The 144,179-nt window shown below is 39.0% G+C and overlaps 4 protein-coding genes across 5 annotated transcripts; 1 reads left to right on the top strand and 3 right to left on the bottom strand.

The window, feature by feature from the left end:
• Positions 1–21,614: 21,614 nt before the first annotated feature.
• On the bottom strand, positions 21,615–54,454 carry si:ch211-1i11.3 (mitogen-activated protein kinase kinase kinase 5). The gene is made up of 28 exons (XM_041793553.1): positions 54,019–54,454; positions 53,788–53,927; positions 51,056–51,243; positions 50,705–50,873; positions 44,916–45,022; positions 44,578–44,748; positions 44,212–44,324; positions 43,576–43,735; positions 43,210–43,360; positions 42,830–42,934; positions 40,520–40,569; positions 38,764–38,859; positions 36,161–36,245; positions 35,820–35,953; positions 34,957–35,084; positions 32,652–32,788; positions 32,422–32,527; positions 32,142–32,299; positions 28,970–29,159; positions 28,717–28,885; positions 28,294–28,459; positions 25,952–26,137; positions 25,733–25,838; positions 25,288–25,534; positions 24,934–25,046; positions 22,526–22,623; positions 22,352–22,428; positions 21,615–22,200 (listed from the first exon to the last, which is right to left on the bottom strand). Exons 1-28 carry the CDS (start codon positions 54,344–54,346, stop codon positions 22,104–22,106), a joined length of 3,975 nt encoding a protein of 1,324 aa, XP_041649487.1. The 5' UTR covers positions 54,347–54,454; the 3' UTR covers positions 21,615–22,103.
• Positions 54,455–60,813: 6,359 nt separating this feature from the next.
• snip1 (Smad nuclear interacting protein) lies at positions 60,814–65,366 on the bottom strand. The gene is made up of 4 exons (XM_041794506.1): positions 65,071–65,366; positions 64,752–64,881; positions 62,384–62,925; positions 60,814–61,710 (listed from the first exon to the last, which is right to left on the bottom strand). The coding sequence occupies exons 1-4, from the start codon at positions 65,229–65,231 to the stop codon at positions 61,455–61,457; spliced, it is 1,089 nt and encodes a 362-aa protein (XP_041650440.1). The 5' UTR covers positions 65,232–65,366; the 3' UTR covers positions 60,814–61,454.
• Positions 65,367–65,814: 448 nt separating this feature from the next.
• Positions 65,815–69,553, top strand: dnali1 (dynein, axonemal, light intermediate chain 1). Its single transcript, XM_041794376.1, has 6 exons — positions 65,815–65,937; positions 67,037–67,176; positions 67,255–67,424; positions 67,633–67,811; positions 69,240–69,404; positions 69,500–69,553. The coding sequence occupies exons 1-6, from the start codon at positions 65,857–65,859 to the stop codon at positions 69,536–69,538; spliced, it is 774 nt and encodes a 257-aa protein (XP_041650310.1). The 5' UTR covers positions 65,815–65,856; the 3' UTR covers positions 69,539–69,553.
• Positions 69,554–69,584: 31 nt separating this feature from the next.
• On the bottom strand, positions 69,585–88,808 carry gnl2 (guanine nucleotide binding protein-like 2 (nucleolar)). 2 transcript variants are annotated; one of them, XM_041794178.1, is made up of 16 exons: positions 88,611–88,808; positions 88,089–88,173; positions 87,877–87,971; positions 84,351–84,490; positions 80,036–80,220; positions 79,844–79,910; positions 79,606–79,764; positions 79,376–79,489; positions 76,855–76,983; positions 73,410–73,514; positions 72,910–73,068; positions 71,498–71,605; positions 70,938–71,407; positions 70,500–70,588; positions 70,215–70,282; positions 69,585–70,090 (listed from the first exon to the last, which is right to left on the bottom strand). In XM_041794178.1, the coding sequence occupies exons 1-16, from the start codon at positions 88,672–88,674 to the stop codon at positions 69,947–69,949; spliced, it is 2,181 nt and encodes a 726-aa protein (XP_041650112.1). In that variant the 5' UTR covers positions 88,675–88,808; the 3' UTR covers positions 69,585–69,946. The 2 variants fall into 2 exon arrangements, with proteins under 2 accessions (XP_041650112.1, XP_041650111.1); XM_041794177.1 differs by having other exon boundaries at positions 70,938–71,605.
• Between the last annotated feature and the right edge of the window lie 55,371 nt (positions 88,809–144,179).

The raw sequence follows: 144,179 nt of genomic DNA on the forward strand, positions 1-144,179 counted from the left end.
AACCACCCAGAAACTACAATGCTCCGTCAGTCTGCTCACAGCTTGCATTCAATATGAACCTTTTCCATTGAAAAACTTTGATTAGTATTGTTTTTGATATTTTCGACCTTTATACATTAGCTAAGCCTATCCTTTTTAACATGTAAATTACAGGCGATGTATTTTTTTAAAATTTGGTTCATTAGTATATTAAATTATTATTTCGAATAAACTTCAGCCTTCACACTCTCTCTCACATTAAAAAGTAACCAGTTTACGTGTAATGATAGGATGTTGAAATTACTCTTAAGGCTGTAAAGATTAATTGTAATTAACTACAATGTACTGTTTTTTAATTGGATACTCTATTGGCCAAACACTTTACCGTCTCCCTGCAGCCAGTGATGTAAAATAAGCCCATCACTGCCCATTAATGTTCTCATTTCACTTAAAAAAAAAGCTCAAAGACAACTCAGTGGGCAAGTCAAAAGTCATCATATATTGCATCACCAAACAATTACCTTTTAACTATCCACTTATTTCCTCTTCATTCTATAACAAATTCCTTTTTTCCATGGTTAAGTTAGTTTATGTTATAATCTTTAATCAACCTATAAATTAGGTCTGTATCCAAACAGAAGTCAATGTCTTTTAGTTTAAGACAGTTTAAAAATACAAAATGACACAATAACAGTTTTAAACACAACACACTGAAATTTAAAAATGGGAAAAATGTGTGATTAACAACAATTAACATCAGAAATCCTAAGATTAACTGCATTTTAAAAAATTCAATCTTTTGACCACCCTAACTACTCTGCATTGGGTACATAGGTAAAAGTACTTCATATGGGAAAAGGTAAGGTAGTCATCAACAGAAACAGAAAACAGCAAATTCACATTTTGGTAGACATGGATTAGCAAACTTTCTCAGCCATTAAACACTAAACCAAGTGAGACTAAACAATATTCAGTGTTGATAATTTGTTTGAACAAAAAGGTTGCACATGCATGTAATTTTAGCGTAACAGCAACACTGGATCTTCTTGTCAGCCTGGTTTTGTTTTGAATGATGGATGTTTGATACGTTAAACAAGTTACTCCACCCTGCCATTAAAAACTACCATCATACATTTTTAGATTTTATTTCAAGTCAGAGCCAGAGGCTGCAAAAACAAGCTCAAAGCTTAAAAAGAAGAAAGGATCCTTGTTACGTAACAGTTTTAAGTACTAGAGAGCGTCTACTCAGCCACCACCTGTGGATGTCTTGTAGCATCTGCCGAGATGGGGGCTGGGCCAGGAGCTGACCGGCACGCTTGAGAGTGGACACCCCCCTTAAATGGACCCCAGTGGGGCTCTTTTGTGCAGCTGTTGAGCCGTGTTACCCCAAACCCCCAAGAGCCACCTGTCACTACTGCAACTGGAAATAAGGGGGATGTAGAGGGAGGTGGGGGTTGGGGGTGTTCTTCAATGTGTGGGTGATAGGTTCTGCAGAATTAAAGCCTTAAGAGGGTCTGTGCATGTCTAAAAGCCTACCTGGACTTGTTAAAACAGTCTCTTTAATAGTTCTTGATGAATGCAAACCATATTAGTGGTCCTGTCAAAGATCCCAGTCTCCCTCAGGTCATTATGGATTATCTAAAATTGAATTGTTAAGTATGGTACTGAATTTGCTAAAAGAGAGGAGCCATTACAAGTAATATTTCAGTTCCTTTCAAATCAAGGAAGGATTCAAAGAGGAGAGAATATGTTTTTAGATGATACAATGGCTTGCCACTGACTTAATTCTGCAGTATGTTTACTCTCTGAATGAATTGACATCTTATGTTCAAAGTCAGAATTAAAATTACTTTATTATCCCCAGCAATAAATTCATTATTACACATCATACGTTATATTTTGACTTACAAATCAGCTCATGCAATATGATAGAAAACTCTTCATCATAAAGAAAATAGGAAGATAAAAATGAATATGTGGGGAAGTTTGAAAATTTGTTGGTGTTTTCTCTGTGTAAACTCATATCTTATTCTGTTTTATGGTCAAAAAGACAGAAAAATCAAAGAGCAAAGCTTAAGATTGAAATGTTTGAATATGGATGGGTGTTATGTCAGATTTCACATGAATTTCATAATCCTCTATATCCCAAAAACATGAAACAAATGTTTGATTAATTCGTTTTTTGGGGGGCTAAAAATATATTATCATGCTTCCTGTTATGGGAGAAAACCAACAAACACTGAGTACTTTTTAATGGTCTGCTGATGCATGTTTTAGATCCTTTGTGTTTCCATTTGAGCCAACATCTTGAAAACCTCGACTCTTTTCATCCATTCATTCGCATCTCTATAACCAGCTCTTAAGCCAGCACGTGTCCATACTTTGCACTCTACACCTGTGCGCACAAAAGATGTTTTAAAAACAAAAAATCTAATCTCATAGTCAGAGCATTTGAATACAATTAGAGAAAGAAGAATTATATTAGTCCAACTAAAACTTCCCTATTGAATGCACTTTTCCTTGATTGAAATCTTATTTAAAAAATTCTCCAAGTAAACTGCACACCTAGATAATGTGGTCAGAGATTGATTTAATCTACTGTGTATAAATCTTAATCAGACCAGACAGGAATAGGTTTTCTGTGCATTCTCTACAGTTTGCTCGGACCTAAAAGTCCATCCATCCATTTTCTTCCACTCATCCAGGACCATGTCATGATAGCAGCAGACTAAACAAGCTGAACCAGACCAACCCTCTCCCCAGCTACATTTTCCTGGCCCCCTTTCAGTTTGATTTACCTGTAAGACCGTCAAAAGGAGGCGTCCAGGATGAATCTTGATCAGATGCCCAGTAGAGCAGTGGCTCTACTGGGCATCTGATCAAGACACTGCCAGAAGCAGTGGCCCTAGGTTCTCTAAGGCTAAGCCCAGCCTGCCACTGAAAGAAACTCCTTTCAGCCACTTTTAGAGATGTATGCAATAAGCCAACTAAACATTTAGAGCTGTATTCCTTTGCAGTCAGCACAAGTCAGTATATCTAAACTGTAAGGCAAACACCCACCACTTGTAGCCGCAGTAGTTGTTCTTAATGACTTCTTTCATGCTGCCACAATGCTCTTAAGTGTGACAAAAACATCCGCTTACTGTTTGCACTGATAGCATCTTGTGAAAACAGTGTGGTTTAGCATTATTTTGATCTAGAAAATATGGATAAAATTGTCCAGAGGCTGCGCCAGATAATGCTCACCTACACCCAAAGCATTGAGTTATGATATTCAGCTCAGGAATGTAAACCTTAACCTGCAAAGACGACCCAAGTCTGGTGGTGCTAGCACTGACAATGTTAGCAACATTCTGTAAACCAACTTTGCATTGTCATGGTGTGAAGCTGTTTTACCGTTGCAGTTTTAAGTTGGTATACAGAATGTTTTTACTCAACTTAAGACTAGTCAGTAAATCAGGATTGTATTTTGCATTTAATTAAGTGAGAAATTATTAGCCTAGGAACGTCACTAGCCACTTGTATCTAAGATGTGATTGTTTTGGTGATTACCCAAAGTTCATGACTGTAGGTGAGGTCGGAACATAGATTTATCGGTACCTTTTGGTTCAGCTTTCTCTTCACTACAACAATCAGGCACAATGCCTGCGATGCAACTGATGATGTCTCAATACATGAGTCAGTCGCCACACCTCCAAATCTGAGGTGGTGATTCTCTACTGGAAAATGGTGAATTTTTCCCTCTAGGTGAGAAGTGAGTCACTGCCATAAATTGAGGAGTTCAAGTACCGTGTCCTCATCCCACCATCTGATAGCCACGGGGATAGCGTGCCTGTATTTGTGTTAAAAGTCAAGTGTAGAGTAGGTATGAAATGTCCAAAGCTATAAAATTTGCCCACATATTATCACCCACCATACAAATGTTATACTACTTTCTATCTGTTTAGTAACTTTTTGCTAACTTGTTTGCAAGGTCAACAAAAAGAACATTCGTAGCAGGGATACCACCATCTACAGTTCAATCAGGAGACACTTAAAATTGACTGGACAACTATTTATTTTACAAATTTTGATGAAAGAGAAATGTGCAATGTCTTTGGCGATTGGACTCCATTGTGATGATTTCATAACTCAAAGGAAGAGAATACCTCCAGAGACTAGGCACTTGTGGTGGTATTGATGAGGAATGCAGGATCAGATAAGCAGAAGACCTATGAGGATCTGGACTAGATGGCGATGAACTAAATGGAGGTGGCTGGGGTGGAGGAGGGTTGCAGTGTCCACGCTGAAACAACACTGGAAGAAAGGACAACAGATAGCGACAGATAGCTTGACTTATGTAAACACATGGACCAATGTTAGCCTCTTTTTTACATTAAATCTTACTGAGTATTATGCATTAAGCTTGGTTGAGAAATAAGATTCTGACTCTAGCTCTCATGAACCAATACACTGACCTTTATTTACTTTCCACAAGATAAAACAGGATAATGTGCCTTCAGAACAGTGTTTTTGTTAATTATATGCCTAAACAGCCAGCCGTCAATGATGGAACATAAACATAAGATGGGTTTTGAGGGTTTTTTCATATCTTTAACCAAAAGCAAGATAACCTTGTCTCTTTTATGAAAAAAACAGGACTTTCTCTCCAATAAGTCACAACTCTTCAACCTTGCATGTTCAACAGTTACCCAGGTGCCAGAATGGGCAGTCAGATAAGAAAATTAAAGGCCTTGTTCAGGATAAAAGCATACCTCAGAGTTGGGAGGCGTGTGTCCGTTTATCTCACATCACTGTACCATGCTGTGCAAATGAACCATTCCAAATAAAGCAGTTACAGATAGAAGGAAAAACCTAAGTCGGTCTCATGTTAGATATGCTCAAATGTTGCATGTCTTTGTTACAATCGTCACACAGAAGTGACTTATTGAGATCCACATTAATGCATGTCACTGCCTTCATCTTTCATTTTTGTCACACCCCCCTTTCTTTTCATCAGTTTGTGTTTAGACCTAATTATGCAGAAACCTTTGAATTTGTGTCATGCGCATTTGTGAACCACTTGTTCAACCTCACTGCACACAGGAAGCGGGGGACTCCCCCTTCTCCTCTCTCCACCCCTCAGTACTCAAGAAAGGACTTGATTTTGGGGCTGCAGCTGCACTCCTCAACGTAACACACAGAGACCCCCATACATCCAGCTCACTCACTCTCAACTCATTAAACCGATCGCCGTAAGCACTGCATGCCTTGAAAAGAGACAGTTCAAGGAGATTACAGGGAGTAGAGGAGACAAATCATTAGCAGTGTGAGGGTTTGATTGAATCAGTAAATGTACGCCAAAAAAACAAGAAGTTCCAAAGAAGGGAGAAGAGAGTATAGAACAGCTGATACTGCAGTAGAAAAGGGAAATATTGACGAGGAGATATCTTTGAAAAGATAGTATTCAGAGGACTGGTTTCTCCCTTTCTTTGAACTACTTGAGCTGGAACAGAGTACAGGAAGATGGATAATACAATAAAATGAATGAAACAAAGGTACGTTTGAAGCCTATTCTTATCGTGTTGAAAGAGGTGCCATTTCCTGCAAAAGAGGAACTATCATTATCTCACATAAATAAGAGTGCATCTTTAAAAATGCTTTTATAACTCGATATTTGATAACAAACAAAAGCATTTAACTACTAAATCTAAATCTGCCAAGGGGTTTCTAAATGGAATAAAATGCACACTGATGGTTGCATGACTGGACATCTGTTGAGACATCTAGCTCAAAACCAAAAGAAAAGTCCAGTGGGGAGAAACTGGACTTGACTGAGTCAAGAACCTCAATCAAGTCCAGTTTCCCCATTTAGACCAAGATTTGGGTAGCCATGACTTGAACAAATAAGAACCTACACAGACACAAAAAAGGCTAGTGGTAGCTATGCAGGAAGTCAGTAGGCATCATCAGCTTGACATAAGGCACAATTTCAGGACATTTTTTGACTTAGAGATAATGATCTTGACTTAGGGTTGGGCCCTGGCTAGCCAACTTTCAGTATCAATGAATCTTAAATACAAAAAACACATGACAAAATTTCTCATGGAGGAATTCAATCTGAGTTGGACGCACAACACAATTTACTAATTAAATACAAACAAACAAAAGAATATCTTTATCGTAACCTTTGATTACTGGTAAGCGTTTTGTTCATTGCAAGAAATTAGTAGTTGAAATAATTGTCTTTTATAAAGCAAAACTAAATACCCTTGGGAAAAAAAGGAAAATATACTATAGCCTGTAGGTGGTGCATCAAACTCCTTAACTACCATTTAACACAGTCCCTTGTAGTCTAAATAAAACATCTATGCTGTGCTTTGGTCAAAATATTGTATGTAGCACTAGAGAAGGTTTTTAACCCAGTATAAACCAGCTCTAAACAATCGTCCTCAGGGTTTTCATTATTTGTCCCATTAAACAGCTGATAAACACTTGTGTATTTGTATTGAAAGGATTCTGCCATTGAATCTGTGTATGTGAAAAGTGAGAGTGTGGAAGTTGTGGAGACTTGGCCTCACATATGGGGTAATGGGTTCACTGGCAAGACAGTGTGGCACTCCTGGTAACTGAGTATGGGGACTAAAGTCAGAGTCTTTCAGTTCCTGGTCCTTCCAGTTCTATTAAACTCTTGTGAGGCCTGGATGTTGACGATGGCCAGAGATGCCCACTGGACTTCTTTATGAGCTTCTCTTATAGACTGTGTGTCTAATGCTGCCGTGTTTAGGAGAGGTTTCAGAGATGGGTCCATGGCAGGTATGCTTTTATGGGCACCTGGCATGCTTTTCTGGGCTCAGTCCAGCTCACCAGATACTTGGTGCCCAGGACCCAGTGCGCTGGTTGGGATGGGGGTGGCCACGTGTGTCACGGTGAGGTCAGCTGGGAGGATACCTGGAGAGATGGGACGTGTGCCTGGTGCAGGCCAGGATGATGGCCATCAGGAGACCAGAGCAGTAAAAGGCCGAGTTTGACAAGGCAAAGTGACAAACCGTTATATGCTCCCTTCATCTTGAAAAGTAGCTTAAATTACTTTTATGCAGTGTCTAGCTGATTGAATTAAGTATTTCAATTTGCCTCAAAACTCAAAAATATGAATGGGAGTAGAAAAAAATCTGATAACAGCTGTATTTGTGCCCCTTTTTGAATTTATAAGGAATTAAAAATTTCTTGTTGAGAGTATCCAGTTTATAAAAATGTCACCCTTAGACAGTGAGTGGCCCTATTGCTCACAAAGTTGCCCTTCTTAAAAATTAGACCAGCTTGCTTAGACTTTCTCAAGCACAAACTTGTACCATTGCAGCTTCACAGATTAAGAGAAGATATGTAGTTACCATAGCTCTTTCACAACTGCTGAGGCTTACTGAGACAGACAGAGGCGTTGACTATGAAGACAGACACGGGGTGATGTACCTATGGCTGCATTGGTCGATGTTATTGTGTCTGATGAAATTGTTTGGTTCAGTTGTGAAGAGTTTGGCCATTGTGTCAGTTTATAATAGGTGTATGTTTGATGTTGTATATGTGGAGTGGCATGACATGGTTGTATTGGATGAGTGTTGGATTAAGGCTAATAAACATCTGAAGTCCAGCAATGTATCACTAAAACATCCATCATATCTGACAGGGAGCACATGAAGAGTGGGAATAGATGGAGTGACTGAACAGCCATGCTGACATGTCTATTTATCACGTCTTTAACAACAAGTGAAGCCCTAACTTTGATATTAGTCATGACCACAGCTACACCCAATGAAGTCATGCCTGGAAGCCGTAACTAGCCTTCTTTTTAGCCTCTGCCTGATTGCATTCATTGACTGTTTTTGATTTGTTTGAAATACATTTCTTTTGGTTAGGTTGTCGTCACTGTCTGGTATTTCTCAGAGTTTGAGCTTTGTGTCTACAGGCAGCTACACAATTAACATTCCTTGCCTTTATTTCCTTGCCTAATCTTGTATATTGAAAGGAAAAATTACCATTATCTTCATAATGGCACATCCCATCCATTCTGTAAAATCTGCGGAGCATTTCCATGCACTCCAAGTGTACTGGAACTGCTAAGCTGTTTATTTGGATCAGAAAACACAAAAGTAGCCCAGATAAAAAAAAAAACAAAAGCCTCTCTGAAAGCCACTCAAAATCCATTGCAGAGATCACCCAGAAGTTGGCAGAGACACATTGAGAAACAGCCTTTGCATAATCTGGATGCATAAAACAATGGGTTTGAATCTGCAGTTTAAACATGGCAGGTGATATAAATTACTGCAAGCACCCTACCAGTCCAAAATTGTTCAGCACTGCAGGCCTGGCCCCCAAAGTTCCCCCCAGCAGATACTTTTTAAAGGGTAGATTAATTGCCCTGGAAATAGAGAATGGAGCTTGGTAAAAGTTCACCACTCATTCATATCTTTTCCTTCTTCCATTCTTTCTCTTCTCTTTCTCTACCCTTCTCTTCTAGCTGATTATCATGTCATCCTCTCTTCTGCTGTCATTTCAGTGTGGATGCTCCAACCCTCCTCCACCCCAGCCACCTCCATTCAATTCATCAGCATCAAGTCCAGCTCCTCTCGTCCTGCATACCTCAGTCTCCTCCTCCAAGCCATCTCAATTAGCATCTTGGTCCAGCTTCTCAGAAGTCTGCTACTCACCTGATCCTGTGTCTAGACTCCTTCGGGCGGTATCCTATTCCTGCCATCAGCCTCATGACCCCTTCAAGTACATGAAGTCATCACGATAGAGTCTAATCATCTAAGACAGGGGTTTCAAAGTGTGGGAGAATGAGCCTCCTCTAAGAGAACATAATCTATTCTGTGGACCCCCACATATATGAAAAATAAGATTTCAAAAATGTAAACAACTATATTTTCAAAAATGTATGCCTAATCTTTAAACCTTTTTATTTTAACATTTATCATTAATATTTATGACATTTTGGTCTGTATACTACCTGATTACTATGCTCTACTCTCTAATCTAGTGGGAGCTATGGATTTGCAGTTGTAGCAGGATTGCATCACTGCAGATCATCCTCCACCTTCATCCTTGTCTCACTTTTAATCATTGTCAGCAGCCAAACCTGCAGAGACGGTCTTAGTGTTCAGTGAGCAGAATCACACTGCCTATATTGTCATTAGCTTGCACATCTTTGCAAATTAAACACTGTGACTGCAGAGCATCATCAGGACTGATAGAGGAAAGTCCTAACTTTAATAACAGACTCTATAGTTTCGTCTTTAGTAACTATAAATCTGTCCAGTTTACCCCATGCACAGCAGATGCTAGCAAAGCAAAACACCTTTCTCCTGGTTTACGGTTCTGCGCCTCCCCTGAAGTCCTGTGGGGCCCCCCCAAGGAGGCCCGCCTCACACTTTCCAGACCACTGACCTAAGACATTGCGCATTTCTCTTACATTAAATTATGTAAAATGAAGTATTGTTCAACTCCAATTGAGTCTGTTCTGATTGAACCAAATTTAGAGCCTGTATCCAGCTTTCAAAGCATGCAAAGTTACTTGAAAGATTCCCAGTTCCTGAGAAAAGTCCCTGCTGTCACCTCAAAAAAGCATGTTACTAGAGCAAGTATATTGCACTTACACTTGCATGTCCACCACCCACTGTGGTGGACATACAATGACATGCTATGTGATAATTTTGCACCATCACTTTGTCTAAAGAAAGAGCTCCCATCTATTTATCTAAAGGAACTTATCACCCTGCATCACCGCCTGTTAGCCGAGAGGTCAGCCAGTGTGAATGGCAAGGCTAACCCTTGGCCTAGTAATGAAACAACAATAGCAGGAATGTTCAGAATGTCCCTAGAGAGTATCCACATAGCCTATATTATAGACTACTGAATACACTATGTCTGCTTTTAGTAAATAGTGTATCGCTGCAGCAGCATGGGTGGGGTAGCAGAAAGGAAGGGTGAATGTGACACTAATTAACTCTGATGGATTTGCAGAGGAAATGCATTCAGTAGTACTTCTTTAATCTAAGACATTTAGCAAAGTCAGTTTTGCACATGGCATTAAAATGATGTTGTCAGTTTAATTTGGGTGGCTTGTTTAGTTTGCTGTCAGCTTTCTGAAACCATTTTTGTCCCTTATCACTGTCCTTATTCGTCAGGGTCAAAGATCACCTGCACCTATAGGGGGCATGCAGGCTAAATAATTTACGACCATGTTGTCTTTTGTGTGCTGTTGTGTGATTTAATAAGACACTACATCACATGTCACACTGGAAAAGTGTGTGTATAAAGCGCAGACGGAGCGGTGGGGAGAGATAGAGTGTGGGAGAGTCCCCTGTTTCTTTGTGAATCCCTCTGGGGTGCTGGGAAAAAGAGTCCTGTTTGGTATGAATCATCTGTATTTGGTCTGCCTCTCATTGTGATGTGGGATTTCGACTCCAGTTGGGAGGTCTGGGTGTATTGTAAGTTTAACATCCAAGAGTGCTTTCATTTGCATGCCTTACAGTAAGTGAAGTGCTGAATGCTGAGATCTGAGGATATATTGTTTAAAGGCAGGGCTAGGCTAGATTGGCTAGATTTCAGAGTAATAAAAGCGCTTGATGTCTCAGCTGGCTGGTCTGGGTTTGATCTGACATTGGATGTCTCATTCTTTTATATTTGACCCATGTAGTCTTTATGGATAATGACCTCACTCTTTTGTTTCTGCACAGTCTCTTTTAAAACCATTAGTATGACATTTTAGAAGTCAGCATGAAATTTTTTTGTAAGCATAAGTGTCCATCAGATGTGGTTTTAAGAGCATGTTGCTGCCTCTCTTTCTAGGATAACAGGCTGCAGTGGGGGAGACTTTAATCAAATATTGCTATGCAGCTAAGTACATAGCCCTTATCTACCCAAAATAGGACAAAAATGTATATAATGAACATCAATCTGTATTGAATTAGACTTTAAATTCATAAAATGAGACCAAACTTTAATTAGAAAAACTATTTACTGCAGTAGTATGGTTTAAGGCACTTCCACTGGCTTTAACCTCTTTTTGGTCAGCGGTTATAGTCCATAATACAACAAATGACCTGGTGACAGCATCTGGGATGCCTTTCATATTTCAAGAGGCCTCACTGAAGCAAAAGGAAATGTTAAACAACAGTACCCAGCCACTGAAACAGCAGGACCCTGAATAGCCTGATAAATGGCCCCTACTCAATGACATTTAATAAAATCAGTGCATACATATAGGGTCTGTAATGTAAGTGCTAGTTTCCTGGCTAATATTTCACACCTACTGTAGGTCTGCTTTGCTCGGCTTTTGCAGCTGGATTTAAAAAAAAAAGTCATAAATTCTGGCATTGCTACACACTGTCCAAAACTGTTGGCCTCAAAGGCAAGCCTGCCCACACTGTTATCATCAGAAAAACAGGAAAAGACAGCAAAAATTTCTTTCTTTTTTTTTTTTCTTCAATAAGTAATGGCGATAATTTAGAATTAAAATAAGATTTTGTTATCATTCCTTAGTTCAGGGATGGAATATGTCTCTGCTATAGAGGTTACATTCTCTGACTGAGCCTGAGACCTGCCCAATGTGGACTGGCTTGTTGTGCAGAACCGGGCTGGGCCAGGACCCCCTCTCTGCCCCGGTCCTAGGCTGGATTAAGCGAGAGGGGAGTCAAAGACATTCTGTCAGACATAGCAGCATTACTATACATTTATTTACTAAACATTATACCACCATTTTCTTTAATTGCATGTTTTTTGACATGAAAAAGGAGAAAAGCTGTTTAAAAGTGCTGCCACTATTCTACTTTACAAGCACTTGGTGAAATCATGCAGTGGTGCAAATACTGCAGTTAATAATCTGTTGTAGGGTTTGCAGCTAATTTCAAATTAAACCCGCAAATACTAAAGGCACATATTGTGGTCTTGTTATAAAGTGGACACATGTATTTTAAAATAAAATGAAGAATTTATGGTAAAATAATATCTAGCAGTCTTACCTTGGTTGTACCACATGAAATTATAATCGCACTGGCTCACCTTGCAAAACTGCAATTAATCAATTTAAAAGAAATATGTGATACCTCCTTTACTTATTTAGAAGTAAGGTAAATATTTCTAGAGCTTTCACTAGTATTATTTATGTCATACAGTGACCCTCTTTGCAGTTTCACAACTTGAAGCAGTGGTTGTGCCACCTAACATTTGCAACTAATTTCAAATTAAACCAGCATATCTTCAACAAATGTGTTGACTTTTGTTCTAGTTAGAAAGTGTGCACATATATTTTTTAAATAAATTCAAAAGTTTAATGGTGGAATCAATTTTTTGCCATTTTACATCGGTTGTAACATCTCACAGTGAAAGTGTACCTTCCCACCTTTTAAAAGAAATGTTTTTATCTTTATTTGAAAATTAATAAACCATTTCACTTGGTCATGCGTGTCAGCTGGAGTCAAATAAATTATAAATTATGCAACAATCTGTTTTTATCACTTCATTTTGAAATTAATAGTCCCATCTTACTAACTTTATCTTGGTAGATTTTAATAACATCTGTTTATTTTAAAGCTTTCAACCATGAAGTCATGTCAAAACATTCAGATTTGTTAATTTCGTGTGTTAAATTCAGGCTTCTGTGTTGCACTCATTATGATCTCACCTGAACAGACTTCTGATATTAAACTGTTCAGAATTATAGTTTAAGTTGTTAATTATAAAAGTCAACTTAAATGTCATGTTTAAATCAGGCTTGGGTCCATAAATACAGTTGATTGGATGGTCCAGGACAGGCTCATGAATGTTGCACAGGCTCAAGCAGGGCTGGCCTGGAAATTCTGGGCTTGATCTAAACTCTATTTTATCAGCCTCCGGGCTACTGAAAGCCTTCCCTTTATGAATGGCCCTGGAAACAAGACTAGATGCTTGTGCCTTGATCAAAGGGTAAGCAACCTATGAAGAGGTTCCTTAAACCTATTTAAACCCCTTAATTTGGCACCAAAAGCTAGCAGTGTAGACCAGTGGGAAACAAGAGTCAGTATCACTGGGGTTTTAAAGGGGGAACCTATCTTCACAGATGTTTCATGTAAGTTGGTCTCAGGATACTGCAGGGAAGCTGGATAGCAGGCTCCACCAGCGATTTCTGCTTTTAAGGTTATGTAAATACTCATACCAGTCATTTTGGCTTGTATTTTCACGTTAAATCTCTTTAAACTGTCTTTTCCATATGTTATCCTGTAGTTAGCACAGCCCACCACTACTCATAAATGCTAATGCACTGCTCCTCCTTGGCCAGTCTCTCTGTTCTCTCCAACAACAGGTGGTATCACCCCGGGCTCATTACGTCGTCTTCCATGAGGAATGTGATTCCACAGCAGTATGTCTCAAACAGCACAGAGCCCGGCAGACCATGACGTAATGGTCTAAAACGTGCTATCAGTTAGCAGCAGGGCCAAAACACGTGGAGTTGGCTCCTCTCTCTCTCCGCTCACCCCCAGGGCCCCTCTCTATTCTCCTTTTCCTTGTTACTCTGTCCCTCGACCCCACAGCCCCTCCACCTCCCTTCTGCTCCACCGCACTCTCTGTTTATGAGTGCATGAATCGCTCCATTTCACTATACCCGACTCCCAGCCCACTACCGATTCCACAACTGCCTCAATAATAGAAGTCCCCCCTCCCCATGGTTTCATTTCCATGACAACCAACAATGAGGAGAGAGAGAGGAGAGAGAGACGGAGGAAGAGAGCAGAGGGGAGGAAAAACGTGAATGAGAGGGTGGGAGTGCCTTGGTTTGACCTCTGGTTCTGTTTGTAAGGAGGAAAACCTTCATTACAACGGCCAAAGTTTCAGCGAGGTTAAACTGACCAACAAAGAAAGCACCAGCAGCTCAGTCAAAATGAGGGGTAACTCTGGAGCAAACTGGTCAGCTTAGTTTAGTGTTGTGCTGTACCTCAAAAGGACAAAAAAGCTACAGTGAAGGAGACAGGATGTAAAGAAGGTCCAAAACAAAGTAGAGAGCCATAGCTGCAGAGCAAGGTAGTTCTGTGGATGCCAAATGCTAACATTACCATATCAACATCATCAGTAGGCTAAGGTCTGGCAAGTTAAACACGTTTATATATCAAGTTAGCAAACGCAAATTTAAATGCAGTGGGTGTTTAAGGGATTTTCCCTTAATGCAAAATGAACAAACTTTAGGGCTAAGCCCTGAAACAATGAAACAAAATTAGGGCTGTCAAGATTAATCACATTAATTGTGATAAACTACAATCCACAATTAGCACACTTAACTTTTTAATCACAATAATTGCATGAGTTATTGTCTCTTTCAGCACTACTTAATTAAGCCACTGTAGCCTCTCCCTGTAGCCATAGTCATGTGACATAAGTCCACTGCTGCTCCTTAATGTCTTATTTTACTTTAAAAAAACCTCACAGACAGCTTAGTGGACACGTCAAAAGTCATCTGCACCGATTAATATAAATTTATAACCTTTTCACATTCCCCCTATTTTCTTTTCCATCCATAGCAAGTGTGTTCTTCAGTGGTTCTGTTGATGTCATAGCTTCAATATATCAATAAAAATAGGTCTGTATCCTAAAAGGAAGTCAACAACTCTTAGGTTAAGAACTGTAGAAAAATCCTAAATATCATAACAATTGAAATGTAAAACAAGGGAATTTTCAAATGTGATGAATAAGGTATGATTAATCAGCGTCAAGCTCTTTTAGCTTTTCACCAGAAAACAAAAACAGTTCACCAGCGTGAACGATATAAAGAAGCTTCCATATCTGCTGGGTGAAGGTCAACTCTGTGCAAATGTTGCAGCACATAACATGAGCTGAAGTGACCGAAGAAGATCCTCGAACTCCACACCACCACCATAAAATGGACTTTGTACATATAAATATATTGTTTACTTGTAAAATTAAATTTCTACTTTTTTTTGAACCCTAATCTACAGTTCATACTTTTTTTCTATTATTTTTATGATAAATAGCTTTGACAATGAAACCAACTGATCTCCATGTCAGTAAAGCTATTTGTATTGAATAAAATTGAAATTGAATTGAATTAATCGTGGTTATAACAAAAATCCTGAGATTAATCAGGATGAATCATCTTTTGAAAACCCTAAATACTTAGAACAGGATATGATATGGCACAATATATGATATGTTACAATATCATTCAATACAACACAATTCCATATGATACAACTGGGTTTTATTCGATACGATTCGATGCAATACAATATTATTTAAATCGGTATGATACATATAATATGACTTGATACGACTGGATAGAATAGCTACATAGGATGTGATTTGATAGGTTACAATATGATTCAATTCGATTTGATGTAATGCAATGCCATACAACACGATACCACACCATACGATTTGATATGGTTTGATACAATATGATTTTATATGACAATCTGATATGATTGGATATGACGATACTATTAGGTTTGATATAATATGGTTTGATAAGATATATACGTTACACAGGACATATGATTTGATACGAATTGATTTTACTCGATATGATATATTCAGTATGATTTGATCCATTGCAGTTTGAAACGATAAGTACAATATGTATATGTACAATAACATTAATCAGTGCAATATATATGATAAGATGCAAAACAGTACAACAGGAAATAACATGCTGTATGTTTCAATACTACATATGAGACAATATAGCAGAATATGAATCAAATCTATATAATTTGAAACAAAATAGTATTCTATGAAACAATATGAACCAATCCCATCCTTATTTAGATACAGCTCTTAACTAAACAAAATGAACTGAAACAGAACAGAGCATACAAGTTTGGTATGGTGCATTCTGATATTTTTTAAGGAAACAAAAGAATAACCAAAAAAAAAAAAAGAATATATTTAATATTTGTTCAATATGTGTGATAATGCAGTGTTTTCTGTTTTTAGATGTGTGCTAATTGATGATCTTCCTTTGTCCCTTTTGTAAAAGGCCTTATTAAAAGAAGGTCACAAGTCAGTCTGTGACAGAAATCATTGATGACATTGATTCATTGTCTCAGGGCGATCTGCCTTCAGAGTGAAACAAACAGATAAACAAAGGGTTAAAGGTCTTGAGGTCAAACCCCAGAGAAGCTTTGACATCCTCACACTCACACACGTGAATGCACGCACATACAGAACGATTAGTTGTTTTAATTCAACCCCCCTTTGCTCTGGATTACAGCCAGGATTAATCTTACAGTATATGCCTCAGAGCTGCTGAGGGAATATTTCTCTTCTACTGTAACCATCATAACTGTCCATCAGTGAGTCAGTGTTTTGTCTGCCTGGCTGTAACACCAGAGGCTTCTTATCCGCTATTCTTCTCTGAAATAAGCTGGAGTGGAAAAGGAGATAACATGGCACTATTGGCTTCCCTTTCATTTCTTAAAGGATGATTTCTTCCTCCTCCTGAGGGTCATGAAGATAAGAAAATTCCTTCAGAGGAAGATGGCAGAGATTAACAGCTGCATAGAGTGTGTGGCAAAAGACAAATCTGTGGCTCATGATAAGATTTATTATGCAACCAAATACCAAAAAGTCTCCTCTCTTTGTGGGGTAATCAAAAATGTAATGATGCTATTTATACACAAGTCCAAATTCCAACACAGCAACGTTTTGTTGACTGCCAGGGGAGTGACAACAATGTTAAGCATGTGCTTGTAACCTGCTGTCCTTTGATCACGTTGCAGGATGAAACTGCTCTGTAACACAGAGAGGCGTGCAAGGAAATAATGAGGATAATTTCCCATACTGTACAGGAATATGTGATCATATGTGAACACCTGCAGGCCTGCATGTGCAGTAATAGCAGCACAGCAGCTTGTTAGAAATCTTCATAGTTAGAAATACATAATAAAACAAATGAGGAATCTGTAATTAACAAGCTCTCTTGCATGCAAGACCAACATGATTCACCCTTCCAAGCAGAAAAAAAACATGTGATTCATTCTGCTGCATTTTTAATCAAAGCCTGCAGAAAATGCACAAATTTAGCTTCCAAGTTGAGTCCAGGACAGTGAGAGGGGGTGACCTGTCCTACGGGAGCTCTGTAATCCCACAAAGGGTTCTGGGCCTCTCAGTGCAGCGTCCTCAATCCCCCCAAGAGCCAGCCAAAATCCCCCCAGACAGCAGCCCTCATTATTTGCCTATCAGTGGTTTAGCTCCGCCCTCAGACAGAGCAGAGATGGAGGGATTTACAGTAGTGTTGAAAAGGAGAACCATTAAGACAATACAAATCCCCGTAGATCCCCAGAGTTCTTTGGATATTTGCAGAAAACTAGAGAATTTGAACCAAAAAAAAAATCATAATATGATTTGTGCAAACTTGAGAACAAAAGTGAGATCAGTATAAACAATGAGAAAACACTCCTCCCTTGGCTCCCTTTATTGTAAACAGATTTCATTTTCCTGTGTGCGCCAGCTGACTTTGAACACAATTGTCAGATAAAAGCTAGCAGTTAGCATCCTATTAGCCGGACAACACTAATGCTATTGAGGTTTAAAGCTTGTTAGAATGAGGGAGACTCAGGGGGCTGCACTTACATTACATTCAATTATCTGCAACAGGAAATGAGTTGGAGGTGACAGCTGCTGCATGCGCTGTGGTTGTGAGGCAACATGAGGCACAGGCAGTGTAACACATTAGCATATGTTTGTCAAACACCCCAACAGCTCCTTTATGCCTAATTATATGTGTGTTGTCAAAATATTTTAAGAGATTTATGCCTTTATTCGTGAGTGAATTTAAATATTTTAAGGTTACGTGGGAAAAAAGCATACAAGGAAGCTATGACCATGTGCAATAGTGAGATATGTGGCTCCAGGGTTTGCATATTGGCATAACTGCACCACAGATGAACTTACTTATTTGCATTTTTAACAGGGAGGAGGAAGTAGATTGTGAAATTAAAAAGCTGCCTACAAGCACGTAATGTTTAGTGACATATGGGAGGAAGCACAGCTCTATAAATATACAGTGCATTCATTTTTACAAATTTAAAAAGAAGAAACTGAAATATCACAGTGACATAAGCAGTCAGACCCATTAGTGCTTAGTTAAAGCACCTTTGGCAGTTATTACAGCCTTAAGTCTTTTTGAATATGTTGCAACAAGCTTTGCACACCTAGATTGGGGGATTTTCTGCCATTTTTCTTTGCAAATCCTCCCAAGCTCAGTCAGTGGATGGACAGCCATTTTCAGGTCTCCCCAGAGATTTTGATAAGTGTTCAAGTAAGGGCTCTGGCTGGGCCACTCTACAACATTCACAGAGTTGTCCCGAAGCCGCTCCTGTGTTGTGGTCTCTATCATGTTGGAAGATCTTCGGCCCAGTTTGAGGTCCTTAGCACTACTCTTCATTGAGGAGATCTATGTAATGTGCTCCATTCAGCTTTCCATCAACCCTGACCGGTCTCCCAGTCCCTTACACTGAAACACCCCCAGCATGATGCTGCCACCACCATGCCTTACTGTTGGGATGACACTGGGCAGGTGATAGGTGGTGTCTGGTTCCTCCAGACATAACATTTAGAATAGAGGCCAAACAGTTCAACCTTGGTTTCATCAGAGCAGTCTGAGAGTCCTTCAAGTGCTTTTTTGGTGAACTCCAAGCAGGCTTTCATGTGTTTTGCACCGAGGAGAAGCTTTCATCCAACCACTCTGCCATAAAGCCCAGATTGGTAGAGGGCTGCAGTGATGGTTGCTCTTCTGGAACTTTGTCCCATCTCCACCCTTCTCACCTAATCTCTCAGTTTGGCCAGGCAACCAGCTCTTGGATGAGTCCTGGTTGTGCCAAACATCCATTTCAGAATTATTGAGGCCACTGTGCTCTTGCACCTTCAGTGCAGCAGATTTTGTTTGTATTCTTCCACAGATCCATGCTTGCAACAATCCCATCTCTGAGCTCTGCAGGCAGTCCCTGTGACCTCATGGCTTGATTTTTGCACTGATATGCAGCCAGCTGTGAGGCTTTTTACAGAGAGGTGTGTTCCATTCCACATCATGTCCAATCAATTTAATTTACCACAGGTGGACAGTTGAATTACAGGATATTTAATGTCTATGTGGATAGGAATAAGTAGAAGCAAGAAATCTATTGCCACAGATCACAGCACTTGTAGTCAAAGCTTATTTGCAATACTTGTCTTAGATTTGATTTTTAAACACATAAATGTTGGTAACAAATACACAAAAACCACAACCAAACAAACTCAACATTAAAATACAGAATAACACAGGAAACAAACAACGGAATGCTGAAAGCAGGGAGCGCAGAATCATTCATAACCAAATAATGTTTCTATTTATAACAAGGTTCATTTATTTCAGAAATAACAGAGGGCAGGGAGCGTGGAGTGGAGGGAAGAGACAGGATGCTGCTAAATTGAATTTTGTCGATAAAATCTGGGTATTAATTTCCCTCCTGACACCATCCAAGGACAAAGGAGGAAGATGCCTGACTTGATCTATTAATCTTCTACCCTCAGATCTGTTCAGCATTCAGGATCTTTGCAGAGGAAAATCAAAGTCTGAGATCTTCACTGTGTGAGTCCTGAAAAATAAGTGTGCAAAGTTTGTTTTCAAATCTGATGATGCTGGATTAAAAAATGATGTCATGAATCTGTAAAAAGCTGTCAGTTTTGATTTTAAGTAGCTGTGTAAATGGGCTGCAACACACTGCAGCTGATTTTAATTACCTGCTTGACGGCTTTAAAGATGAGGCATGTGTAACATAACATACATTACATAAGGGGCAAGAAGTTAAGACATCCACAAAGGTCTATAGTCCGGCCTTTACTGATGTACTAATCTACAAGCGCTCACCTATCACTTCATTAGGTACACCTGCTCAGCTGCTCATTAATCTTTCTATTCAGGCAATCACATAGGGCAACCACTTCACAAGCCATGGTTGGCTAGTTACACTAAATTCTAACCCCACCATTCGAATGCTGCAGCAGAAATCAACTATGGCACGTTCAAAGTCACTTAAATCCCCTTTCTTCCCATTGCAATGACTGGTTTGAACTTCAGCTATTGTTTACTTGTTCTTTACATGGTTGTCTACATGGAGCTCAGCGGAAGTTCAAGTAGGACGACTGTTTCTGCTCATTCCTTACTCACCACTTGTTCATATCTCTCCCTTCTTTCATACTTGCTTTCTTGTGATCAGCTGATAATGGGCGTACACTCTCTTAAGTAGTGAGCTAATCAGATTCTGCCACAGCCTTGTTTGACCAATCATCATGGATCTGTCTTATTTTCAAGCTCTCATCCCTCCTGTTCCATGTCAGCTTGTTTCAGTGTGGATGCTGCAACCCTCCTCCACCCCAGCCACCTCCATTCAGTTCATTAGCATCTAGTCCAGCTCCTCACAGGTCTTCTGCTCTTCTCATCCTCACCCTCCAAACCTACTCATTAGTGTCGCGGTCCCAGCTTTTCAGAAGTCTACTCCTCATCCGATCCTGCATCCCCCATCAACACAACCACCAGTGCCTTGACTCCATAAAGGGGGGTATACTATTCCTGCAGTCGGCCTCACTACCCCTTCAAGTACATGAAGTCGTCATGATGGAGTCTAATCGCTGAAGACATCGCACATTTCTCTCTCATCAAAATCTGTGAAATAAATAATTTTTAAACCCATATTAAGTCTCTCCTGCTTGATCTCCTCCACAGCAATGTGGAAGATGCCAGTTATCACAAAAGCTTGCTTGCAGTTGTTGCCAACACAAACAGTTATTAGGTTTAGGGGACAATTACATTTTCACATTGGGCCAGATTGGTTTGGATGACTTTATCCCCTCAATAAATGAAACCATCATTTAAAACCTGCAGTTTTGTATTTACTCTGGTAATCTCTGTCTAATTCTAAAATTTGTTTGATAATCTGAAACATTTAAATGTGACAAATATGCCAAAAAAAAAAAAAAAAATCTGTAAGGAAGTACTGCATGTGTGGGAATATGCCATGGTCTACGTAGTCAAGCCCAGTCTCCCAATGAAATCATATCCCTTACTGAAGGAGGTGATATGTAATGGTATTTAACATGCCTCTGTTGAGCTTATAAAAATAACAAGCATCCTTTGATCTCACATTGTCACTGAGATCACCAGGCAATGGTGACATGCTGGAAAGTCTTGTTCAAAGACTGTCACTGACAGCTCTATCCCCCGATGTTCCCCTGCTCCTGACCTTTCTATCCTCTCTTTTATTTTCATATTTAATATTCCTGAAACCCAAATTCTGGAGTGTTAAATCCCAAACCCAAGCCCTAACACTTATCTCTCTGACTCAAAAAATGACTTATCAGAAAAACCACATCACCTAGAAGTCTTAAACTGAGCCAGCAACCCAACCCACACAGACGCAATGCTACACAACAAAATAGACACACATACAAAGCCCACTTATGTCACTGTTTCTACGGAGATGTCAACAGTGTGAAAACAGACGAGGGAACACGTGTGGAATTTAAAGACAGCTCACTGCTTCATCACTTCTTCCAGCCTACGTCACTCCCTTTAAAAACACAGAAAGAGACACAGACACTGCTGCACGAAGATAACAAACCAGTCTGGGAGATTTAAAGTTCCTTTTAATTCTTCTAAATCTGAACAAAGTTTTACAGGATATAAAGTAAAACTTGTTCTTTTTATTCCTGCAGAATAGCAAGACAGTCATCTTAAATACAGTTTGCTCTTATGAACTTAGATCCTGCCAAGTTCTTAATAAAACATGTACAAGCACCATTAGAAGGCACAGTTAAAATTGCATTAACATCTGTGTAAGGAAATCCATATGGAACTAGGCGTTTTTTTTAATGATGACATAATTTAAAAAGCCCTGAGAAACCTTGAGAAGAAATGTTGGCAAGAATAAGCTTTAAAGGAAACTTCTCCTACTTTACAGGGACACATATTGGAAGAACTGATCTTTATAAAAAATACATTCAAGGGTCAGCAAGGTAATCAAAATGTGATCTGCTTTCCATTAAAGTCAGTTACGTTCATATGACACAGGACCAGCCTGTCAATAAACAAGCCCTTTGATGCACAACATCAGCAGCAGCCGTTAAAGCGTAGTGTCCTCGCTGTCCTCGTCATGTGTGCTCAGCTTTTTCTTCCTGCGAGCTGTGATGGCCACCCAGACTCGACAAAGCATCCCCCCTCTGTGACATCAACAGATACAAAAACAGTCATGAATCAACTCCAATGGAACACAAAATAACAAGCTGTCCTGCCTTTTTTTCTACTCTGTAATCCTTTCCTTTATTTCTACATGGACTGACTGTGTGAGTGTGATGTGTGGCGGCGGCTCACCTTATTCCACAGTACATCAAATCATCCCTGGAAGCCATGTGGAGGAGACAGTCCAAGGTGAACCCATGAGTGAGCAACTACACACAGAGGTAGATTAAAATCGGGTGTATGAGTAATACCAACCAAGCTCACAGGTGGAGAACAAATAAATACGGCAGAGTTGTGGTTGTTTACCTTTTCAATAGTGTCTTGATCTACAGGGACAGACTTGAGCCAGCGCACCAAAGCCTTCACTTCTGGGTTAGAGCTTTTCTGTACAGAAAGTTCTGCATCTATAAAACACAGAGATATCGCCCGATTAGTCAGATGTCTTCTGGTGTTGTCATGTCACTGCAGGCACACTTCATAATCATTTTCCAAACCCACAAGTCAAGTTTAACAATACAGCTGATGATTCGACGGTCTACGCCTCCAACACAAACCAGTCAGGCAGAAATCCAGCGCCTGAAGCTGAGGCGTGGTGAGGATTAACTGGTACGAGTGTTAAGAAACAGTGATGAGAATCACTTAGTGTACTGATAAACCCAAAGAGGGTTGGGTCCCTTAACGCAATAGGGGTCATGCTGCAGCTTGTGTGGTATATCATCAGACAACAGGCTGAGCTCTTACCAAATCTAAGATGTTGACTTATTCCTTGAGATATTCGTCATTGCCTTCAGATATACAGAACAGATCTATTGACTTTAGTTTTCTTTAAAGTTTAATGAAAAAAGTTTATAACATTTTCAAGTAGTAAATACTCCTGAGTAATTGTTTTATCTGGCATGGGAGCATGCACATGCAGATACAGGCAAGAGTATTTATTTGATGTTTTATGATTTTATTGGTTAAAATGTCTCTTTAAATCCTAACTGTTGGAACCTCAAGCACTACATGTTTTTCTTTGATCACATTTTGCATTTCTATTAATTTATTTATCACGGTTTAGTATTTTGAAATAGTTATCTTCTCTAAACCGTTGATTACATGTGTTTAGGTATTTGTGATGCTACAGTCTTGCTGGCTGCAAAACCAATACTCTTAAAGTAACATGAACCTAACCAAGCCAAATGCGCACGCAAAAAGCTGCAGTTCCGCAAGTGCCCACCAGAGGCTGGATTTGGAAACACTGAGAGTTTAATACACACACAAGTAAAGCTGAGTAAATCATCTGCTTACAGGAAAGAAGCTCATCCTCCATGAAAACATTCCATTGCAGCCAGCATAGTTTACTAAGCTACATAAGTTACATAGCTAACAGAGCTACATAGCTAACAGAGCTAAAGCTAAGCTCACAAAGCAGCCATGCAAGTTACGAATCTACGTAATCTGCATAGCTATGTTAACTAAAGCTAACTCAGCTATATTGGATTATGAATTAACATTAAATGTGTAGATATGTTAGCTTTAGCGAAAGCTTATCTTATTTCTGAAATGTTTCTTAGTGAGTATTGTTTGCAGTGCAGAATATAACTGCCAGAACTTGTTTATGATTGAATTTTAACTAAAAAATATATGTATATAATGTAAAACTGAAAAAAACATTGTACTGACAAATCAAAGCATTTCCTTTCTGAGATATGATGTCTCAGATGAGCAGTCTGTTAGAGTGGCCGTCAGAGATTTACAGTCTGCAGCCAGACCACTCTTAATTTTTTCAGCAAAAATAAACATGTTTACAGTTAGGTTCAAAAGATTATATATACAAAAAAAACCTCCCACATTTTGATTTTAAGAAGGACAAAGTTAAGGAATAACTAGGGGCATGGCTGACATGAGTAAAAGCCAGCACGTTGTAGCTGTGTGCCTCAAACCAACAAAGATCAGACAATAAACAGACCAAGAAGAGAAGCTTAGATGAGCCCTAAGCCTCCTGACAGTGTTTTCTATTGTGGTGACCACAGTGGATTGCCTTCAGAATCCCCCTTTAGTAACCAAATGGCTGTCACAAAGACTTTGTCCAATATTTTCTATGGTTCCACATCAGCATTGTGCTGCACTGTGCCCTCTAAACTGGACCTCAATAGTAATTTCACCTAACAATCAATCATCTTAATTGTTTCTTCCTTTGTTAATCCATCTTTTTTATATAGTATTATTGCTAATACTAAGATTTATTGTACACTGTGTTCAGTCAATTGGATTTTCCATGTGAGATCCTTTCTTGTTCTTCTACTTACAGCTGTTGCATTGCAAAATCACAAACAGTTTGATCTGATTTTAGTTTTGTCTACAACTGCAGCCTTTTTCAGTAGAAATATCACCTTTTATGTTTTTCAGGACAAAGCAGCCTGGATAAACCACAGAAAGAGGATATGTCCCATTAAAATTCAGCAACAATACACAACATGTTGCTATTTATACAAAGGCATGGACTAAATTTAGTTTATTTGGACTGTTCAAGGCTGATGTAAGGTTTGGGTAATAAAAATGCATCTGCTCTTCAGCATATCTTGACTCCTATCTTTTTTATTTCTACCTTTTGCTGTATTTTTTATAAGGGCAACTGAAAAAACCCAAATTTTTCCTCTGGTATTAATACATTATTTCTCACTCTGAATCTGAAGTTTTTATACCATCAGCAAAAATGTAACAAACATCACCTTCAGCGACAGCTTCTTTCCTCAGAGCATCTATCTGTTCCTGTGTCCTCTGCACAGAGTTCCTCAGCAGCTCCTGATACTCTCTCTCCTTCTCATTCAGCTGACTCAGCAGTCTGCAGCACAAAAAAGCCTTCATTACTCAGCAGAAAGTAGCAACTCAAAATTCTCATTAACCATCGTGTTTACTGCCTGATAGAGAAGCTGGAGCAGCAAGACAACAACGATAAGAGTTTATATTTAGATGTGAGAATGCTGGAGCTGTTGCTTTTAACAAAATCCTTACGTTGATATTAAAACCATAAAAATGATAACTATACTAAGATAATGAAGCTCCATGATAAAGGATAAATCTACCGTCTTGTCTCTAGTCGCAGGTCTCTCAGTTTCTCACTGAGGGGACAGCTGGAGCTAAGGACCAGGTCTGTAGGGGAGTTGGGGCTGTCTGTGGGCAGAAACTCATGAATGCTGGCTGTTGACTGGGAGTCTGCTGGTGCCACCTGCTGGTCAGGAACAAGAGCCACAGGAGTGTCTAGGTCAGCAGACTGCTCCTCAGGAGTGCTGTCCTCAATCTCAAATGAGGACTGCAGCTGGATTTTGAGCTCTGGGGGGCAGGGGAGGAGGCGGAGGATGGATTAAGTGTAGACAGTTCATAAATAAACAAAAGGAGAGAAAAAATGGATACAATAAGTACAAAGGTAGAATAAAATATTACACAAAGATGCAAAAAGGCACAAAAACACACTGGTCCAAGAATAGTTTTTGAAACTATTGACTTTTGAGAGAAAAAATAAAGTCGTACCTGGTAGGAGCACTGTGAGGGCGTCCTGCACCGCCTGCCTCAGCAGATTGTCTAGAGCAAACATCCAGTGAGGTTTCACCTGCTGCTGCCTCAACACCTTCTTTACCTACAAGAGAAGCAAACCATTCACCATTTCATCCAAAAGCCTTAGACAATAGCTGACAGTTGTGTAACTGAAATTAAAATATGAGTGTTGAACTTGATTCTGAATTAACTCACTGCATCTTGGAAGCTGAACAGCACCACCTGCAGACTGCTCATTGGTACTGCACCAGAGATCAGTTTAGCTCGGAGGTCCAGCAGGCTGCTGGTTAGCTGCTTCCTGTCCGGGGAGCGGATGTTGTCTCTCAAACATTTGATGAGCTCAGAGATGTGGTCTGCAGTCAGCGGTGAGCTCTCAGCATGCTTTTAGGATATTAAAAGAATTATATATAATGAAACATATTGCTTCATCATGGAAGTAATATTTAGCTTGTAACAACACTCTTTTTGGATAGTCAGTCATTTTTTTCCGAGTTTCAAAGGCATACAACATTTTTCAGAATGATTCTTCTCACAAAACACCTTATGAAATCTAACAAGATTAAAACCTTTGAATCAATCAGTGTAAGAGTAACACAAGACTCGACTATTACCTCAAAAATTCACACACAGTCTTACATTTCACAAATGTCTGTCATAAAATGAAAGCATCAGAGCCTAAACATTTTCAGCTGTGAGTTTGAGAGGAAAAGCTGTCATGTACAAGACACAACACCTTCAAAGTTGGAACAAATGTCATACAAGGTTTCATAAAATGTCAAAATTACCCCACGGCTGAAAACTGTATTCTTGAAAGGCAACTTTAATGTAAAACTTGACTCACTAATGACTCCAGCTCTTATTTTGTGTGGCTACATGTCTGGGCAATTTTTGTTACTTCAAAGTAGAATACTCTAGAGAATTTCAGGTGAGTCCTCTGAAATCTTCCTCGGTTGATGTTCACACATGCCCTTCAAAGTGAGGGGGCACAGGAGGCCAAGACATGATTTGAACTAGAACTTCCAACCAGTGTTGGTTCTGGCAGCTTTCTTAAAGGCAGTTTTACTTTTAATCTTGAGATAAGAATGCCTTTTTTGTCAAATGTACTGCATTTGAGTAAAATTCAAGTCATATTTTAACCTTTAAGTTTACGTGTAGTGTTATGGGCGAAGCCCAGGTAAACAAACAAAGACAAGATCTAATAGTGTATGCTGCCGGGGATCAGTATGCCACCGCCCTTGCCTGCAGCCCCGCCTCCAATGCACCCGACTCTCATACCTATCCCTGCAGGTGGTGGGCCCACAGGGTGGCGGCACCATGTTGCATTTTCAGGCAGCGAGGCCCGACCACTAGGCATTCGCTGTTGGGCTATTCCTCCAGTTTTGGCTCCAGGGGGGTGCCCCTGCTGAGCCGGAAGGCGAAGCATTTGATTAACTGGTTGATCTATAGTCCAACCCTCACCTATGCTCATGAACTCTGGGTAATGACCAAAAGAATGACGTCATGGGTTCAAGCTATCAAAATGAAATTCCTTAGTAGGGTGTCTGGGCTCAATCTTAGAAATAAGGTGAGGAGCTCAGACATCCAGGGGGATCTCAAAGCAGAGCTGCTATTCCTTCAAAGGAGCAAGCTGATCAGGATGCCTCCTGGTCATCTCCCTAAGGAGGTCTTCAGGGCACATTCAACTGGGAGGAGACCCCGGGGCAGACCGAGAACTCACTACAAGGATTGTATATCCCATCTGGCCTGGGAATGCCTCAGAATCCCTCAGGAGGAACTGGAAAATGTTGCTTGGGAGATAGATGTCTGGTTTGACTTACTTTGCCTGCTGCTACAGTGACCCAAGCCCAGATAAGTAAAAGAAGATTTATGGATGGATGGTAACTGGATGTATTTTCAGTACAGTATAGAACTGAGAAAGACAACATGATTGAACTGGCAAGACTGAACTGGTTTTGTGACATAAACATCATCGTCCTTAACCACAAACTTGCAGTGAAATTTCCCCTCATGCATTTCCTTTTGTTTTCACACATCAGCTCACTCTGACTTCATTTTAATAGACACACAAAGAAAAGTCAGGGTGAGTCAAGTGAAATATTGGACCATTTGCATTCACAAATGCAGCTCACCCTGATAATTTTGTATAGTTATCATAAGTTTTGTGTATGTGTGAAAACAGCAGTCCATAGATAATATCTTCTATCAACTAAAACTTTCCTTGACAACCACTTAGAATCTTAGACATCTTATCAGTGATATACCAATTCAGCTCAGAGAAACTCAGAGTCATCCTACAACTTGTAGTCTGAGCTGACCATAGCAGTTTTTTAAAGTTGATCTTTTTAAGACAAATTTAAAATCAAATCAAAAACAAAGACTGCAGACAAGCTTTGGTTATTAGCTAAATATTCATGGTGCCTTCTCCTTTCCATTTTTTAATTTAAAAGTTTTAACTATGCCGTGCTGACTAAGTTCATATGTTAAAATTAGATTCCGCAGTGTTAAAACTTGTGTTTTGGTGACTTTTCCTCACCCACCTGAGGCACAGAGTCCTGTATATTAAAAACCACCAGACTGATGTAGTCAGAGAGGACTCGGTGCAGGGTGGCTCTCCTCTCACTGTCCTTTCTCAGCATAAACAGACCAATGCTCTCTTCTGTCGTGGCTGGACTGCTCATTTCTGATGGAGAGTCTTCTGGTATTCTGGATTATGGGAGGAAATAAAAAGATCATTCACACAAGATCAAGTCGATAAGAAGACTTATCAGTGATTCATTTGTATTTTCAGTTAGTTCATATGTTAAAAGTAGACTTGCCCCCAAAAAGAGTGGCATTATGCCCTATTTTTATGCCTACACAGGAAACCTCAGTGTGGTTTGCCCCTGACGTAAAATCCTGTAATCGACAGGGTACAGACATTAAACATCTTTTTTCGCCTACTGAGCAATAATTAAACTCACGACAGGAAGCTGCTGGCACTTGATGGGCTCTCTGAGATTTCATCTGCAAATCGAGCTGACTGTGGCCTCCTGAGGTCCAGAGAACAAGACAGGTCGATGGATCCAGAGTACGAATCCGTGTCCTCCACAAGGATGGAGATAGGTACAGATAGGCTGCGCTGATAGTCAGCTGCAAAAAAAAAAACAGCGAGACTGGAGTTAAGGAAAAAATCCATGCAGTATGAGGTAAAGTGTAAAAGTGTCGTGTTCAGACCTGAAGAAGACTCTGATTCCTGCTGAGCCTTTGCCTTCTTCCTGGGAGATGACCTGAGGAAGGTGTCACTGAGTAGCTCAGCAGCTGTGGCTCTATTGTCAGGGTCTGGCTCAAAACAGTTCATGATGAAGCCCTTTGCCTCATCCGACATGCACTCTGGGACCTTTGGGTGGATCTTAAACATGCCCACCTTGCAGGGATCATATCAACATTAATGAGATTTGAAAACATCATCTCATTTACAGTTAAAAGGACGTTGCATATTTGGATTTAATCAACTTTACTTGAAGATTTTGTGTGTTAAAGATCACATCATAGGCAAGCCTGGCTGTTATAGCATGCCCCCTTGTAGAGAGGCTGTTGTCCTCGAAGCCACTTCCCACTCTCTCATCCTGGTTACTTTATCACCTCTCCTATCATTTCAGTTGAAGCATAAATAAAGCTTAAAAAAAAATCTGAAAACAGATCACATCAACAAAAGTCTGGTCTTGATCGGTGGTTAGGTGAGTTAGGACCCAAAGTGGGTCACAAAGCTGTTTTCAGTAAAGGATAGTTAACACATATTGACACGTGTATCCCTCAGCAGCCAAGGTCAAGCTCGATGGCATTTTTTATATCCATGCCTCTTCATCCCTTGTGATACGCCCAGAAACTGCTGGTGATTTTGGGCCCTGGGGGCACACACAGCATGACCAGGGGCTTGTGACAACCCTGCTATCCACTGGCAGGGCACCCTTATACAGTGCTTACTCTCCACATCCACCCCTCACTCTGCCCTAACGGTGTGGACTTTTTTTTTTACAATATGTTATTTTCCTAAGCTCCTGGTAATATGCAAGGACATCCAGAGCACAACCTGAGGCGTGTTGCTCTTCATTCCTCCATGATGGTGCCATCAAGTGGGCTAAGTTGCCATTACACACTTACATACCCAAACATTTTATTCTACTCTGGTTCTCAGTGATAACAAGTACATTTTAGTTGTTTCTTTGAGATATGGCCTTATGTATCTTGTTATCTTAGGATAGCAGCTGCTTTTTCTGAGATGATGTGATGTTCTTGAGTTCTCTGGATCAGTGGTTCTGAACTGGTTTGCATCACGACCTCCACCACCTACTTATTGATGACCTGACAATTATTGTTGCAGATATTTGTCATTTGGCAGATTATAAGGGACAGCATTTGATTTTACTGACTGTGGGCTAAAATCAATTCATTCAAAGGTGTGCTAATTTGGATTCACTGCCCACAACACTATCTGCCTGGCTTGATGTCACACAACAACTGGCCAATCACTGAGGCCTGGATGGCACTGACACAGGGAGTGTATGGCATCACTTCCTGTTTCCTCCTGCTACTGTTGCTCTGTGCTGCTGCTCATGTCGACACAGCTAGTGCTAATTTTTTTCCCCCTAAATTTTTTAACATGCACTTTTACTTTAGCCACATAAAGCATGTTTTATATGTCATGAAAAATGCATATTGGTTCCAAAAAATCCAATAATGGTTATTGGTTATATTATCAATTGGTATTGATATTGGCCCTGAAAAACCAATATCAGTCCACCCATGCCTAATTTCTTAAATATTTCAATTCTAACCAAATGTTTTAATTGAACAATTAGGCATTATGGACTCAAAACAAAAGGAATAACAGAAGAAAGAGATGGAGGTGTTTCCTTCAACACAGAAGGTACACCATAGCCTATTTGTTACTTTTTCTCCCAAGGCATACATCTGTGACCCCCTGGAAATGGTTTTGTGACCCACTTTGGGGCCTGACCCACCAGTTGAGAACCAGGGCCCTAGACAAAAAAACAAAATTTAATTCATGTCTTTTAAACATGTTTTTTTGTCCTGTGACGGTTCCAAAACTGCGTCATAATTCATTAAATAAATCTGAGTTCTTGAAAGTGGAAGACATTTGGTCATGGTTTCTCATTAAAATGGCGATGTGGGTCCTAAGTATAGACCAGTTGAAAAACACTCGTGTGGATGACTCAAAGATGCTTTCGCTTCACAAGATGGGTATCACTCACCATATTTCTCTATCAGCTATTAATTAAAACTTGAACTCAACTTCAGACACGTGCTCTTGGCTTTAGGCTAACTTAATTAGTGACTATTTGTTTTTAATGATAGTGCTTACATTCTAATGTTTACTTTTCATAACCTGACACACCAGATGGATTAGTTTCACATATCCATCTGGAAAACCTCTCATACATAGTGTTTGGGAAAGGGCAGTGACTTTGATTCTGTCTGTCACACCTTTACGGGCCAATCAGAACAACAAAACACGTGACGTCATAGCTGCTACTGAGGATCAAATCCATATAGAACTGCATAACGTGAACCATGGTGACTGCAGACATGTCAATACATGACTTTTGTCATTTTTTTAAAAGGAAACAACTCACTGATGTTCTTTGTTCTTCTTTTTAACAAAGAAATGTTGTCAAGTTCTGATAAAACTGACGCTTTAGCAGCATCCACGCTAATGTCTTCTGCTACGGTTAACGTCTATCTGCAACAGTCTCTTGTTACTGCTTGCTTACGTCACGACTCCTCCGGGCCCGAAAGTACTGCCCGACACTGATTGGTCCTGTCACTTTCGGGCCAAAGCGGTTCAGACGGGAGCTTTGCAAGATGGATACACCAGTAAGAAACACAGAAACGGGCATATACATCTGCTTGGCAAGGTTATACTTTTCATGTATTTGATTAAATAATTAACTGGAAAAATTACATTTCTAAGATGAATTTATGATCTTTTACTCCTTTATTTGAGAGGACAGTAGTTAAGAGTTGGAACTGAGAGAGAGACAACGTCTCATAGTTGAATCCAGGCAGCCCGCTTGGAGAACTATAGCCTCCGTACATGTGTCACAACCTAATCGCTAGGCTATCTGTGCCCCGACACATCAAATTTTTGACCTAATAATGGCACTAAGCCACAGGTAAATTTACAACTGGTAAAGCGTGGACCAAATTTAATGGCAGCTTATTCACTGGTTATTTGGAAATTCTAACTCCAAAAACAAACAAGTATTACAATGAAATGACTTTTATGATGATAAACTGCAACCATTCCACAAAAGACCTTCATAAACTAAATTTGAAGCTCTCTTTTTTACTAACATCATCGTAAATGAAATGTTTCCTTATTCACCTTAAACATGGCTGCTTGAGGACTTCCCAGCTCGTGGAAGGGTGTTTTGCCTGTTGCCATTTCTATTATAGTGCACCCAAGAGACCAGATATCAGCCGGCTTCCCATAACCCCGAGGTCCCTGGTCTATGATCTCAGGAGCCATGTACTGGAGTGTTCCTATTGAAAAATAACATTATAGAAATGTCCAAAAAAATGAAAGTTTTGTCATTACATTTTGACCAGGGGGTCATGGTATCAAAGTGTGTTATAAAAGAATAACATTTTTTTTTTTATCTTACCAGCAAACGTCTCAGTGCAGGGGTTGATTCCTGCTAATCGTTTGGATGTTCCAAAGTCAGAGATCTTTAACACTCCACTATACGTGTTGATCAAGACATTATCACCCTGCAGCAGAAACAGATTATATTGTTTTTTAGACACTGCTAAGCTTTAATTTAATCATTCTATAAACCAATTACAACTACTAGTACTGGTATTGTTACTCAGAATTTAAGGCTGCTTTGTTTACCTTGATGTCTCTGTGAACAATCTGATGGTCATGAAGATATTTCAGCCCCTCAAGGATCTGTTTGGTGTAGAAGATGATGGTGGCTTCATTGTCTTTCAGAGGACCCCATTTGGAGCGCAGGAGAGATGACAAACTTCCTAAAGCAGAAAAAAAAATAGCATCAATAGATTAATTTTCAGAACACATTCCTGCTGTAAATGGCAATTATTGCATGCACAGGAAGAAGAAAAACATTCTTTCTATTTCATTTGTGATATGCAACCAAGATATGGACAGGATAAATTTAGTATCTTGAAATATGTATATAGTTTTCTCTGATGTCAATAGAACCACCCACTTTCTTAACTCTGACTTTTAGTTGATGTTAAACAAACATACACTTGTACATCTAAATGCTCTACAGAGACAGACTTCCTGCAAGTTTATTTAAGGCTTCCTTTTAAGACATCTCCACTTAGTAACAAAGGAAACGCAGCCTTGAAATCAGAGCCAAGACTTCCTTATGTCAGCACTTTACAGGCTTTCTTTTCGAGTTCCTCATGCACAGTCTGTTTTCATTCTGGTAAAAGTATCAGGAACATTAATTCATCTGTTAATTTACAGTGCCAATGCATGTAAGTAATATTCGTAAGCAACACTGCAGAATTTGTTAGGGTCTGTGTGTTAAACTAAAGTGAAAAGGTATCAGTACTTGTAAAGTAGAGACAGGAATAAATGTTAAAAACATTGAAATATAAGTCTGACATTGAGTTAAGTTGGTCTGATTTAAAGCAAAATTTGGAAACATTATAAGGTTTAGTGTAAGATCAAGCAGCAATGTTTTATACCCATCCATTCATTGTCATTACTCATTCATGCCTCTTCCTCTTTCCCACTCTTTCTGTCTTCCTGCTTTGGTAATCAGCTGATTATGGGTGTCTGCTCACTTACATGCCAAACCAACCAGCCTCCACCAGACGTCTTTTGACCAAGCATCCTGCTGCTGTCATATGTTAAAATCCTCTCTTTTACAGTTCGTTGCCATTACAGTGCAATTGCTATGACTTTGCTCCAACCTAATCACTCCCAATCCATCATTGTTAATATCCAGCTCCACAGAGGTCTAATCTTCATCTCATCCTGCATCTCATTATCACCACCATCTTAATAGGTCATTTCTACCTAGTGGTCTGGTTCACGGCACACATTTCTTTCGCATTTCCATATATCAAAAGTTGGAAAGGGTCCCAAAAAACAAACCACACCGTCCCACTTTTTTGGCATCCCTGCTTAGGAGTACCAATCTTACCTTTCCGTCCCAAAAAGGTGGTGCTACACACAACAATAGGGGTTTGCAATGACATCACTTTTAGCGTTCAACGCGACTGCTCAGCAGGACTGCAAAACAAAACACGGAAGTCTGCTCTATAAGGAGCTGGCAAAAATGGGAGAAAAACGATTAGACTAGACTCTGTCAGGGGGGTTTACTATCCTGCTGTCAGTCTCACTATCTCTTTGAGTACATCATGATGGAGCTGAAAACGCTGAAAACACTGCTCATTTCTCTGTTATCCAAACATGTAGAATGAGAGTCATATAATCCAAATTTTCAATTGCAATTAATCTCAGAATTTCTGTAGTTAACAGTGATTAATCACATCCTTTTATCACAATTTGAAATTCCACTATTTTGTATTCAAACTGTTTTGTGTCATTTTGAAATTTTGTAGTCTGTAACAAGGGACAGCTGAATTCCCATTTGGATGACTTAACTATGAAAAAAGGAACTTGTTATGGACTGTAAAGGAAATAATGGGACATGTTTGAGAACAAAAGGTGACTTTAGACTTGTCCGCTGACCTGTCTGTGAGTTTATTTACATAAAATAAGACATAATGGAGCAGTGATGGTCTTATATTATACCACTGTAGATGCAGGGAGGCAGCGCTGTAGCTCAATCGAAGTGTGTAAAAAGGGCTAAATGCATTGAAATTTATGTTTAGTTCTCCCACTTATTTGGGACTAGTAAGGGAGAAAGAAAAGGTGGCATGGTTATTAAGAGATTTATTGTGCAGCAGCTAAAAAAGCACTTTAAATGAAAGTGAGTGGCTGTGTGTAGTCTCTACAATGTGTTTAATCACAGGTCCGACTGGGTCAGGTTGGCTTGTGCTCTATTAATCATGTGTCTGGGTATTAAATGGGGATGAATTTGAGTAGGTTGGGTTCGGGTTCTGAACTCTACCAGCAGATGTGGGTTTGCAAAATTGGACCCATGCAGGACTCTCAGTCATCAGTTCTTTGACAATTAAGTTCAGTGTGTTCCTACCTCCAGGTACTTCCTCCATGAAGATCTTGATGAAACCATCCTGACTGACAGAACCCAGGTACTGAACTATGTTTCTGTGCTTGAGCCTCTTGTGCAGAGCGATCTCCTCATGCAGGGGCTGGGAGTACCTGAGGATGACACATGCAAGTGTGACCATGAGGTTTACGTCAACAATACAAGACTGAAGTATTTCAAATATGCAGGAAACAAATGACATGCATGTGGTTGTCGAGATTTCCTTAACAGGCCAGTTAACTATTGGACACATAGAGCTGGAAAAAGTCTGGGATGCATCACTCAGTTCCCTTGACAGTAATCTTGATTTCCTGTCCGATTATATTGTTTTAGTAACATAATGTTTATCTTATACCAGGGAGCTTTGGCCCTTAAACTCTTCTATAAAAAGCCCCAAACAACTCTAACATGTTGCACCACACAAAACATTTTTTACTTCTATGTTTCACTACTATCTTACATGCAGTAACAGGATCTTTATTACATCTAAATCATTACAGCAAACCATAAGATAAATATTAAACACAGAGAGGCTTGGCAAATGCTTAAAAAGTATTTAAAAACATCCACTTTCTTAGGCTGAAATCAGTGTTTTTTTCCCCCATATCTCTCATGCATGAGCCAAAACTTCTGTAGAGTATAAAGTAGAAAACATGAGAAGCCTAAACACTACTAAATCTCTCATGAGTTTACTGAAGAGCACTGGGAGTCCGCAGCATGCCAGCGAGTATCCCTGCCAAGTTGTTTCCCATTAAGGACATTGTGGAAAAAGAACACTCTTATGAGAAACAGAGCAGCGTTGTGTCTCCTAGTGAATGAAAAACTGAGTGTTGGTTTCTCGTACGTACGTGCTGTCCCTCTCAGGGATTTCCTTGATTGCGATGCGGACTTGGTTGCTTAAGTCTCTCCCCGCGTACACAACACCATACGTCCCTTTTCCCAAAATCACCTTGTCACCATTCTCGTTGGTCTCATAGATGTACTAAAGAGAGACAAGAAGACAAGGTGACAGAGTGTGTGAAATCTACCAAATCAAATATGAATGTGTTCATTATGAGTTAATATGTTCATAAAATTTCTATATTCCTGATACTTAAACATTACCCTGGACAGTGAAGTTTTTTCCTTCTTGTCTGGATAAGTTCGACCTAAAATAGAGCAGACACTACGTCAGAACATTGAGACTGACCTCAAGTATCCCTCCACTCCCATGGTCCAGGTTCTGAGCTGGGTCTTCAGCCAGCTGGAGCAGAGAGTTTACCAGCTCACAGAAACTAGGGAGAGAAGATGTGTGAGACAACATTGATGTAAATGGAAAATCTGCTCTTAATATAGCAGTGGCACTCAATTATAAAGCAACTTCCAGTTGGATGCACCTGAAAGACCTACACAGGAAGGCAACCAGCAGGCATCCTGATCAAATGCCTGAATCACCTCAACTGGCTCCGCTTCACTCTCAGCTACTAACTGCCCCAGTGCCTGCTGCAGGTCCCCGGCTGAACAAAGAATTTAGAAAATGTTTCTTTTGTAACAGTTTTATTAGGATTAAACTACACAGGTCTTAATATTTCACACCCTGAGGATAAACAAAATGCCTGTTAGTAAGAAACTGTAAATGTAAACATAATTTTTGTTTGTTTACCATCTACATAGCTGTGTTGACCTGAATTACATACAGTAAAAGTTCATGACAAACAACACAACTCAACTTTCTCCAGTAGTCACAGGAAAGTTTTCAATATTATGTAATTTCTGCTTTCTTTCCAAATGTATTTTTTTCAGAGGGAAATCCTTCCACTGATACAGTTGAAACCAGAAGTTTACATACACTGTATAAAAAGGCACATAAACGTTTTTTTCTCACCATCTAACATTAAATCTGATTAAACCTTTCCTGTTTTTGGTCAAGTAGGATTACCAAAATTATTTCTATTTGCTAAATGCCAGAATAATGAGAGAGATCATTTTTTAGACTATTTTTTATTATTTTCTTGAGAGTCAGAAGTTTACATACACTAAGATTACTATGCCTTTAAACAATTTGGGAAAGCCCAGATGATGATGTCATGTCTTTGGAAGCCTCTGATAGGTTTATTGACAACATTTGAGTTAATTAGAGGCACACCTGTGGATGTATTTTAAGACACACCTGAAACACACTGCTTCTTTGTGTAACATCATGGGAAAATCAAAAGAAATCAGCCAAGATATCAGGAAAAGAATTGTGGACTTGCACAAGTCTGGTTCATCCTTGGGTGCAATTTCCAGATGCCTGAAGGTGCCACGTTCATCTGTTCAAACAATTATATGCAAGTATAAACACCATGGGAATGTCCAGCCATCATACCGCTCAGGAAGGAGACGGGTTCTGTGTCCCAGAGATGAACGTGCTTTGGTCCGAAAAGTGCATCTCAATCCAAGAACAAAAGCAAAAGACCTTGTGAAGATGCTGGCTGAAGCTGGTGAGAGTGTTTCATTATCAACAGTCAAACGAGTCCCGACGTGGGCTGAAAGGCCACTCTCCCAGGAAGGAGCCATTACTCCAAAAGAAACATAAAAAAGCCAGATTACAGTTTGCAAATGCACACAGGGACAAAGACCTTAATTTTTGGAGACATGTTCTGTGGTCTGACGAAACTAAAATTGAACTTTTTGGCCATAATGACCATCATTATATTTGGAGAAAAAAGGGGGAAGCTTGCAAGCCTGACAACACCATCCCAACTGTGAAACATGGGGGTGGCAGCATCATGTTGTGGGGTTGTTTTGCTGCAGGAGGGACTGGTGCACTTCACAAAATAGATGGCATCATGAGGAAAGAACATTATGTGGAAATACTGAAGCAACATCTCAAGACATCACAATGGGTTTTCCAAATGGACAATGACCCTAAGCATACTGCCAAACTGGTTACAAAGTGGCTTAGGGATGACAAAGTCAATGTTTTGGAGTGGCCATCACAAAGCCCTGATCTCAATCCCATTGAAAATTTATGGGCAGAGCTGAAAAGGCATGTGCGAGCAAGGCGGCCTACAAACTTGGGTCAGTTACACCAGTTCTGCCAGGAGGAATGGGCCAAAATTCCTGCAAACTATTGTGAGAAGCTTCTGGAAGCATATCCAAAACGTTTGACCCAAGTCATACAGTTTGAAGGCAATGCTACCAAATACTAATGGAATGTATGTAAACTTCTGGCTCTCAAGAAAATAATAAAAAAATTGTCTAAAAATGTATCTCTCTAATTATTCTGGCATTTAGCAAATAGAAATAATTTTGGTAATCCTAATTGACCAAAAACACCAAACATTAAATCTGATTTAATGTTAGACGGGGAGAAAAAAAAAGTTTATGTGCCTTTTTATATAGTATATGTAAACTTCTGGTTTCAACTGTATGACAGACTAGGATATCTTTGATAAAAAAAAAAAGCTGAACTTTGTTCTGTTTGAAAGAAGAGACAATATTTTCTGTAGTGGTAGAAACAACAAGAGAGATGAAGAAAACAATTTCTTATGATTTGGGACACCTGAGATGTGTCCCTGGGGGTTTTCCTGGCAGACGATGAAGAAATTATGACTCAGTCAGCGCAGTTATATCACACCTCATTTCTCCGAGCCACTGACTAGACTCTGCCAGTCTGACTTTCTTCCTGCAAACTGTAATAATGGTCTGCTCATCTTAATCCAGAAAGTCAGCAGGCCAGAAACTGGATCATAGGCTCTACCTCACATCTACAAAAATACACTCACTGCCTCGCCCTGCTGCGTCTTTGCTAGTGTATTAGTCACTCACCCTTTACAGTGAAGCTCAGAGGGGAAGCAGAGCTGGAAGTCATCTGAATTGTAGTGGACATACAGGAAGCAGCTGCGCTCATCGATCTTTGAGGCACTGCCAAGGGAAAACAAGAAATGGAGATTGAAAAAAAAAAGTTAAAATCCCTTGCACATTTGATTTGAAAATTGATGGTGCACGTAAATTTAATTTCAAAGTATGTTATAACACAACCTTGCTATATAATTTACAAATGATGTGAATAAAGCTTGTTTAAATCAATTTAAAAATGCACATATTGCAATACTGTTTTAACCAGCAGAGAGAGAGAGAACTATAGTCTGACTTCTTGAGCCTGGTTTGAACTTTTGCATTTCATATTTGCTACGCTGTAGCTACATCATAGTGGCCTATACTGCTGTGAACATCACACGCTTGTGCATTCATGCACCCACGTCACTCTACAATACTACGCCTAAGCACTACTCAGTAGTGAAAATTTTTATGCCAGTTCCCAGAACCACTGCCTATTTCCTGATTTCTGTATAAAGGAAACCACAGCACACTAATAATTAGTGTTTTCAGCTTGTCTGCTTGTTATCCTTTCTGCGCTTTCTATCACAGATTACTGTTGTTAAATAACTCAGAATGATACTTAAAAATATTAATTGTAGAAGCCTACTTATCAAAACAAAATATTGGGTATAAATGGGGCTTGGGACCATAATTGCAGTTATTAGGACGGAACAAGATGGGCTTGGACTGAGCTTGCATAGGCTAGGGTACGGTCGGGGGCTCAATCTAAGCACTAGTAAATGACTAATTGTAACATTTTCTGCAGTCATTTATCTTACGTCAAAGTGCGCACAACATGCATGTCGATGTATTCAGAGACTGCCAGACAATGCTACCTCGTGGAAGAATCACAGGGCTTGTGAGCTGAGTTGTTTTGACATGAAGTGACAGTTTTGAGGAGGAGTATGCCAGGCTACATGCATAGGCTTCTGTGTAGGTTTAGGGCTAAACAGACTTATGGTTTACGCTATGGTGTGATTTCAGCACAGAAGTATAAATCAAGTTTCCATTGACATGAGTAACTGAAAAATAGAGGATCTTAAATAACAAAAAAGAATGCTTCACAATTGCACCGTTGCAGAACAAAAATAAAAGAAGCATGACTGCTCAAACTGAATGCTGCCTTATTTTTTTGAATAAAAAATCTTTGTAAAATAGTTTCATGAACCCCATATTGTGACAAATATTGGATCATGTGATCATTGTATTGTCACATGAAAATGATTTAATCAACTCCTTTTCTGTTCTAAGTAACAGCTTGTAAAACAAAGGTTAGCAGGTTTTAGTGTAGAGTGCAGAACAGCTTATTCAGTGCATACTGATTAAGAGCAAACAATGTAACAAGATGTCTTCTCTCCAAACACGCCAAAACCTGATAAATTTGTTTGCCTGTTGCTTTGAAGCCATGAGGCAGATGACTTTTTCAGGTATTTGCTAAAAATGCCAAAGTGGCAAACCTGCAGACAAGACAGGAGCAAAGTCCACAACAACACTGATCACTGATAAATAGACTTTAATGAAGCAGCGAAGAGCTAAAAACAACAAAGAAGCAAGCCTGAAACTAAAAGTCTGACTGACAGCCAAGGTTTCCCAGACAACAGGCGTGTTTGGATCCCCTGACTTTGCTGCAGGCTCGACCACACCCAGCACTGAGAGCTGCAGATATTTGAGAGATGTTAGCACATGCTGTACTTCACTTTACCTCACTCCCCGAATTGCAGAGGCCGGGAAAGTCCACTGGTGTAAGCCTTTCTGTGGACATAAGGATGACATTAAATCGCAGGATAAAGACAGTCTGACATGTTTTTATTTGCAAGTATGCACACATGAAAGAGATGAAAGTAAACATCTCTGGCCCCTGACGTATGCAGGAAGACAGTCCTTTACACACAGCGACAAAGTAGACGCCCACACACTTGGATTAAACATTCACTGGAGCGTAAATCAGTGGAGAAATGTTTGCTCTTCCTGTTATTATGCAATTTCTACAGCATGCTGACTGAGCTGCAGGTACTAAAGAACATGCACCTCAGTGCTAATGCTCTTTAAGAATGAAATGTTTCTGAAACTTAAGTTTAATACTTGCAAGTGTTTTTTGAAACTCTGTAACATATTCATGGATAGCACTTTACTTTAGTAGGCCCTAATCACCTAGTTATTTTAATAGGAGGCAATTATCTAGTAGTTTATCAAGAGTAATGTGGTAATTACCTAGTATAAGCTGGCATTTTATCAAGTAAAAACTAAGAAATATGGGATATTAAGAAAGTATTTACCTAGTTATAATGTATTAGTTTTCAAGTAATTTATTGTGATACTGTGGCAATTCTCTGGCAATTAAGTGGAATTTTGCCAAACCCTAAGCCCCTAACCCTAAAAAAATACCTGAAAATTATTTAGGAGGGACTTTCTTTAATTAAGTGGTTCAAAATAAAGAATTAACCTGGGAATTATCAAGCAGCTTAAATAGAATATTAACATCTAATTTCTAAGAAACTACTTAAAATACCACCTAATTACCAGAGATCTGCCACAATATCTAAAGGTTCCCAGCGACTATGAGTATTAAAAAAATACTGAAAATAACTCCTTAAAAAAATGGACGGTTCACAAAAGCTCCATTGAAACTTGGTTAAAATTGGGCAAAAAAAAAACAAAGGGAATACTGGTCAACTGAAGAGGGGAGTTAAGATGAACTTTACCTCATCATCAAAATACTCCAGTCACCCAGGGTCTCTGAAGAAATTACTTAAGGACCATTCATGTATGATTTTAGAATAAATAATTAAATAAATAGAAGTTTAATTGATCAATAATGTTTGATAAAAAATTATCTTATCACAAGTGCCATAAACCAATGAGAGAATCAAGAATATAAAAAATAGATACATACAATAAATTCATGAAAAATGTCAAAATACTTGCAAACACACACAAGTGAGTGCTTGGAAAAATAAATAAATAAATAAAAAAAAAAAGTAGGGTTTGAGTTTCAGCATCTCTTCTCCCAGTGGCCTCCCCATAATGCCGAAGACACCATAGTTGTGTAGGGTTAGGGTTAGGGTAATATACCACCTAATTACCAGAGAAATGCCACAATATCATAGAGATTTTCTTGATTAAGACATTATTACAAGGTAAATACATCCTTAATACTACCATATTTCCAATTTATTATGTGGTAAAATGCCTATTAGAAGGTAATGACCACCTTATTCTTGAGAAATTACTAGATAATTAGGGCACACTAAAACTAAGTGCTACCTCTTTATGTACCTTAAACTTACTAGACAGACGGTTACCTATGAGCATATGCTCTGAAAAAGCATTAAGTTTTAAAGTCTTGGCTCTAGCCTACATCTTTCTGATTCTCTTAGAATTCATTTATTTCTTTGTTATTAAATAATTTAAACATACCATGCACTTTGCTGGTATTTCATACACATTCATTGTTTGCTAGTTTTTACCCTCTCTAGCTCTCTGATTTGGTCCCCTCATCCACCAATCAGAGGGTCCTGACTACTACTGGGCTACTTCCAGCTAGACAAACTTTCAGTTGGCTTTTCAGTGCTTTGTTGTAAAAAAAGTGATGCTGATACAAGTACTTCAACATAGTAATGGTGATATCCACATTATAATTCAGGAGTATTTTCTGTCCTGTTTCCTAAACTGCAGTGTTTGAGCAATTTGAATTAGCTCAAGAAGTTTTTAAGACTTTTTGATGTATCTCATACTCTGTTCTGGATGTTTATCTTTATCATTTCACTGAGGCCAAGTTTATAAAAGAATGAAATCAGTTAAATAAACATGTAAGTTAGTCAAATCACAGAGTTTTTTACAGTTTTATCAAATGGGAAGAATCCCAGTGACCAGCGCTAACCAAGGAGAGTGGGGCTTCATAAAGGATAACATCTGAGGGTGGGGGGGGGGGACTGTCAATGGTCAATTTTTCATGCAATGGATCAAAATTCTTCTTCTAAAAAGTTAGGGAGGGAACAAAGTGTCTACATACCTTTAAGACTGTGATGTGTTTCAACTGCACAGTACAACTTTCATCCTCCTCACTCACACAAACAATGGCCGGTTGAAGGACTTTGCTGGGCTCCAGAACAAGAACCTGACAGGCAGGAGTCAATCAAAATTAAAATTCATTTAATTTGTTTAAATAATGTACATTTTCTTCAATAATTTCTAATTGGAGATTAAAACTGATGCATTTTCTGCCTGATTTCATTAAAATACCCATCCATGTTATAAAAATATTATAGTTAAGTATATTAGCCTTAATATTCATTGCATAGAGCTGGTTCTTAACAACAGATATTAACAGTGAAAGTAAGAGTTTTCTGTTTTTGTTACAGTTAACTGTTAAGGCTTTTGTTGTTGTCTTACTGGGCAGCGATCTGTGGAGACTGTGGGTTTGCACGTCTGCAGGAGCAGCTCCATCCAGAAGTCCACAGTTTCCTGTTTAGGAGATTTCACCTCTGGTGGCTTGGCAAATTGCCGGTAAAGGATGAACGTCTCCATGATTGATGCCACATACCTGACAAGATAATGCTGAACTCATTATTCCAGATCATTTAAACATGCAAATCAGACCAGAATCACTTTATATGCTTTTGCATTCACGGGGGGAGGGTCTCATCTTTTAATCAATCAAACTTAAGCTACAATGCTCTTCAAACCAAGCCTTGATGGTGATTAATCTTCCTGATGTGCATGATTACTGGTAATCAAGAGCTAGTATTGAAGCCTCACCAGATCGGAGCATTGAGTCTGTAGAGTTTTTCCGCACCCTCGATGACTTTCTTGTGCTCGTTAGCGAGGATGTTTGCTCCGATATAGAAGCCCACATCCCAGTAGTCCTTCATCTTCTCCAGACTGCCCTTTCTACCAAGCAGGGTGCTCAGCGTCACACCTAAACATCAGTATTATACCACAAAACACAATAATTAAGTGCAAAATCAGCTGCAAAATTATTCATATATTTATAAATGGATATATGTGCAACAATATATGATAGCAATGTGCAAATCAAAATGTTCACACATCTTTCAGGGTGTTAAACTGGGGCAGGAACAATGTGACCAACACATTCCCATCACATTCCTGAGTGCAATGTGCATTCCTGACAAAAATAAGGCAATAAATGTACAACACTGCAAGGATTTAGATGTAAACATTTCAGGTGGTCTCTAAATTTGTAAATTTGTATGGTCAGTGAAAATGTTTCTATCCAAAAGTTGCATTTTATCTTTCAGTAATATTGTGGTCTTTTGTATCTATATTATTGGCTGCATCTATAGAAGTATAAGGCTAATATCCCTCCAAAATAAAGTTCAATGCATGACTTTCAGAAACTTTATGCTTCAAATATCTTAATGCATTAATCACCAATTTTGCGCAGCTCAATGGAGGTATCAAACTCGTGTCCAGCTGCCATCAGTAGGACCACATTGTTGATGCCTGAGTGAAGAGTGGGCTCTATCTCGAAAGCTTTTCCATACCTGATGAGTAAAACAAAAAGGTAGTGCTCATGTATCATGGTAATACACTCACTAATGAAAGACAACATCTGATAAATAACAAAGCTTAACTGCAAACATGCACTAGCAGCACTAATAAAGGAAAGAAGAGACTCTTAAATGCCAAACTACAGTCTAAGTAGAGAAACAACCCGAGTCCCTCTGCATGTAAGGTGTGGAAAAGTGTGCACAATCAGTCAGCAAACAAACACAAAGGTGTACAAAGATGATGTACCAGTAGCAGGCCTGGTCTCTACTCGCCACATCGGTGAAGCTGGAGCTCATGAACATGTCTTTGTAAATGCGTCCACACAGACAGTAAACATCTGACGCCACCTTGCCTCCTGACTCCACAATAGGAAGAATAGCCTTCAAAGCTTTAGCACGATCTCCAGGATGATTCCTCCTGATGTGGAGAGATTTGATAACATAAGCAACGATGAGCTTAAACATACAGTATCTGCTAAGAACGAATGAGTAATGCAAATTATAGCAGGGAATGGAAATGAGAATGAAACCAGAGAGGAGATTGCGGTTACAGATGTTAAATAACAGCAGGAGCTTTGTGTTTACCTGTTCAGGGCAAATATATAATGAAACTGGATATTCTGATGTCCCGCTACCAAACACATCGGCAGGTTGTTCAGCATCTCCACTAGTTTGATTATGGAGTCGTAGTCCTGTCAAAGAAGGTGCTGCATCATTACATTGTTTTTTTTTAAAGACTTTTATGATGTGACATTTAATGTCTATTTTAGGGCTGTCAGCATTAATGCACTGATCACAATTTTTTTCAGGTCCATAATTAGTGCTTCATTTTTTTAAATTGCATTTATTGCATGCTTTATTGTCCCTCTCAGCACACTTTGGTTTAGCCACTGCAATGTCTCTCTGCAGCCAGAGTGATGTAAAATAAATATACCACTGCTCCTTAATGTCTCATCTCACACATAGCTCAGATAAATGTATAGCCACCATTTAAAACTACTGAGTGTTTAATGGTTAAAACCTGTTTATAGTGTTCATATTTGTGATAAATTATTGTTTTTTATGTGTGTTTCCACTGTTATTGGCTGTTTGACTGGTTTTGCTGCCATAATAAAGCAATTTCCCACAAAGGATTAATAACATACCTATCTAATCAATTTAATCTAATCCAAGTTATCTGTACCTTGTGTTAACGAACATTACAGATTTTATGCTTCCCTCATTTTCTTTTTAATCCATAAAAAAATCCGGGTTTTTTTCCATGGCTGAATTCATGTTTTAAGCTTTGATCAACCCAAAGATCCTTATATCCCTTCAAATTAAAAGCAGTCATCTAAACAGGAAGTAAATTACACTTAATTTAAGACAATACAAAAAAATACAAAAGAAAAAAAAACTGTTTTGAGTGCATATTGAAGAGTTTCTTATCTAGACAGAATGGGACATTACTCATGAATAACTACATACATTTTCAGACTAACTGTGATTTAAAAAATTAGTCATTTGACAGCTAAAGTCTATTTAGATTAGGGGTGTCAAACTCAATCACAGTAGGGGCTGGATTCTAGATTCAGGTCTTAACTGAGGGTCTAACAGGTCACCTTTTAACCATAAACTGTCAACCTCATTTCACAAGTAATTAAATTTGAAATTTAAAAGAAATTGGACTGATGATAAATGATTTTGATGTTTAAAAAGTTAAAAAAGATAAGTTTAAAGGCTCCAAATGTGAGAAAAGTAAACTTATTAGTTCAAAAAGGTCAAAACATAAAAAATTGAAAAATGCTTTTTAAAGGCAAATATATTAAAAAGAAAGCCGAAATCATGGGTTTAGAAGGTCAAAATATGAAATAAAATTTGTAATCATGAAATTAAAATCCAAAATATGATTCAAATTTTCAAATGTGAGTCTAAAAGGTCAAACACTGGGATTATAAAGTCAAAGTTTAGAGTTGAAAATATGAGATAAAATAAAAATAATTGGTTAAACGGTCAAAATATGACTTAAAATTAGAATAATACATTTTAAAGTTTTAAAATACTATATGAGAAGTCAAAATTATGAGTTGAAATGCTCAAAGTACAAAATAAAAAGTCAAAATCCTAAGTTTAAGCCCTAATTGTGAGATGCAAAATTGAAAATATGAAACTAACTTTCCTGACTTCTTAACCAAATATTTTTAATCCCTACTTTTTCAGTTTTTATGACTTAACAAGGATATCTTTAATCATCAAGGATATGTTTACATTTTTATACTTGAGGAAATCTGCAGACCTCATACGGACAGACCAGTTATAACAGAAATATGATATAATCTTGCAGGCCGGATTTAACTGTTCCACAGGCCAGATTTGGCCCCTGGGCCTAGAATTTGATATAGATTATTTAATCCTTATCATCTTTTCAGTGCCACTTGTTTCTGAGGGTAGTTTTTAAACCTACTTACTGTTTATACAATTCAATTTTAGGATTTGGTGGAATGATATCTAGCAGGATGCAAATGTGTCGTCTTGGTTAGGGGTCGATTGATGCTATTTTTTTCTGAGCAAGTCATCAATAACAGATATTTTGAATCAATATGTGTTTGTTATGGCTAACAAAGTTGTACTTAATGTAATAAAACTGCATGTTAAGAAATGGGGGAAAATAAACAATTCAGCAATACAAAAATCAAATGAACTCTGTAAATTTGAGAAAAATTATTCTATAGATTCAGTCAAATATCTGACACACAAATTTGGCTCAAGAAGTTACTTCTTACCAAACTGTGATTTCCTTGTTTTTAATATTTCTGACGTGTCAGAGTCCTCTTTAATTAAAGTCTTGAACCAATTTAACACCTCCAAGACTAAAGATGTTTTTGATTGGGATCCTGTATTTGTGAAGAAGCACAAAAGTAACCTTTGTGCTCCTATTAGTCATCTTGTAAACTTATAATAAAACCGTGCAATTTTCACAATGCTTGGAAACCAGCCATAAGTATTCTCTCAGTGATCTCCAAAGTCACAGAGAGAGTCATTTGTGACCGGCTGATAGCTTATTTAAACACCTGTCATTTTCTGTTGCATCCTATGCAATATGGTTCCAGGAAACACCATTAAACCGAGACAGCATTATGCTATTTTACAGAACAAATCAAGTCTTGACAGTGGAGGTGTTGTTGCTGCTGTTTTCCTTGATTTTTAAAAAGCTTTTGATACTTTAAAGCATAATGTTTTGCTGTCTAAATTGTCAAAGTTTAATTTTTCTGGTAAAGCACTGACATGGATGGAGTCATACGTGAGAAAAGAGTGTACAAGAATCAATAATACGTGGTCATCTTTTATTGATTGTAATGTTGGAGTACCGCAAGGTTCAATCCTAAGGATGGTTTTATTTAGTTTATACATTAATGATCTGCCCCTGATCTGTCCAGAGGTACGAATCCAAATGTACGCAGATGACACTGTTATCTTCACCCATGCCAAAACAAGAGAACGAGCTGCGTCCAAACTCTCTGCAGCATTAAATAAAGTCTGAGATTGGCTAACTCACAGCTATCTAATGCTTAATGCAAAACTGTGGGAATGTATTTTTCTATCAGGAGAAATAATACACCTCAACCTGATGTGACTGTAAAAGGAGAGGTAATACAAATTGTCGAATTTAAATTTTCTGGGCATAACAATTGACTCCAATATAAATTTTAAGAAACAAGTTAAAATGTCTGCAGAAATGTAAGAACTAGTCTTATGAATTTCAAACATGACAGACATCAGTTACCTTTGGCCGCTGCTAAACTATTCATGCACTTGATTTTTTCTCATTTATCTTACTGTGTCATGAGCTGGTCTCAGGCTGGAGCAACCAATCTAAAACCATTACACACCTTCGACAAACAATCACTGAAAACTCTTGATAAAAAACAAGGAACTACCCCTACTGTAACACCATTAAGAAATATAACTTAACGACCTTTGACAGATTTCTTTGTTATGCAGCTATGTGTATGATTAAGTCAAGATCAGGCCCCACCACCACTTACACAACGGGTTTTACTCTGCAGGAACAATCTTAGGGAGACCAGGGCATCAGCAAGAGACTGTTTAGCTAAACTCAGGAAAAGTTGTGTTTGGACAGTCTGCATTTTCAGTCAGAGCAGCAGAAAGTAGAACTCAAGTCCTACCCATATCAGAGACTGCACAAACCTCAGTGTTTTTTAAAGTTAAGTGAAATCATGGCTCAAGGAAAAACGATCATGTGATCACTGATTTAAACCTCTGATTGCATCAATCTTAAAGACAATGAAATGTAATTTTAAATGTGTTGTTTTTAGTGATGGACTCTTGTTGAGTTTGTGTTGTTTCAATGCTAGCAATCAATCCTTTGTTTTTATCATGTGCATTGTGTATTTTTTACATTGTCCTGCCCAGAGACCACATATTTAAATTAGCTTCATAGCTAACTCTGGCTTTACAGTTTTGTTTTGCATGGCCCCTGTCAAATAAGCTAATAAACTAAACTAGCCCTGACTCTAACAACATGAGAAACGGCACAGAGCAACAATGTTGCAGCAGGAAACAGGAAGTGATGCCGCACAATGGCACAGTGCCAACCAGGCCTCAGTGTTGACTGGCTGGCAGTTGTGTGACACCAAACCAGTCAGACAGTGTATGCAGGACATTAGGTAAAACTGAGTAAAGCAAACCAGAAGGGGAGAGACATCTTCCAGTGGCGCTTCCACATTTGCATTATAAAAATCATAAAAATGCCCAACATTTTGCAGGTTCTACATGAGCAGAAAGGCTGCTCCTGATTAAGGATTTATTCAATCAAATCTGACCAGACAGATTTTGCCTTTCCTTAACTATCCGTTGAAAGTTGTTTTCACTTACTGATCCAAATTGTAATTTGCAGCATAAAAATAAACCATGTGATCAAACTGTTTGTCTTCTAGACTTTGAATAACAAGGCCACATGGCTTATCAACCTGGATGCCTCAAGGGTCAGTTCCTGGTCCCCTCCTTTTCTCAATAATGCACCAGCTTACCTGGTGCAATTATCTGCCTCCATCGCTTTTCTTATCACTGCTATGCAGATGATACACATAATTCCCCCTCCTCTCCACCAGATGACACAACTGTTCCAGCCTCAATCTCATCCTGCCTTGCTGATATGTCTGAATGGATGACGAAACAGTAAGACTGAGCTTACTGCCAATTCCACCATTCAACCACAGATCAATTTTCTGCTTGGATAAAGTAAACTCAGGCCAACTAATTGTGCCTGAAATCTTGGTGTCATGATTGATGACCAGCTAACCTTCAAGGTTCAAGTGGCCTTAATTGCTCAGTCTTGCAAGTTCACCCTCTATAAAATCAAGAGGACCACATCCTACTTGACAGAGCAACACAGCTCCCGGTGCAGTCTCTTGTAATATCACATTGACTACTGCAACTCATTACTGGTAGGCTGCCCTGCATGCACAAACCTCTGCAGATGATCCAGAACGTAGCAGCGCGTCTGGTCTTCAACCAACCAAAGACACTCTTCTGTTCATCTCTCTATGCTGGCTGGTCACAAAGCAGTGACTAAACCTGCTCCTGGAAACCCTCATCCGGGTCTACACTCCTTCTTGCCCACTACGCTCAGCCAGCGGAAGGCGCCTGGTACTTCCATCACATCAGGGCCCTAAGTCATTAGCTTGACTCTTCTCTGTTGTTCTTCAATGGTGGAATGAATGACCAAAATACTTGACCAGTACCCATGTGATTAGTCAAGTACCATGGCTTGCATTTTACTCTTTCATGAAACTTGTGAAGTTTTTTTAATTTCTGACATTGTAAGCTATTAAGAAACTAAAAAGATTCAACAACCAGCTGAGATGCCAGTGCTCCAATGGTGCTGCAAAATAGGATAGCCCACTGCTTATTTATTCATGCATATACAAGAGAGATTGATTTCAATAGACGAGTTATTCTCAGAATTACATCAGAAGTATATAAGTTGATATTTATATCAAGATAGGCAGTGAGTTATGATTTATTTTAGAGGAAACAAATTTATGTAAAATAATACGACATTGAGCACCCCTGTTTAGCTCAAATGGAATGATCCATGTTTCCTAAGCAGGTTTTTCAACTATGAGATGGCAGCCAAATGAGGTTCTTTCCAATGAAATGTCAAACATTTCATACTATTTGAGGTCACTCCTAATGAGCAGAATACCTTTATAAATTGTTTTATAATATGCAATGTACATGTTGAAAGGAGCTCTTCAACTAAATTGGATAGATAACTGCAAATTAATGCATAAAGAAATTATAATTGCTTTAACAGACCCTTAAAACACTAGATATCTGAGCATTTTACTCATACATGCATAAACACACACCTGAATGTCCCTGTAGGAGAGCAGCAGGTTCATGACGATATCAGGTGTAAGCAGCTCTACGCTGTCCAGCCGCTTCTGTATCCGGCTCAGCTCCTCGCTCAGGGCCTGTCCGCTAAACCGCTCCCTTGCTGTACGAATCTCATGCCTGATGGACTCCCGGAAGTACTCACTGTCAACAGAGCGAGCAGAGGGGTTAAAACATTCTCACACTTTTAAGTATTCACTAAAAGAGCTGAGTGAAGTCAAACACTAAAGCGTTACAACACAAGCATGATGCATGTGTAACCTGAGATGATGATGTTTTTGGTAAAGCACATGCTGCTGAGCAGAGCGCTGCAGTCTGAGTCTGACCTGGTGTTAACATGAACATTGTTGAGCATGTGAACCAGTCTTTCCACCAGCGGGGTCAGCAGGGGCTCCAGCTGGAAACTGGGCTGCATCAGCTCTTTGATACCGGTCATCATGGTAGCATCACAGGCAAACACTTTGCCCTGAGGTGACACCACGTAAGGGATCAGAGTGTAACTTCCACACTGCTCCTGAGGGCAGGAAAGGCTCACATGAATTAAAAAATTAACTTTCACAGTCTCACTAAGGCTTGTGCATCATTTTTTTCAAGATTGTTCTTTTTTCTTTTTGTGCATTTTACTGTAAATAATTTTCTTCTATTAAGTATGCCATGTCACTTTATTTACCGCACAGAATGTCAAGTGTATACCTCCTATTTTATTTTGTTTATGAAGGCTTCCCTTATTACAGTTAATTGTATTCCAAAACAACTCTCCAATGCTGTGAGCTCTGCATAAAATGTGTCCAAATACCTGCAAAGGCAGCACACTAACACAAGGCCAGTAAGGACACCAAAAGCCCAAGTGATGCTCAAGATAAATGCATGATGCCAAAACCTACCAGGCAGCCACAGCTTGATTTTCAACATCAGCCACAGTTAACCACAAAAAAAGAGATAAATAGGCTTGTGGCAGCAGATAACGTTATCTTCTGCGGCTTTGTTCCAGACATACTGTTCTGTTTTTGATCTGATTTTCACAACTTTGCGGTCACCTTTTCTGTATTCAAGAGGAGAAGGGAGAGGTATTGTGTCCGTCCTCCTTATTATCAAGAGGCAGTGACTGTCTTTTGTTGACCTTATCATCAGCTTGACTTAACATGACACATTACAGACGTACTTGACTGCAGACTAACTGTCTGGTAACATCACTTCTCATGCTGACATCAGTCACATATCCTTGCGCTTTTTAATGAATGAAGTATTGCCATTACATTAGATTACACTAATGTGGGAATATGTGAGGTTTTGCATGTATTTTTCATCAGCAGGTAGATTACAGAGGATCTCAGTTCACATTGTGTAATGCAATAATGTAACTAGTAGTGTAACTAGTTACTTTTAGTTTTGAGTAACAAAGTAATGTAACTTTACTTTTTTAGACAGTAACTTGTAATGTGTAATTGGTTACTGTTTTTGAGTAACTACCCCAACACTGCCAGGTAATATACAAGGACATCCAGAGCATTACTGAGGTTGTAGCAGTCCTCCTTTCCACCCAGTGGCACGCTCAGGCGGCTAACTCGCCACATCTACGCCTTCATTCAGCCTCAAGTTTTTTGCCTAAACATGCCTAAAAGGTCTGTACAGTGCTGCATTTAGTGTTATAAGCCTTTCAAAACTAAACATTTCGGTCTGAAATAGTTGGTTCATAATTCTCTGATTATTCAGGAATTTAATCTGCTAAAAATTCAAAACAGAAAATATCTATGAAGCCATACTACAGTTAACATGCTCAGCAGCCCTGCAGCAAAATTCCCTGATGGGCTTGTTTTGGCACCCTTTCATCTCACTCCCATAAATCACAGTGCCATCAGTGGGAAAAACGTGTTTACTATACGAACCAAGAACAATCTATACTGCTATGTTAGTATAACTTAGTCTATGATTGATGTGAAATAATGAGCAGAGAATGCCCCTAGAGCATTGTCTCAATGGCATCTTTATATTGACTCAAATTAAACATGAGGGCTGCAACCTTGTTTGAAAGCTTCAGTTATTTAAATTCTCACAAGTCGTTTCATAAAGCAGCAACACTTGACTGATCTAAGTAAGTTTATTTGAAAATAAGATGATAATCTGGACTTATGTGGGCCTTTTGTTAATGAATATTCTTTAGGTTTAAACCAGTTGCTCCCAACCTAGGGTCCCTAAGGTGGCGCCTAAGATCTCAGGGGGGCACCAGGTCTTGTCTGCTCTGATATGTGAAAATTAGATGTGCAAATATTTTTAAAAAAGAAGATTATTAGAAACATAATTACAAAGTGTTAAGACTACCCTAGAATATCAAAAAATAAAGAGGATGTGGATTTTTTGGAGAAAAAAAGGAAAAAAATGAGATTATTAAGTTGTATATTCACAAGAAAACAAACTCAGAATTTTAGAGTTTAAAGTCATAATTTTTGAGTAATACTAGAAATTTCTTTAAAAAGTCTTAAATTTTAACAGTATTGACTCATAAATTTTGAGTTTTAAGCATCATAAATTTACAATTTACAACCTATCACTTTTCAAATTTATAAGCTTAAAAGTTCTATGTTTTGTTTCACGTATACATTTATGACATTAAGAGTAAAATAATATTTTTGTGTGTAAATTCATGGCTTTAAACTTGAGAATTTTCAGGTTTTTCTTCTTGAAAAGAAAAAAGGTGTCCCTAATACGGTCTCATGGATGTTATACATAGATCTTTTGTCAAGTGTATCTTCTGTTTTATATTGGTGTATTCTTAATGAAAAATTAAGTTTATTTTTTCCCAAGTGGGTCCTGTGGGGCTTCGCTTTTCTTAGATATGAAGGGTGGTGGGGAGGGGGGGTGTAAGGGGAAAAAAGTCTGGGAACCACTTATTTAGACAATAATCAGCAGAGTAGTTGTGGAAAATATTAGTCAGCTCCAGCTTTAGTCTTTCACTGTTGACTTTTGGGGCCCCTGGGTTTGTTGCTCACTTTTCCTAAAGCAGTTTAGCTAAACTGACTAAATTACAAAGATATAATCAGGGCGTTTCTTTTGACGTTACCTTGATAGCCTGCAGGTCACTATCTTTCTTGTAACAGTACAGTATGATGTTGTTGGTCATGCTGAAACTTTCTCTCACCCCGAGGTGATAGAAAAGTGAAGGCTGGCAGAAGGAGTCACTCATCTCCACCACTGCCACATCTGTAGCAGACGTAATAAAAGGGGTCAGTTTGCGTTTACGTACTTTGCGTGTTTGTCATCCTACTCCTACAGTCAGCGTGCCTGCACTTGCCTGCGTTGTAGAAACTATCCAGGATGTCTGTGGTGCCCAGAGAGATTCTCTCAAAAGAAATGGTTTTGAAGACAGCGTGAGCGTCCGCGCAGGCTTCCTTCACACATTTCAGGGATAAATTCTCCTCAGTCTGTGGCATGGATGCGTCCTCGTTGACTATGTATGCCACGGACGCAGCTCTGGTACGGCTCCGGGGAGAGACGATATGTTTACCGCCACTCAGGTCGATGGCCAGGGAGTCCTGCCACAAACTCCCGGCTGACACCCAAACCGGGTCTTTCCTCTTCACCTCGTGCAGGCTCATTCGCCTGCGCTCTGTCGTGTACATTTTCCCAAATGAGCTCAATAGTGCATTTAGTTCTTTAGAAGAGCTTCCATGAAAATACAGAGTTGCTCCATCTAGTAAATCCCCAGGTAGGTCGCCGCCTCCTCTCGCACCGAGTATCCACTAACATTCCCGGTACTCCTCTCCACTCGACCCGCCCTCTTCTCCTCCCCTGGTCCGCCCCGCCCGCTGACATTCTCACACTGAAACTGAACACCACCCAGGCCAGCCTCGACTCTCTCATGACCTCTGCTGAGGAAAACTGCTAAAGAAACGCTTCACTGTAACTGTGGACTGTAAGGTAACTACACACTTTAAAGAATTAATAAAACCCTACTTAATAGTTGACCCATCATATGTAAAAGGTCATTAACCTGTTTATTTGTAAATTTTAAACACCAAATACTTTTTTATACATTAGTGACGCATTGGTATAGAAGTATAGCAGATTTATTCAAAATAGATCATAAACAACATATCAGAGGTTGAAACTGAGACATTTTACCATTTCCTAATTATCTTATTTTGAATTGCAAAAACAGCTCAAATAGTAGGGACAGGGCAACAAAAGGCTGGAAAAGTAAGTGTTACTAATAAAAACAGATGGAAGAGCATTTAGTTACTAATTAGATTATTTGGCAGTAGGTCATTAACATGACTGGGTATTGGGAGACTTAAGACAGGCAGAGTCTCTAGGAGTAGCCTGCAGATAGGTGGAAAAACTGCAGCTAAAAATTGTGGAACATTTTCAGAAAATACTCCTTATTATAAAATACAAAGACTTTGAATATCCCACATCCATGAGCGTAGGGAAGGGGGAGGGAAGCCTGCAATGAAAGGTGCATTTTTATTTATTTTTCTTAGTAATTAGTGTTATTATTGAATCAAAAGCAACTAAATTAATCTGTCAACAGTCTGAAATTTGTATCAAATAGATCAGGGGTGTCCAAACAGGGGCCAAGTGCGGCCCACTATCCAATTTTGAAAATAAAATAAAATATGGCCCACATTTGGCTATGAAGCTCTTCTTTGACTGTATAATACATATTAGTTAAGTAGTAGTGGGAGGTACTACCATGCTAATTCTTCAAACAAACATTTTGACAAGAAGTTTTTTTCAATTTGTGACTGAACTAAGATGACAGTGTTCATGGTAAACATATTGGCAACCAGAGCAATAATCTTATCTTTATTTATAATGTCCTAATTAATTACCGCAGCTTACAGAAGCACCAATAATGTTCCAGGTATGCAGCCAGTGGTAGCCAGGACCAACCAGGCTCCCCTGAAGTGAGATTGGTCTCTCCAGAATCCTTAAATTGATTGGCTGTTTGTCTTGTCAACCACCAACAAGCCATGTGAGCACTCTCAATCACAAAAAAATATCTTAGTCTACATTAGATTGGTTTGTAACTTTAATATCCTCAAGGTGTGGTGTATGAAAGTGGTGCCACCATTCTTATAAATTTCTATATGTGGCCCTCAATTAGAGTAGTTTGGACACCCCTGAAATAGAGTAAAATACAGCACTGGGGGGTGGGCTGATTCAGAGGATCTGGAGAAATATCTGCATGTAAGGGACAAGGCCAAAGGGCAATATTAGAAGCTCGAGATCTTCAGGCCATCAGGCACCATTGCATTCAAAACAGGTATGATTCTGTACTGGAAACCACTGCATGGGCTCAGGGACACTTACAGAAATTACTGACTGTGACCACAGTTCACCATGCCATCCACAAGTGCAAGTTAAAGATGGATATGATGCAAAAAAGAAGCCATTTTTGAGCAAGATTCAAAAACGCAGCCTTTTTCTCTGGGCCTAAGCTCATTTAAATCATCATCATCATCGGCAGTCACTCGAGGTCGAGTATGACTGTCCTCCTTATTGGTTCCTGTGGGTCTTCAGGTGGGTGAAGAGGCCGATCCTGGAGCCGCATACTTTGGTGCAGTGTGGGCAGGGATGGGCCGTGAGGATTGTGGGTTTGCTCTGGGCCATTTTGGTGGAAGCCTTCTCCTTTCTGAGACTGCATTTTGCTTCTGCAGCACTGAGGAGATCGTCATTGTAACATGCGGCTCCCTCCTAGACAAGCTGTTTCCATGATGCCCTCTTAGTTGCTGTATCCTCCCAGGTTTTAAGGTCTATGTGACATTTTTTTAAGATGACGGTCCGGTTGATCCCTTTCGGGAGGACGCCTGTGCGTGAGATCTGCTCCTGCACCGTCAGCCTCCACACAGTCCTTCGCATTGAACGGGCCAGGATCCAGTGGCATGGGAACCAAGACGACTGGGGACCTGCCTTTGCTGCAGCCTTCATCCACCTTCCCAGCCGTTGTGGTGCCTCCACCATCTTCCGCCCGGTCCACTGTTGAGGTCTTCACTATTTACCCATAGTTGGGGCTATTTACCCATAACTGGGGCAGTGGTTGACGAGCATCAGTGCACGTCCGAGTGCCAGTGGATGCCACGTCTCTGGGGCCCACTGCTGCTCCGAGATCCTGTACAACTTCGCCTGGAACCGCGAGGTACCAGTTACCGTGCGTGGCCACGAGGAGGCGTGTACAAGATCTTGGCAGTGGAGAGGCTATGTACCGGCTAAGGAGGCTTACGCACTCGGCTCCTCTTTTCACCCCTCAAGAAGAAGGGCTATCCAGTGGCAGCAGCTGAAAGCAGAGAGTAGCAAGCAGAAAGCGACATGCAGCATGCACTAACTACAAGCACAAACTAACTCCAACACTACTGCACTGGCGCATCACATGCCCTGTGTGCTAAGCACACCCACACGTGCTCATTTAAATGGACTGAGGCAAAAAGGAAAACTGTTCTGTGGTCACATGAGGCAAAATTGGAATTCTTTAATAAAACCATGGATGTTCTGCAGACTTAGGGGTAGAGGGACTAAGCATTCATAAAAATATGTAAAATGATTGTTTATAACATGGGCAAAAAAACAAACAGAGTAAGTACAACTAGAATTAAATCTAGATACTTAAGCCATCTATTAAACATTAAAATGTGAATTTAAAGTAGAATATAATAGAATAGAATAGAATAGTGTCATGGTGGTGATCATTTTAATAGAAATTAAATTATAAAGTAGTACTTGAAAGCCAAATGAGTTTTATTGCATTTAAAGGCCTATTATTTTTTAGCTCCTCTCAGCTCATCTGGATGGATGTTCCCCTGTTTAGGAGCATAATTGCTTTGCAAGTTTTTGTTCTGCTCTGTGGAACAGCTAAGAGAGAAGAAGCCAAGGATCTGAGGGAACACCCTGGGTCATGAACTTGAACCATTACTTAAAGGAAGTCTGATGCAAGACCATGAGATACTTTTGAAACTAATAACATATAAATGTATAAATTATGCCCTGTAGATGTATACTACTGTTTTCCTTATACAAAGCTTTGTTAATGATGATAAAAGAGTGTAGTTAAAGAATTGCCAAAACTAATAACTATCATTGCTTCTCCATTCCAAGTGTGCTAATGTGATAAGTATAGTGACCTATAATCTCTATTACCTTCTAGCCTAACTATAATTGTGATAAAATTCCTGTGTTCCAATTTTTACAAACAGGCCCTTAAAGCTTGGATGATTACTTTCAAAGATAAACTTTCTCTACATGTGTGCTTAATACTGTATGAAGCTATCTGCATGTTTATCAAGAAACAAGTCTGTGTGCATAAAACAGTGGATTGATACGGGCATAATCTTTGTTTTGGATTAAATCACTGACAGAGAGAGCCTCTATGCATAAAGACTCTGTTAAGGGTATAAATGTTTTATGAAGTAATTTAACTGTGTTACAAGTACACCACCAAGGTTGCTAATTCTAATCAGATATACATAATTCTATGGTCCTTTGGACTACATCTAAGTACTCACTAGGTGGAGAGGATCATGTTTGTGATTGCACATATGTGTGATAACTGCCATCCTCAGGACAAGGATTTTAACTCAGATTGACTCTTTTATGGAAATGATCTTTTTCAGGTATTTCAGCAGAGAAAATATGGTCAAATAAACTGAGTTCTCATGAAAATATCACACAGGTTCATTAACCCTGAAACAAATGTACAGGTATTACTCCAACATGTTCTTCCTGTAAGACAGAAGTTGAATCAAACCCCTACCTTTTCTTTAACTGTACTCTCTCGGACATTTTGGGTTGAAGTGTCTCTGCTGTTTCATCAAAGTTTTAATAGACTGATACCAATATCAGAGGAGGACATGGTTTGCTCTGCACTGTATTGTACTGACAATACACAATGTACTGACAATGCTCTTCAGCTTATCTGCATTATTGACAAATGTCATATTCATAGGCACAAAACTGTTCCTTATATTTGTTTGTTCTATGCTGAACTTAAATATCTCTTTGATTCTGTCTCTGGAATAACTCTTATTAAATAAGCTTTGAAACTTCATAAATAATTAAAAAAATACCAACTGTTAATGACAAAGAACACTTATGATCAAATTTCATTATCTCATTCTTCTTTGTACAGTGTGTTACTCAAGGCTCTAATCTTTGTTTTGTCCTTTTCCTTCCCTTTTCCTTGTACACTCCTGTTCTTCATGAATTCATTCATTTTACAATATTAGTTTTAAAGGGATCAAATGAACTGTTAGACATTATTATGCTGAAATGTATTAATAAAAAAGGAAAAACTAAAGAATTTAAAACAATGAAACTTCATCTGACACAAAAGTCAGGTTTCACGTTGTTAGAAGAGACTGTGTGGATTCTGATAGCTGTAAAAATGCTGTCTGTTCCCTTTATGTTTAACCTGTTATCGTCACTTGTAGTCACTCAAGTTGGCCTACCTTGAGTGTCATAAATGTTCAAGATTTAAGTATGAGATTGAATAAGGGAAAATTGCAGAGGACCAAGAACATGAAAATGTACAAAAAATACTTAAATATGAGTTGGATTTAACCAGTTTTTAAGTGTAGGAAGGTTTCCACAGTGTAGTTTAACTGGAAAAGTTAAGTTAATCTAACATATATTTATAAGTAAATTGAGTTGATATGGTTTAGTACCTGCTACTGAAAAATACTGTTTTTTTTTTAGTTACTTAAATTTTCTGTCCTATAATGTTTTGAGCTCTATTAACTCTTCAGGAATTGTAGATTGCAGATAAGCTAGATCAACAAAAGACCACACTAGGTGTCATTTCTGTCAGCTAACAACAGTAAACTGAGGCTAAAATTCACACGAGCTCACCAAAATTGGACAAAAAAATCTGGGAAAACATTATCTGGTCGGCTGCAACATTCAACTGAATCAGAATATGTCATAAACAACATAAAAGCCTACCTGGCATAAGTCACTTGTAACACCCTTTTTCTCACATTCTGATGTTCAGTTTGGACTTCAGATCATTGTCCTAACCTTGTCTTCATTCTCAAATGCATTAAATGGATTTGTTTCCACCATGTGATTGGCTAATTAAATATTTGCTTTGATAAGCAGTTAAACAGTCGTGCCTAATATTGTGATCGGTGTATGTATACCTTGTTTTTCTTTACTGGAAATGTTTTTTTAATCAGCAGAGATCACAATGCACTTCATCCCTAGGAAACAATGTAGAAACTGATAATGTAATGCATTGGTTTTTGTAGGTTTGTCCCAATCTCAATACCACATCTGGAAGTTACTTAATTTCCACTGACTTTGTCATTTTACATAGAATTAAAGCTCCTGTCATGTGGTTTTAACTGGCCATGAAACCGACTGAAATACAACTAGATTCCTCTTTATGACACACAGAGGGAAATGTGACCGTCAGCAACAAGACTGATTGTTTGTAGATAGTAATTTTTAAAGTCTTTATCTGCTGCCTAGCAGTTGTCAGACTTATGAAGAAACAGCCTTTTGTACACTTTCTACAGAATGAGATTTTTTTTAACACAAAACACCTCCTATGCACGTGAAGACAACAGATGCAAGGATAAGGAATTATGTTGTCTACAGGGGGCAACCAAATCAACACAAAGACATTCCTCAAGGGAGGTGTAATAAGAAAATTCAACCAAAACCAATTATGCCAGTTAACCAGTTAATAAGATATTTTCAAACATGAGTCCAGATTTGAAGTAAAAAAGGGAAACTTGAATCCTACTAAAAGGATAAGCACTGTGAGGAAATTCCTAAAACTAGTTAAGCCATTAATATTGCCCCCCAAAACTAAACCACAAACTGGTGGCAGCAAAAATGTAGCGCTCCACCAGATTTGTCAAGTAGGAACACCGGTTTGCTAGGGTTTCATTCAGTTAGTCCATGACACCTCCAGAGGGCTGAACAGTGACCTCCAGTGTACTAAAGCCAACCTCCTCAATGCTAGTTCTTATCATAAATACCAGTATACATTTCTTAAAATGCTTCTAAGGTAGTTCTTTATTTGTAAAATGAAAATTGAGAAAATTCTCAGAAATTTGCACAGCTCTTAACCAAAACTCTTCAAACAATGCAAACTTTCACTGTCTTTATTTACAGTACATAAAAGGAACTTTACTATAAATGATGTGGGCTTCAGTAAAGACAAAAATAAAAACTCCTTACACAAAGAACAGAATCAACTTTTTTCCCTGCACTACAAAGCAAAGAAGGCAATATCATTACATGTTAAAAGTCTGTAATGTTAAACTCTTACAATAAATGATGCTTATAAACATGAATCTAGAGTTCACATTCCACATATCATGTACAATGACATAAATAGCCCATAGACATCGACAAGAGATGAGCCTTCAGCTAAACTATGCACGCAGTGCTGTAATCCAAAAATATAATCAACTATTTCACTTGGCTAGACATCTCTATCTGGCACCAAGCACTTTATGTTGTGAGCACAGTCTGCTGTGAGATCAGTCATGCGTCACACTGACATTACACAAACAACCTGAGAATAGGAAGTCTTCTTTGAGACAGTTGTGGCAGGTTTAAGCAACAGTTTGGTACTTACATAATATACAACCCAGCTGTGTTTCATTGTTTCAATGTAATCCGCATTATTGTTCCACTCCCTGCAGATACAACTGTTTGAGAAAAGGTTGATGATGATGTTATCTAACCTGAATGAACTTCGGTTTAAGAGTCTATGAGTGCTGTTTACTCATCGAGGCCCTCGTCTTCCTCATCTTCCTGCTTTTTGTCTACTTCAGATGTATCAGAGAACTCGTGCAGGAGGACGTATTCGCGGCTGCTGAATCCAAACTTGAGAACGTCCTTTTCTTTGAGTTCATAATAACGCTGGGCTTCGATACGCTGGTTGTTCAGGTAGGTGCCGTTGCCGGAGCCCAAGTCAATGATGTAAGGCCGAACCCTGCGTCCGGTGGTACCGTCTGCTCGTGTAAACTCCACCAGTCTGCAAAGAAAGACCGAAAGGGAAACTTAATTACAGATAAAAAACATACAGTGACAAATACTGTAATTCTTGTCAAACTATACAGTCACATGCATAAGTTTTAGGCATGAAGGGCACTAAGGGTTCATCGTGAGGCTCACAATACCACAATGCAGGGCTGAAGAAGTAGGGAGGATGCTAGGGTCAAGCTCAACACTTCAACACACGTGTGACACTTGGCAGCCAAGGTCAAGCTCAACAACATCTCTTTTCTCTGGGCCTTTACACCCCTGGTTATACGTATGCCCATAGACTACTGGTGGGTTTAGGCCCTTGGGAAATCCACAGCACAACCAGAGACTCCTGGCAACTCCACAACCTGCCTGGACAGTACCTAGGCTGTATTTACTTGCCAAAACCACCTTTTGCTCCACCCTAAAGGTGTGGATTTAGTTATTTTCTCAACAGATTATTTTCCCGTGCTCCTGGTAATATGCAAGGATATCCAGAGTACGACCTGGAGTGTGACAATCCTCTTTCCTGTCTTCGTGTGGACTTACTTGCCATTACATGACTTACTTCAGTCTCAAGTTTAGCTAAGACATGCCTAAAGGTTTTTCACAGCACTCTATACATTTGAACAATTCTAGAAAAAAGAAAAATTAAACAGTGTGCTGATGACCCTCTCTCTTACCTGTACTGGAATACTGCATGTTGCTTAGAGCAGGATGGGTGGTCAATGGGGATGTCAGCGATTCTCCTCTGCCTCCCCAACAAATAGGCACTCTGTCTGTGAATGTACATGACTGGGAGGGGTTCGTCATTCTTGAAAGGGTACAGTCGCCATCTGCGTTTGGGAATGCGAGCTTCAGGTGGCTCGTTGTACTTGATCACAACCCCTCGGAATGTGTTCGTATCTTCTGTCAACGCCCCGGACAGTCCAAAGTTGGGCTTCTCCTTCTCAGCAGGAGCAGCGTTTGGGTCGTCATTTCCTTCTTCTGACCTACCGAAATCTTGCTCTTCGTTTTCTTCACGTCTTTGGCGATTTTCCCTGCGCCGCTCGTCATGTTGCTGTCTCTCAGCTTGTTGGGAGGCAAGTGCGTCTCGTTCTCTGTGCCGGTCTCTGCTTCGGTCTCTGTCCTGGGGTCTGTCTGATTCCCACCTGCTCCTTCTTTCTTCTGGCTGGTTGTTTCTTCTTCTCCGCTCATCTCCACTCGACCGATGATCCTCTCGCTCCTGTAAGACAATCAGGAGAATGTTACTTTAAATTATTGGTCAAAAACAAACTTGGCATGTTAACACTCTTAAACAGATGTAAACACCAATGAGTTTGTGTGATTGCCATTGTGGTATCTGGTATGTTACACAGTTGTGGTTTTGTAAACCTATACCACTTATACCTGGGATGCAGTGTTACTGTAGTTACATGGGTAGCTCTGACAACCTAATTAGCACATTAGTGTTGATTTGAGAGCTTTGGTTCTTGTCTTGCTCTCATTACCATTACATTCTTGTTTTGTTAAATATTATTTTGTATCTCTTTACAATTCTTATCTTTCATTATCCTCCTGTCCTCTATGTAAAGGTTGTTTCGACTAGACCCTTAACTCGTCCTGCTTTAGTTTAGCCTCACTGTAAAGGTTTCAGTTGGTACAAGGATTTCTGAATACCAAGGATTTTGTTTTGTCATGGCAGCTCTTTGTAAACTCTTTTTTTAGAGCAACTTTTAAACAAAGTAATATATTTTTAGTTATATTTCTTTTATTATACAGGTATCTTACTCTAGTAGGCATCTGTTGAATCTTATTGGACCTTTAGGTAACAATGCTATCTGGGCCAACCATTACCCCCTCTTATACAGCTTGCAAATTGAAAGCACAACCTGTTAAACTCAGAACACCCTGTGCTGAATGAAAAGTAGTGACAATTTTTTACAAAACACAAGAAATTATTTCCCTAATAGCTGCCAGCATCGAATGTTCAAAGTATAATGAAATCTTTTCGATGAAAACAATAGCAGTGTCAACATGAGTTCATGTCAGTAAGAGGGTAATCTGTTGATAGAGGCACCATTTGCCTTGGCAGTAAAGCAGAAGGAGTTATGTAATTCTGTGTTCTCAGAATTGAAGTATGGTGAGCCTCAGGGGTCTGTCCTGGGGCCAATTTTATTCTCTCTCTATATATGCTCCTGCTGGGTCATAAATAGATACAATGTTTTTTAATAGTTTTTATGTTGATGATACCTGGTTGTACTTCCCCATTAAATCCATAGACCTTGATATGCTGAGTTCTGTGAACGGCTGCCTGTCCGAGATTTAGATCTGGATGTCTTGTAGTTTTTTACAATTAAATTCTAATAACGTAGAAATCCTTTAAGTTGGACCTCAGCAAATCACCCAAGATATGCTGCCATCAGCCGGATCCTTATTGAGCAATGTCAAACCAGTCGCAAAAAATCTGGGCGCCTAGTTTGACACCAACTTAAAATTTGAGCGGCACATGTCAAAACTTGTATATTCCTGTTTCATCATCCTAAGAATATTTCTGAAGTTCAATTTGTTTTAACTTTCAATAAAACAGATACAAATTTACACGAGATCAACATATACTTCAAATGAAGTTTAAATGAAGATTAACATATGCAATAAACTGATGTAATATTTACAAAGTTTATAATCAGTTAGATTAATTTCTTTGATCAGCTGACAGCACTAGTTATTATAGACAGAATATGATATACTCAAATTAAACCTTTTTGTCATTTGAAGTGGTGTTTGTTAAACCCATTCCCCATTTATTTTGTTTGTATAAACACAGAAAACATGGTAAAACGTCCTGAGTCTGAAACTTCTACTTATTTTTCAGGGCTGATGATGATACAGTTTGTTTGTCATTTCTGAGACTGATTTGGACCCTGATTGTATTTGCAGTAAACGAGCCATCAGTAACTTTGAGTTATTGAAATGTTAAATTTTTAAATTTACGATTTAACAAAAATGGCGACTAATTACTCGAAAACAAATGTTTTGAGATTTTATTGCTAATAAATAGAACTTAATCACCCGTTTTATTTTGACATCAGCACCACGATGAGGACTACGGCTTCTCCGGTTTCTGGGTGATCTGCTGCCTCTCCTTGTGGGAGACGTCTCTCTTCTAGCCGGAGATCGGTCCCTCGTCCTAACAGGGGACCTACATGAAGAGCACAGAAACAGAATATTAAATAAAGATATTTACAAAACAGGTTTCTATGGTCCAAATACGACAAACACGAGGTCAGTGCTGTTTGGTGAGTGGGTTTGGGCAAACATGCTTACGGCTAATAATGACTTGTCAAACACTCGTATAGTAAGTAATTTGACAACATTATATCTAAATTACCTGCTCGTTCGTCTCCTCGGTGGACTTGAGTGGCCGCTGGATCGAGACCGAGAGCGGCGTGATCTCTGTGGCCTTACCGGGCTCAGCTTCTCCTGCTTTATCTTCACTTTAGACTCCCGCTCCGGAGATTCTCTCCTCCTGTGTCGTTTTTCTTTGGTCATCTTAAAATATGTTAGCTAATTTAATCGTTTTTTGACCAAACTTACATCTGATTTCTGTAAAAACCATATACGAAACAAAGGGAAACTCAAAAACGTTTGGACCATAAACTTCGACAGTAACACAAATTACGCAACTTCCGCTTCCGGTTGTCCAGAGAGAAATAATTCCGGTATTTGTTGCCATATTTTTGTTTTTACATTTGTTCCGTCACTTTATTTTTGTTTTTATAGATGTGGCATTTTAAATGAAAAAAAATAAAACCGGAAAAAATGTACATACAGTTGTGCTCTAACCGATTTACTTTGTTCCGCCAGTTATTTAAATGAACACTAGGGTACAAAAATAAACAGTTCAAGTATAATATATACGAAAATACAGTTTTGTAAAAAAAAAAAAAAAAAACAACAACCAAGCACGTTGGTTAAAATAAAGAATTCATTTATCTACAAAAAGTCTGAAAAATATCTAACCGCCGATTCCAGTCGGGCAACCAAAAATGGAACGCAGGGACACCGTTGCTATGGCAACAGAAACACTGAGCTTTAATGCTCCGAAACAGCAACGGCTTTTCTGAAACTGAATCTCAAACAAAGTGTCTTTCGAATTGACTAAATATTGAAAAAAATGATTCCACCAGCAGAGTCTCTCCTCAAATATGACAATCCAGTTTTGATCAGCAAAAGCACGGACAGAAAGTCACCCAAGGTAAGTTTACAAAGTGGGGGAGTTGAATTCAGTTAACTTTAAAGTTATGGGTGACGGAGGTCAGATATGCCAGGCAGGGAAAAAAATACAGAAATACAGACATGAATTCAAAACGTTAATGTTTGTTTGTTTACATACAGTGGCATCTCAAACACTTAGCATATCATGAAAACGTTCATTTTTTGAAATGCAAAAATTCACTATCTCAAAATATTAGATAGGAGATAAATCAGAACATGTATTGATATACAGAAATATATCAATAAACTATATCAAGTGTGACATGGTAGCATGAAGCCAGTCTGTGGCACTGCTTTGTGTTATGAAGCCCACATTGCTTTGACAGCAGCCTTTATCTTGTCTGTATTGTTGAATCTGGTGTCATCTTCCTCTTGATAATACCACAAAGAATCTCTAGGTTGGTCAGGTCAGGCTGGTTGGCTGGCCAATCAAACATGGTCAGTAAACCAGTTTCTGGTAGTTTTGGCTTCACCTTGGGCAGGTGCCATGTGCCATGAAAAAGGAAATAGGGGCTCCGTAAAGCTACTCAGCTGATGGAAGCATGAAGCGCTCTAAAGTCCCCTGGCAGCTGGTTGACAGCATTTACCCTAAAGCACAGGGGACCAACAGCAGCAGATGGCATGGCACCTCAACCCATCACACTGGACTCCAAGCCCCATGGATTCTGTGCAACTATATTCTGATGCTATTTTATTCACTCTTGCCCTCTTATTGACATTCAAAATACAAGTCTTTGTTTTTATTCAAAGCAATTTTAGACATGTGCTAACATTTGGTGCACGATTAATGGCTATATGTTGAGGCATCAGCTAATCGCCTACTTTTTTCCAATGTTAAAACCACCGACACTGACATGTGTAAACCACACAAAGGTCATCTAAGCATTTAAACTGAAAAGTTTCAACACTTCCCTCTAAAATACTGTATGCATGTTTAATGTTTTTAAATGTCGTAATCATTATTTTTACTTTTATTAATTGTATCTATTTGCTGATAAACAGAGAACATTTTTAATCTTGTACTTAGATTATTAGATTAAACATAGTTAATAAAAAGTGTTACAACCCTTTCACTGCAGGCCCGCCCTTTGAAAGTGAGTCCTCAGCCACTTCTGGACTCTGCCACGCCTGTTCCACCACCTCCTAAACCAAAATCCACTTCAGCTGATTCCACCAAGCAGGAAGATCAGGAGATTCTAAACACCATCCTTCCACCAAGGTATAGTCCTCCAGATCTACAATACATCATTCAACAAGTTCATACCACTTTTGTTTATCTTGACTACTGTTATTGCAGGGAATGGATGGACGGAAACCAACTGTGGGTGCAGCAAGTGTCAAGTGCACCTTGTACAAGAACAGATGTCATTAATTTGGAGGAGCTGCTGGACACAAAGCTGCAGCAAAGGCAGGCCAGATGGACAGGAATCTGTCCTGTCCGCAGAGAGCTCTATTCCCAGTGCTTTGGTGAGGAGGTGGCACCAGTACTAATAAACATTCAGGCCACTATGTTGAAAAGTACTGATGAGGATAGGAAATGCATCAGAGTTAGTTTTTTATATAAATGGATTGAATTAAATGTCCTTTAAACGTAATTTTTCTGATGAATTTGTGGACCAATCATCTTTACCCACTGTATCAATAACTTCACTGTCTACTTTTCTCTCTCTTTAAGATGAGCTGATCAGACAGGTGACTATCAACTGTGCTGAGAGGGGTCTGCTGCTGTTACGGGTCAGAGATGAGATTCAAATGACAATAGATGCCTACCAGACTCTGTATACAAGCAGTGTGGCGTTTGGTATGAGGAAAGCACTTCAGTCGGAGAAAGGAAAGGCTGACATGGAGAAAAAAGTAAGTACATTAACATATTTCTTATACAGTGCCCATATAAAGTATTCACCCTCTTGTATGTTTTTTACAATTTTATTGATTTTATAAATCAGTTATGATCAATTTAATTTGGCTTTTTTGACAAAAAGTGAAAACTGATTTCTACAAAGTAATGTCAGTTAAATAAAAATGTTATGTAAAATAAGTGCATAAAAATTCACCCCCTCCAAGTGAGTGTTTAGTAGAAGCCCCATTGGCTGCAATCACAACACTGAGTCTGTGTGGATAGGTCTCAGTCAGTCATACACATCTAGACACTGCAATTTTACTCCATTCTTCCTTTAAAACTGCTCCAGCTCTGTCAGGTTGCACAGGGATTGAGTGTGAACAGTCCTTTTCAAGTCCAGCCACAAGTTCTCTGTTGGACTGAATTCTGGGCTTCGACACAGCCACTCCGTAACATTCATCTTGTCAGCTTTAAACCATTTCTGTGTAGCTTTCATGGTATGCTTCAGGTCATTATCTTCCTGGAAAAATAAATCCTCTCCCAAGCCAAACCATAGTTATTTTGCAGATAAGACTGTCCTCCAGGAATTTCCTTTATTTTGCTGCATTCATTTAACCCTCTACTTTTACAAGCCTTCAAGGGACATCTGCACCTCGTAGGCAGATTAACACGTGCCATATTCCTTCAGTTTCTAAACGATGGATTTAACTGAACATTTAACTGAACTGTGAAGGATGTTCAGTGCCCGGATAATTTTTTGTACATGTCCCAACTTATTCTTTTCAATAACCTTTTCTGAGTTGCTTGGAGTGTTGTTTTGATTTCATGGTGTAATGGTAGTCAGGAATTAACCAGTGACTGGGCCTTCCGGGCTCAGGTGTCTTTATACTTCAGTCAACTGAGAAACAGTCACTGCACTCAGGTGATCCCCAAATCACTAATTGTGAGACTACTAGCACCAGTTGGCTGGACTTTTGTTGAATTAGGTCAGTCACTTTAAACTGGGGGAATGTCTATGAAATCACTTGTTTTACTTGACATTTTTATTTAACTGACATTACTTTGTAGAAATCTGCTTTCACTTTGACGTTAAAGAGGTATTTTAATAGTTTTTTTTGTCAAAAAGCTGAATTATATTGACCATGATTGATTTATAAAGTTAATACAAGGGTAAGACATCCAAGGGGTTTAACCATTTTTAGCACTGCTAGTACTACAAAAATAGCTTTTAGGGAAACCCCAAAGAGAAACATTTGCATTCATAAATAGTAAAGAGAAAATTTTGCCACAGAAGCTTAAGGATTAATTGTATAGTTATTCAGTTTTATATCCAGCAGAGAGCAGCATTTCTCTTTCAGAGTTTAACTAAAATGATGATTATTATTGACTTCACTGATCCTGTACTGGAACAAACTTACAAGCCTTTCTTCTTAAATACTCAGATTGCTGATCTAGTGGATGAGAAGCTGGAGCTGAAGAAGCAAGTGAACGAACTCAAAGCTCAATGTGATGCAGTTGAAAAAAGGGAAAATGAAAGGCGACAGATTGAAGAAAAGAAGCATGCTGAGGAGATCCAGTTATTCAAGAGAACCAACCAGCAGCTTAAGGTAATGTTCCATAACCACAAACCAAAGACAAATACCTTCCTCTAGAACTTGCTTCAAAAGTTAATGTGATGTTCTTATTTTGTTTTCCTCTTTAGACTCAACTGGAAAGGGTCATCGCACCAAAGAACAACTGACAAAAACAGTCATATCAGTGAACACAATGCTTCTAAATGTCTTGTTACTAAATCTTTATTAATATGAACTTCACAGTGACTTTAGCAAATGTTTTATTTTTTTCAACAGCATGACATGACAAGTACAGTTTAAAGAATTACTTACTGTACATTTCTCTTGAACATCAAGAGAGCATTAGGCCTGTATATGATGAATTAAATGTCATTCATCAACAGTTCTGGGTTGAAGGGAGCAAACAGAAGAGGCAATAACAGTTTCCTTTGAGGCTTAGTCAAGGTTGGATAAGGCAAACTTGATGAGACCATTTTACACCAGTTTGAGAGTTCTTTCAACTCTACAAGTTCATTAAAACATGATTTTTCTGCTAATTTAAATAAAGATTTAACACAGATTATACCCTTAAAGACTTAGTGCTTTGCTCTTTTGGCCTTCCGTCCCTCTGTGGATGAAGACGGGGCCTTTCTGTTCTTGTTCTTGTTTTTCACATTGTGTGTTTCGTAATAGCGTACTCCAACTTTTTTTGCTTTCTTAGCACGGTCCATTGCTCTTCTCTGTGGAGACAGATAAAGAAAAACAGAAATGATAAAATCATGATACATGAGTAAAGGGCAAAGACATTTATCTTGTGAAGGCAGAGCGATTTGTTTGACGTCAGAGACAGCAAACACTGCATACCTGTTTAGAGGTCAGTCTGTGCGTCGACTCCTCGTCATCCTCCACTCTCCTCTTCCTCTGGTTTGCACCTAAAGACAAACAAAGATTAAAAATGAAGCACTTATGTCAACCTGACCTGGTTGTATAACTCCAGGTATTTGTGTCAGTCCTCATAAAATTCATCTTCATACAGCTAAGATGGCATGCATGCTTTCTGTTTGAGAAGTTTTGTGAAAAAGTGCAATATTTTTGTCAAAAATAATTTCTGCATTCATGACCAATCGTCTTGATAAACATGTTTACTACCTTTCTTCTGAGCTTGTTTAGCTTGTTGTGCAGCTGTTTGTTTAGTCTTCATGTCTGTGAACACTTTGTCAGACAGTGCCTTAGGTATCCTGTGCAAAGGAAAAGATGGCGAATCATTACTCAACAAGCAAACATTCTAAACCAGTCAGGATCTGCTGAAATGAACGGTAATCAAATTACATTAAGAGTAACTACACAACTATTTTTTGATTTAGTGCTGCAGTCTATGAGCTGATCTTCAACAATAGGGAGAAGCAGGTCGAAAAAAATATAAAATAGTTAAAGTTGTGCCCACTGATCAGAAAGTTTGAAATAATTCTTTGAGACCTAAATGATCATTACCTGTGACCTCTTAACATGCATTTCTCTGCCTTTAAATAAAGAAATACAAAAAATAAAGTGAATTTTTAAGCCTGGTTTTGGTATGAGCAGACTGACCGGATTTCAGAGAAGCGTTTTGACTTTGCCCGGTCCAGGAACTGCTTGTACTTGGCAATCTTCGCATCTAGCTCACGAATCACCTCTCGTGAGCTTTTGTTGTCGTTTGCCTTTCCAGTCTGAGCCTTTGTGGTCTCTTCGGTCTCTCCATCAACTGCTTCAACATTGGTCCTATCTTCCTCTTCCTCATCCTCTTCCTCACTGACATCCTCACCATCAGAGCCAGAGAAATCAGCCATGTCAAGGTCAGGCATCTCCACAGGAACCAAGTCTTCCTCGCTGAACTCTGGTGCCACGTTGATCTTGCCAAAGTTCTGCCGTACATTCGCCAGCATCTTCTTTACCTCTTTTTGTTTCTGCTGCTGCTGCTGCTCAGGTTCCTCAGAGTGGGCATCTGGATTGTCAAGCTGTTCCTCTTGGACATCTTCAACCACATCTGAGGATCCTTCACCGGCCAACAGCTTCTTGTCCTGGAAACATTTAGGGTACAAAAAGGAAGCTGACACAGATGGCACAAGTTGGTGATAAAAAGCAGAACTGGAAATCAAAAAAACTCCTACCTCCTGTTCACCCTCAGGTCCTGGTGGTTTGACAAAGAAGGGGATACGTCCTCTCTGCCAGTCATTGAGCACCATTTTAGACACAGTGGTGAGATCTGGTTCACCGCCCTGTGAACATAAATACATTGCTAAGTTCAGGCTAAGGATTTAAAAGTATTTCTGATAAGACATTGCCTTTGAAATCACAGCTTTCAAGAGTAAAGCACATTATGCATTGGTCAGACCTAGAAGATGACATGATTCTGTCCTGTGCTGTTTAAAAAGCAAAATACGAGGGTCTGTCTTTGCTTTAAGTTAAATGATCAGAATGATCATTTTTTATTGTTTGGAGAGCACAGTTCCTGCTTGGAAATTCAGTAAGCATGTAGTAAATATTACAACCACATTTCCAAAGTAGTTGTGGAAAACTAATGTTACGATTCAGAAAACAATCTTCATCTTGACAATAAATTTAAAAGAATCTAGGAATTTCATCATCTATGGTACATGTTATTAGGGCTGCATCCAAGCACTAGTTTAACATCGAGATGCAGAATCTGATCTGTTTTCATTTTCAAACTTTCGAGAAAATGTTGGCACTGTGAGTGTCTTACAACCCTGCCATTAGCTGTATTTTAAACATCAGCATGGACCCTGATTTTTTCCATCTCTACATAATATATTTAAAGATATGAGAACCTGAAACAATCTCTGTACAAAAGGGATGAGGCAAAAAGTTGATTTTTGACAAGCCTACATTAAAAACTGACAGAATCCTGGATGATGCATCCTTCAGGCTGAAGAGGAGAGGGACCATCTGGCTTGTTGCTAATGTAATGACATAGGTAGCCTGCACACTCAGAAAGGCTGCATTAATGCTGAGTAATATGTCTAGGTGTTGAAGCAACATATGCTGCCAAAAGACTTCTTTTTCTTAATTATTTCATCAGTATAATGCCAAACCACATTCTGCACACAATACAAAAGCATGGCTCTGCTGTCTGGGTGCTAACCTGGCCTGCAAGCAGTCCATACTTGTCACCTATTGACAAAGGAGATCCCAATTTTTTTTTAAGTCCTACACATAGCATGAATATCAAGGATTCCACCTAAATAACATAACTGATCTCCCAACTTCGTAAAGCTTCCAGTGTTGATAAAAGAAGGCTGTCCACCTCTAAACTATGTTGCATGCATCAAAATGGGCGTATAATTCTACAAAAACAATGATATTTCTCAGTTTCAACATTTGATATGTTATCTTTTTTCTATTCTCAATTAAATAAAGGCCTTCAGTGTTCTGAAACTGACCTCCTTGTGTTTTAATTTACATTTTAAATTCCCACCAACTTTTTCGGAAACAGGGTTGTGAAATAAAAACTTGTGGTTAAACAGTTTTATTAATCAATAAAAGAAAATAGGGTCATCCAGACCTTTAACAGTTTCCCGGTACGAAACGCCAACTTCTCAAGAAAGTCTTCGGCGTTGTTCCAGGAAGGGATGCGATAGGTCTTCTGAATGTATTCTGGCTTGGCCCGTTCCAGTACGGCCCCGATGTGCTCCTCTGGATTTCTGATCTTCTCCACTTGAACCTTTGAGTGAAAGGTGAAGACAGAGACGTGCATTTTAAAACATGAACCTGCAACGCTTCAGTTACGGAGACTGCACAGCCTACATGTTAAACCTGGGATCTTTGAGAAGGATCTAGGGGATTAGAATCAGAGCTGATCAAGGCATTTTTTAAAAACAGTCTGGTGTTAGTGATAGGAATCCTTTCATCATTTTGCTTAAGATACCTGAGCTGTCAAAAATACCACATTAACAGTTGGTGGATTATCCTGAATCACTGAGTTATTTTTCAGAGCTGTGAAGGGAACAGATGAACTTTCATTCACCCCCAGCTGAGCAGAGAAAAAAAATGATGAAGACTTACCACTCCTTTTAAGACGATATCAGTTTCACTGTCCTCTGAAGGGTACACGACACCAGGACAATCAATGAGGAAGATTCTCCTCATCAATGTGATGTACTGCCACACCTATCACAGATAAATACTGTCAGTAGAGTCAGATTATTTCAGTATACATCATATAAATTAAATCTAGATATGTTGAGCCCACTACTAAAAACATGATAGCAAATACTCAGACTCACAACTGCAATAAGTTCTCACTTCACCTTTTACTAAAAAAACTTTTTTCCTCCTGAAATAATGGATTAGCAAGGCCATAATGTAGCATCTGACATGAATGTAACAATGATAAACCACTGCACCCTTGCAGCCCTTTATCATTGTTACATTGGGCTGCAAGGGTGCAGTGGTTTGCAGTGTTGTCTCACAGTTTTAAGGTTCCTGGTTCGAGTTCCTGCTAATGCTTTTTGGTCTTTCTGAATGTTTTACTCATCCAGGCGTGGGTTCTCTCCGGCTCGAAGCCAAAGTCATGCTCGTTAAATTAACTGGTGACTCAAATGTGCTTGTTTGTCTCTGTAAGCCCTGTGATTGACTGGCAATCATCCAGCCTCTTGCCAAATGGTAGCTAGGACCAGCTCAGCACCCCGCAACGAACATAAACATTATGGATAATGGGTGGATGGATAACACACAGTTATGTCTACAAAGTGAAAGAAAAAGAGTCACAGATACGCCTTGGATTCCAAGTTTGTTTGGCAATCTCAAAGATAGGTGTGTGGTGAGATCAAAAACAAGGTAAGAAATAAAAGAGTGCTGGCCACAGGCCCATCAGATTCACTGGACAGGGATGAAAAAACAATCTCCTTTCTGCTCGACTCAGCACACAGCTTCTGGCAAAGCATGGCAACACTCCGTCTCTCTCCTTTTGACCCTGCTTTGGCCATTTGGAGGTTCTCAGACAGGTTTCCAAACCAGATAAACAGCCAGACAGAGGGAAGTTAAAGGTAAAAATAGTTGTTTCATTTGTTTGTTTTTTTTTACTTGGCCAGCACACTTCTTCTGTTATTGCAGTAAGACTATATGGACAAAAGTATTCAGCCACCTGACAATTACACACCAGGAACTGTTATGACATTGTATTCAAATACATGTACTTTAATATGGAGTTGCCCCCCCCCTTTTTGCAGCCATAACAGCTTCAGCTCTTCTTTGAAGGCTTTTCACAAGATTTTGGAGTGTTTTTGTGGGAAATACGTGCCCATTCACTCTGTAGAGCATTTATGAGGTCAGGCACTAGCTGTTTTTACACAGAGATTCCACAATAAAGGCAAAAAGGAATGCCCGCCTCTGTTCCACAACAAGGGGAAAATAACATGAACGTTCATTTTGATTGATTAGATCCAGTAGAATTTTTTCCCTCCATGTTTCTGGGTTGGAGGTCCGACTTTAAGCAGTGTCACAGTGCACGTATTTACATCGGAAGTCGGAAACTTCAGAGTACCGAGCTCACTTAAACACATCATGGAGCTTTTCAGACGCTGCTGTGAGCAGAGATGTGTCTGCTCTCTCCTCTCCCGTACAGTGTGATCAGCTCTCTAACCTCACAGTCTCTCCAGTTAATCCACATTATTCTTTGTTTTATCCCCCTGTCGTTTTCTCCGATGAAATGCAGCTCAATTAAACCGCACTGGTTTTTAAATCTCCGGTTTGTGGAGACAGCAGCGTACACTCGCCGTTGTGGAATGCTGTGACGTCCTTTCACACTTGTTGCAAAAAAGTCTGTTACGGCTTTGATACTACCTCTCGATCCAGATCAGAGATGGGGCGAGATCAACCCCCCACTGCGGAACGGTCGCTTTCATACAGAACGGCGTTGTAGAACAAAGGCGTAACAGACACGTAAAAGAGAGGCAGTGTGAATGTAGCTACTGATGTTGAACAAAAAGGCCTGGCTTGCAACCTCCCAAAGGTGCTTGATGTGGTTGAGGTCAGGGCTCTGTGGGCCAGTCAAGTCCTTCCACACCCTTGCTTTGTGCACTGGAGCACAGTAGTATTGGAATAGAAAAGGACCTTCCCCAAACTGTTGCCACAAAGTTGGAAGCATAGCACTCTCCAAAATGTCTTGGTATTGGACGTTTACACACCATGGGTCTTAGCAGCTACTGACACCACTCTGATTTCACGCGGTCTTCTGCTTCCTGGCCGAGTTGCTGTTGTTCCTAAACGCTTCCACTTTCTAATAATATCACTTACAGTTGACTTTGGAATATCCCTCAGGGATGAAATTTCAAGAAATGTCTTATTGCCAAGGTGGCATCAATCACAGTACCATGCTTGAAGTCGCTGAGCTCTTCAGAACGACCCATTTTGTATCACGAATATTTACAAATGGATACTGCATGGCTAGATACATGATTTTATACACCTGTGGCAACAGGTCTGATTGAAACACCTGAATTCAAGAATGGTGTGGCCAAAAACGTTTGTCCATATAGTACATCATGAAGAACACTGTTAACACACCTAAAATAAATTAAAAAGTGTTTTTAAGGCTGTGCAATTTAAAAAAAAAAGTTAATACCTGTTAACATTGTGTAATTTTGCTGTAATGATATGACCTGTGATATAATTAAAGACTACATGATAGCTATAACTGACAATGTCGGTCTTTCTGCTGTTTCTGTTTTTTTTTTTTTTCTTTAAAAAAAACAGTGATTACCCTTTACAACTGGTAGAGGGCTTTACACATTTTAAACCAGTCAAAGGTATCAAAAAGAGCTTGTGACTAAACCCTGTAACTCTGTTGGATCTCAAACATGTCAACAAGACCTCTTATGTCTGCCCCTAGTGCACTGTGGGACTGAACGTAAACGAACAGAGATGATGTTGATGGATTTTCACCTGAGGCTCATTACTCTTAAAAATTATGGTAAATCAGCTTTGACTGTTTGTAAACTAAGCTCAGAGTGCAGGGAGGTTGAGTGCTGCTTAAGTTGTCTTACTGTAAACTTTGCTGTCATAAATACTCTGATCTTAGCGCTTTGAACAAGTGTTTCAAATAATAAGACACATAATAAACTGTGTAACCTTTAACCCAAATAACTACGATATACATAGTGACTGGATTCAGCCGGTAGAGTCAATGATGCCAAAAGCTATGTCCAATTTCATTGGCCCAAAAACTTATAACTTCATTTTAGCTTGATTTCAGTGATTAGTAAGCGTGGCATTACACCTGCCTACACAGAAAAGTGTAACAATGGTGGGAAATTGTTCCTTTTTTACTTCTTTATTCAAAGTCTTTGTTAGTCGCCTGAGTATTTGTGAAAAAAAAATCCCATTCAAGCCTTCAGGGCCCAGCATCTTCCAGCTGAACGTCTTTGTAGATACAATTTCTCAGTGTGGATTGTTGCATATCGAGGGTTTAAATTCAGTTTACACTGTAGAGATGACACTTGGCCCTTACCTTTGTTTCTCCTGCGAGGGGTGCTACATTGCAGACCTTCTTAGACCGCAGTGTGTTGATGACTGAGCTTTTTCCTACATTAGGATAGCCAATGAAACCCACACTTATCTGTTTCTTGTCTGTGTGGAGCTGTGGAAGAAACAAAAATAAAGTCAGAGTGTGTTGTGTTTCCTGAACAACAGTCTAAGCCTGTTGTCAGCTCACAGAGATTAATTTTAGAAGGGACTCTGTTTCCATTAGAGATAAAAAGTGAGCTTGTCATCACTCCAAAACTTTAATGTAGCTTGTTCAAAACACATACCAAAGGATATCTTTAAAAGGGACTCTAATATGTGGCCAAGATAATCATGACGATCTAAACCCTTTAAATCAAGAGATATAGCTATCCTTTATTTTGTCTGTCTACTGATGGGAGTGTTTGGAGAAAGCTTTTTTGCCTTGTTATCTCCAGACTTGGTGAACGTGGTCCAACAGGGAAAAACTTTACAAGGAAAAATAAAGTTTCTGTCTCCCTCTCATAAAAGCCTCTTTAACTCAAAATATTAAATCTAACGAGAACAGTTTGTTTGAATATGAAACCTCTGTAATCTCCAACCTTTTAGATCTTTTATGAATCCCGCTTTTACAAACATGCTGCATTCGCCAACCACTATGCAACTTTGCGTGTTCAAGTCTGGTAGTACAGAATGTAATACGATGACTGTGCATCATCATATTAGAGAGAATTGCTATGATGTCAAGTGGGTTTTTAGTAACTTTTTGGTAAACTGTAGAAGGATTTCCAATGCCTACGGCACTAAGTTTTCAACAAGGTTAAAATGCTTTAGAGTCCAATTTATACATGCGCTACAGCCTACTATAGAAATTCATAACAGTCAAAAAAAAAGTGACATTATCCTGCCTATCTCTGTCTTATTGTTAATTTAAAAAATGCACAAAAGCTTGGGAGTAGGTCCTTCCAAAGGGGGGGCTTGTGTCCTTTTTATCAGGGAAAGATACAAAATCCAACAGCATAAAAAGCATGCTCGGTGTCCACACTGCATCAGTTGAACATTTAATTCTCTGCCCAGAGAATTTTAGGATTTTCTTTTCAATAGCATGACATCTAGTGCTTTCATTTTGAATACGGACAAAATAGAAATGTTGCACTGTGTATTGTCGAGCCTGTAAATACTTTAAACTCAACAGTTTTGTTTCCATGTTGACACAAGTCAGAGCAAAATATATTTCAAACACAGACATGAGATTATTAATGCACAACCATCTCAGTGTTGTAAAGCAACAATCAGGATTACAAACACACCTCTGCACTGGTTTAAATCATACGTCTCTCATCGCACTCAGTTCATACAGCTTAAATAATTCGAATCCCACTCCTTTCCTGTCTCTTCCAGTATTACCCAGGATTCTGTTTTGGGCCCCCTTCTATTCATTATCTACATACTTCCTCTTGGTCATATCTTCCGCAAATTAAACATTAACCATATAATCATAGATTTACATGTACTTCTTTAGTCTACATGCTGCAGCATGATCTCAGCCTGCATCTCCTACTCCTCTCTACTTCACTGTGAGCAGTAGACATGTGACATGTAGCCTGCATTACTGCTCATCACAGCCTGTGAATTAATGTTTTAACCTTTTTAAATAGAAATCAAGATTATGTCAAAATAACATCCAGTCACTTCTTCACTGCATAACCATATGTCTCAGATATGAATCATATTCTAGGTCAGTGTTTCCCAACCATTCTCACTTGGAGCCACCCCTACATGTATCTAAGAAAAGCGGAGCCCCCCCCAGGACCCAAGAAAGAAGAAAAAGTGATGCACTGCCGCCAAAAATTGACATAGATCTTAATTGTTTCAGTGATAAAACACTAAAAAGGCCTATGCATGCTTTTCTTATTAAAAAAACTTTTTATAAGTTATTGAATAACTGCTTTATCATGGTTTTAATCAATATTTGCAAATCTAATTTTGCCAACTTCAGAGCAGTCAAAGCCTCGTGCTCCCCCTAAGATCTTTGGGAAGAACTTCAGACCCTCTTAACCTGATGGTGCCAACTTTAAAATGGCAAATTTTAAATATTTAATGCATTGACAAACAGGTTGTTACAGGGGAAAAGAAAAAAAAACAGACTTGTGGATATCACTGAATTTTGTAAAGGAGATAGACAGTATGTTTAAGAGACGAAGTAGGCCAGATATCAATACAGAAACATATCGTTGTCCTGCCTTTTTATAGGACTGTAAAACACTGGAGACAAACATCATTTCATCAGAACTTTTTGTAGAAAGTGCTCTAAAAAAATCACCATGCCCTTCTGACACTACTGAAAGAGTTATGAATAAAGTTAATTGGCCAAAATCTGGTTTTATTACAGATAATATGATTGTACAAGCAGGACAGCCAAGTAAGGAGACAAATGAGTCAAAAGCAGTGATTTTTAGTGACTGTTAAGGGAACAGTGAATGGTTTAGGTTAAATCATAATTATCTAAATCCTAGGTGAGTGCTTACCTTGCCAAACTGCCTAAGCAGCTGGATGAGGGAGCCCTTCCCAAAGGAGTTAGTGAGGCTTGCGTGGAAAGCCAGTGTGGGGTATTCATGGGACAAAACAGCGACCCACCGTTTCTGATTTAAATCGAGTGGGAAAACAGAGACACACATACAATTCAATACTAAAAGAAGCCAAACACTGAGTAATCAATCCCAGTCAAATTTGATTTGAAGACTTATAAATGTCTTACCGTGACCCAGGTGGGGATGAGATCACACTTGTTGAGAACAAAGATCAGATGTTTCCAAGGCTTCTCCTTCTTCATATACGTCTCTATGCTCTTAGATCGTGTTCCCATGGGGTCCCGAGCATCCAGTACTTGGATGACGACATCGGATGAGTCAATTACCTATAAATATGAAACAGTCAGATATATGAAGGATCCCATAATGCAATGAACAATACTGAGAGCAAAGCAGAAATGTTACCTTGTATAGCTCTCCCCAGATCCTCTTGGACTGACCCTTTTTGAAGATTTCCTCACGGACTTCGTCCCTGTTAGGAGTTTAGAATAATGGCAAATAGTTAATTATTCCTTTTAATGTGAAAATTCAGAGACCTCATTTCTGGTCAGCAACAGTAGCCAGCAGTCTAGTGAATTCCGAAACTGAAGGTCTTACCGGACCCCCGTGTCCTCGGTCACCAGGTCTTTGTCTTTGTCTGCGCTATAGGTCAGAGCTGATGCCTCAGCCTGTTCTACAAAGTCCTTCATGTCTCCTACCATCAGACTGGGCCTCTTCCTCTGAGCTTTAGGCCCAAAAGTGGTCTCAAAACCCTCAGTGTCTAGAATGTGGACCTTAGAGTTCTGTGTGTATAGAGACAGAAAGAGAAGGATGAGATTTAAACTTCTAAAAATGCATTTTAATACACAGAAAAATGGTTAAAATTGTATTTATTACAGACAAGTGATGTCCAGAAATCTTTTATTTGGGTGTCAGTCTCCCTTTCATGTTACTTCTATCCTGTTGTGGCCTGTGTGCCATAATGGATGTTACAATCTCACTGGCTGCAAAACAAGTTTATCTATGGATAAAAATACAGTAAGTTGAACCTGATAAAGTAACTGGATCATTTGTCCCTAGTAGGATAGCTAATACAACTTTTATACCAGCTACCTTTAGAGCTAATATGCACAAATCACACAAACTTGTTTTCAACCTCAAATTTATCACCATAATCAACAAAAATATTGCATACTTCCCTCACATTGTGCAGGCAATTAAGCTAGGTTATACATGTGCTAGATGGGGCTGTTGTTAGCTAATGTTACAAAAAAAGCATCATAGTAAGTGAATGCAATATAGAAAAATTCTCAGGAGGCTTTTCTGGTATAAAAATCTAACTTTCTTTGCAACAAGTCACCTTTTGTGCACTAGTCCTATGCTGCAGGAGTTCTCATACGTTCAGCCCGTGACCCCCAAAATAAAGGTTCCTGAGACCAGGGACCCCCACTGTACCTAAAGATGGTTAAAGCATAGCAGAACACAGCTGTGCACTTTTAAGACTAGTCGTGTGAAGACTTACATTTAAAGGATTTTCATTTGAAATTCACTTTGATTTCAGCACGAGTCTCACCAAATGACTATATATTATTATACATCTAACTATTCTTATACATGTATTTTTTCTAAAAATGGGAAAAATATACTTTTGAAATCATTTAAAAATATTCTTTGTTTTTTAGAGGTCATCTGGCAACTCTTTCTGTGTCTCGCGACCCCCATGTTAAGAACCACCGCTCTACTGCAGCACATACATGCTCCTTTGCCTGCTGAGTTTTTTCTATATAGCTGACAATCTATATGTTCTTTTCTTTTCTGTCACTTGACAAGTGAAAATCACCTCATGTTAACTTTAAACAGCTAGAAAGCTTTGGTTCGCTGGAAGGGTGTGACGAGACGCTTATCTCACGAGGTTTGGGCCTACGAGACACAAAATGAGATTTTACACTTTTTTTATTTTGGAAAAAATATATGAGTGGAAAATATGTCCTTTATGAGACTGAAAGTCATTACTGCAGGGCATTCAGGTCTACTCAGAAATAGGGCTGGACGATTATGGCAAAATTAATAATCACGATTATTTTTGATTGATATTGAAATCACGATTAATAAACACGATAATTCATTAATTTCAAAATTTGAGAATTTATTGAACCACAACTTAAAAGAACAATCAAAAAAAATTAGTAACAAATAAAATAATAACAATATATTAAATAATAGCTATAAAAAAACAATAAATAAAAATAAATATCCAATCTACATGCACTCCTGTAAAACTTGCAAAATTTGCAACATGCAAAAAACACTGATAACACAGCCAAAACACAACCCAAAAATACTCTTTGAAGCACACAATTGTTTTTCTTCGATTATAATGTTTTTATGATCATGAGAAGCCAAAATTGAAATCACGATCAAAATTCAATTAATTGTCCAGCCCTACTCAGACCTACTTAAACTAACTCCTCTTGAACTGAACAGGCTATCAATGCTTACACACAGTTTTTCTTGTCAAACTCTGACTAAAACTTAATGCTCTTCAAATCAGACCTTTCATTTTAATAATCTACCATATCTTTATTTTACTACACTGTGCACCCACGGCTTCAATTATAATAATAATAAAAGCATTTAGATTGTTTTGAAAGTGATTTAAAAACTATTAACAACAGACCTAATATAAAGAGCTGCATCAGTGAACTCAAACTATTTCTCACCCTCTTTAAGTACATCTATATATAAAACACTCAAAAGACATATTTCTCTCAATAACACTTTTTTTGTGTTTTACAGTAATTTAGAGAAATAGCTTTAATTATCGTTTTCTTGTCTTTTTTTCCTGATAAGAGCTTGGACAGTGTTGGACATGATGCATAGATGAGTGTGTGTGTTAATGTGTGTGTCTCTGCTCTGTCTGCTGTCTAATAACACAGGGCGCGTTTAACTGGGGCTATAACTTCGCTTTTTTGAGTGAACAGTGGACTCTATGCCACTCAGACAGAGTTTGTTTTGCTAAGTTTACTCCTGCATTATACAACGACCCCTTGCGCAACACGTTAAGCTTCTGACTGATGATACGCACAGCCAACAGTTGATAGATGTGTGACTGACAGACGGTGAGATGATAAGGAGACACGATGAGGCAGTACTGAATCGAAGTTACAAAGTCACAAACAGTGACACTATAAGCGAGTCTGCATGCGTACACGAACTCTAAGAGACTGCACAGGTTTCCAGCAGCATTTAATCATTTCGGACTGTTATGATTAACTTATTATGCATTTGCGGATCATGAACGGCCCCGAGTAGCACACGCGGAGGAGGGGGCGGGGGATGGAGCGTGATCAACAATTCTAAAGTGTCCAGGGCATCTTTGTGATCTTTTATAGCTTCCAGTTAGGTATTGTTTTTTGTCAGGAGAGCTGCTGCTCCTGGTTCCTGGGCAGTACTGATATCGCAAGATGATTTTCACCGAGACATCTTGACCGAGACATCTTGTGACGTTTTGATCTCGTCACACCCTAGTTCGCCATCATATCTGTGAGTAAATAGCATTTTTGTGCTCTGTAACAGAAGGTTTTGGATAACCTCTTCTTTCAGCGACCTGTAAACAGGAAAAAGATGTCACAACTGACAGAGATATTCAAATAGTCATAACTGATTGGTAACTGTAATGATGTACTGAAACAGAAGCTCAAGCTCACACTGCAGCAGCGCTATTTTAATATTAATAGATTTTTTTTATATATATTGTGGTATGCAATACATATTTTGTTTTCTATTTTTCTTATTTTTTTTAAGTTGAAAAGTGTTAGCCCCAGAATTCAACCAAAGGCCGAGAGTTTTATGCCAATTCTGCATGATCGTTATAAATGGTAACCTGGAAATTGTTAACAGATAACAGGCTGTTTAACCAACTTTAATACACTCTGCTGGTACCGATCTTCCAGAAGCTTCAAACATCATTACAAAACAAATTCATACAGTAAACAGAACACCCAAATATGCAACGGAGACGCCAATAAAACAGCCAAGTGTGTGCCAGGGCAGATTAAATGTTCCAGCAAAGCAGAATAACAAACCATATCTCTGTTAGAACACTGCCATGAGAGGAGCTGGGACCAAAAGTTTACAAGGTTTGTCTAAAACAAACAATGCTGTTGGTTTCATATTGCCAAGATCTTCTACAGAGCTCCCTGGTTCTTTAAAAAATGCATCTCTAATACCCAATTTAAACCTTATTGACACAATGTGAATTCCACTGATCATTTAACAGCCAGATATTTAGACTAGATAAGAATGTATGTTATGCTAAAATGCAGCATATAGTTGTACTTTAAAAAGTGAGATGCAACTATAAAAGAACAGAAGCTTTTACGGTAACTTCTTCGTGTTGTTTAGATTCAGAAAAAGGTACACCTCCAGGAGGAAAACTGTACACAGAAGAATAAAAAAACTGGAACATGTCCCAAACTATGTTGGACGAGAGCAAGAAGAGCTGGATCTTACTTAAATTTGCATCGGTTATGAGGTGGAGAAGTGAAAGTCTGGCAGAGTGAAACTCTTAATGCCAAGCACAGAGCCAGCACACTCCAGGTCACAGTGGGCCAAAGCGAGAATTGAATGAGGATTAAAGTAAAGCTGCGTGTTCACCTTTCCTCATAAAATCCAAAGCAACAGGCTACTGAGTAAAAGCAGAAGAATGATTCTTTTCCGCGCTGCATGATAGAAGCTCAATAAAAACTTCAGTGGATTTATATACCAAATATACCTTTAATAAAATCCATGAAAGGCGTAATCTCAAATAAACATTATGTAAGCCCACCTTCTGGACATGCCTACTTTAACATGAGGACCCTTACAAAAACAGCAAAGGCCTAAAAATAGAGATAGTTCTGTTTTTACTGTACAGTAAACCAGTAATACTCACATGTGCTTTGACTCTATCATGCAAGAGGGACATGGGAAGTTTGCTCTGTCTCATCACCACACGATATGGATCTTTCTGTACTGCTCCCATCTCTTCTTGGAACTTTTGTAGGGACGACTGCTTAATTACACGTGTATTTGCTGAAACACAGATAAAATATGGAGATAAATGCAATAATATGATTCCTGTTTATTTTTCAAACGGTCAACCCCCTCTCCTCTCTTGTTTCCCATATAAAGCCTCTACATTTAATCTGTGAGCCTTATCAGGAATACTTAACTTATAATACTTATAACAGATCATTTTTAGGTTTAAACTTTATTTCATGTATTTCTACTTCAGTGTGTGCCCTTTTACTGATCTTTGTTTGTTTTGATTAAACTAAATATGTTAAACTGGCACAACAATCAGACAATCTTGACATTAAACCATTTAAGAAATTATGAGAGTAGGGTTAACTGAATCTAACAATAAAGATGCAATAATTGTGCATGAGGCATGAGGCATGAGGCTTTGTTGAATTTAGTTATATTGCTACTGTTGTGCCTCATCAACAGCAGCAGCAAAGAAAACAGCATCACCTCTTTACTTAGAATAAGACTGCTATTTGAATTTTCATGAATGAAAACAAAATGCTTGTATTTCTTTAGTAAAACCTGACAAACTGCTCCCTTCTTGCTGTGGCTAGACAGACAGGACAGTCTCAAATTACATTCCATTGCTGATTTTCAACTTAATGATGAAGTATTGGGAGTGCATTTTCTTCCTTTTTTAGGCCAGCACCAATTTTATCTCAAAGTAAGAAAATACAGATAAAAAGTGTCTCTATTTACTGAACGTGAAAACATTTATCAGTAATGTATAGAGAGAGAGGTTTCCTAATTCTGTAAAGAGATGCTCGACACTATCAGCCTGGCAGATATTAGGTTAGAAAGTCAATTATTGGTTCGGGCAGATGTGAACACTTCTGCTGATATTTACAACCAAATTATGGATTGAAAATATCAGCCATATGTACAAATATGTTTGTGGAGATTTAGGAAGGACAAACAAACAGGCTTTTTCTTTGTTAATGCCCATTCCTTAAACTTTAAACTGTAGTCGTATCTCAAAGCCCAGGAGTCCAGGCAAGAGCCCTCCATGGCAACTGTTAAACACACATTTGGAACAGGCCAGTGAGTGCGTGCTACTGATTACTTAGTAGGAGTGGTCCTGCCCATCTACCCAGCAGCAGAAATCAGAATGGGAGGGGTACTAATAACAGCGTGTACAACTTTGACCCAGCTATCAAATGTGATACCATACCATATGCTATCATATCATCATCTTACATATATGATTATATATTCAAATGTATCATATAATATTATCATAAAATACAATCCTTTTCTATGGTGATTTGTTTACCAGACTAGCTTTACTCTGATGCCATAAAATTACAGTAACATAATAGTGGGGGGGATGGGACATTTAAAAGCGTATTACACAGTCGAGGACTCTGCTTCCTCCTGATATTGATATATTTTTTCATTTTTTAGAATAGAAGGGAAATGGGTTGCATTGGATTGAATTCCTGCAAGTAAAGGATATATCCACTATATTGCCAAAAGTATTTACTCACCCATCCAAATAATTGAAATCAGGTGTTCCAATCACTTCCATGGCCACAGGTGTATAAAATCAAGCACCTAGGCATGCAGACTGTTTCTACAAACATTTGTGAAAGAATGGGTCGCTCTTTTATGGCTCGTGCAGAGCTCAGTGAATTACAGCGTGATACTGTGATAGGATGCCACCTGTGTAAAAAGTCCAGCTGTGAAATTTCCTCGCTCCTAAATATTCCACAGTCAACCGTCAGTGCTATTATAACAAAGTTGAAGCGATTGGGAATGATAGTGGTGTAAAGCACGCCGCCACTGGACTCTAGAGCAGTGGAGACGCCTTCTCTGGAGTGATGAATCATGCTTCTCCATCCGGCAATCTGATGGATGAGTCTGGGTTTGGCGGTTGCCAGGAGAACGGTACTTTTCTGACTGCATTGTGCCAAGTGTAAAGTTTGGTGGAGGGTGGATTATGGTGTGGGGTTGTTTTTCAGGAGCTGGGCTTGGCCCCTTAGTTCCAGTGAAAGGAACTCTGAATGCTTCAGCATACCAAGACATTTTGGACAATTCCATGCTCCCAACTTTGTGGGAACAGTTTGGGGATGGCCCCTTCCTGTTCCAACATGACTGTGCACCAGTGCACAAAGCAAGGTTCATAAAGACATGGATGAGAGAGTTTGGTGTGGATGAACTTGACTGGCCTGCACAGAGTCCTGACCTCAACCCGATAGAGCACCTTTGGGATGAATTAGAGCAGAGACTGAGAGCCAGGCCTTCTCGTCTAACATCAGTGTGTGACCTCACAAATGCACTTCTGGAAGAATGGTGGAAAGCCCTCCCCAAAGAGTTGAAGCTGTTATAGCTGCAAAGGGTGAACCAACGTCATATTTAACCCTATGGATTAAGAATGGGATCACTTAAGTTCATATGAGAGTCAGGGCGGGTGAGCAAATACTTTTGGTAATATAGTGTACGTGCATTCTTAGAAATTCACAGCTTGAAGTGCTCAGTCCTTGGAAAAAAATTTGAGGATCTTCAACACTGGAGCAGTCCTCCAGGATCCATCAAGGATCCTTCCTTCCATGTGTTTTAAAGACCGCAGTATTAGGTCGGAACTACATTCATATATATCAGTTTCAGTATCAGTCAGAAGTAATTTGCAAATACAGGCATTTTGTATAGTTGTAGATAAATCTAATATCATGCTTCCCTCAATCTTTATCGTCCCTAAAGGGAACTGTTTCATTTTGCTTTAATTATGTGCAGAAATGCACCATCAATGGCAAAAGTTACTGTGTAGAGTGGCCATCAGTATTAACCCCATTCTTATGCATCTATACATACAGTATTCACACAATTTGGGGTTAGGAGTTTTGCCAAAAGACACACTGACATGTTAATTTAGGAGCTGGGGATCAAACCCAGACCTTTTGGTTGAGAAACGACAGACTGAGCCACTGAGCCCATTAGGGATGTCCCACATGCCAAAATATTACAAAATAATTTCAGTAGACACTAATTTTGAAAGCAATATTTAAATGTAGGTTATTTCACATAAAACATAAAAGTCAAAGCTTGTGGATGAACAAATTAAAAAAATTTAGTCCTAAAACCACACTTTAAAGTTCAAGGAATAATAATGAGTAAAGAACATGACTTCAGCTGAACTCTGTGCAACCAACATAGGTGGATTTTTATAGCCAAAATACTGTTTGTACATATCATAAGACATTTTCTTATCTGCTGATGGCAATATCATACTGAAATTACTGAGCATCAAAAGCACCCATATCTAGTAAAATAGTTTTACTTTACTGAACAAGCAAATAACTTAATAAAAATCACAAAAAAATAAAACATTTTGTCTCCAACTACTTTCATCACTGTTAAATATATTTTTAAAAAGGTTAAGGAAATGTACTTACCAAACCACTTGATATTGGGTTCAACTCTGGCAACAGTCCCTGGAGCCACTGTTGACTGGTACTGTAAAGGTTTTATGACTTTTCCACGGCTATTACTGGGAACAGAAAATCAGCAACAGTGTGAGTGCAGCAGTTGTTGATGTATGTCAGTGATATATGAGACTCTGATACAGCGACTTAAAAGAACAGAGCAAATTGTAATCATCAGTTACCATCTCTGCTTTTGTCTGTACATATTCAGACGTTTGATTGTGGCTCGGTCCCTCATGTTGCTCCCACCAGCACCTTTGGGTCGGTCTGTGGATTACATACGTAACAAACTTCATTATCATTATATAATTAAACCAAACGTACATATAAACAACCAAAAACTGTTATCAGGATAGAGCACTTAAGGGATGTCACATATCCTTAAATGACGGCAGTGCTTTCTGGAATTTAAGGAAATTACTCTAAAGTTATTAACAAATAGCATATTATCTCCTAAGAAGCTGTAACTGTCAAGTTTAAAGAGTCACTTTCACATATAGAGCATGTTTAAACAGCAGTCTAAATAAAGCTTTGGTAAACGTCCCACTCCATAGTTTGACACTGTTTTCACTGAATGGTAGTGACTCGTTAAATACAATATAAAGACAATATCCGAAATATGCCTATTTTAGAGCATAATATCATCCGGCTAGCAGCAGTTAGCATTAGCTGTAAACAAACGTTGGTAGTCGGGGTTAGCTCACCGGGGTTGCTGCTGGACGTTGAGGGGTTTATCGAGCTTTTCCCCTTAAAACGAGGCTTCACCATCTTGACACCTCTGTCGGCAAAGCCTTCAAAGGATAAAGTAATACACAGACGACACGTCAAGTGTCTTAAAACTGAAATTTAGTCACTGTTCCTCTCCTCAGCTCTGAACCGTGGACCGCACACGTGTTGTTGCGGAGAAAGAGGAAGTACGTCATAAAGAGAGCGACAGCGACAAGAACCAATCAGAGAGGAAACTTATTAGATAGTTGAAATGTAAGATTGTTATTTTTTAAATATAATTTTATGGTTGTATAAACTTTCACGAGTTTTACTCTTACATCTAATATAATTTAAGACTCATGTAGCTCATTCTTATTATTTACAAATAGACTTTAAACGCATAACTTAACTTTGAGTAGCCTACTTATATTCAAATATATTAGGTCAAGACGCTGTCAAATTTAAATCCTGATAAAATTATAAGTGAAGACTGAAGCTCGGCTACCAGTATCAGTGAAAGTGTAATGTTGCTATTTCTATCTCTCCCAGTAGAGGGTGCAACACAGTTTCTATATGAATAAAGTTAAATGTCAACAGCCAAGCTAAATATCCATGATCTGAGAGCCTTTCACTGTCTCATTAATAGCTGTCTGCAGTGATTATTTGGGATTAATCAGGGTCAGAGAAGGCAAAAAGCTTAAGGAGAACAAAATGATGTGGGTTGGACTAGAGAAAAAGTTGCAAGGAGGTTGAAAAATGTAATTAGACTGAAATAAAAGGAGATTCATCCTAATCAATCTTGATCTCTGCAACGTCATTGAGTGAGGAGACTGGAGTCCTGTCAGTGTTAATTTTGACAGATATTTTTCATTTCAGTTGTAGGATTAAATTGTTCATTGTTTTCATTCACATTGCAGTCATTTCTAACTTTGATAGTTTTGGTTGATTAAACACTCAAAAACATTCTTGTCCAGTTTTACTTCATAATTACTTTAGTTCCTTATGTAGATTTTAATTTTAGTCAAAACATTTTTTGTCTTTGCCTTAATCTGGTGCAGATCGTACTTCTATGCACTCTGCCAAACCTGGGATCCCTGCTTTCTACAGCTGAGAGGCAGAAGAGCTACAGATGTGTTTTGTCAGATTTATCCACAGTGGAGAAATATTATGGATTTTGAATGGCAGACAAAATCTAAATTTCATTTTAGCCTAGTTTTCATCTCCTTGACAAAAACAAGACTTACTTTTAGTCAGAGTTTTAGTCATCAAAGTACATTTTTGGGAGCTCTAACTTTTGTCTTTCTCATGGAAAAGGTAGTCAACTATAGTTTTAGTCATAGTTAGTCAATGAAATTAGCACTGAAGTCATGAGTTTAGGTTACCCAAATTCACCATAAATATCCCTCAACTGTTTTTATCATATAGCTGTTAAAGTACAGGTTCATGTTCTTTTCTTCCAAAAATGTGTCAAAATGCTGGTTCAGAAGTGATCTTATGTGAGTTTTTATTGATTTTTGTATCACTAGGTTTACATACATTGAGTAACTCATACATATTTCGTGTCAATTTTCAGCTTCATGCTCAAAATAATGGTATAAAAATTGTGTAAGGAAAAATAAATAAAACATAAATAAAAAAGCAAAAACAAATCATAAAAACGAACAACAAAAGAACAGTTAGTTGCTGCACCAAGCAGTTTACCGGCGCACCCGTATCGAAACATATAGGAGTATTATAACAACCTTAGGTTGTGATTCATCAAAGTGGCCTGGCGAGTTGATAAATGTCTTCAATAGTAACGAAGGAGAAGTGTGATCAATCTTAATTTCTGCAATGACAAGAACTGTCATAGATTGGAGCCATAAGCTCTCTAATTTTTACGCCTGTGTTTTACAGGTACCTGACATTTACTTGATGGTTTTAAACTTGAATTGTACATCTCAAGAAGTACAATTCAGGCAGGGAAGACTTACCTTATTTTGACTGTGCTGAAAGCATGAAGGATGTCATATTCAGTGGTGGCCTCAGCTCTCTTGAATTGCAAAAGATAGTAGAAACAACTCAGTCAATTTCCATTATGAAACAGTTACAGGTGTTGTGCTTTATTTAGTTTAAAGTAATTTCCAACACTTTATTCTATCTGTTTTCACAGTAAGAAAAAGCTCTGACAGGAAATGATCTTAACACAGAGCCGACGCAGGTCTCCAGAAGGCCTGTTTGGGTTTTTCTGTTTGTGATGATGCTGCCCTCACTGTGTGCACGGTATGTAACACCAGCGTGGATCAGGGCCAAGGTGGGCAAGTTCATAGAGACTCCGGTTTGGACGGGCGCCATCCACTTTTCAGTTTATACAGCAGAGAGACCAAGGAATGTTCTCTGTTCATTTTCATACAAATGAAATTGGAAGTGACTTCATCAGCAATCAACTGCAATAAATTATTATTTAGATCACAAAGTCAATTTTTTCTCCTTTAAACTGAAATCAAAGCAGAAGCAAGTCCAAGCACAGAAGACAAAAAATGTTTGGGATCAATGTAAACAATTCCTCTGATTTAGAATCTACCCTGCAAAATAAAATTCAAGTCTGAAAAGCGTATTTATGCAGTGGATCAGGAAACAAACACTGTCAAGTCCCTTCATTTCAAGCCAACTTCAATGTAAACCCAAACTTCTGTGGTTGTACTTTCAAATTCTTGTCATCTTCACCTTAAATTCGACCTCTATATTCAAAGGAATGATAGCTGTTTTTAATGACTTATATAACCTCTTAGTATAATTGTGAATGCCTCATGTACAACCAAATTATCTTCTGTGTTTGCCATGCCTCCAAGTCCAACAAATAGTCATGAGTCTGTCTGGGAGCCTAGTCAAACAGGCTGGAATTGTAATTGCCCTAAAGAAGGTTAGTTTCTTTTAATAAAAAAACAACACAATTAAAGGTTGGCTGAACTTCATGTGACCTTCATTCGCATGGGAGCAAAAGAAGCTACATCAGAGAGCAAACAGATTCATTGTCAAGCATCATTTGGTTTTTGCACGCAGGAATGCAATAAGAAAAGATAGACCATCTGCCTACCAGCTATGACAGTGACCACAATTTATGACTGATGCTCTCTGCTGGAACTTCAGCTACGAGTAATTTTAAACCAATAAAACCATTGGCATGGTACATGAAAATGTTTGGTTTTGCCAAGAAGTAGAAAATCTAATATTTTATCAATATTTTGTTTCTGTCAAAAATCACCAATATTATTTTAGGGCTTATGCAGCCTTAGTTCTTTTTTTTTTTTTTTTAAACTTTGGGCTTTTGTGCTTTTGTTGTAGAGACACGATAAAGGGTCAGAAACTGGGAGAGAGAAGAAGTGACAAATAGGACAGGAGCCTCAAACCAGACCTGAACCAGGTCCGTTTGCCTCTGCACAGTTTCTGTACACGGTATGCACAGACACAGCCATTGGGCTGACGCAGGTTTATTCATGATGCATCAGCAGGTGGCTTTTTTTGTACAGCACATTACAAAAGCAACTTAAATTAAACATGTACAATAAAATGTGATTTAAGTACTTAGTATTAAACCAATGTTTACAAGTCTGTTACAGTCTTGATTTTATAGACCTGCTGCCAAAGGAAGGAAGAGGAGCTTGACGTTTTTTGGCCTCCTATTAAGGTGCCGGGGTAAGAACATTTCGCAGGTTACGGGAAAATCTTTGAAAGAAGAGTGGTCCATTAAAGTCACAGTAACCATCTTTCAGACTGACTTTCATTAAGCCAATTAGTCTCCAGAGTTTGTGGGTAAAGGCTCAGGATAGTGGAGTGGAGCATCAGTAGTTGGTCCCTGGACACCTGGATTTGTAAAGGTTAGTACTTCAGAGATAGTTACCTGATTGATGAGGGCTATAGAGCAGTGGTTCTCAACTGGCATCAGGACCCACTTCTATCCCCTTGTCAGAAATTGTGACCCGAATGTTTTGAAATTTTCAATTGCTTCAATTTATTTTTGAAAAAATGCTGCAGTTTGGACCTTAACAGAACAAAACATGACTGAACAAAGAGACAGGACAACTCAAAAATGTTAAAAAGTGCATAGACACTAAAGGCATACACGCAAACATTTTATTTTTATTCCCTTTTCCCTGGACTGCATGCAGTTTTAGTAAAATTGTGAGGAATTACCTTGTTATCTTGGGAAAACTAGCTTTGTTATTCCAAGAAAGTTAGATACGTGGAAATCATGAGAGAATAAGATTGGAGACTAAAATGTACTTATCTCAGGAAAAGTAAGTAAAATAAAAAAAAGAAAATGTATGGATCTGTATTCACTTAGGGCTTCCATGCACTATAAACTTTTCACCACTATTTTTTTTAAGGCACTCGACACACCAATTAAGAACCACTGCTTCAGAGGTTAATACCAAATAAAACAAACAATGAGATGTCTACCTCTTGAAGGGGAACACATAATTTCATAGTGATTAGTAAGGCAAGGAAACTGAATTTTTATTAAAAGAAATAAAAAAAAAACAAAAAACCAAAGAAATCAATTTAGATGAAATATCATATATCTAATCTGAACAAAGAATCACATCTGAGTCTTTTCTGTCAATAACTCTTTTTCTGAGTCTTCCTGTAATGTGAATAACCTCCCAATTAAGTAGATTTAAGTATTTTTCTCCTAACATTTGTTCCTATTTTAGGAATATTAGTTACTTTATTGCATCCCCCTGGAATAAATAATTCTTGCAAGACTATAGAGAAGAAAACAAACTAAAAAACAACCTACTTTGTTTAACAGAGATTACTTCAATATTAATATTTAACAATGCTACAACAGCCATAAATTTACGTTACTATGAAAGCTCTGTGTGTTTTGGAGCCATAAAAATACAATTAAGCTATGATTTCCTCACTGCTTCTTGGTGAGGCTCTGATAAATTGTAGCAGGAATTTAACACTTTTCTTAGCTTTAAGATTTTTGCTCCAAGTATACCTCACTCTGGAAAAACAACAGAGGCAGAAATCAGCGGTATAAGACACTACAGATTTTTCTTTTTTAGCAATAAGAGAGGATTAAAAAAAAATGGGGTTAAGGTGACAGATGCTGTTTCACGAGTTAGCGGGAGTGCATTCAATCGCCCCGACAACTTCATGAGGATATGTGCGTTTGTGGATAATATTTCAGCCTCAGGGCTCACATGCTGAGTCTCTGCTTTGAGTCAAATTTGGAACACCAGATAGATGACGGAGCACAGCCTCCAGGCGGGCTGACTAAACAAAAAGAGAAAAATTGAGCGAAGCTTAAAGGTCACTCCCCCTCATAGTCTCACAGTTGAGATTATTTACTGAAGAAAGCTAACATTTCTGCTGAGGGTATTCATGTCTTCACTGCAGGGCTACTGTGGAGCTGAGGGTAGATGGTATCTGTGCTGTTATCAGCCATTTTATTAAGATTTTCAACCTGGGAGTGATTTTTAAAGAAAAACTTTAGTTGAGTCCCATTTTCAGTGGACACAATAAAACGAGGTAATGCTTGTGGCTTTGTAAGGCTGTACGCTAGAACATAGCTCTGGAGGAGTAGTGGCAGTGTACAAGGTTTGCTTTTTGTACCATTTTGGCCAACAGTAAAAGGTATTCACACCTTTTGGTGTTTTACCTTTTTATTAATTTTATAAATCTATCATGGTCAATATAATTTGGCTTTTTTGACCAAACAATAAAAAACCCTCTTTAATGTCAAAGTGAAAACAGATTTCTACAGAGTAATGTCAATCAAATAAAAATATTTAATGTAAAATAACTGATTGCATAAATATTTACCCCCCTTTAAAGACCCTGTAAAGTGAAAATAAATCTGTATGTAGGTTTGTTATATGACAGGTCACTGTGTTATGAACCTCTAGTTCGAATTTCAGTCAAATAAAACATCACTAAGTTTATAAAATTAAGCTTCAAAATCATGAAAAATGTTGCAGTAAAATCTGCTCCAGGATGGTGTGGGCGTGTCTGTTGAATGAGATGAAGCCACACCCACTCAGGAGAACTACGACCCTCTCAGATTTAAAAAAACGTTACAATCTGACAGCACTAACGCCATTATCCTGCCTCCTGACGTTTTGTTGACCTCAGAAGAAGAGACAAAGTTCGTTTTCTGGCTGAAATCTCTGTTATGATGCTTTTAATGATCCACAGGCCACTGTGGCTGATATATTTGGCAAATTTACCTCACAATGAACAAAAAAACAGCATTTAACATTTAACTTTCAATAAAGGAAGTGACATCAGCTTACATCAGACTGTACTGAGAGACACTGCTCTGGGATTTTATATGGTAGTGTTAGAGGGGCGGGGTTATTCCCTACTGTGGGCCCATGACATCATGAGCCCCGCCCACATGAAACCAAGCCAGGAAAGAGGGGAAAAACTTTCAAACAGTCCAAATCCAGAACTCAGTCACATCTAGCTCTCAGTGTTTTCACATGTTTACAGCAACCATATTCCAACATATCTAGTGTGTTAAGACAGAATCTTTAAGTTTCACTTTACAGGGTCTTTAAAGTGACTGACCTAATTCAAAAAAGGTCCAGCCAATTGGTGCTAGCTGTCTAATGATTAGCGAAATGGGGATCACCTGAGTTCAGTGAATAAGTCAAAGTGATTGCAGTATAAAGACACATGTGTCTGAAAGGCCCAGTCACTGGTTAATCAGTATTTCTGGCTACCATTACACCATGAAGACAAAAGAACCCTCCAAGCAATTCAGAGAAAAGTTTATTGAAAGGATAGGGGATAAACAAGTTGGGGGATACAAAACACTTTCCAAGCCACTGAATGCCCTTCAGAGTTCTGTTAATCAAATTTGCCGTCCAAGTGTCAATCTTACAGTCCATCACAGAGAAATCCAGCTTAAAAAGACAATAATTATCAACCAACTGGTGACAAAAGAGGAAAGGCCAGGGAATGGGTTGATGAATCAATAAACAGGGCTAATCATGGTTTTAAATATCATTTCAAGCTACCTTCAGACATATGAACATCCCTGATAGCCAAAAGATACAAAGCTGTTCATTGTCTGCAGAATTAATCGTTGAGTAGGCAGAAAACGTTGGTATTGATGTGTCCTGGTGGAACTTCCCACATGTAACACACAACTCTGTATATATTTCCTGGTGACATTTGGAAATGTCAAAGTCCATACAACAAGCTTTGTCCTTTAGTTTCTATGACATCACTGTAAGCACTGATGTGAGCAGAGCACTCTTGCTTCTGTCTTCATATAGCACAAACACCTCATTTATATTTCGTATTTCGCCACGCTCAAAGGAAGATTAAATGGGTATGAAACAACAAAAATGCAAAAAAGAGAGGAAAATTGACATGTGAACCACACATTTTATAACCATCCTGGAAAAGCCAGCTGGAGCTGATATTGTTTTTCTCTGATGCATCACATCTTCTTGTGTGTAAATATATGTTTTTTAACCAAACCTAACTCTTCTACCAGCTCATCGTAGCCACAAGTTTCACAGCACATAAATCACGGCGTAATCTGTTGGCAAGGATGAATGGGGAGGTGTTCTCTGAGCCCTCTAATAAATGGTGTTTATGAGTGCTAATCTGTGGCATGTAAACTAACATTTGTAGCACAGATAAGCCACAATAAGGTGAAAATGTCTTTCTAAGTGTGTTTAGCAAAAGCTGTACACTCACTACATTTGGCTCATAGGTCATTTTCCACTTGTGATATCAGTGGCCTTTTGTTTGAGATATTGAATAATAACATTTACAAATCTGAACACAGACAATCCAAACAGAAAAAATAAAAAACACACCTCTAAATCTTTTTAATATGTTTCATTCGGCATATGTTTATTCATTATCGTTTCATTCCTACAGATGATTTTTTTTCAGCAGATGTTAGATTTAGAAAACCCAGCCTTCCAGGTGGAGGAAATGATTGAAAGCACTTTATGGAAAAATAGGGCTTTACAAGAAGTCATTTGATTACCTGAAACACTGTGTTCACTTTTAGTTTGTACTCAGTCTGATAAGATTGATATCTCCAGGGACACATGTGGAAACTCTTACCAGTGAAAAGGTCTAAAAGGTCTAAATGATCTAAACTGGAAGTGATTTTAAAGGAACAAAGTCAAGGGTCACTTAGTGTGCATATCTGACATATTTGTGTCTCAGAGTTTTCCTAAACCCTTAAATTCTCTCAAAATTTGTCTTAGAATTGAAACAGTGCACCTAGACTGACTATTAAGGAACCAGAATTGAGAAAAAAGACAATGGCTAAGATTTGTTTGTAAGATTTATCCGCAAAGTTATGTCTGAAATATCAGGGCATAACCACACCAACTTTAAACCCAATATCAGCGAAATTCACAAAAACCATAGCTTGTGTTTACATCAGTATATAATTAATCTACAGTCCAGCTCAGACAAAAGATTTGTGACAAGACAAGTTACAACTCACAACTGCCTGAAGCAGTTGCTTTGGCATATTCTGAGAGAGATAATGCATCATTTCCATGCAGTCATGTGATGCTGATGATGCATAAATTTCTACTGGGGGTCAGGAAGTGGAGGACAGCCATAGGGAATGAATGGGACCAGAGGAAAGTTAGTACTTAAAGCTAAATAGAATTGTGCGTCCAGCAGACTTCCCAGCATCTTGCATGGTCTAGCCAGATGATGTACTGAGTAAAGATGTGACCCGTGACCCTTTAACTTATCAAAAAATCCCTCATTTTAGCATGAATATGCTTTTAATTAAAACAATGATATACTGTCAACAGAATAAATCTTGTGGGGTAGGGGAGCAAAGATGTGCCATTCATTAACCAGCCTGTGCTACAAAATGGCTATTTAATGTGAGCCATGGTAGCTAGCTCTCTTTTGAATGCCAGTTTCCTTTCCTCCATTCTTTGTCCTTATTTAATCCACATTTAAAACCAAAATTGTCAAGAGGATCTGGCTGCAGACCTCTATGGTGGGGCGTTTAGTAGCAGACCTCTACACTGGGGCGGCCACGCATATTACCCGAGCCGAAATTGCAAGAATTGGAAGAATTGGTAGATTTTTGATCTTTTTTTTTTCCCCACAAAACTGTGCTGTTGTGTAAAATAACCATGGCGGTGTCCAAAACCACACACTTATTCCCTACTCCCTATCCACTATAGTGAGCAGCATATAGTGGACTATATAGTGGACTCAACTGCACAACACAAAAATTATTTTGGACACTACTCCAGCCGCAGGAAATGATGTCATCGCCGTCTCACAATTAAAATGTTTATTATAAACAGCTCCTAAATTTCAATGGCAACAGCTGAGGATCAAAATTAATGGTAGAAATTCACTGAAAACTGATACTGAATGTAATGTATTTTCACAAAAAAATAAAAATACTAATAGATAAAAATGTGTGTCTTCAGTGGTAAAATAGTCTAAATTTTTGTGTGTATTATCACTTATTTTTGCATAAAGATGATGGCTTCATGTCTTGTAATTCTCGTAGGGGGAGAAAGTTACTTCGTTTTGAATCCTTAACATTTTCTTACAGATTAAATACTTTGGTTAAAACCAACAAACAAAAAGAAAAGGCTTTAAAAAAGTTTTTATATGTGTTCCTGTGCTCCTCTTGTTCGTCTGTCATGTTTGAGAGCAGCAACCGTCATCGCCCCAGTGTCGAGGTCCGCGGATCGGGCAATGTATGTAATCGCCCCAGTGTAGAGGTCTGCTGTTGAACGCCCCACCGTAGAGGTCTGCTGGAAGTCTGCAGCCAGATGCCTCTCAAAACTGTTACCAAATGAAGACCCCTTTGGAAGCCAAACAATCAACTCTACTGATCTTGGTCAAAGGACCTGGATTTCATAAAGGAGACAGATTTCCCAAGTGAGATTGGACAGACCTCAGCTGAAGGAAGATGAGAGTTTAGTGTGGTAAATCAGGAAAAACTGTACTGATCCAAATCGGACTGCTTTGTCACTCTGTACCATACACACGTGTTGTGTGACATGGCTCATCCAGGTTTTAGATGGAGGCTTTTTTAATTCCTGTCTGCTACTGTTTCTCTGTGAGTTTTGTTTTCTCAAGATTTCATCATGGGGCTTTTTTTGCCATTATTAGAGAAAAAAAGGAGAGTGCATAGAGCTGAAACCAGGGATGAGAGAGTGGGAATGACATGTGGCTAAAGAACCACAGGCCGGACTTGAACCTGGGCCGCTCCTGCATGTGGGGCATGATCTAACCACTAGGCCACCTGTGCCCCTTCAGTAAGTTTTAAAACTTTTTTTAAAACTTAAAGTAGACACAAAAGTAGCTTAGAGATTAAGATTGTCTTTATTTAACACTTTGAACTGACAATTTATCAGTGTGTAGCTTTCATCAGCATCGCTTTTGTCATCCTCATTTATGTTAGAATATCACCAAACTGCAGACATGACTCCAACTTTGACTACATATTCACAAAATAAGAGGCTAACATCATGTTTTAAATAGTGCTGTCAATTGATTTAAAAAAATAATCAAGTTACTCACATCACTATGCTGTGATTAATCATGATTAATCACAGCATTTCTTTAGTTTTAGTAATTTTTAGATTTTTAAATGTTTTTATTATCAAGTGTTTATTATTCATTATAACATTTGAAAAAATGCATAAAACATTTTTCAGCAGCTTGATACCAAGCCTATGTGAAAGCAAAAATACTTCCCTAATGCAACCTTGATGAACCTAACCTCTTTGGGTGTTTGAGTACTTGTTCAAAGAGCCTGGCAGCAGGTCTGTCTTCAGTGAATCCAAGACAAACACGCTCCTCTCGCTCTTAAGTCCTAAGATGAGCTGCCATGAAGCTCAGACCCTCTTTGCATCTGGTCCACAGCACCAGCTTCAGTGTGCCAAGACATGGTGCTCATACAAACAGCTTGGACCTCTATGCATGTGGACAGTGGTTCAGCCATGATGTAAACTCAAAGGGTCAGCTAAAAATAAGTGTTGCATGGTAGGGTTCAGGTGGGATGTGTGCCATGGTACCCTCAGCCAACTATTTCCTTCACTTGAATTGGAATAGTGTTCACCGGAGGTGGGCCCTAACACCCCTCTCTCTTCTCTCTGCTTGGTTTCAGTGCCACATCAAGGCTGCTTGTCTTTAACGTTTATCTGCTGCCCTTTCAATTAGATAAGGACAACAGAGAAGCTCGGTTGGACAGAGGTCTATGTCACCTCAGAGCTATGGTTGCCACTGCTGAGGTCATGCCATGAAGAGAAATGGAGCACTACTGTTTCCCCTGAGCACTCTGAAACACAAGTGATTACACTGACTGATCTGTCCAAGGGACCCGGGTTGGTGACGATCAAAGGCAGTATGGAGACCACCTGGAACTTCTCTTGGCAGCGAAATGGGTCTGTAGAGGGATGAGAGGCTCTGTGAAAAGGCACAGAAGCACCGTGCCTCTTGTTCCCATCCTGATCTTCGTGAGAACACAAGCTCTCCGAGTGAGGAACCTCCTTTGCTTCCAATGGGATTTTTTTTCCAAGCATTCAGTGTCACATTCGAGTCTGATATACCCTTGCTCTTACAATCCAAGAAGAGCGGGACTGAAAGGGGTGGGTCGCCACACTTAAACAGTTTGTATCTCTTTTAAGCATCCTGGTAGGTCCTTCTGGACCCCCATGAGAGCTGGATAAAGCAGTAAGGACTTGAAGAAATTTCACATTAGTGCATTAAATGTGAAACTGTGTAGGGAAGAAAAATGGAAAAATACTGAAAATCACAGAGGGACTTAACAAGAGTAAGAACAATGCTGGACCATTTAGCTCTTAAATTCCTATCATAGGGCCAGTAGTGCGGTTTGGCAGACACAAAACCCCTTCTCTACCCAATGACAAACACACCCAAGTGTGCACTTAGTACGAAAGAGAAGGATACTTTTGGTGCTGAATTGCAGGGTGGGACTGTAGAAGAGGTTAAATCCAACGCTTCAGTTGCACATTTGAAAAAGATAGAGAACACAATGGATCACAAAAAGTGTTCCTGGTGGTCTGAAAATGTTTCCATGCACAAACTGAAAACGCATAGCCTTTTTTATATGTGGCAGTGGTACACATATATTTACTTGACCATGACAAATCACTTTTGTCAATTTTGTTCCAAACTATAAAACATTGTGTTGATAGTATATTGTTGTGGCTTGAAGCTTTCATGGAATCTTGCTGTTCATGCAAGACTGTTGTTCTCAGCTTTTTATTAGTAAAGACAAGAGTAGTGGTGATTTTATGTTAATTAATAACTGTTATTCATGTTTACCCATAAAAAGGCCAGCTAGATAAACTCTATAGATGTGAAATCACTCAAAATTTCTGATTTAGTTTGCTTTCTTAATGGCTCTGGTTCCAGAAGTCAGTTTCAACATTTCAATCTCCCACTGCCATCAGAAAAATCTTTATATCAACATTTTAATCCAGGAACCATGCTAACCAGCCACCTGAATATTTGTAATCATAAAACATTTGATTCAGCTAGGGATACCCCAGACCAGTTATAACCAACATGTGGCTCTTGAATTGAAATGTTATTGCCCCAGAAAACCTAAAAGAAAGTGGAAACTTTTATCTTTAAAAACTGTCCATTGCAAGTCACTGTAATCAGTTTGTTTCCCACACTTACAGGCTTTAATTGTCAAACTTGATTGTCAGTGTTGTCCATTGCCCTTATTTGCAGTTTCTTGCCTTTTTTTTTTGCCACTTTTAATCAAGTTTTCCTGCTTTTATCCAATTTTGGCCCATTTTTGACACTTTTATCCTGCCTTTTGCCACTTTTCACCCAATTACGCTGCCTTTTGCCATTAAATGCTACCTTTTGTCCCCTTTTGCCACTCTTTGCTGGTCTTTGGCCATTTTCCCAACCCTTTTGCTGTTTTTTTTACCCATTTTAGTCACTTTTCACTTATTTTTGTCCAAGTTTTTACTGTGTGTTGACTAATTTTTGCCACCTGTAACTCGCTTTTTGTAACTTCTCACACACTTTTTCCACTTTTTGCCCTTTTTGCCACTTTTTCTTTCCATTTTTGCCACTTTTCACAAAGTTTTTCTTTTTTTAACATTTTATGCTCCATTCACACTTTTTTGCCATTTTTTTGTTGCTTTTGACCATTTTTGCCACTTCTCACCACTTAGATTATGGCTCTTGCAAATGTTTTTTTTCAACAATTTGGCTCTTTGGTTGAGCAGGGTTGACTTACACTTCCCAGACTGATCAGCTGATCTTAACTGGCTGATATTCATTAAAACCAGGGGTGGAAAGTAACTAATCACATTTACTCTCATTACTGAAATTAGGTGGCTTTTGGTGCATTTGCTTTTTTAAGTAATCTTTAAAAGCAGTAATTTTTCTTTTACTCAAGTATACTTTTAGGTAAGTATTATACTTCACTAGATTTTAAAAGCATTCATCACTTTGTAAAGAAAAAGCACTAAATGTCAAAAGGAGGAGGTCCAACCTTTCAACAACATGAAAAAGGCCAGTAGTATCCACAATTTCCCCTCTGGGATCAATAAAGTCTTATCTTATCTCAGTTTGGCTTCTACAGTGCAAAATCTTTCACCCCTTCCTGATTTCTTATTTTTTGCACATTTGTCACACTCAAAATGTTCCAGACCATCAAAAAAAAATCAAAAGACAACCAGAGTAAATACAAAATGCAGTTTTTAAACAGGGACGAAAGACATCCAAACTTACCTGGCCCTCTGTGAAAAGTGAACCCTGTGCCACGCTTGGTGGCAACAACTGCAAGCAAGCGTTTGGGATAACCAGCAATGAATCTTTCACATTGCCCATTCTTCTTTTCAGAATTGTTTTAATTTAGGCACATTGGAGGGTTTTTAGCTTGCCAAGCCAGTTTAATGTCTTGCAACAACTCCTCAATTAGATTTAAGTTCAGAATTTGACTTGGCCACTCCAAAAACTTTATTTTGTCTCTTTATATCATTCTGAGGTGGACTTTCTGGCTTGTTTCAGATCATTGTCATGCTGCACAATCCAAGTGCGCTTGAGCTTGAGGTCACAAAATGATGGTTGGACATTCTCTGTCAGGATTTTCTGATAGAGGAGAATTCATTTTTCATCAATTATGGCACGTCATCCAGATCCTGAAGCGGCAAAGCAGCCACAGACCATCAAACTTCCACCAAGTCATGTTTGACTGTTGGTATGATGTGTTAGTTTTACACCAGATGAAACACCTTCCAGAAAGTTCAACTTTTGTCTCATCAGTCCACAGAATCTTTTCCCCAAAGTCTTGTGGATCATCAAGCTGTTTTTTTGGCAAATGTAAGATGAGCTTTTGTGTTCTTTTTGGTCAGCAGTGGTTTTGGAACGACTGGCGATCCTGTTGTAGCTACTGCCTTGTTCTCCTCAAATGACCCTGATTGGTTCGGGCTGTTCTGAGACCTGGCACAATCATTTCAAGTTTGGGCTTTGCAAAAAGGATTTGCCTGATGACAGACATGGAATCTAGCCAATCCATCTGTTTTGCAACTTTAAGGTGATCAGTGAAAGGGTGCCAAAATCCTGACTGGGGCATCTCTTGCAAAGACAGCATTCTAAAATGGAGAAAAGGAAATTGTACATGACTACGTACATAGTTTTGGCTGATCACCGGAGTCAGCCTTACACATGGGTCAGTATGTGACTGGCTGACTGAGTGACTGACTAAGTTACTATACTTTCAGAGCTGTACAGAGATGTGCTATGGGCAGGCGGGGTTTAGTTGTACCCAGAGCCCTTTGTAATGGCTGCCTGTGTGCTGATTACCTCAGTAATTTTAGCATAGCATCAGTTTTACTAGAACTGGACCATGTTTCTGTATGAAATAAAGAATAAAAACAACCCTAAAAGCTTTTCATGCTGTCAAAGATGTTTTTGCTCTTCTGCTGATCTGCTTCACCATGAGTATGTGAGAATTACTGGAGGGAAATGGTTTGTAGTTGTGGGAGTGGTTGTATACAATGGTTTCTACTGGAGTGATTAGCTCGGACTTAGCCCCAGCAGCAGTTTTGTCAGAATGTGTTGTCACTAAACAAGGGCAAAGAGCATCACTGAAAGCTTTTCATGGCAGGAGAGATATTTTTGCTCTTCTCCCTGTCTACTTCGGCATGAGTTTGCGATCGTTATAGGTGGGGTTGTCGGGTTAATCCAACGGCTGCTGCTACGGTAGCTGTAGGAGAGCAGCACTTTACTTGGAACTGGGCCGTATTTCTTTTTAAAACAAAAACTATACATCCAGTGATTTATTGCCCTTGATTTATTGTTGATAACAGCTTTTCAAAATTTCAAACAGCGCATGTACCTTCTTTCTTCATTCATCTTTATTTTAGTGTTAAAATTGTGAATACATCAATTGCCGACAGTCAACATTCACAGGTGTGGTAAACATTTTCATTGTTACAGCACGCTCCACTTACCAGAGATGTGGTGGACTGTGAATTTCCTATATTTTTCTGAGAACAAGATTAACATCGTACAAACTTGTGTTTTCTACACCATCATTTTACCCTCAGCTGGCTTATCAGATAGCTTCCTGAAACTTCCTGAAATCATGACTAATAATCCAATCTGCTATTGAGAAAATGAATGGAAATTTGACCTCCGGGACCACACTTCTGAGATCTATTGCATTCTTCTTTTACAGGCTGCAAACTTGGTCTAAGTTGTTTCACGCCAGTGGAAATAAATGCTCAACATCATCACGACTTTGTTTCCACTAGCTCAGGTTTTTAATGATCTGTGACCCACGTTATTGCGGATAAAAATGTGTCATTGCATGTATCCTTGGCAAACAGTGTCCCTATTGTTCAAATGTTACCTTTAAAGGAGATAGAAGCTCAGAAGGAGCATCAGGGTAAGTTTCCAGCCCACCTTGCTTGTATGTAACCTGCAGCAACCAGACAAGACAAGAAAAACAACAAAGCTTTATTGGCGCCCTTTTGCATAGCTGTAAGACATGTTTACTAAAGTTCTGTCATGGTCCCACTAACCATGATGCTGATGTTCTGGCTTCAGAAGTAATCATAAAAACAATATCATCTCTTGTGGCTCGTCTTCCAGCGAAATGAATAACAAGAGTCATTGGAGATGGATTTATTTCTCCTCCAGCACCCCCAAAAGGACTTCGTACTCTTTGACCTCCTCCAAGTCTTCTCGTCTGCACTTTATGGGAAGCTGGATTACAAATAGAAGACCAAGTTTGGACTGAATAAAAAGCCACTGAGGTCTGTCAATAAGCAGTGTTCTCAGTGAATAAAGAGAAGTGGTTCCAAAGAAAAAGATAAATGAGTTTGTCTTTCGGTACTATCAACAATTCACGGAGTTGCATGTTGGATGAGGAGAGCTGACAAGGCTTTCCAGAGAGTTAAACTAGCAAACTGCTTTTGGAATTTGGTGGGAATGCCACCGTGGAATTTTGATACACAAATACTCTTTTTACTCAAACGCCGCAGGGCTTGTATTTTTCAGGCGAAAACGTCTTCACAGAAAGGAACAATGGTCAGGATTTTAAGAAGATCATAACCAATTTCTTGGCATGCTTCACTGGAGCGTAGAGTACAATTATGCAGGGGAAAGATTTATATAGCTGATGCCTTCATACCTGTGCACAGAAATAACTTCTTCAGACCCAGACAGATTAAGACAAGTCTTTGAAGAGTTGGTCCTCAGGGGGAGATTAATTCTGTCCTTACATTTGGTGAGAAAACTTGTCTTGAATTTAAATGCACTGCTTTGCTCACTATGTTGAACTCCTAATAGTGGTCCAACCTTGTTGTAAAAATGCCCCCCTGCCCCCTGCTGTGAGCTATATGAGATCAGAAATTTTGGTTTAATCAGGGGGGTTAGGATAAAGAACTGACCCTGGTTTGTCTCCAGGAGGAACTAAACCTGATTCTGAAGGAATGTACAAGGCCATAGAGAGTTTCTTTGGTGCAGATCAGAACTCAGACGCGCAGACTATTGTGAGGGGATTATTAGTTCCCATGTAGTCCTTATGTTCTCTAAGCCCCCTTTTCCTTCTCCTCGCTCGTCTTTGTGCATGACTCCACTCCTGGGGTCCACTGAGCTGAGAAAATTAGGTCCTGCTCTTTCAAGATTCATGTCTATTAACAGCATGACTCAACATTTTGCTCCTATGATATTTGCCTTCACACACTTTTTAGGATTATATTTCCCTTTGACCTTTCTATTTTGCCCTTAGTCTTCATCAGTGATCGTTTGACCTGGCCTGATGAGAAAGAACCCATTTACCATTGGCTGTAGTTTTGGCGGTAAGGCGTCCCAAGCCAACCACAACACTCTCTCCATGGGAGTCCTGAGGACCTGTAAATTAGACAAGCTCCCCCAAATCCCCTGTTTTTTGATGAATTGACTGAAGCAGTCTAATAGTGTTTTCTAACTGGGCAAGCAAGACTGAGGGATCTTGGCATCTCTTTGGCTGTCGTGCTGTGCAGGGCTCTGTACGTTTTCAGCAGAGTTTTGGTGTTACTGAGGTCGATATGCCTTTTCCCCTCTCTTTGTGTGTCTGCAGACATGAAGACACTCAGTTTGGTTTGTGCTGGGGTAATGTTGCGTTGAACTGCACCCAAATCCAAGGTCCTGTAGCCTATTTATGGGCTCTTTAATGCCTCAAGTACTTTTAAAAACATTCCATCATTTGTGCACCATTAAGTTTGGTGTCGATGGATATGAGATTCCTGAGATTGCTCTCCTCAGTCTCCCAATCTTGGATGTAGTTTGTTGCTGAATTTGTTCTTTGTGGTGATCAGTATATCAGCAGGCATATCTAAAACCCATTCTTAAAATCAGAGAAGACATTATTTGGCCAATATATTTGTCAGTCTTCATTTACAGTACATGTTAGGGGAATACAAGGACAAAGATGAATGCATGTTCACAAAGGGAGGATATAGGATACAGTAAAAAAAGGCCTCTCACTTTCAATTACCATATTTTACCTTTGCAGGATTACATCTTTATTCCTCCATAGGCCTTCAAAATCCAACCAACTGTTGCTCTATCTCTTTACTGCTTATAAAAATCAATGCATGGTGTGTATACCATACACTGTACAAACTTTTGGACAAAGCCTGAGCGAAGTCAGCCATTTGCTCACTGAAGGTGTTTTTTTAGACAATCTGCAGCAGTCACCATGCTGAAAATGCTGTCTTAACCCTTGGAACCCCAAGCAAGATTTTGCCATGTGTGGTCTGCCTGAATTTTGAATGCAAAAATGCATGTAAAATCTTAACGTTTTTGAGTACAATGAAGTTACAGACTTCCATTTGTTCAGGACTACCAGGAGTATATGTGTGCTGCAAAGATGTCAGATGATTGTATCAAAAGTTATATGACCAGATAGATAAAGTAGAATAGAACAGAATTTGAATCTCATAGAACTCTGTATAAATCACACCCGGATCAACTATGACCAAGCCTTTTCACATCTGCATTTAGCTCCTACAGGAGAAAGAACAACTTGCTAAAAAACACACAACATAAACTACTACTATCATTTATTTTTGTAAAACCAATTCACATGTTGCATACGTGGTATTCAAGTGTGTAAAATGTAAAATGTGCATAAATCCATTTCCGGAGCACAAAAGTCCTTTTTGTGATTTAGACCATAGATGACTCTTCTTTTCTCACCTTTACAAACTGACCGATAACTTTTTTTGTCTCATGTTGTTATCTGGCTGGCCCTGATTGGTCGCTACCACCAAGGAAACAAAATAAGAAGAAACTGGAGCATCATGATTGGCCAACAGGCAAACAGGAAGTAATTTTCTTTTACTGCTAGTGTCAAAATATTTAAAATATCAAGGATTTAGCAATGTGGATTTGCTTTGTGAAAGCTCTGAATAAACACAACACTTTGAGTCTTATTTGAAAATTTTCTGGAAGGAATATAAACGCCAGATTAGCAAAATGGCTTCTGTAAGCAACACATGTGCTACCGCTTGGGTTCATAGACAATCCAGCTGAGTCCTGAGGACTAATTTTCTCTCTGCCTAGAAACTGACAAAGGGGCAAAGCTGAGGTAGGTCTTAAACCTCCTGCCAAACAGGGACACCAGGCTAAGTGGCACACATATCAGCCATGCCCTTAATTATGTCTAACTCATATCTGTATTGTGCCAAAATGGACCAGTTATAATGAATTCACTCCCTCTACAGTGTGTACCCATAAAGACACGAGTTCTACCAACCAATATAGTTTCTTGAACCAGGTTTTAAACTTATTTATTTTAGGTAACCAGTGGTGGGTAGAGTACACAGTTACAGTACTCAAGTAAAAGTACTGTTACTTAACAATAATAATTACTCAAGTAGAAGTAAAAGTACTCATAAAAATAAGTACCTGAGTAGGAGTACAACACTTCCTCATGAAAAGACTACTAAAGTTTAGTTTAGTTTTAATCTCATATACATTAATTTATACCTTGCAGTTCTTACTTTTTAATCACATGATATTTATTTTATCATGTGTTAATGATTTTTGGCTCATATTTATTAATCTTATGAACTGGCCTCATTTCTGACTTTTTGCCCTTTTCGCTAATTTTACTTTTTAGCTCCAATTTATGAAATTTTATCCTGATTATCACTCAATAAATTTGACAAGTCAAACTGAAACTTATTCAACCAAAAACAACTTTGGCCCACTAGCCCTATGTTATAACCGTGTTAGGTAAAATCACTGATATATGAAAAATGCCATATGCACATGATAATAGTAGGCTATCACCTGTGACATAACGTTAAATGCCGTTTAAAATCACATTTGTGTCAGAGTTGCAGAGGTGGTTGGACACGTGACATCACTTATCACTGACACAACTGTGTCTTTGCAGTCTGCAAGTTAAAACAGAGATTTGATCTTATACGTTTATCTAACTAGCAGTGCAGTCGTTAGTTTGTTTAGCTTACTTACCATAACGTGCTTTCTCAGATTTGACGTGCTATTTTTGAATCTTGAGATATCCACCCTTTTAGGTAGACACAGTAGGCAGCGCATTATGTGGCTGTTGTTCCTCGTCATTTGAAAGGCAAAGAATCTTGATGTTGGTCCAGGGATGAACATGCTCGTCTGAAGGACGCAGGTATTACATCTTCAGCCATTATCTCCAACCGTTGATAGTTAAGGGGGAGGGGGGTCACTCCTACATTTACTCTGTGGTGCTGAGGATTTTACCTCATGCTGCTGTGAGAGCTCAGCTGAGTGTAAAAAAATACTTTATGAAAATAAATTATAGATAAGCAAAAGTAGCAATCAGTGTTTTGCCCAGTGTAACGGAGTAGAAGTATCGTTTTTTGATTTTAAAAAATGTAATGGAGTGTGAGTAAGAAGAAATCTGCTCAAAAACCGCTCTCAGAAGTAGGATTTTTCAAAAAACCACTCAAGTTCATGTAACGGAGTAAATGTAATGCGTTACTAAACTACCCACCTCTGCAGGCAACGTTCTCCCAGCATCTGTCAAACTGAGACTCACCCATCTGACTGCCAAAGAGGGAAGCGTGATGCGTCACTCCACAGAATACGTTTCCACTGCTCCACAGTCCAGTGTCAGTGGGCTTTACCTCACTCCATTCAACACTTGGCCATCCCATGAAGGTCCTGCCACACAGTTTTTGTGTTGACATTAATGCCAGCGGAAGCTCAGAACTCTTCAGCTAAGGAATAAGTAGTGAGTGATGGTGCCTTTGCAGATGTTGACCCCCGCTCTGTGAGTTGCTGTTTTTCCTAAACACTTCCACTTTCTAATAATATCCCTTACAGTTGACTGGAATATCCAGCAGAGATGAAATTTCACAAGCCGTCTTATCGTAGAGGTTGCATTCGTCACAATACCACGTTTGAAGTGTTAAGCTCTTCAGAACAGCCCATTTTGTATCACAGATGTTTGCAAATGGAGACTGATTTTATACAACTGTGGCAACAGGTCTGATTGAAGCACCTCAATTCAATATTAAACAAGTGTGGCGAAATACTTTTGTCCCTAAAGAGTACCTTTCTTTTGCAATATCTCCCTTGTTTTAGTCTATGGCTTGAGACTTATTCAGCAAACACAGCCTGAGAATTCTAACCTCGACTGGGTGAGTGTTACAAGCTGGTCCTGACATAAAGAAACAAAGATACAAACCAGCCCTGACCTGGAGTGTGAATTAAAAACAAGCGAAATAATTCATTCTTTCTTTCTTATATAAAACCCGTCTAAAGTTATTTACAAAACAGGAAAAAAATGACAGAAAGAGGAACTTTACCCAGCCTACCACTCCATCTCACTCTATTCATACCCCTAACAGAGTAGGAGGTAAGGAGTTTTTGGAAGAAAGACCAGAAAGAAGGCTTTTGTAGACTTTTAAAATGATGTATACAAAATAGATATACATATGACATAAGCCCTAATTTACATAGAAGCTGGTTATGATCAAAAATCAAAACAAGCATGGTCGTCAGATCAGGCACTTGCCAGGTATTTGTTAGTATGTGGCTGAGAGCTCTTGGTGGCATTTTTTTTTCATCCAACTGTGCATTTGTTCTAGCACAAAATGTTTTGGACCCTGCAGAAGGAGCCCAGAGGTTTTTTCTGTGGCTGATCAAGATATGGCATGGCTGCATTCATTGTGACAGTGATTAGCCCTGTGGCTGAGATTGTGGTCTGTCCATGGCTGCAGGGAGAAATTTACTTGACTTATAAAACAAGTTTAGCCGTGATTTCAGCAGAATTTGAAAACAACTTTGGACATGGCAACCACAGATTTGCCTTTATATTTACATCCATCTGCATGTTTGATAAGGAGAGAGGGTTTTTAAAGAGCATGTCTCTGTGCATTTAATTGCATTGAGGGCAAAGTGTCATAGCCCCTGCTTCATAATTCACCTTCCTCTTGATCCACATCTGGAAGGGATCAGCTGGCAGGCTAGAGACCATGAAAAATTAAGAAGCTCTTAAAACACAACAAAATATTCAAATTGAGTGAGCAGATAGGATGTGTGAACTACACCTCCTTGAACAGCAGGAATGTGGAACTAGAGAATGTGTTAAACATGCTTTCCATGTTTCCTCTCACTCCTCACACTTCTTTATGGTTTTGTGATAATATCCAGCCAGCTACATAACATCTCCTTTTACTCTACCATAACAAAAATGAAAAATGACATTTACAGAAAAGTGGGTTTTGCATGATGTTAATTCAGAGTGAACCTTTTCTTTTGTTTCTGTCAAGTTTCAAGGTTATATCCTTATCATCTCAATATCCAACAAACTCAATATCCTGTCTCTTGAGCCTTTTTATGGCTGTCAAATGATTAAGGTTTTAAATTTCTATTAACCTCTAAATTCCTGTAGTTAATCCCAGTAAATCTTCTTATTTCAAGACAGTGTGGCTGCAGACCGCTCTTTGCAGAGCAGCCTCTGCCATCATTGAGTGACTGTGGTGTGAATGGGTGAATGTGAAGTGTTGTTAAAGCAATCTGAGTTGTCAGAAGACAACAGTGGAGCAACTTAAATACAGTCCATTGATCATTTACAGGTGAAAACAAAAGATACCAGTACAGTGTTCCCCACAGAATTTTGCTGTCCATGTGCATGCATGCATCCATCCATCCATCTGTCCATGAGTCAATTTTTTCTGCTTACTCAGGGCCAGGTCATGGTGGCGGCAGACATCCCTCTCCCCAGCAGCATTTTCCAGCTCTTCTTAGGTGATTCCAAGGTATTCCTAGGACTCATGAAATAACTAATTCCTCCAGTGAGTCCTGGGTCTACCCTAGGGTCTCCTCCCAGTTGGACCCACCCACAACCTCAAATGCATCCTTTGGAGGCCTTATTTCGAGATCCCTCTGGATGTCCGAGCTCCTCACCCCATCTCTAAGGCAGAACCCAGCCACCCTCCTGCCTGTCATCTGCCTGAACCTGCAGTCTTATTCTTTCAGTCATTACACAGAGCTCATAACCATACTGTAGGTGAGGGTTGTAACAAAGAGCAACCGGTAAATTAAGAGCTTTGCCTTCCAGCTCAGCTCTCCTCTTCACTACAAAGGTCCATTATGACTTCTGCACCAATCCGCCTGTCAATCTCATGGTTCATTCTACCCTCACTCATGAACAAGACCCCGAGGTACTTGAACTCCTTCACTTGGGAAAAGACAAACTCCCCACCAGGAGGGAGAAATCTATTGTTTCCTGCAGAGAACCATGGCCCTGCACCATGACTTGACCCTCATCCTGATTGCTTTGCATTCAGCTACAGACCGCCCCAATGCCCGCTGGAGGTCCCCAGTTGAAGAAGGTACCACATCCTCTGCAAAGAACAGAGATGAAATTCTGAGGTCACCTAACTAAAAACCTTCCAACCCCTGGTTGCACCTTGATCCATAAAAATCCATAAAAATTACAAACAGAATCAGAGGTATGGGGCAGCTCTAGTGGAGAACAACACGCTCGACTCTGTGCCTAGTATGCGGATACAGCTCTTACTTTGGTTATACAGAGTCCCAGTGGCTAGCCACAGCCCCAAGAACCCCATATTCCTCCAGTGCCCCCCACGATGACCCTCCGTGGGACTTGAGCAGAAAGCTAGCAAGCCGCAGCTTGCAGTCAATTCACATCAAAAAGTGATTGTCAATCTGAATGCACTCTTCGGTTGTTTGAAATGGCTTTCAGAGGAGAAATCATCCTAAAATGACAAGCTGAGCAAGGGGTTGAGGTTTTTGAATCTGTATTCACAATGAGTGGGTCAGTAATCTAACTAAATGGACAGTTATCATGACCAAAATATTTGTATATGAGAAAGGAGAAACTCATCATTTAGTCTAAAGAAAAACTCCTGTTTCTCTCATTTTATTTCATTTTATTCTGACACCACAATAGGCTACAACTGCTGCGACATTTTCTCCAAATTGGTCTATTTGGAAATGAAGAATCAGATGAAGACTCTTTAATTTTAAAGCACTTCTTAATTTTTGTCCAGCATGTAGGCACAATCACTTCCACGTGATTTTTCTGGTACACACTGAAAATAAGAGGGAGCAAGGTTTCTTTCTGTGCACGACAATTCAATAACCAGACTTTAAACTGCTAAATTTTTAGAGCGGGAGACTTCAGTGATCTGACCACACAGCAGATAACATCAGTCTGCATGTATGCAAAAGGAAACAGAGGGTCAGATCTCTGCACATGTGACATGTAAGTATGCTTTTGCAGTCTATCAAACCCACGTAACAGGATATCAAATGTTGTCTTTTGCAACAAAATAGTGGTTTCATTTACACCAGCTGGGATGAATTTTCAAGAAACCAGGACTGGTGTCATTTTTGTTGTTCTTTTGTGTTTTAGTCTGGGAAGTAATTCATGTCTCATTCTCTTCATGTTCCCTTTAATCGGATTTGAGCATCGATTTGATCTGTTCCGTTTCATTTGTCAAACAAACGCAGATCTATTTGGGATTGTTCCCACGCCCAAATAAATCCTTGCTTTTCATTTTTAAAGGTACATTATGTCGAAGTTTCTCACTGAAATGTCTAAGTTAATTATAAAATGACTAAACCAGTATACATATCAACAGTTTTAGTTGAACGCTTACATTAACTCGACATTTCTAACAGTTTAAGCCTGAGAAATCTTAAATTTTTAGACTTGAACTGAGATGTGTCCTGTCATGATCGCCCCTATGACACATCTGTCATGGCAAGACATGACATGGAAATGCTGGATCAGCTGGCAGGCTGTTTCCTCAAAACTGTTACACCAGGAAGCAATCCAATTAGGGATGTTCCGATTGCATTTTTTCCTTCCCGATACGATTCTGAGACCAAGGTGTTGGGTATCAGCCGATACCGAGTACTGATCCAATACCAGTGTGAACTTTCTGGACTAACTGTGCAGACTAGCAAATTATTTTAGACCTGTATTTGACTCAGAACATGGCTCAAAAATAGATTCATAATATACAGCATCTCTGTGACTCTAAAGTTATTTTCCTGCTGATTGTTGTGTTTTAGTGCTTAATATTAAAATACAAATACAGGGGGCTGCATCACAGGCTCTCTCCAGCTCACTCCATTATGCTCTATTCAGGTAGCATGGCGTGATTACGGAACAGCCTGCGATTGGCTGACACCCTCACAAAGGGTGACAAATATGGCAGTTAGCATTCATGTTAGCATTCAAGCTAGCAGTAATAAATGATCATAATTCAATTTAGATGGATGAAAAGACTTTCAATATTGGGTTTACTAGTGTGGATTTAATCATTTAAGCCCCCAAAAGTCACACGAGTTCCAGGCTTCCTGAAAATGCTGCTGCAAGGGATTCAAAGGCATCACCAACGTCAATGGGGAGGCACAAAAGCTAGCTTCAAGAGAAAAAACAAGTGAGAGGCAATGATTTATGGTTAAAAAGTTATTTAACTTTTGATAAACTGTGTTACTTCTTGTCATGTACAACAGCGCAGGTCTGGAAGGCATTTTAAAGACCAATTTCAGAGAAAAACTGTCAAGCAGCCACCATCCCCCCGATACTGCAGTGGGTCCTTTACTTTGCTTCTTCTTCGCTGTTCTAAAAATGGTAGCCCTATAGACTGTAAGGTGCAAGCAGTGCTCTCCAGCAGCAAAGAAGAATGGATTTCTGGTTTATAGCGCCAACATTTAACATGGCTAAACAAAGACAAAATATGTATATGCCCACATTGGTAGAATGTTTTTGCAGTGTGTTTTTTGATGAGCCAGATAAAGGCTACAAGCCGTAGCACATCAGTCTGATAGAGCTGGTTTCCAAACTTCTAGTGTTAGCAGAGTTTCCTGTTTCCAATCACAGGGAAGTTTCAAATGGTATGGTTTAAGCTTTTGACTTTGAAATTGAGTTAAAGCTTCTCGTTAACATTGTTGTTTATAGTTGCACATAGCCATCTTTCTGAGTGTCTGCAACAGTTTGAATTTACATCAAAAATGTGAAAACTAAGCTTCAGTTTCCTGGTAATGAATCCATAAAATTATTTTGGAGAGACTGATAAGAATGTGTTAGTCTGACACAGCGAGAACTGTTCCTTCTCAAAACCTTTCCACTGAAGTTGTGCAACAAAATCTGCAACCACAGCAATGGCTTCCTTCCTGCATACCTCTCTCAAACTTTCATCTCATTCACACATGATTTGATTTAGAAGAATTTCAAGTGTGTGCCATATCTTTGTCGTACAAACTGATCTTTTGGTTCCTCAACAAATCCTTGCTGGCACCCTTACTCCCCTTCTCTAAGTAATCAGTTATTTGATCCTCCATTGGGTCTGTCTCCTACTGCAGTGCTTGAGCTCAATTATTGGGCTGTGAGCAATTTGTAAACAGTTTAACTGACTCTAAAACCCTTTGGGTGAAACTGAATCTTGTCAGAGATTTTTGTCTTTTCTTTTCATTCCTCTTTACTTGTAAACTCTCATATAAATCAAATCAAAGTCATTCTTGGCGGGTCAATTAGGAGCTGTTAGGCCAAATGTTGCGTGTTTATTAAAGGCCCATTGAGAGTGCATATGTCTGCAGTGGATGTGTGATCAGTTCTGGTTTCGGAGCAGCAGGGTGTCATATGGGGTTTGAATCATGGTGTTTACTGCTCAGTGACATACTAAATCACTAGCACATTCAGACTTCCAGCACGCAGCCCTTCATGCGTTTTATTTGTGCAGATGGGAAACAAGTCCATTAATGGCTTTCGGTTCTTAAAGAGCTTTTTAGTCAGACACGAGCATGTTCAAAGAGTTTCTCTGTCAGCTATAACAGCCTCCACTCTTCTTGAAAGAATTTCCACATTGGCAATTTGTGCCCATTCATTCTAGAGCATTCATGAAGTTAGGCACTGATGTTGGATGAGAAGGCCTGCCTCACGATCTCCATTTCAGTTCAGCCCTGAAACGGTGCTCAATGGGTTGAGGTCAGGACTCTGTGAGGGCCAGTCTAGTTCTTCCACATCCAAAATCATTAAACCATGTCTTGCTTTGTGCACTGGTGCACAGTCATGTTGAAATAAAAAAGGGCCATCCCCAAACTGTTACCACAAAGTTGGAAGCATAGCATTGTCCAAAATGTCTCTGTATGCTGAAGCATTATGACCTATTCCTCAGGTCAGGCCACTCCTAAACCAGTGACAATGTCAGAAGCGTCTTACCTGGGCTGTGGAGAAAAAGAACTGGACTGTTGCTCAGTGGTCCAAAATCCTCTTTTCAGATGAAAGTACATTTTGCATTTCATCTGGAAATAAAGTTCCCAGAGTATGGAGGAGGCACAAAATCCATGTTGCTTGAAGTCCAGTGTGAAGTTTCCACAGTCAGTGATGATTTGGGCTGCCATGGCATCTGCTGGTGTTGGTCCACTGTGTTTTCTGAAGTCCACAGTCAACACAGCCATCTACCAGGACATTTTAGAGCACTTCATGCTTCCTTCTGCTGACAAGCTTTATGGAGATGCTGATTTCATTTTCCAGCAGGAATTGGCACCTGCCCACACTGTCAAAGGTATCAAAAGCTGGTTCAATGACCATGGTGCTACTGTGCTTGATTGGCCAGCAAACTGGCCTGACCTGAACCCCATAGAGAATCTATGGGTTATTGTCAAGAGGAAGATGAGAGACACCAACAATGCAGATGGCCTGAAGACCACCATCAAAGCAACCTGGGCTTCCATTACACCTGAGCAGTGCCACAGGCTGATCGCCTCCATGCCATGTTGCATTTATGCAGTAATTTATGCAAAAGGAGGCCCAACCAAGTATTGAGTGCATAGAAATGAACGTACTTTTCAGAAGGCTTACATTTCTGTTTAAAATGTCCTTTTTCATTGATCTTATGTAATTTTCTAATTTTCTGAGACATTGAATTTTGGGTTTTTATTATCTGAAAGCCATAATCATCAACATTTCAAGACAAAAAGGCTTGAAATGTTTCACTTGATGTGTAATGAGTCTATATAATATATGGGTTTTACTTTCTGAGATGAAGGACAAAAAATATTGAATTTTTTAATAGTATTCAAATTTTTTTAGATGTACACGTACATGGTCTCTCTGCTGTGTTGCAGCACACTGCATGGATTGCAAACACCCAATTATTGCTTCACATCTGCGGTTGCAACACATCCTGACATAGACGAGGGTGTGAGGGACCAGTCAGTGCTGCTTGCAGCCTTTGTTTCATTATGAAACTGACTGGATGCTCTGTGAGCTCCTTTGTGCATCTTCCTGTTTGGGTTTATCTGCTCTGTGTGGATTGATCCATGCTGGAAGCAGGCTCTGCTCCAAATAGACTCCGCTCAATCTTGAGAGGAGCAGAGCCAAGTGGTGCTTCATGCAATAGCTGGAGATGGATGCACGGATCAACTATAGAGAGCAGTTTGCTTTGGAGTGTCTGACAGACTTAAAAACTTGGAGTTAGTCTTATAAGTACCTTCGCCTGGACATGTCGCTTCTTCGTCCCTTTAACTCCTCCTCTATCATTTTGGTCTCACTCACTCATTATGGATGAAGTCATGAAGGTTAGAATTTTAATATCAAACACATTTGATAATTTAATGATAGCACTGATGATTTTGCAAGCTTAAGATTGGATATGGTCCCAACCAAGATCCCAAATCAAATCCCTCCACAGACTATTAGAAGAGAGTGGCCAATCATGTAGAAATTAGTCCACACCTCCTGTTGTTTGAGCATGAGTTTACACTTTAAACATGCAGCAGCTTTTCTCTAAATATGTAGAAAAACTATACAGATTAGTACCAACTGTCTATCTTCTGGCATGGCTCTCAGAATATTGTTTTTATACATAGACACAGGTAAACATGAACAAAAATGTCTGTTTGTATTCGACACCTTGTCACCAGAGAGAAGGAGAAAGTAAATATTCTGTAGCGCGAGAACCATGACAAATCAAAAACAGAGAAGAAATCCTTCCATTGCCTGAGGAGACACCAACATTTCTGTTCCCGTTTAACATTTGGTCAGAAAATCCCTTAACCGGGCTATTACAAGCATATTTTCAGTAGTGGTGTCATGCAGATCCTAAAATTGTTTTAACACATCAAACAAACTGTTTCTACGAAGCTAGTTGTTTTTGAAAAAGATGATATACAATATTAAAGCTAATTAAGTTATGAAGAGGGAAGAATCTTCTCCATAATAACTTCCAGTTACCACAAAAGCAAAGCCTGTACAGTGACTCCACATGTTTTCCTGTGAATGTGTTGAAAGGTATATTTATTGAACTAAGGCTAAAAGGGTTGTTTCAGATGGTTCCGATTCATCAGCCAGATTGGACATCTGTTCCTGGCTCGACAAAGCAATAGGACCTAACTTTCAAAACTATGTTTCTCTTGGAGGCAGTTTTCAGAGGCTGGTCCAATCCTAACAAGTTGTCAAGTATGTGCAACAGGCAGGTAGATTGCATAGGACTGCCTTCAGACCTGTTTGAAGACATGATTGCTATTTCAAGCATAAATTAAAAACATGTTTTCATAGGATTGTAAACTGAGATGTAAGTACTGTAAAAGATTTTTCATAGAAAATCTGAGTTCCTTTAATGCATTAACTCTCCACAGAGATGAATCAATAGTCTGGAAACTGTTTCTGAACTTGAGACTGAGTCCACTTACTGCATTAAGTTAATTCAAAAAAGAACAGTACAATTTCATGGTGAATAAAAATTGTTCTGCTGGCTTTTATTTGTTCCTTTTTGTATTGATAATTGTAATTTTTCTTTGAGCTTAGACGCAACAAAGCAATATGCTACTGAAATAACAACGTATTTAAAAAGGTTTGAATGTCACAAAAATCAAATCTCACTTTTAAATTACACAGATTAATATCCAGTGACGATCCGTTGGATTAAAACAGATAATGAGGAAGAGTATTAATGATCCAACCTCAGAGAAGCTGTTTTACCTGAATTTAGGTTTACATCTCTTTATTTCAATCAGGAGAGACCCTAATATGAGATTAAAATGATTGATTTTAAAGTTGGGAAATGTTTGAAATGTCTTAGGCAATAAGACTGCATTGCGATGTCTTTATGATTTTGAAGGGGTAGTGAGGCTGACAGCAGGGTAGGATATCCCCTACATGGTCAAGACACTGGTGGTGGTGATAGGATGAGGAATGGACTTCTTAGGAGCTTGACCCAGACATCAATGAGACAACTTGGAATTAGCAATGAAGGGATGCAGGATGGCACGAGTGAGCTGGACCTGGACACCAATGAAATGCAATGGAGGTAGCTGGGGTGGTGGATCGCACTGAGATGACTAACTGGGGAGGAGAGGAGAAACAGATTTTTAAATATGACAGCAGCAGGATGATTGGATTGTGAGAGGTTGTGGAAAAATGGGATCGGCTCAGAAGACACCCATAGCAGCTAATTACCGGAGCAGGAAACAGAGTGGGAAAAAGGAGACACGTGGGTGATTATTATATCATATTACAGGAACCTTTGACCTCCAAAACCTAAGCAGTTCATCCTTTAGTCATATCAGAAATTTGTGCAAAAGTTGAAGAAAGTCCCTCAAAGTACTACTCAGATGTCACTTCCACAAGCAAAGATTGAACACAAGACCTATCGACCTTTAGCTTTAATCTCTAAAATCTCATCAATTTGCCCTTGAGACAGAGTGGACACCACTATATGGACAAAAGTATTTGGCCACACCTTTTGTTATTGAATTCAGGTGTTTAAATCAAACCTGTTGTCAGGTGTATAACATCAAGCACCTAGCCATGCAGTCTCCATTTGCAAACATTTGTGATACAAAATGTGTCCTTCTGAAGAGCTTAACACTTCAAGCTTGATACTGTGATGGATGCCACCTTGGCAATGAGACAGTTGGTTAAATTTCATCCTGTTTCATTATTTTATTAGAAAGTGGAAGGGTTTAAGGACAACAGCAACTCAGCCACAAAGCAGAGGACCACATAAAATCACAGAGAGGGGTAAACGACTGTGAAGGCCCATGGTGTGTAAAAATCGCCAGAACTTTGCTGATTCCATAGCTGAAGAGTTCTGAGCTTTCCCTGCCATTAATGTGAGCACAAAAACTGTGCGGCAGGAGCTTCATGGAATGGGTTTCCATGGCCGAGCAGCTGCATACAAGCCTCACATCACCAAGTCCAATGCCAGGCATCAGATGGAGCGGTGTAAAGCACAACAACACTGGACTGTGAAGCAGTGGAAACATGATCTGTGGAGTGATGAACCACACTTCTCTGTTTGGTAATCAGATAAGCAAGTCTGGGTCTTGCAGATGCTCGGAGAACGTTACCTGCCTGACTGCACCGTGCAAACTGTGTAGTTTGGTGGAGGGGTACGCCTCTTATCTTCAGTAAAGGACAATCTTAATACTTTAGCATACTAAGACATTTTGGATAATGCTATGCTTCCAACTTTGAGGAAACAGTTTGGGGAAGTCCCTTTCCTATTCCAACATGGCTGTGTCCCAGTGCATAAAGCAAGGACAATAAAGACATGGTTTGATGAGTTGAGTGTGGAAGAACTTGACTGGCCTGCACAGAGCCCTGTCCTCAACCCCATCCAGCACCTTTGGGATGAATTCATACCAAGATTGAGAACCAGGCCATCTCGACAAACATCAGTGCCTGACCTCATAAATGCGCTCCAGATTGAATGGGCACAAATTCCCACAGAAACACTCCAAAATCTTGTTGAAAGCCTTCCAATAAGAGTGGAGGTAGTTATAGCTGCAAAAGGAGGACCAACTCCATAAAAAAGTACATGTATTTAATACACTGACATTACAGTCCCTACAGTTGATGTAATGCCAGTTGTCCTGATACTTTTATAGATCTGTGCAATGTTCGAAGAAATCTCCGAGTTTTCTTTAGATGTCACATCTACAAGCAAGGGATGAACACGAGACCCAGTAACCTTGAACTCTGACCAATGTTCTCTGAATCTCATTATTTAAGTCAGAGTGGACACTTTTTTAAAGTTTGAAGAAAATACTTGCAATATCTCAAGCACTCTTGAGGTATTACTTGCAAGGGTTGAACATGATGCCCAGTAACCTTACCTATGACATCTGATTCTCATCGGTTGGTTCATGAGTCAAAGTGGACTATAGCAAACACCTTACCAAGGTAAAGGCATCATGTTTGGCTTCAGGAGATGACCTGATACAACATCCCTACGATTCTTTACTTTCACTTAACAATTAACAAAAACTGAATATGAAAGTGTTTTGTTCTTATCAACACTTCAGTTTAATAAAGGAGAGTTATGCTTTCTTTCCTTTTGGCCAAAAGCTATTTTAGAAGATTATGTAGCTTGACACAAAACAAGGAAATGATTAAAATAGCCTTGTTCATGTTTATATTTCTCAAGGGATTCCTCAGTTAAAGCAATAATGACAAAACACAGTGTGTTAAGTTGATACCTTTTATATGGCATAAATTATGCTTGATTGAGAAAAGGTTTTTCATGTAGCATTTAATAAATCACACAGCTACAAAGCACTCCCTACATAGATCAGAGAAATAAATTGATACATCAAAATCAATCACAGCGTAAGAGAGATTATAATAAAAGGCAGAGCAGACAACACAAAAAAAAAAAACAAATATGAAAGATACTTTTTCTTCAAATGGCTTTGAGATGCCACATAAGAATTGCAGCAGGTACAATACCACATCATACTACAGGCCATACCATACCATACCAACACCATACCATACCATACCATACCAACACAATACCATACCATACCATACCATACCATACCAACACAATACCATACCATACCATACCATACCAACACCATACCATACCAACACCATACCATACCAACCAGACCATATAATACCTTTATCAATAATACCATACCATACAATACCGAACCAACCAGACCACAAAAAAAAACAAAAACAAAAAAAAAAAAAAACATGGTGTTTGATTTGGATTTGAATATAAAACTTTCATGTAGTGTAAAATGTAAACAAACACTTACCAAATAAACTTACTTTAAATAAAAAATACAATAGCTTACTTAAAGAAATGAATAAATAAGAAATTAGGTTGAATAAATAAAGTAGGTAACTTAAATCAAAAGGAGTAACAATGTTGTTGAATTTTGTTCCTGCAGAGTTGGCACCCTTTCTCGGGGCATTTTATTTTACAGGGCTTCCTAAAAAATATATTTTATAATAATATATTATAAAAAATAAAATAATAAAATAATATATTTTATAATAACAATAATATATATTTTATATTGTTGTGGTTTGCCACAAATAAATGAATGTATGGGAACACTGCCATTATCAACCAGACCATACAAACCAGACCTGATGATAATAAACAACTGATTCTGCACATTACTCATTTCTGCAAAAAAAAAAACAAAACAAAAAAACAAAAAACACACACAACAAAAAGAAAACACAAAGAATGAAAAATAACACCAATTAGATGTGTTTTCCCAATCCATACAGCCTTAGGAAACATTTATCAAAATGTTGATCTATGGGTAGAAACAAGTGTTTATAGCCGTTTAATTTTCATAAACAGACTGCATTTGATATTGTAATGTCTGCTAGGTGGTAGTAGCAGTGCAGTTAAAGCACACTGACTTTTGGTCTCTGACAAATGTTTCTCTAGAACATTCCTAGTGTTTTGATCATTTGATTCCTGATTTTCCTCACTCCATGTCCATGTTTACACAAGTGACAGAAAAGAAGACAGAAACAGTACGTCATGGTTACACCTGCATGTTGCATTATGATGCTTTGTGGAGAATTGCTTGAAGGCTGTTAGGAAATTCAAACAATGGAGCAAACAATGGAATTAAGCTGATTTTGGTGCGTATGCTCACTTCCATTCCATGCTGTGAGGACATGCACTCAGCATGGAGAGTGTGAGATGAATTATCCAAGATTATTCAGTGGAGTTGGGACTACAGTTAGGAAAAAAAGCAGTAGTCAGTAGTGACATGAATTGAGACTTGAGGGTCAGTGAAAAAGAGAGGTGAAATGTGAAGTGAAAAGACTTTCACATGGGTCAATGATAGTTAAGGGCAGGTCTGGTATGGGAGCCTTTTTGGATCGGCACTTTGTTACAGCAACATTGGCCCTGTACTGCTCTGGCCTGCAGCATCGTCAAGGCCTGCACCAAGACCATGCCCCATCTTCCAAGGTATCATCCCATCTGACCCTTCCACTACGCATTCAGCTGCCTCCGAGGTCCGGCCCAACCCACTGGGTCCCAGGCACCCTATCTGTGGCGAGCTGAATCAGGCCCAGGAAAGTGCCAGGTCTGTGGTTGATCTCAGCCTCATAGTTAGCAGATCAGTGGATTATGCTGAGATACCTAGATTTGATACAATAAATTTGATATCAGAGTGAAATGGGCAATCCTGAAAAGGTGATAGTTGATACAAGTTTCATAGAGATATATAGCAGTGCATTATCAGCATAATACTGATACATCTGCACAAATTATTAGAGTTGTTCCAATTCCATTACCGGTACTGTAACTACGTCTGATACTGCGTAAAATGCAGGTATTGGTAAGTACACGTGTTTATGCACCAATCTGATACAGTTTTATTTAACTTTATATTTTGCTTCATTTAGCCATGCTAAATGTTAGCAGTGTAAACCGGAAAGCAATTCTTCTTCTCTGCTGGAAAACACTACATACATGAGCTGCCATTTAAAGAGCAGCAAAGAGGAACCATACAAAGGACCCACTGCAGCAGCAAAGTTTGGAGACATTGCGACATTCATTATCCTCTGTATGTTTGATAAAAAAAACCTTCCAGATTGGAGCTGTCTTATAAGACAAGAAGTGACACAGGTTTTAAAATGTACAATAACTTTTGAACTATCAAGCATAGCCTCTTATTTTATTTCCTCTTGAAGCTTTTATAGTCCTTTAGCCTGGTGTACACTTCAACTGATCAAGACACGATTTTTGAGTCTCAAGACTCAGCTGGAAGCCGTGCTAACTTTCAGTTGGACCTGATGTCGTTTGGAGGAGGGTGATACGATGGCCAATCACAACCCAAAAACACAAGTTACTTTTCAAGGACTTTGAAGATTAAATCTAAAACAGTAAATTTGACATCTTTTCATCTTATTTGATTTTTTTTGATAATTTATTGCCTCTAAATGAACGCTAGTGGAATGCCTGTAATGTGACCCTCTATTTCACTGTTGTTTTAATATTAAGCGGTACAACTCACATTTATTAGCAGGACAAACAACTCTAAGTGTCAATGAGGGACTCTACATTACAAATGTATTTGTTGAGCCATGTTCTAAGTTCACTGTTGGGTTTAAAAAAAAATGCCTGTTTCCTGCAGCACGCTTGGTCCAGAAAGTTTAGGTACTGATACCCAACGCTCTGGTACTGGAATTGGTATACAAATCAACTGGAGGAGGCATACAACAGGAATATGATTAATCCAAAAACCAAACCCTAAGGAACTCCAAACAGTACAGAAGCTTGAAAGGACACTTAATCAATGAAACACACTTTTAAAAAAGATGCCAAAACACGCAAACACTCACACACAGAAAACCATTAAAATGGCATAATTGATAGAGTTACAGGCGGCAGATTTATCAAACAACACCAGAAAGTTGTTTCCCATTGTTTGCATGCATTAGAATTTAATTGGCCCATCTTTTAACCCTTGACAAACTGAGAGCTTGCATGATTGTTGAGAGCAAACAGGGGTTTGAAATTCTCAAGATAGATCTGAGAGATGTTGGAGTGACACATTTAGGGATTACCAGTGTCTTATAAATCAGGAGCATGGAGTTAGGTAACAGTCTAAGATAAATCCTCAGGTTATCAGGAGTTTCTACGAGGGATGTAACGGTATCAAATTCTCACGGTACGGTATTTAACTTGGTGACAGGTCCATGGTACGGTATTTATTGCGGTGTAAAGAAACTAAGAACAACAGAAGAAGACTTGGAAAAATAACACTGGCATTTATTAAACAACAATTGCACTTTAAATATAACCATATGTGCAAAAAAGTGCTGTAGGTGTGCATAGTCTTAAAATTGATTGAACATTTTAAAAGCTCTATTAACAAATAGAGGATAAAATAAATAGAATGAAGTATAGGATATGGGAGACCTAAAAATTATTTTATAAAATAAAAAACTGCACCAGCTGTACCTTGTTAATAAAAAGGCCTAGTTTTTCAACTATTCTCAGTGCTACTACCTATTTCATACTTAGGCCTTAACCTTTGTTGCCCACCACTAATTGGCCGTTGGTCTTTGGTGATATATTCGATCTGTTGAGCCCTTGCACTGTCACGGGGAAGAGGGCCTGCGAGCGCATCCTGAAGAACCTTTTGGCCTGGTCGGATTTTGTTCTTCGGATCTCCACGAATCTTTTCAGGATGATAATTTATGCTCCTCATGTTGCTCGAATTCTCCATGAAGTGTGCCACCGCAGTCTGGCAGTGTCTGCATACTGTCTTTTGTTTGTCCATCGCTTTTTCTCCTCTCTCATTTCTTGACACCAGGGAACAAAGATGTTTCCACACGTCAGATTTAAGTCATTGGAGCCTCTTCAGTCTTAAAAAGTTTGTCACTCATCTCTACCTTGCCACTCCATGCATCTGCTATTTTTGCGATGTAGAATCAAGAAAGAGGGTGGAGCACAAAGCATGGTGGATACGCAAGGGCTGATGGGAGTTGTAGTTCTCACGTCCAGTAGCTCTGCTCCACTAAAAAAAAAAAAAAAAACACTTTCTGCCCTGAAGACAAACCATTTGAAACCATCACATGTCCGGGGCGGTATTTAGATGCTTCTGATACCGCGGTATTACCGATGCCGTTATAGCCCTAGTTTCTACCAATTCAAATATTTCCAATTTTTTTTTACCAATTATTATATTTGTTGCAGTGTTTCAGTCGATATTGAGTGAGAACAATGAACCACTCCGCTGACAGACTTAAACTGCGACAGAACCATATGTCCAAAGCATGGCAAAGGTTTAACTTTTCAACAGCACATAAATTTTTCTTCTGTCTGTTAGTTCTTAATACCAGATGAGGAAGAAACACATTTTGTATTGGCAAAAGACAGTCTATTGATCATCTCATGACATCTTTAATAAACAACTTCAAAGATGACATTAGCCACTTTTTTACTGTTAGGGTTATCTGTATGAGTCATATTGTGCTGATTATAATGTCTGGTCTTTGTTATGGATACTCCAGGCTCAGTCCAAAGAAACATCTGAGAAATACATTCATCTTAGTATTAGCAATATAATGACACGGTAAGCATATTTTTGTAGTCAGAACTGGAAAGATCAACCCAGTAACTGGTGCTAAAAAGAGATCTGAAGTCACGCTTTAAGATGTAATAACTCTCCATCAGTTATAGCTATAGGCTTTCATTCTGGGAGACAACAGAAACAATGTCCCTCTGCCAAAGCTTTGTCAAACTCAAGGCCACTGGAACATTTTCTGATTTTCTGTATGATGCTGTTTTGTCTTCAGTTCTTTAGTTTTGTGTTGGTAGGATTAGGGGTAGGGGAGGATTTCAAGTCTTTAACCAGGGACATTCTGGGATTAGAGGGCATGTGAGGATTGGGAAGGTAACTGTAGTTATGATTAAACTGAATAAGGGACAGTATCACTTCACAGACCCCCTTTTGGCAATGCTCATTACTTAAATTTCAAAACCTGAACTGAGAGCGGGATTAATGCGGTGAGACCAACTGGCTGATGTAATGATAGTTTACACATTGGATGCTGAGCGCTAAAAATGTTGGACTGTTTTGATTTTGTACAGAGAATCAGCACTGCCATTGATATAAACGGCATTAAGGGGCATGGACGTAACCCCTTGTTTCAACTTACATATAGTAAAAGAGGCAAAAACACAGAAGTCCATTTACTCCTGTAGAAATCTGTGATATTGATGTTCCTGTGAAACCTTCCCCTCTGTAGTATTTTTGTCTCGAATGTGCTGTATTAAGAAAAATACTCATTTTTGTGGTGAATTTTGGAGAAACTGTGTGAAAGTGTGCTATCTTAGTGAACAAGCAATTAACTAGCTAACATGCCTCAATAAGTCCTATATTTATCAGCTTGATATTAAATATAGCATAATTTATCAGCCTATATGAAGTAGGGTTAGATTTCCTCAGTTTTTTGGAATATATTATACATTTAATTTCACAATTTAGAAGGCAGAATGAGATTAAACAGGTAGGTTAATATACAAACAACCACTTCTGAATCTTCTGGTTGGGGTTAGGGTACGGGTTAAGGCAAGGGTACCAAAAGTTACCTGACCTGCAACAACTGATTACATAATGTTTAAGTGATCTAAACTGTCTGCTTACAGGAAAAAGGGCTGTCCTCCATGAAAACATTCTAATGTAGCTAAGGCCACAGCTAACAAAGTTATATTAGCTAATTAAACAATGTAAATAATGTAACTACCTAACTAATAGAACTAAAGCTACAATGTTAGCTTTAGCTTTGCTATGTTACCTACATAGCTACACTACCTAAGTAGCTAACATAGCTACTTTTGCTTAAATTTACATTGCTAAAGCTAACATAGCTACATTGGCTTATGTAGTAATGCTGCATTCAGTTAACTTCAGAAGTAGATTGTTTGGGCTTGGAATGAGGTCGCACCCGAGTTGAATGCCTTCCATTTGCTACAAGCTCATAACTGGGGATACTGGGGGTTGCTCTGACTTTCTGAGTTGGAATTCTGAGCTCAGAGTGCGTTTTTAATGATGTATATGACTGGCAGCTCAGAATTTACGAGTTCCACCATAATGTTAACTACATAACTAGAATAGCTATGTTAGCTTCAGCTCAAGCTAGAGCAAGCCACCATTAGCGTAAGTACTTCTAAAACAGATCAGCAAGTAATTTAATCCAGCATTAGACCTCTAACCTGTTTTCTTTCTATTCTTTACGAATAAAGTAGAATTTAAAAAAAAAACTAAAACTTGAAATAAGTTGGCAAATTATGTCACGTTCTGACAGAGGCAGTGTCTCACAGTAGTTGTCTGCAAGAGAGGGGTCTGAGATCTCCAGTATGCAGTTAGACCCCTCTCCTTTTTCACTTCTTGGGCCTGTATTTGTCTTGGTAATTCTCCACACTTGTTCCAAACTACTGACTGCTAAAAGCTAAAAGTAGTGGCTCTATCATTAAATATTGAATAGCTAAAGTTAGCTAATTGCTAATAGCTAATAGCTAAAAGTAACTAATAGAAAATGAAGCCACCTCCCAAAGAGCTCCCCCAGGTCTGGAGAACTTAGCTGAGTTGACTGGATTAGCAGGGTGCACTATTGAATGCACTTTCCCGATCTGAGTGTTTTTGGACTTTTATTTCTGTTTTGGTATAAGATGGTTCAGATTTTCTTTGGCTTTTTTTACTCACATTCAATATCTGTTGTGTTATTTGTTTTGGCTCTGCATATGTGCTCCTTACTTGGCACTGTTTTGGAAGCTGTTGCACATGTCTCTCTGTATCAGACCATTATGGCTGTTGCCCTTTTTGGAACTCTTATGTGACTTAGTTGATCATGAAAAGATTGTTGAAAACATTTGACAAGTTAAAGCCTTTAAAAAGCTGCAGATGCAATCGTTCCATCAACAACCTCTCCAATAAGAGTTATTGAGTGTCAGTGTCTGTTTTATGGCTTGATGATGATTAGAGATGTTAGAATCTTGCACAACTAACTTCAAACGAGGTCTGCTGATATGATTTAAATGGTGTGCAATGCTTTTCGGAACAGCTATTAAATTACTTATTCAAGTTTAATTTGCAAATGAATTGACATGTGTCATGCTTTTGTGAATTCCCCTTTTAAACTCTTCGGTGTAAAAACATTTTGAGAGCTCAGCTTTTAGATGGTACTTCAGCAACAGAGTCCATATGGTTAAATGATTGACTATGCCTTAAACAGGCTATATTGACCTCCACCGAGGAGGTTATGTGATCAGCAGGGTTTGTTAGTTAGTTTGTTTGTAAGTTTGTTAGCAACATAACTCAAAAACGCATCTACAGATTTTTATTAAATTTTCAGGAAATGTCAGAAATGGCATAAGGAAGAACTGATTAGATTTTGGGAGTGACCACGGATCACTGTCTGGATCCAGGAATTTTTTTAAGGATTCTTTACTATTGGGAGATAGGGCTAATAGTGGAGGTCTGCGCTCTCCAAATACTTTTCTAGTTCAAATATTTTTACATTTGTTTTCCACAAAGCAGCCAGCTTTACTCTGGTTCCGTACAGTGCACAAATTATTTGTGTTACCACCAGGATTGAATCTTGTGTATTTGAAAAACAATGTACACTATGTTGATGAAAGTTTTTGGCCACACCTGTTTGTTATTGAATTCAGTTGTTTCAATCAGGCTCATGGCCACAAGTGCATAAAACCAAGCCCCTAGCCATGGAGTGTTTATTTGCAAATATTTGTGATACAAAATGGGTCATTCTGATGAGCTTATTAATCTAAGTTGTGATACTGTGATGGATGCCAACCTTGCAAAAAGACAGATTATCAAATTTTATCCCTGCATCTACAGTCACCTGTAAGTGATATTATTAGAAAGTGGAAGAGCTTAGGAACAACAACAACTCAGCCATGAAGTGGAAGAGAGAGAGGACAACAACTGCTAAGGCACATGATGCATAAAAGTCTCCAACAATCTGCTGATTTAGCTGAAGAGTTCTGAACTCCCACTAGTATTAATGTCAGCACTAAAACTGTGCAACAGGAGCTTGATGAATGGGTTTCCATGGCTGAGCAGCTGCATGCAAGCTTCACATCACCAAGTCCAATCATGCTGGGGTAGGCTGGGCGGATATAGGAAAAACGTTACCTACCTGACTGCACTGTGCCAACTGTGACGTTTGGTGGGGGAGGGATAGGGCTGTTTTTCAGGGTTTGGGCAAGGCCCCTACCAAGACATTTTGGACAACGCTATACTTACAACTTTGTGGCAATAGTTTAGGGAAGTCCTTTTCCTATTCCAACATGACTGTGCCCCAGTTCACAAAGCAAGAGCTTCAAAGATATGGCTTGATGAGTTTGGCATGGAAATCTTGACTGGCCCACACAGAGCTCTGCTGAGCACCTTTGGGATGATCTGGAGTGGAGATTGCGAGCCAGGCCTTCTCATCCGGCATCAGTGCTTGACCTCATAAATGCTCTATGGAATGAATGGGCACAAATTCCTACAAAAATACTCCAAAATCTTGTGGAAAGCATTCAAAGAAGGGGTGGAAGGCTGTTGTAGCTGCAAAAGAGGGCCCAAGAGGGTCCTGATTAAAGTAGATGTATTTGAATACAATGTCAAAACAGTCCCTGTTTGGAGGTTGAATACTTTTGTCCACATAGTGTGTCATTCAGCCCTGGATTCCATTGGAAAAGCTGAAAAGTAAAATATTAACCAATCTATGCCATCCTACTTTTTTGGCCCCCTTTTGTTGGGCTAGCAAGCATAACTACCCGACTCCAAATAGTGGACTCACTGCAGTTTATTGATTGGCCAAAGGTGACAGCAGTAATAACAGACAAATAGAAAATGTGGCATATTTTGACTGAAATGACAGTTTAGTTCCAGACAAGTGAAGAGTGTGTCATCTGCAAATGAGCAGACCCTTTTATGTGAACGGCAGGAGCTGGCTCTTGTTTAAGAGCCCATTTCCGGACCAGCTGTTATCACTGAGCAGAGCCAAATCATCCAGATCTCTAACAACAGATGCAATTCCCACCACAACCGGTGAGGCTAGACATAACTATGCTGTAGAAATGCAAGCAAGATTAGAGTTTACCATGCCAAATCAAGTCAAACTGTGCCGCTTTGTGGAAACACTCTATAATTCATATTCACTAGGAAATTACTGCTGTGATTCCCACAGCTTCTTCTGCTCTTACCGTGCGTTTGCATGTGTATCCTGGGGGGTATAACCACATTTCCAGCATGACGTAGGTCTTCAATGTTTCCCAAATCATTGTTAAACTCTAATGAGACAACTTCCCAGGCATTGCTCACATCAGAAGCATCAGACCTGGGGTTTCTGGTTGCTGTTCAAGCTAACAGTGGAGTGAAGGTTACATAACTGACGGCAATTTTGTAAAGTCACGCAAGGCAGTCTGATGTTTTTGTGCTGACATCATCAGGCAATGCCTTTAGGAATTTTAAATAAAACCTTTTCACTCTGGTCTTTGGTTGTTTTCTTGTCTGATGCTGTCAAAAGCAAACAGCTGTCTGTTTACTAAGCTTGAAACACTGAAGCCAAGATTTTTATTTTAATAACCTAATTAAATGTAAAGAATGCAGGATAAATTAGTCAAAAGTAAGTATTTTCAACTTACCAGTATTTGACATGATAATTAAATTGTCTATGTTCATGATAATTTGTTAAATACTTTGTTTATGGATTGACTTTAAGATGTCAATCATGCAACCACAATTTTTTGATTCACTATAGTAGAGGAAAAAACAACAATAAATATTTTCATTTTTTAATAACAACAACAAGAGACAAGAAACAACAACTTTATGAGTTAATAAGTAATTTCAATATAAAGTCTACAGATCCCAGGCACTTACTGGCAGGTCCTTCTTTTTCATGCCACAAATATATCAGAAAAATGAAGTGAGTGATTCCAGTCCTCTCACATGCTCCTCAGAGTCATTTGTCTGGTAAGTTTTGAGCCTTTCAGATTAAAGTGTTGATGAACTCATTAGCCTCTGGATGAGAAAAACACACCAGCCTCGCAGAGACATTTGGGAGAAAGTTGAAATAACACCAGACTCCTTCACACCACAGAGAGTGTTACTTGTGATTAACACCCTGGACAGTTCCAGAACATCTGTGGGAGGCGAATCACGGTCGAGTGAAACATAAACAATATCAGTCAGAGAGCAGAGTCATGACTGGAGCTGTGTAATCCGTGCACCATGCAGTTAAAGGAGATGAGGGCGATCAGCTGACAGAATGAAGGAGAAAAAGTGGGGTTACTTAAATAGTAGTCTTGCATTATTAGATATCCTCCTGAGCTGCAGGGTTTGCATTCACTGGAAGCACTCTCAGACTACATAATATATGATCAATGAGCCATTTAATCTATTCTTATCAAGGGACCAGAGGAACATTTACCACAACATACCATTTGTGCTGACTGTGTTAAGGGAATTTTTGAGTTTTGACCATTACCTTAATTCTGATTGGATTGTGCACTAGTGTATTTTGGCCCATTCCATTTTCTTTTGAACCAATCCCAGTAAAAATAACATAAGTATTGTTTTCACCAAATTATCATTCTACCCTGTGCTGCTTATACACTAAAAATCAGTTCATGAGGTAAACCTTATCCATAACACAACTCTCTATCAGCCAATCACATGGTAGCAACCAGTATGTTTAGGTAGACCTGGTCTACCTCACTCATTCCAAAGTCTGGGTCAGGACCCATGGGTGGGAGATATTTTTGGGGTCGCCAAATGAGCACAGTATTAAGATAACATTTATATCTGCAGTATACATTATAGCCACAGGGGGCTCCACCCAATCACACTCACCCTATCTGCCCTAATAAACACAAAACAAGACTCTATAAGACACTGGATGGCAATAGAGAAACAGCCACAATCATGGATGCTCTGCTAATAAAAAACGAAACGCAACTACTGAAGGCCCAAGGGACCGAGCATGCAAAGGAAGCCGGAGGTGTGACAGAGGTGAAGCACCGGGTCAGGACCAGACTGAGTGCAGAATTAATGTTATCCAAGCTAGCACTGGCTATCAGCTCAACCAACGATTCAAGGACAGCACAAAAGCCAGACTTAATAAGCAGCAATGTACGAAAAATTAAGTTGTATGGCCACAGTGGCTTGTACCCCCTAAAAAACGGGTCGCCAGAGAAAAGGGTTGGGAAACACTGGTCTACCTTGTGCTGGGGTTTACACAGAGAATCAGAATGACAAAGAAAGTTGATTTAAGTAACTTTGAATGGGTCATGGTTGTTGGTGCAGGATGTCGGAGTATTTCAGAAACTACCTGCTTCATGGAGCTAACTTAGATTGTTAGCTTGAACTTTAGCTCCGCCATGTATGTTGCTAACGTAGCTTTTTAGCTGTAGCCTTAACTATGTTAGCTGTGTTAGTGCTCCCAAGGAGGGCAAGTTTTTTTTCCTGTTAGTAAGACTGTTTGCTCGGCTTTATTAAATGTTATGCTATTTTTTCAGGTCAGGGTTTTGACTTAGATATTTGTGTTAATGAGCAGTTGAACAGGTATACCTAATAAAGTGGTTGGTGAATGTGTGTATAAGATCGCTGAAGAACCCAAAACTAGTCTAAGTATGAATTATGCTGTATTTGCTAGAAATATATGTATGCCTAGGTTTTCGTGATACCAAATTACAAAAGTCCTATCATTTCAAATTTGGTGATTTTTGTTGTTAGTAAAAAAAAAAAAAAAAAAAAAAAAAAAAAAAAAAATTGCAAGTCATCCTCAGCACAACAAATTAATCAAAATTAATCAAATGCTAAAATGCTAGCTCACGTCCACATTTTAGGGCCCATTCCTGCACCTCTCTATAATAACAAAACCAAGATGTAAATGATGTTTATGTTTTCAAAATGTTTAGACAACTACCACTTTACTCTTAAATCCTGATTGATTTTTAAATGGGACATCAGCACTTTTACATAAAATAACGTCAGGTTCTGTTCAGTCAAAATGACATCTGTTGTTGGATCAAACCAGTCTCTCTTAGATCTACCAGATGTTTCCAGTTTGATCCTCTGTGATATCCATCACAACCAAACATGAAAGTAGAGAGCACTTGTTGACATTTCCCAGATTGAAACCCAATCCAATAATGCTATCAAGGGGTCACGTTTTGATTTCAGAGATAGTTTCAGATCACACTTTAAACTTGTTCAAATTTCAGAATTAATTTGAAGCAGTCCTGGATCACTCGGACACTACATATCAAATGAATTAGACAGCATTTAAATCAGCATCAAGCAGAGCTGATGTCATGGATTCTAAAAATGAATTTTTGTCATTTATTTCACATGAGAATGGTACGTCTTTGGCTCATTCTAGCGTGACACTGACCATACCACAAAAGCTTGACAGACGCAAACTTGACATCAGTAATCACTTTTCAGAAGAGTCAGAGGATTCGAGAAACAATGTAGAACAACCATATTCATGAAAGAGTGCCTCCGAGGACTGTCTCAGGCTGTTTTCTGGAGGGCATATGAAAAACAAGATTTAGTGATATGAGAACGTCTGGAATCTCAGCCTCAGCCAGCATCCAGCTTGTCTGTTCACATGTTTCTTTTTATGATCAATGGAGTAAATGTTAACGGCCGATTGGCTTTGCCTTCATCAATTTTGAAAAAGATCCCTGAGAGCTAATGTTTTATGTTCCACTGGCTAATATAGATCATCTCCTTGTGCAGCTGCCAGAACAAAACTGCAGGTTTATGGCATTGACCTCCATGACTCACCTCAAAATACCTTCACTTTTGCTTTGCATGTGGCAGAAATAAAGATGCATGAGGATCAACTAACCCAGGCTTATTCACAGCACAAAGCTGATGCTATTTTCTATTACACTGGCTAGTATGACAGAATAATGTTAAGGGCAATATAACAGGCGAGATGTTAAAATATCCTTAGAATGCAAGTTTGCATATGTGGTAATAATGTAGATGACTGTTGCTTCACAAAGGTACACACACCTGTTCATTATTAAATGTGGACATAGTAACCACAGTAAACCAACATGCACACTTTAGTTCAATTTAACATACAAAGTCTTAAGTTTCACATCTGGATCCTACAACCTATTTGCTGCAGTCCAGCTGTTTGTCTCATCCATCTGCTGGCCTCTTTTCTCTACCTGGCTCAATGACTCTGCTTCAGATCTTCATGACCTGAGACTATCTTTCACCTGCTCTGAGCTCATATTTGCTAATACCCAGGAAATAAAACTTATCTTTACTTTAATTCAGATCATATGGACCCAGATCAAATTGCAGATGGATCCTTTGTAGTGAGTATATGAATTTTGTTTAGTTTCGTGCTTTTCTCTCAGCTGAAATCTTAGAGCACCGAGTTCACCTGGTTCAAATTCTCTGAGAGTAACAAAAAACGTTGTTGTGTCATCCTACAAGAGTGTGAAGGGAAAACAAATGATTTGGATTTCTCTTATCAAAAAATGGGTGATCATGTGTCTCAGATTTTCTAAATCTTAAATTAGGGTGACCATATTTTCAAACTGACAAATATGGACCCTTGGATTTTATTACAAACCCACATGAGCTCATGGTACACTTACATTTATCCACATAAGTATAACAACATTTCTCCTTTTAAACACCTTGAAAAGTGTCTCAACAGAAGAAAAATAATGTATGAAAATATCAACCTGTCATTTGAGACTGCATTGGTGTAATAGAACATATTGTTTTAATATTATAACAGTGTTTGCTTCACTTTAATAAGTAGCAACTGTGCTACTTTCAGCCTAGTTTTAACAGGACAGTCTGGCTTCAGACCGTAGATCTCAGAGTCCCCCTCTTGCAGACTGTTACAGAGAGATGCTGCCACTTTCAGAACTAAGTGCTGCAGTTTGCTGGTACATAGATAATAGATTAAACAGAAAAAAGGTCAGAGGTCTCAATTATGTGGAGAGCTGTTAAAATATATATGTGGATGATGGCTTTCTCTAGCTATGTCAGCTTTAGCTAAAGCTAACATAGCATGGCTAGCTATGTAGTTAACATTACTACGTAAGCCAATGTAGCTAAGTTGGCTTTACTAATATGAGCTTTAGTAAACAGCCACAGCTAACAAGCTATATAGATAAAGTACCTTAAGTAGCTTACTTAATTAGCTTTAGCCTTTGCTATGTTAGCTATGTGCTATGTTATCTACTTACTTTATACAGTTAATGGAGCTATGTAAGCTACATTTGCTGAGTCAGAATGTTTTCATAAAGGACATGCTTTTTTTTCCTATTGGGAGACTGTTAACTCTGAACCTAGGTAGCCCACGTGCATGGGGGACAACCTAGCCACTTGGCCATCTGTGCCGCTCCACAGCTTTCGATGTTTAGTATTTAGGTTTCAAAGGTCAGCTTTTACATTTAGGATTCTAACCCTTACCTTTATCTGTACCCTTACATTACCAGAGTTTTAATCCAGTGTATTTTGGATGTTTTTGTGTGCATTTCTGGTCTGACAAATACCATGTCTAACAGTAACTGTCTGCGAGAGAGGGGGTCTGAGAGCTAAAGTCTTTAGCCAGACCCAGCTATGTTTAGCAAGCAGCATTTCCTCTTTGGGCAACTAAAGATAGACAATTCATCTTTTGCAATGCCCTGCCCTCTAACACCACACCATTTTTTCTGCAGCCACACTATGGACACAGACATCCGGCTCATGTCATTGACCTCCATAGACCAACTTAGAAATTGTGAATTTCTTGCAGTTTTGTGAAAATTTATAGTTATTATTTATAAAAATGGTCAAAAGATGTCAATGGAGTAAAGACACCACTGATATGAGGAATCCTGAGGGGCTAGAAATTTTTTCATCCCCCACCTAAACCACACTAACCTTGCAAAGCAGATGGATTTGCCGACTCCGTCCGTGTCTGCCATCAGTCAAATCCATCTTTCAAAGCTCCAATCTACAATGTTTGTGCCGAACGTAAAACAGTTCAAACCAATCAGTGTCATTTGGAGAATGAGCCTGTAGCTACGGATACGATTTAGTTGTACTGTGAGCAAGCAATGGCTGCCTTCAGGTTAGCTTGGATGTAGCTATAGTATAGAAGCAGTTTTATCAGAACTGGACCACATTTCCATAACAAAAAAGGCATTTTTCACTCTTCTGCTGACGTGTTTCGGTATGAGTTTGTGAGAGTTGTGGTGGGGTTAGTTGTAATGTGAGTGGGTATACAGTGGCCGCTGGTGGAGTGATTACCTTGGAGGTAGCTTCCCGTTTTTTTCAGAACGGGACAACATTTCTTTATTGAAACAAGAACAATGGGATCTTTTCGATCGATACAGGTGGGGTTTGCCCGTGTATACAATGGCTGCTGCCATGGTAGTTATTAGCTTGGATGTAGCTGTAGTATAGCAGCAGATTAACCAGTACTGGACCATATTTCTTTATTAAAACAAGAGTGAAGAGCCACACTGAAAGCTTGTCTGTTGACAGAGAATGTTTTTGCCTATCTCCCTACCAGCTTAGGCATGAATTTTATTCACTGAGAAGCTCCGTTGTGGAGCTGGGCATGTCTACAACCTCGTTTTGTCTTGTCGCTCTGATTGGACCATGATGAGTGTGACAGACAGAATGTTTTTCCAATCACCTTTTGAGAATATTTTTTAAAAGTCCTCCCCTTCCCAAGTGCTTTGTATGGGAGGTTTTCGAGATGAATATGAAAAATATCCATGGAATGGCTATATGGAACAGTCTATCAGTGTAAGGTAACCTTTTAGTGGGACACACAACTATTTTGTGTTTTTACTTAAAATGTAATAATGATAACTAAACAACAGCTACACTCCAACACTGACTGACACATGTACAGATAAATCAGTGCTTAACTTGACTTACAGTGCATTAGTGATGTTTTTCTGTTGGATTAAACAGCAACAGCCTTGGCAATTAAACTGACTAACACATGAAGACAAATTAGTGTTGTCAGCATGCTGCATAGTTTTTGTATTTCAGTTGGCTAAAACTGTGACTGTTAAAAATTTAAAAAAGGATAACTGTTTGGATATGGAGCATGGATCTTAACAAAACAGGACATCCCAGTCAGAATGGGGCATATGGCCACCTGATATATATATATATAAATTGCATTCTGACATGGAGTCCATCCTCTGTGTTCAAATCTTGACTTTCATGTCAGAGCTGTGGTAGAAACTACACCCTCATGTTCAGCATTGCACCCTTTGAAGTAGACATATCTCAATGAGGTAATAGCAAACATGAAAGCAATGTAGATGTAATTGTTTCAGTGCTGATAGTCTTTATTTTATAGAGAAAGAGGAGACTGGCATTGCACATCCTTTCAGAGCAACCACATGCCTTTCAAGTATAAAGATAAGGTGATATGTGGATTGTTCACTTGCGAACCAATATGGTGAACACATGTTGGCAGCACCGAATTCTCTGGGCACGATATTTCAAATGTGATCAATCTTTATTTTTAAGTGGTGGGAAGAGTTTCAAAGAAAAATCTCCCCTTTCAGCTCCACATACATCTTCGATTTACTTGACGGAGTGGCTTATATTTAAATGTTCTCAATCACTGTGTTGATGTCAGATAAATTGGCGTGATAAATTGCCTTGCAAATGATGTTTATGACTTTTCAGAAAGCACTGAATGTACAGCAGAAAAAGTTCCCTTTTTCAGTAAACATCCCTTACAGATGAACTTTGAATGTATAGACTGCGGTTCAAATGGAGAATTACATTTGTAACATAAGCCTGAGCATACACAACACTATGTTTTACAGTTATACATTTTTAACTCAGGGGATTGCTTTAAAGACACTCTAAGCAAACATTATGTCCTCAAAGGAATGATGCAGTGACCCAACAAACCAACCACATGTAAACATTCAATTTCTCACTGAAGAACATCAGTTTACTCCACTCCTAAAAGTACCACAACTACAAATTAGTTTTTTTTTCCAACCTCTGAAACATGAAGTTTGATATGTTTTCATCATTACCCCAGATCTAGTTGTTTGATACGCATTGTATGTAAATACTAACATAGCAGTGATGAGTTGGATGCTTTATTCTCCTCCAATGCCAACTGAAACTGTTCAGACTGTATTTTATTGCAAATTGTAAGCAGGTATTCAAATAAAATATGAACAAAACATTGACAGATTCATGAATTAATGTGGAAAGTTTAGAGAGATGTCTTCGACAGCAGTCATCTTGGCGCTGATTACTTTTGCAATGATAAGACAATGATAACATTTTTCACCACAACTTTGACCAGGATCATTTAGATCAAAAGCAAGAGGGTCACAATGGAAAAGTGCTGGAGGTTCATGGGCCATGTAAGTGAAAAAAAAAAACTGTATTTAGGTTTGTTGTATGATAGGCCACTGGCTGGTGGTTGGTAGCATTGGCAGAGAGACTGAGGCACGGCAAAAAGGAGGACCAAATGGAGTTAAGCTGGCCACACACTACAGGATTTTAAACCCAATTTGAGGCAAGATTTGGTACATGATTTTTTAAATCTGAAACGATTTTAAAACCGTGGGAGACCACAGATACGAGGACAACTTCAAAAGATTTTTCATCTTTAATCCTCTGAACGCACAGACTAGATGACTCAGCCAGACTGTCACTGCTGGAGACCACACACCTGCTGACCTGCCAACGACATCAGTGATCACGTGACTTCAGACAAAAACAAACAAACACGGATGTCTGCTGATACCCTCTTGCTGTCCCTCCACAACAGGCTGCCCTGGCATGTGTTACAGGTGAAGCAAAAATCATAAAACATTAAAAGACTCAGGATGAAATCCTGGCTGGAATTAAGCTAAAGCCGTGTTTATGGTTGTGAGTGGTGAAAGTACATACGACCCTGCTGTGACACTACCCCGTCTACTCGCTCTCATTGGTTGTTATGGGTACTTCGTCAGTGGCACTAAGGCCTAGAATCGTAAATATCAAATGTGTTTGATATTTGCAATTCGGTATTTTGGAGGCTACAACGCGATTTGGAGCAGAAAAACAATCATGTTGACACCACACACATGAGGATAATTCAGGCAAATAGTCGTTTGTGACGAGGCCCCCAGGGGGAGGCAAATCTTGCCCCAAATTGGGCTTAAAATCCTGTAGTGTGTGGCCGGCCTTAGACAAGGTAAAAAACTCAGGAAAAAAATCACTAGATTCAAAGGCTGATGAGGAGCCAGGTTACCTGACTAGAAGCTGTAGTACACAGGTGTCTGAAAGTTCATCTCCAGGTGAGGGGATCTTAATTGCCACAGATTAGCTGCAGCTGGGACAGCTAACAAGCTGCAGCTGTGATTGTCCATGATGACAGTTGAGTTAGTGGGTGTGGCTGAAATTTTCGACTCCAGTACAATTTCATCTTTGTTTTCACTCGGTGTGGCTGGTAGTAAATACACTCAATGGAAAAAATTACTCCCCAGGTTTTCCTGTGTAGTTACAATACTGATACTACCTTCCCTAACACTTCTAATGGCAACTACAGAAGACATCTACTCCTGGTACAGACATTTAACATGTCACTGCCAAAAGTACACAAGAGATATTTAAATTGATCAACAAACATAGTCAGTTTAACATAAGAAGTGAGGAATACTACAAAAACATTGCCCAAAATGAAATATAGATCAGGCATGCATGGTTTTATTTAACATACTACATTTAACATTTTACTGGCCTAAATCATTTTGGCACTGATTCACTTTTAAACTTCTCATCAGAGATACCTGGTTCCTGGTACTTTTTTTGGTATCACCTCTGGCATGACATGAGACTAACCCATAATTCCACACTGGCTCTGCAGCAGATCCATGGTACACATATCAGTCTGTTGGCATACATATTTTCAGTCAATCTTTACAAAAGAATCTAGGTAAGAAGTTGATGTATTCTTGTTGTGTCAGAGGTTTGTAAAAACATAAAAGCCTTTTTAATCTGTATTTCTAGTTTTGACCTGCAGTGTTGGTACTGCTTGTACCAAAAAGTCAAGTTGTATGGAAGATGGTTAGAAAGTGAGCTTTCTTTTACTTGTTTTTATTATTTCGGTGAATTATTTTTCTGATTTATTTATTATCTTAGTTGTTCAGTATTTTCTTTGTTACAATTATGAGGTTTGCTATTTAACTTTGGTCCTATTTAGAATTAAACTGAAGGACAACAAATGTTCTGTAACGTTATGCTGATGAAACAGAGGTTTAGAAACAAGACACCAGATGACTGGGCTACCTGCAATTGAAAGGTGCAACAACAACCTCGAACAAAGAAAAAATTTTATATCAACCTTGATGTCCAAATATGGTCACTTCTGGCTCAAAGAAAAAGAAGAGGACAGTGGCCAAATTGCCAAACTCAAACTTCAAAACACTCCTCCACAAACCAGAGGCTGTAGTCACAGTTGCTTTAACACAGTTCAATCCTAAAATCTCTGATGACAGATGACCAACCTAGAGGGTCCTGTTAGTGGCCTTCTGTTGTTTTCATAGATCTCGAGTTACAGCACGTAACCACTTTTCTATCTGCACTTCACAAGGAAAAAGTAAACAAGGGGACAAGTCATACAATTAAACAAAAAAACAACAATACAGGACATTTTTATGTGTTTACATAAAACGTTACAATAGGGCTGCATAGCAGTAATTATCCCTCTGGTTTAAGAATTCCACAATCAAAGTTGTCTTTCTTTTACTCATGCTGTCAAACATAAAATTCTGCACCCTGTAATTATTTTTGTGCTTCTGACGGTCATATAAAGTAGTCACTGCTTCTTGGAGACAAAGGCTGAGTCTCAGATGACAGATACAAACACTGTTTAGTTTCCTTTTGTTAAGCTGTTTGCTTTGTTCAAAATCCCATTATGATTCTGCCTGGCTTTGGTAAAGGAAAATGGTTTATATGATTGTTTCCACTAGTCAGTGAAGAAACAAAGGTTTTACTGGTTTGTGTGTTTTTATATAGCCAAGATGAAGCCATCGGAGACAGAAAAATCTGTATCAATCCTAGGAACAGACATGAACCACTGACCCATTAACTCCAAATGAGTCAATGGGTCAGTCGCTGGAGAACTGGACCCTGACATTGGGACACTGGACGTGGACACTGCAGAGCTGGACACAGACACTGGAAAACGTACCCAGAAAACACTTTGGAATTTTCTAGACTCTAGAAAATCTGACCTGGACACTGGAGAACTGGACCTAGACAATAACTGGACCTAGACATTAGAGGACTATGCACAGAAACTGGAAACCTCGACCTGGATGGTAGAGGGCTGGGCACAGTTACTGGAGAACTGGGCAGAGTGACTGGAGAACTAGACCTGGGCACTGGGAGACTATACACAGATACAGGAGAAATGGCCCTGAAACTGGAGAACTGGACCTAGACACCAGAGAACTGGGCGCAATTACTGGAGAACTGGGCCCTGAAACTGGAGATCTTGCCCTGGACACTGGGGGATAGGGTGCAGTTACTGGAGAACTGGGCCCTGAAACAGGAGAACTGGACCTGGGCACTGAAGAGCAGGGCCCAGCTACTGGAAAACTGGGCCAAGATGTTGTAGGACCAGATTGGGATACTGGACAACTAGACCCAGAAACTAAGGAACTGGATTCAGACACTAGAGAACTGGTCCCAGATACCAGAAGACTGGGCCCGCATATCAGAGAACTGGATTGGAAGACATAGCAGTTTTGTGGAGATCTAGTTGGTCTGGGACTGAAGAAGTAAATGTCCTTGATTGGCTGATTGCCTGAGTAGGAAGGAAAAAAGAGAGGTAGACAGTTCTCCTGCATGAGCTTAGCTGGTGCTGAGTTAAACAGCATTATAGATCTGATATTGATAGATAGTCAATACAAAAATATAACGCCAAAGCAAAACAACTTTTCTGTCTTAATTCTTTTAAATATGCACCTTCTCCTTCTTCTAGGTGATCTGGGTACATATATTCATGTGGGCCATTGTTTTTAAGAGTTGGACTTGAGTGTAATTAATCCATGATCCAGCCAGTGGGCTGTCAGCTGAGACAGTGAAGAGTTTATGTCCTCCAACTTCCACATCTTTCATGTTGAAATGCTTAGTTTGTTTCATTGGCTGTCAGATGTCTATAAATATTCCAGCCATAATTGTGGTTATTTTGTTTTTTTTTTAATATAGCAAACACTACTCCCATGTGAGACTTAAATTTTAGCTATTATTTTGTGGAGTTACTGCAGTCGGTGACAATGTGGGCTTGTTGTTAATAGAATACCACTTTTGATTTAGCTTTGAAAGTGGAAAGAGGATGAAATGGTGATGAAAGGTTTGGCTTTGATAATGAAAGATACATGGGAAAAGTACAAACAGTACTCCCTTCATAATTTAAAGCTTCTTGCCAATAATTTTTGTCCTTTTGTCTGAATTACATAATAGCTGTTAAATTATCCACCCCATGTCTTCTTCAAAGTCCACTTTCAGTTTCTTATCTTACATTAAGGCATCCCATGTTAGTCCATTTAAGCACTGTGTTATCTGTATATTTAATCTCAGCAACAGTTTGTTGTTCTGTGGACACAATAGCCCGGGGTCATGAAGATTTCCGCAGATTACCGAGGAGATATTTGACTTTGCAGAAAGCCTCAAATGCGGTTTTGTAAGTCGTTAGGAGGGGACCAAATGTGGTACAGAGCAGCTGGAAGGGGAGTTTCTGATGAGTAACAGCACATTATCACACATTTAAAACGTGCAAACCCTTGTTTAACTAAATGATTTGCATCTGAAACATCATGTTGCAAAGTATGAGATAAACTTTAAGTACAATGAATAAAACTTAGCATGAAAAGTAAGGAAATATGTATTTGGTTAATTATTTCTTTATTGTTACAATGCTTTTTGGAAATAAATCTTTTACTGTTGGAAAGCCTGTTTATTTCCTTTTAAAATGGTGCCATACATATGTGGTATGAGCAGCAGAGTTGAGTATATGGGTTTTGCCTATGAAAAAAGTTTATCACTGGTTGGATGTTTACACTTTTATTGATTTCATAAATCAACCATGGTCAAGAGAATTAGACTTTTTTTTTTAACAAAAAACCCCCAAAACAAAAGCCTGTTTAATGTCAAAGCAAAAACAGCCTTCTACAAAGCAGTGTCAATTACATAAAAAACAAGATGTAAAATTATTGATTGCATAAATATTCACCACCTTCCAGTCAGTATTTAGTAGATGCCCCTTTGGCTGCAATCACAGCGCTAAGTCTGTGTGGATAGGTCTCTATCAGGCTTGCAGATCTGGACACTGCAATTTTACTCCATTCTTCTTTGCAAAACTGTTCAAGCTCTGTCAGGTTGCACAAGGATCTAGTATGAACAGCCCTTTTCAAGTCCAGCCACAAATTCTCTATCTTCTATCTAATTCTCTCTCTTTGATGTCCACCAGACATAGCATCTTGTTTCATGGCCAAAAATCATAATTTTGGTCTCATCATACCAAAGATCTTTCTTCCACTTGACCACAGAGTCTCTCACGTCTTTTGGCGAACTCTTGTCCAGATTTAACGAGTTTTCTTCAACATCGGCTTTCTCTTTGCTACTCTCCCATAAAGCTTTAACTGGTGGAGAACCTGGGCAACAGTTGTATGCAGAGTCTTTCCTGTCTCTGCTGCTGATGCTTGTAACTCCTTCAAAGTAGTCATAGGTGTCTTGGTGGCCTCTCTCACTCGTCTCTTTGTTGA

This window comes from Cheilinus undulatus, linkage group 8, assembly GCF_018320785.1.
Source record: "Cheilinus undulatus linkage group 8, ASM1832078v1, whole genome shotgun sequence".
Lineage (NCBI taxonomy): Eukaryota > Metazoa > Chordata > Actinopteri > Labriformes > Labridae > Cheilinus > Cheilinus undulatus.

Coding starts and splice junctions, on each gene's coding strand:
- si:ch211-1i11.3 (XM_041793553.1), bottom strand. CDS start 54,346: ATGTACACGACAGAGCGCAGGCGAATGAGCCTGCACGAGGTGAAGAGG. Junction 38,860..40,519: donor TCTGCAATTCGGGGAGTGAG/GTAAAGTGAAGT, acceptor TTCCCTTGGCAG/TGCCTCAAAGATCGATGAGC. Junction 35,085..35,819: donor ATCCCTGAGAGGGACAGCAC/GTACGTACGAGA, acceptor TGTCATCCTCAG/GTACTCCCAGCCCCTGCATG.
- dnali1 (XM_041794376.1), top strand. CDS start 65,857: ATGATTCCACCAGCAGAGTCTCTCCTCAAATATGACAATCCAGTTTTG. Junction 67,177..67,254: donor AACACCATCCTTCCACCAAG/GTATAGTCCTCC, acceptor CTGTTATTGCAG/GGAATGGATGGACGGAAACC. Junction 67,812..69,239: donor AGGCTGACATGGAGAAAAAA/GTAAGTACATTA, acceptor TTAAATACTCAG/ATTGCTGATCTAGTGGATGA.
- gnl2 (XM_041794177.1), bottom strand. CDS start 88,674: ATGGTGAAGCCTCGTTTTAAGGGGAAAAGCTCGATAAACCCCTCAACG. Junction 84,491..87,876: donor ACCCAATATCAAGTGGTTTG/GTAAGTACATTT, acceptor TCTGTGTTTCAG/CAAATACACGTGTAATTAAG. Junction 70,283..70,499: donor TAAACAAGCTCAGAAGAAAG/GTAGTAAACATG, acceptor GTTTGTCTTTAG/GTGCAAACCAGAGGAAGAGG.
- snip1 (XM_041794506.1), bottom strand. CDS start 65,231: ATGACCAAAGAAAAACGACACAGGAGGAGAGAATCTCCGGAGCGGGAG. Junction 62,926..64,751: donor CTGATGTCAAAATAAAACGG/GTGATTAAGTTC, acceptor ATTGTCTTACAG/GAGCGAGAGGATCATCGGTC. Junction 61,711..62,383: donor CATGCAGTATTCCAGTACAG/GTAAGAGAGAGG, acceptor CTTTCTTTGCAG/ACTGGTGGAGTTTACACGAG.